The 144179-nt window shown below is 38.5% G+C and overlaps 7 protein-coding genes across 7 annotated transcripts; all 7 read right to left on the bottom strand.

Moving 5' to 3' along the window:
• Positions 1-70344: 70344 nt before the first annotated feature.
• Positions 70345-75379, bottom strand: LOC124134920. The gene is made up of 5 exons (XM_048396028.1): positions 75317-75379; positions 74337-74527; positions 73463-73696; positions 72842-72890; positions 70345-72408 (listed from the first exon to the last, which is right to left on the bottom strand). Exons 2-5 carry the CDS (start codon positions 74403-74405, stop codon positions 72227-72229), a joined length of 534 nt encoding a protein of 177 aa, XP_048251985.1. The 5' UTR covers positions 74406-74527; positions 75317-75379; the 3' UTR covers positions 70345-72226.
• Positions 75380-78468: 3089 nt separating this feature from the next.
• On the bottom strand, positions 78469-83545 carry LOC124135010. The gene is made up of 9 exons (XM_048395957.1): positions 83504-83545; positions 82928-83004; positions 82374-82565; positions 81251-81397; positions 80857-80871; positions 80041-80297; positions 79565-79651; positions 78680-79021; positions 78469-78489 (listed from the first exon to the last, which is right to left on the bottom strand). Exons 1-9 carry the CDS (start codon positions 83527-83529, stop codon positions 78469-78471), a joined length of 1164 nt encoding a protein of 387 aa, XP_048251914.1. The 5' UTR covers positions 83530-83545.
• A 5610-nt stretch (positions 83546-89155) lies between these two features.
• On the bottom strand, positions 89156-97044 carry LOC124128604. The gene is made up of 13 exons (XM_048395956.1): positions 96980-97044; positions 96096-96437; positions 95731-95816; positions 94905-94968; positions 94231-94416; positions 93745-93956; positions 93392-93620; positions 93035-93181; positions 92633-92822; positions 91603-91793; positions 90720-90953; positions 90099-90147; positions 89156-89665 (listed from the first exon to the last, which is right to left on the bottom strand). The coding sequence occupies exons 2-13, from the start codon at positions 96321-96323 to the stop codon at positions 89484-89486; spliced, it is 1998 nt and encodes a 665-aa protein (XP_048251913.1). The 5' UTR covers positions 96324-96437; positions 96980-97044; the 3' UTR covers positions 89156-89483.
• Positions 97045-97303: 259 nt separating this feature from the next.
• LOC125379997 lies at positions 97304-99991 on the bottom strand. The gene is made up of 4 exons (XM_048395955.1): positions 99763-99991; positions 98621-98767; positions 98240-98254; positions 97304-97718 (listed from the first exon to the last, which is right to left on the bottom strand). The coding sequence occupies exons 1-4, from the start codon at positions 99989-99991 to the stop codon at positions 97408-97410; spliced, it is 702 nt and encodes a 233-aa protein (XP_048251912.1). The 3' UTR covers positions 97304-97407.
• A 12781-nt stretch (positions 99992-112772) lies between these two features.
• LOC125380032 lies at positions 112773-119437 on the bottom strand. The gene is made up of 9 exons (XM_048396027.1): positions 119238-119437; positions 118767-118981; positions 118394-118625; positions 118015-118161; positions 117609-117798; positions 116653-116843; positions 115770-116003; positions 115056-115104; positions 112773-114276 (listed from the first exon to the last, which is right to left on the bottom strand). The coding sequence occupies exons 1-9, from the start codon at positions 119268-119270 to the stop codon at positions 114068-114070; spliced, it is 1500 nt and encodes a 499-aa protein (XP_048251984.1). The 5' UTR covers positions 119271-119437; the 3' UTR covers positions 112773-114067.
• Positions 119438-119532: 95 nt separating this feature from the next.
• Positions 119533-125812, bottom strand: LOC124128606. Its single transcript, XM_048395954.1, has 11 exons — positions 125771-125812; positions 125195-125271; positions 124662-124853; positions 123539-123685; positions 123145-123159; positions 122329-122585; positions 121850-121936; positions 120968-121309; positions 120590-120675; positions 119999-120062; positions 119533-119577 (listed from the first exon to the last, which is right to left on the bottom strand). The coding sequence occupies exons 1-11, from the start codon at positions 125794-125796 to the stop codon at positions 119533-119535; spliced, it is 1338 nt and encodes a 445-aa protein (XP_048251911.1). The 5' UTR covers positions 125797-125812.
• A 7992-nt stretch (positions 125813-133804) lies between these two features.
• Positions 133805-143305, bottom strand: LOC124135008. The gene is made up of 16 exons (XM_048395953.1): positions 143226-143305; positions 142401-142477; positions 141706-141897; positions 140743-140889; positions 140363-140377; positions 139548-139804; positions 139061-139147; positions 138178-138519; positions 137813-137898; positions 137013-137076; positions 136339-136524; positions 135853-136064; positions 135500-135728; positions 135143-135289; positions 134741-134930; positions 133805-133953 (listed from the first exon to the last, which is right to left on the bottom strand). The coding sequence occupies exons 1-16, from the start codon at positions 143249-143251 to the stop codon at positions 133805-133807; spliced, it is 2406 nt and encodes an 801-aa protein (XP_048251910.1). The 5' UTR covers positions 143252-143305.
• Positions 143306-144179: the final 874 nt, after the last annotated feature.

Raw genomic sequence — 144179 nt, 5'->3', positions numbered from 1 at the left:
ACTCAGTGATTTCATGCAAAAACTTCAGGATCTCTCCGAGCAGCATGAATGTGAACATGTCCTAGTTACTGGGGATTTCAACTGTGACCTGAGTGAAAAACTGAAACTCGAAGATTTCTTTAATGTGCAGAAAATGACTCAACTGATTCACTCTCCAACTCACTGTCAAAGCTGATCACATTCAACCAACTCGTAATAATGCATGTTTGCCTAAATAAAATGTTTTTATCGCCCTTATCTAAATTATAATCAGTACAGACAAGATTGCATTCTGTTGCTGTGTTATTTTTTACACTGTCCTAATGTCGAATATCACGAATATGTATGTGTATTAGGCCCAAAATAATGATCATTTCAATAGATCAGTATGTTTGTTTGTTTGTTGTTAATCGCCGTACACAGCAATCTTCCAGCTATATGACGGCGGTCTGTAAAATAATCAAGCCTGGACCAGACAATCCAGTGATTGACATCATGAGCATCGATCCACGCAATTGGGATCGATGACCTTTATCAACCAAGTCAGCGAGCCTGACCACCCGATCCCGTTAGTCGCCTTTTACGACAAGCATAGTCACCTTTTACGGCAAGCATGGGTTGCTGAAGACCTATTCTAAATATGGAATATGGAAAGCACAAGCATCATAAAAATGAAGTGCATATCTTTTGAAGTCATACATCTTGAGTGTTGATATATTTATGTATACCCCAAATGCATTTGGGTACTGCTATGGGTTTAATCGCATTATGCACTTTTTCCCCATACCTAAGTATGTCAACAGAATGTTAACGGAACAAATCAGTTCGAAAATCTAACGGTATTATATATTTGTTGTTTATTCAGTACAGAGATTTGTTAAGCGCATAGAAAAAGGTTAGAAACCCACGGAGATAGGAAATAACAACCGTTCATTTCATTGGTATTGGCAATGATGAATATGACCAGACTTGTGCTCCCTTGTAAGAATGGGATTCTTCACGTTTGATGATGACGTCAGCGTTGTGGAATCAACATGCAACATCTCACGAAATGTAGATTGTTCAGGCATGAATCATTTTTATTTGAATCTGCTGTTTTTCAAGGTTTTGATCCTTTACTGTGAACATGGCACGAATGAGAACATCAAAGGTGCAGAGAATGTACATGTATTCTATAGGGTTGTTCTCTCGTGTCATCATAAGTGAACTGGGCTACCATTACACAATAATCAGCCGATCGGTGAGAAAACATGGTCAAACGATTTTTCTTAAGGACCTTCCACGGTAAGGTCGACCTCCTGTGACGCCCAAGCTTAAAGAGAGGCCACTGCTTCGATTAGTACGATGACAACCGTTTGCAACGAGTCCCGCCCTGAAGCTACAATGACTAACCAATCGACGTCTGTCGAACAGAACATCAAGGAATTGCATGGGAGCGGCAGGGATAGCGTCCAGGAAAGTCATCAAAGGCCCCGCTATTCACAGATTGCCATCAGAGGTTCCTTTCAGTATTGTATTTGGCACGATGGAATCTGAGAACCTTGCGTAAAATAGGTAGGTCCCTGCTCCATGTCATGGAAAGACAACAGGATTAGGGTGATAGCCCTGTAACATGAGAACATGAGGGTCGGTAATAATATTGGGGTGTATCTCACACGACTACAAGCTGGACCTCATCACCATACAAGGCAACCTCACAGGTACATGTACATGTAATCAGTGCATTCGAGATGTCTTGAAAGCATTTGTTGTCCGCCATTTTGACAACCACCCACTTGATACAAGACCTCAATAGTTCATGGATGACAATGGCAGACCCCAATCGTTCCAGAAAAACGTTGTTATGACTCTGCTTTGGCCTGTCATCCAGATCACACTTGCGATATCTCTGAGACTTCTTTTCAGAATCTGCTTGAATTGGAAGTGGCTTTGCATATTGAGTTGTAGCAATCCGACGTCTGACTGGAGAAATGAGATGCAGGGTGGAGGTCGACATCCGGGCACGTTGAATATTTACTCGCCACTGAGCCTTTGAACTATGGCTTTATTCTTGGGACGCAAAAGTGACATTCGTTGTCAAGATGTAGCCACTTGAAATCATCTTTCGCCCCCATGATGCTCCATACTTAAAAAGGGTACTTTGTTTAGATGAAACATAGCCACCCGTTGTAGTAAAATAGTCTGATCAAAATCTGGCCTCAACTAACAATGTTTTGGGTTTCATATTGACAGAGCGATGCTGTTACAGATGACTGTGAATTATCCAAGTTCATTTTGTCAGCAATTTCATCCCAGCACTTGCTCAATAAACTTTTCCCCCATGTCTGCATATTTACCCGTTGGTAGGTGTTGGCAGAATAGAATCCCCGTACTCCATTTGTCATAAGAACCGCGTGTAAAGGAAGTTGGATGGCAACCCAATACTTGCATTTGAATATCAACACATCAAAGAAAAGTGTCATTATAATGTGTCTTGTACCATTTTTTCAAACCATTTTCAAAATTCATGTAATGGTTTGTTTTTGTGTTGAAAGTTGCATTCAAGGGCAGATACAAGTGTACAGCTATCGCCATTGCCTTATTTAGATTTGGTAATTCTATGCTTCCCCTCACATTGCCTCGAAGGTTCATGTCGTGCAGAAAGTTTCCTGAAGGTGAACGATCAAACAGAACGAGAAGGTTATTATTTTCGTATAAGAGCAAGTTGGCCTTGGTTACGTTACCCTTTCGTCCGTAATAATGTGCCATTACATTGCCATTAGTGTAGAGATACGTGATATTACACGTCACTCGCTTGAAGTCACTATTGAACGCATCGATAACTGATAGTGTAAGTATTTTTACCTCATGAGCTAGATCTGTTTTTTGCAAAGCGACCTGTATCTGATTCTGATACCTTATCCCGGGAAGGTAGTCCTTTTCGAGTATTCCTCCAAACACATCTGATTGGGAATATGACCCATGTGGTATGTAACACTTAATGGACGCAACTTCATTGAAACATCTCAGGTTATGTAGTGATGACATGTTCAAGGCATCAGACTCTGCAAACGAAGACAGATAAAATAAGACAACAATGTTATGCAATTGATTCAAGTTGAAAAGAGACACAAAACTAGAATCATTCATAGATAGACAGTGATACAAACAAAGATCTATAGAAAGACAATTCTCGACATGACATCATTAGTTTAGGCGAGCAGTGATTGATCTTGTGCTCAGAGTGATGAGTTAAAATTTAACGTCGCATCGGCATTATTGCAGCCATACAGCGACGAGACCAAGTAAATGTATTCACAATTTAGTTAGTTATGCAAAGGTATATTTAAAAACAATTTATGAAACATATTTGAGTATATGGTATTTAAAAACAATTTACGAAACATATTTGAGCATAACAATATCATGTATACAGTTTTAACAAACGGGCACAAGCTACCAGTAACCAAAGCTAGGCCACCTCGCTGGGGACCATGGGGACGTACAGTACCTCTGCTTCCTGCATAATACCCAGCAGGATTTACGTAATCACTTTAGTTACTGGTGGTTGTGCACAACGCTAGCCAATTTGAAAAAAATACTCAGCAATGAGTTGGCTTAAAAACACTGGTTGAAGATAGTTCCATCGATTATGATAGGATTACGTGTCACACAAGGGGACAATAGTTTTACAGTACTTTAACTCCTGGACAGAGCCTTCAAAAATGTCAGTTGATAATAGCATCACACCAAATTTAAAAACAAGCATTTTATTATTCACATATATATCTAAAATAAATTATACAGACCATTTTTGTCATGTAGTCTAAGATGAGATGCCCGCTGACACGGGAAAACAGATCTTAGTGGATATTGAAACTCGGGCTTTGTGGAGGTAGCACTAATATTTTTACTTTTGCATTGAACCCACATATCTCAGAGTCATCACATACATCTGCTGCCCGTGAAGTTTCCTGGATAGATTACATCTTCAGCAACCCATGCTTGCCGTAAAAGGCGACTATGCTTGTCGGAAAAGGCGACTAACGGGATCGGGTGGTCAGGCTCGCTGACTTGGTGATACATGTCATCGATCCCAATTGCGTGGATCGATGCTCATGATGTTAATCACTGGATTGTCTGGTCCAGACTCGATTATTTTACAGACCGCCGTCATATAGCTGGAATATTGCTGAGTGTTAAACAACAAACAAACAAAACATACATCTGCAACTGTAAGATGTTGTTTCATGGAATGCGTGTAATTGCAAACACTTCTACCACTAACTACGCAAAACAGAGATAAGTATGCAATTTAGATGTACTGTTGAGATCGAATTCTCATACGAAATACAATCTTTAAAAGCAGATTAAACATTTATAGTAAAATGTATATGGTATTTATTTTGTGTGTGAACATCTTTTAAGGACATCACCCACTTTTGAGTTCTTCTTCCAGGGACGTTCTTGTTTCTGAAAGCACAAAATAGATGGCCTGTAATAAACCATAATACAATGTGGCATTGTTATGTGCTTTTAAGCTTGAATATTGACTTAACAGGGTTTAGTCTAGTATATATACTGCAAATTGTGATGCCTCACATGATCTCCTTGACACTTATTATCATTTTAAATTTCTGACGTTTATGAGTGTCACACTTCTTTATCAAACCGAACGTTGGTTGAATAGTCTTAAAGCTACTGAATGGAATGGAACAACAGAAAATAGCTAGTCAAGAATTTCTTAAGCTACGGCATTGGCTTGACAGCCAACAGTAGAACACGGCCAGTAGATGGATTATTATATTGTTCTGAAGTGACAATCATCATAAGAAGAGACTTTTCATTTCTTTAAGACAAATATCCGAGTTATTTCCTGGGATATAGGTTTTGATAAAACGATGAGTTGCACTTCTTTGGACCCATTAGTGATTGAAAACTGAACTTAAAGAGTAATATTTGACTAAAAAGTGTTATTAATCTCATTGGTATATTAATTGACATGTCTGCTTCCTTTAAAAGCAGAATGGCAAGATCTGTTTCCACTTCAGATCGATTATGTTGTATTTATATTATCATTTCTATGTCAATCGCTACAATGTCCCCTAATTTCAAGATGTATTTTTTAATACAAATATAACGGTGAAATATGTTAATATTATTTCATCATCTTGTGTGATTGGAACTATTTGTATATTTGCGCTCTGTGCTTTCTCTGGCTCTGGTTCTCGCTTTGTTCAGGAATGAAAAGAACTGTCCCTATTTATATTAGGTTTATATAGCCAAATATTCTTTTTGTCTTAACGTAAGGGATTATCAAAAGGAATGTTCGAGGGGTTGGGGTTGGAGGGCGGTGTGGGGTTTGGCATGTACATAGATTATATGAAAGTGCATGGACTTGTACATGGCATTAAATAAGCAATATCTGAAAACGGGCTGCTATTATATTTTCAATGACTCCTGACTCGCCCGGCTGTCGCTTTTTTGCAATAGCTTCGTGCAAATCATTCTAGCATTAAAACTTGGTATACAATATGTGCAACTCAGGTCAGGCAGGAGTTTTTGGCATTTAAGGACCCAAGGTCAAAGTCACTATAAAGCTTTCAGTTTGAGAAAAATATCATTGATATGAAAAGTAGATCACCTTGACCAACATTAAATGCTCCAGCTGTGTGAGTGTGTCAAAACTGATAAATGCTCTGACTTAATAAATATGGTTACTTAAATGTTTATTCAATGCACACTCTAAGTACCAAATGAGGAATACACTGAAACCGTTACTTCAACCATCTAAGGTCCAAGGTCACGAGTGGCATAATGCTAACAGAAATATTTGAAACCTGACTTTTTTATATGTGTAAGGAACAAGTAATGATATGATAAGACAGCTTCTTTGAATATTTTATCCTTCGCAAGTGGATGTAACTTTATCTTTGAGACAACACCAGTGTGAAATGGAGCTTTCACAGCTAGCAAAATTGTATGTGTTGCCATACAGATGGCTAAGGCTAATGATCCGTTAATATATTTTTTTATCTTTACTTTTGAACACTAACACTTACTTTATCTTTGAGAAAACACCAGTGTGAAATGGAGCTTTCACAGTTAGCAAAATTGTATGTGTTGCCATACAGATGGCTAAGGCTAATGATCTGTTAATATATTTTTTATCTTTACTTTTGAACACTATCACTTGCACATGTAAACCCTCAGCGTCACCATATGAACACTGTAGTATCACCACTTAGTGTTAAATTTTGATATGAATGAAAACATACTAAGTTTCCCAAATCAAGTATCATTTTTGAAACTCATATCAAAACACAAATGCATAACTATACATAGAGAGATATTATATATCGTTCATAGGTTACATTTGCAACTGCTAGTGTTCATGGGTTACATTTGCAACTGCTAGTGGTCATGGGTTACATTTGCAACTGCTAGTGTTCATGGGTTACATTTGCAACCACTAGTGTTCATGGGTTACATTTGCAACCACAAGTGTTCATGGGTTACATTTGCAACTGCTAGTGGTCATGGGTTACATTTGCAACTGCTAGTGGCCATGGGTTACATTTGCAACTGCTAGTGGCCATGGGTTACATTTGCAACTGCTAGTGGTAATGGGTTACATTTGAAACCATAAGTGTTCATAGGTTACATTTGCAACCACATGTGTTCATGGGTGACATTTGCAACTGCTAGTGGTCATGGGTTACATTTGCAACTGCTAGTGGCCATGGGTTTAATTTGCAACCATAAGTGGTCATGGGTTACATTTGCAACCACTTTTGTTCATGGGTTATAATTGCAACCACTTTTGTTCATGGGTTACATTTGAAACTGCTAGTGTTCATGGGTTACATTTGCAACAACTTGTGTTCATGGGTTCCATTTGCAACCACTAGAGTTCATGGGCTACATTTGAAACTGCTAGTGTTCATGGGTTATATTTGCAACAACTTGTGTTCATAGGTTACATTTGCAACCACTAGAGTTCATGGGTTACATTTGAAACTGCTAGTGCTCATGGGTTACATTTGCAACAACTTGTGTTCATGGGTTACATTTGCAACTCCTAGTGTTCATTTGCCGAAAATGCAATTGTGTTTTGAGAACCTGTTTAGATGTGATATTTGTTTTCCCAAATCAAGTATCATTTTTGAAACTCATATCAAAACACAAATGCATAACTATACATAGAGAGATATTATATATCGTTCATGGGTTACATTTGCAACTGCTAGTGTTCATGGGTTACATTTGCAACTGCTAGTGGTCATGGGTTACATTTGCAACTGCAAGTGTTCATGGGTTAGATTTGCAACCACTAGTGTTCATGGGTTACATTTGCAACCACAAGTGTTCATGGGTTACATTTGCAACTGCTAGTGGTCATGGGTTACATTTGCAACTGCTAGTGGCCATGGGTTACATTTGAAACTGCTAGTGGTAATGGGTTACATTTGAAACCATAAGTGTTCATAGGTTACATTTGCAACCACATGTGTTCATGGGTGACATTTGCAACTGCTAGTGGCCATGGGTTACATTTGCAACCATAAGTGGTCATGGGTTACATTTGCAACCACTTTTGTTCATGGGTTATAATTGCAACCACTTTTGTTCATGGGTTACATTTGAAACTGCTAGTGTTCATGGGTTTCATTTGCAACAACTTGTGTTCATGGGTTCCATTTGCAACCACTAGAGTTCATGGGTTACATTTGAAACTGCTAGTGTTCATGGGTTATATTTGCAACAACTTGTGTTCATGGGTTACATTTGCAACCACTAGAGTTCATGGGTTAAATTTGAAACTGCTAGTGCTCATGGGTTACATTTGCAACAACTTGTGTTCATGGGTTACATTTGCAACTCCTAGTGTTCATTTGCCGAAAATGCAATTGTGTTTTGAGAACCTGTTTAGATATGATATTTGTTTTCCCAAAACACCTAATTGAGTAAAGTAGCCTCCAGAATCATGCCAGGAACAACAATAACGAACATACTGCAAAACAGATTTGACCTAGCTTGAAGTAAGAAATGGTTAAAAAAATGAAAATTGTTATTTTTGAATTCTTTTGTATTATGTCTTTCATTCGTGCACTATGCTCAGTTCCAATAGAATATCAATAGACGTGGCAGGTTTGCCTCTTTCAAACTTTAGAGAAATCCTAATTACATGAATATAAAGCCGTCATTTGTGTATGGTAAAGGCAAATGATTTATGTCTATTTCATCAAAAACATTTTAGCTTCAAATAGAAACAGTGTTTGTTCGACAAGCAGTGAGCCCATCTTCCCGCAACTCCTTCAGACCAATTCCAAGTCACTGGGCTCGCAGCTTCATTGTAGAGATGAAATTTGCCAAGTTTCGGTTTAATCGGAAAGAAGGTAACAAGGTTTTCCAAAACGTTTCGACTTCTACGTGACCTATAGCGTAGGGCAGATTTCCATCCAAAGTCACTGGGGTCGCAACTCTCTGTAGAGATGGCATATGTCAAGTTTCATGAAATTGTTTTAGCACTTAAGGGGCATTTCAATTACCTTGACCTTGACCTAAACATGACATGTGTCAAACAAATTCCCCACACCTATATGTCTCATACATGATAAATTATAGTCAAAGACCTTGAGGTAGATGAGTAATTCTCAAAACAAAATGCGGCGGCGGTGGTGGCGGATAAATCCTATTTGAATTTGATCAAAATCAAAAACAGGTGAACACACCTTTGGGATACACCTATAATTACGAAAAGATAGATGAGTATGATTTAAGAAATTTATACACACATTTTAAGAATATAATCAGACTTTGAAAATGTTTTAAATGTTTAAATAGTTAAACCGACGAGTGTTATATTTTGGGGTATTACGAGCGGTGATACAAGACATACCAATACCAATTAAGGCAGTTTTTGTAAATTTTCTTGACCTGTGAAGATTCAGGGTAGAATTGGTCTTCAGCAACCCATGCTTGCCGTGAATGGCGACTATGCTTGTCATAAGAGGCGACTAACGGGATCGGGTGGTCAGGCTCGCTGATTTGGATGATGCATGTCATCGTATCCCAATTGCTTGGATCGATGCTCGTGATGTCAATCACTGGATCTTGAGTTTAACATACAATAAAGATCACTGACCCTTATAATAATGTTGGTACAGCCTTCTGCCAAACATTGCGAATTATTGCGATTACAAATAACGACCCAAACTGATCCTTCCCCAAAACCAGAAATTACAGTGGTTGGTCCCTGATTTAAAAGTCCTGGTTTACGTCAACTATACAGCAGGTGAAAATCGAAGCTTACCAGAAATGTTTATAGTGCGACCTTTGTTGTTGACAATGCAGAGACGACTATAATATTGAGATACAGCACAGTCAGCTTTGGGCTGGAAACTCTGAAAAGAATCAAACTACTGTTGAACGAACTCTCAGATGTTTGATTATACACTGTGCAACGTTCCAACAATCGCGATCTCGTGTATATTTGTTCAAAGAGCAGTGCAACTCTCCAAAACATTGTACTAAATAAAGACAGAATACATATGATATGTGAGTGTTAAGTTTTGTTTTTGATAAGATGGACATATACTCAAAGCAGAACTATTATTATGTTTATCATTGATGATATGTTTTTGCATCAGTTACTTTTCCGATACACTTTTGATCATCGGTATACTGTGAAGGAAAATGCAGGAAAAGTAACTTTCAACCGAATGAAGGTTTAAAAGTCCCATCTGTTTATAAACACCATTCTCTGCATTTCACATTTTCCCAACAAACCCTCTGTATGATCTTTGAAGTTCCTATCCATCTCTTGAAAGAGCTGCTAGGAGTGTTCTAAATGCAGCAATGGGTAGTTTTATTGACTTCTTTTTTAAGACATGTGTGATAAAAAAAATTAAAATTAAATCAAATATTAATGAACATTTTTATTTTTGTGTAACTGATGATTATTCACATTATTTTATTTCTAAACGTTTCTTCACTGCTTAATATTCTTTTGCCATGTTCGTGAATATTCCGGTTTAATTAAATATTCTCATGACTAATCTGGACATACGTACCTGTAATATATCCCTCCTGGACAGGTGCAAATCATCTCCGTCAGTGTTTCTGTCATTCAGTATAGTGCACGTAATGGAGGTTATGTTGTACCTGATACCATAACAGTGGTTGTATCTGGCACAGTGTCTCTTACAGAGTTCTATTCCGATACGCTCTTGTATCACAGATGTTACTTCAGTACATGCATATAACAGTAACAAAAGTGGAACCGATACAATGAATGCTTGCATCATGTTGGCGTTTTTTCTTCCAAATATCCAACTTGCACGAGCAAACACTAAAACAGCCCACTTACTTGATGACCGACGCGAAATGATAAATGGATTTTAGAGCTTTTCTTCAACGATGTCATGTATATGTTATTGGATCGATGTTACATTATTTACCACATGTACGGAATACTGCAAATGACATTCTCACGTTCTCGCAATTTTGCCAAGTCAACAAATCTCAAGTCCTTGTGATCTTGCGTCCTCCCGTATTTTATCAATTGTACCGTCTTGAAAAGGCATTCTCGTGTCTTCGTTTACACGCGTCATCCCGACCACGTCCCGATAAATCTTTTATATTTATATTTGAGTTTTTGAGTGTTGACAAATTGTATCACAAAGGCGAGAATGCGAGAACGTTAGAACGCAAGAAAAGTAGATACTTAGGACATGAGATTTGGCCTTCTGTGAGGGACATTTACTCGATCTCACATTAAGCGCTATTTGTATAGTTAACTGAGTCCCTTACAGAATTGCATTTACAAATGACTCGGGGAGACACTGAAATGTTGATAAAAAACATCCAGTATAAATACATTAATGTTTCATACTATGATTAGATATCACTTTTGACAGTACACGTGAATGACTTGAACCCATCGAATATACAAATGCAATGAAGGCAACTATTTGAATACTATGAATTGATGAACATAAGAATAGTGTGATTGGTTCTAGTTTTAGTTTAAGTTCAATGATGCGTTCACAGAATATATTCAGCATTATTAATTTCGGCGCGTGTTTACCTTAAACATAGATTGCCAAACAATTCAAAAGAAATTAAATACTTGGTTCAAAGACGTATATCACGTTGAGGGAAATCGGTTGTAAAACGCGTTTCTTTCATGTAGGAATCATACATTTGTTTTGAAATGTCAGTCTTGTTTACAGGGCGTGTTTTATACTGAGGGACACATGTTTGCCATTTTCAGAACACATGTAGACATGTAGACAGAAAGTATTTGTGGGTTTAATTTCCTGCTGGAAAGCAGACTGACATTAGTAAAATGTAAAACTGGTATCAAGATGGTTTGAACATTGAATTAGTTATTACTGAAAATGGTGCACGTGGACACCGTTTCACAATGTAGTCATTGACAATACTATTTTTCATTATTTATTGCCACATGCCCATAGAAATTCTTTGTGAGGTAAAAGATCTGTTTCAAAGGGATCATGTTGAGTTCAGGCTGGAGACATAAATCTTTCACGTGGTTTGATTTCAACGATAGGTATCTACACACCCATAGAAACCTGGTAATTGCCACAAGGTATATTACTAAACGACAAGGTTACGTTTCACGTCGGCTGAACTCATCAATTAAAGAAATGTATACTTCAGGTGAGAAACACAATCAGGTAACCACGTATTCTGTGATACGTAGGTAGGCGATTCTGGGAATGAGGTGACTATCATATAACAAAAAGACATTATTTCTAAAAATACCACTTATGATTTAAGTATTTAACAGCGTGTGGATATGTATACACATAAACTTTATTTTTCTGTTTCAAAAAGATGTTCACATTTTGGCATTGTTATTATTATCGAAAAGAATACATCCGTATTTGGAGGATTGATAATAGTAACACTTAATTTGTTGTCAAGACTATACTACTATTATGATTTGTTTGTTTGTTCTCTAACGCCGCACTACAACTATTTCACGACGGTCTGTAAATAATCGAGTCTGGACCAGACAATCCAGTGATTAATATCATGAGCATCGATCCAAGAATTTGGGATCGATGACATGCGAGACGGACCACCCGATCCCGTTAGTCGCCTCTTACGACAAGCATTGTCGCCTTTTACGGCGCTGGATTGTGGATTGTGGTCAGTGTACACCTGAATAGGAAACAGTGTTGTACCTAAATATACTTCAGGTTGTTGCAAAGCTAACAACAGAGCAATATTTTTTTTTCAATAGTGGAAATAATGATCCTGATGTTTGTCCAATTTTCGTAAAAAATAACACACATGAGGATGAAAGCCTGGTACATCTTCTTGCAACAGGACAGTTCCAGCACCATGCACTGCCAATCTGAAAGATTTTCAAAATTTGGCCCCAGAAGAACAGGAGAAATCAAGAAAATGGCTTTAAATTTTCTCATCTAGCCATACACAGATATCCCATGTCCTTTTTGTTTTGGAGAACTTTGAATGTTGAAATAGCTTCCTCCTTTGCCTACGACATGACCTAAAATGTGTACATGTTCTTGTGCTAATTCGAATTTCAATAAATTCACAGTCAACTTGGCTTCAGTGAGTCTCTCCAAGAAGGCGTGGATCGGCTTCAGGTGATTATGGGAGATTATGTTGAAAAATAAAATAAAAACACATTTTTTACAATTGGTGGTTTTGTTTGTTAGGCTTAGGACTTTTTGACCAGCCCTCGTATTGAAGCCCGGGCCTCAAGGACGACGAGCTAACACTTTTACCAGATAGGCTTCTGAACTGACCTCAAGTAATGACGTCATGCTTTTTATGCTGTAAACTATATCACCCATTCTGCTCACTCCTATTGGACGTGGTGTGTTTACATCACATAAATTTGCAACTGTTATTCACCTAGGTGTTATTCTCTCGTGTAAAGCTAGTTATTGTGCAGAGAATTGGCACTAATTACGCTAGCTCACTACATCAAAGATTCAATCAAGATTTTCTATTGCGGTCGAGTTGTCTGGAAGATCAGATTATTTATCTATAGTCACAAATTAAACCGGACATGTTCAAGTCGGAAGACAGTATCAAGTTTTGTGCCATTTTCAGCTTAAATTTTTGCTTGAAAGGGGTTTATTAATATGCTCAGCTATTTCACCTATCTAAAGTATAAAAGATTCTGCTTGAAAGGGGTTTAGTATTAAGCTCAACTATTTCGCCTCCCATAGTATATAAGTTTTTGCTTGAAAGGGGTTTAGTATAAAGCTCAACTATTTCGCCTAGATATAGTATATAACTTTTTGCTTGAAAGTGGTTTATTATTAAGCTCAATTATTTCGCTTAGATATAGTATATAACTTTTTGCTTGGAAGTGGTTTATTGTTAAGCTCAACTATTTCGCCTATCTTTTGTATATTAGTTAAAATTACGAAACTCGTCTCTCAGCAAGAAGCAATGCCTCACATAATCTCCTCGCACTGAATGATTTGTTTGGCACCTTTACAGAATGATTATGTACATTAGTATTTATAGATTATGTGTAAAACATGATTCACATATATCTTAGAGATTTTCAGTAATTACCATGTTCCTGTAAGAGTAATACTAATTTTGATACATATTCCTGTGAGATGTTAAGATTATGCTCTTTCTCCTAATAAAATAATGGATAATGAATAAATGAATGAAAAAGGAAATATTAGCTTGTAGAGTGCTTCTGAAGGTGCTGGACCGCACACAGTAGAAGACAAAAAAAAGAGCGATCATCATATTGTTCTAACATGACATCAGAGAAGACACGTTTAATTTCCTGAAGGCAAATAATCCGATCAGGACAAATCGTTTTCATATATTTTGATGTTGAATGAATGAATGAATATTGTTTTACACCGCATCAGCAATTTTCCAGCAATTCACTGGCAGAACCAGTTAAAATGTCAAACACGTACTTATAAAGAACAACCATTCTACCACCCGTCTAGGCGAAGTAAGGATCAAAGTAGTGTGTTGGGCAAAGGAACACTGTTCCTGGAACCAGTGCCCTCATCTACCAGACTCCCGTCCTCCGCCGACACAGGGGCCAACCCACGGCAAACAGGTTGCACAATTTAGTCGCCTCGTACGACAAGCAATGGGGTGCTGAGGACACATTCTACCCCGGGTCAACACGGGGGAAGAGCTATTAGCGTTACCCAGCATTCACCACGTGGAGGTTGCTCTTCACGAGTGCCTTGATGTTGAATGCAGATTTAAATGTGTTGGCCTCAGCAGAATATTGTTTTTATTAGGCTTTTGATTTGGATCATGATCAAATGATAATTGTCGGTGGAACCATCGGTAAATGATATGTTAGCATAGAGACAGACATTTGGCTCAAAACTGATATTTTCTTTAGTTTATTAATTGATATGGTTCCTGAAAGTGAAGAAGAGTCTGAACAGATTATGCCGTATATATTATATTCTGTGTATATTAATCGCTCCAATATTCACCATTTCCAAGATATGTTGTTTGCTTCTTCTATCATTTTAAATTTTGAATGATAATTGGACGATGAAGAATGTTAATGAAATGTGATCATCTTTGAGAGTGCGATCACCACAATTTGTATATTTTCACTCTTATCAGAGATTCCTGATTTGCAGTAGAGTAGGAAAAAACTGTCACCGATAACCATATATCAAACCACAGATGCAGTTATCTATGGTAGAGTACTTATATCATAGTTCCCCTAGTTACATAAGACCCGTCGGGATTCTAGGTAGTAAACTGGTCGTAAGAGGCCACTAAATCGATTGGGTGGTTTGGCTGATAGCATGCCTGGTCCAGACTCGATTATTTATAGACCACCGTCATAGAGCTGGAATATCTCTGCTTGCGGCTTTAATAAACGAACACCTATATTTACCACCGCCATAGAGCTGGAATATCTCTGCTTGCGGCTTTAATAAACGAACACCTATTTACCACCGTGATAGAGCTCGAATATCTCTGCTTGCGGCGTTAATAAACGAACACCTATTTACCACCGTCATAGAGCTGGAATATCGCTGCTTGCGGCGTTAATAAACGAACAACTACTTAAATAAACTATATGCCAGATACGGTATATATCATGAAATTTCTGCACATTGACGATTTTTTATATATAAACGTTCAGTGTCTGTAAATACTTTAAACCTTTATATAAATACTCAGACTTTGAGAAATACTGCTTAAAACATGAATCGATCAATTATATATTGGCGATGTGTGTACGGCAGGGAGAAAATTTAGGAAAACAACTTCAGTGAATATAAAGATTACAATTATCAAGATTCGTAAGCACTCGTAGTTAAATGCTTTACAACAGATCGACCTTTACACAAATACTGAAACAAATGTAAACTTTGGCATTTCAACAAATTGAATCAGCCATATGCAATAAGAATGGTATTTAGTTCAAAGATTTTAGATCAATACACGTTGACCAATTTCGACTGATGGAACGCTGCGAAGAGAGCTTTTGTGTGAGCAAATTTGACTTCATTCGTTTTCATTCACAATAATACAGTGAACCCTCGTTAACTAGACCTCAGTTATCTCGATACACTTTTAAGACGATGTAACACAATAATCCGGAGGAACCCTTGCACATATAAATGTGAATACACACTATACAATTGACATTTTCTTGTGACCAACAAATGACTGGGTACAATAAGGGTCGTTTCCTGATTGGTCTACCGGAAATGTCAAATTTCATAGTTATCACATATGTTCTAATGGTTGACAGTGGCATTCTGTTTTGTTAACTTAAGCAACTTTAAGTTGACACAGGTATGTCTAAGATGAACGAAAACGTACGAACTATGGGTAATGTGACCCAAGACGATTTTTAATATGGTATTCATACTGTCTGTCTCCTTAGACAATCAGCTTTTGTCAAAGACTTGCTCATGTTCAAGTGTTACCAGACCCGTGAAGATCTGGGGTAGAATAGGTCTTCAGCAACCCGTGCTTCCTGTAAAAGGCGACTATGCTTGTCGTAAGAAGCGACTAACGGGATCGGGTGGTCAGGCTCGCTGACTTGGTTGATGCATGTCATCGATCCATATTGCGTGGATCGATGCTCATGATATTAATAACTGGATTGTCTGGTCCAGATTCGATTATTTACAGACTGCAGTCATATAGGTGGAATATTGCTGACTGCGGCGTTAAACAACAAACCAACCAACCAACCAACCTTTCCTATTTCTTGTGTCCCCTGCCGTGATATGGCTGCAATATTGCTTAAAGCGGCATAAAACCATACTCACTCACTTCTAACTGGTAATAATAACACTTGTATCTTTTCTATAAAGGGAATTCCGCTGAGAAGTCCTCAGTTCACTTGAAACTTGAGGTGTTCCTCCCTGTTGGCAAAGTCTGATGTCTTCCTTTAACGAGTGACGCAGTGATCTTTTGCTTATTTTCAGTTTTGGTAAAGACGTTTCGTTTCCGTTAGCAAAAGTCGAGATATGTTATATAGATAATCATTTAATGCCAGAGAAAGCCCAAGTTCTGAACTATATTTGATACAATTGCCATTTCCATTATGTTTACTCATTGGTATCTCTTTCGACACTCTATCTGATGAAACATCCCTTTTGAAATATGTTAAACTGTAAGGGGAGTAAACTTATCTAAAACGTCTGTTTCGAAGGCATAATTGAGGTTCAAAATAGATATGCCTCTGTTTCACGTTGATTGATTGCAATCACTTGGAACCCAAGTGTATACTTAAGTAATGGAGAAATCAACACGAAAACAGCATTATCACTATCCTCCGCCATGGGGCACATTAGAATTTTGTTTGTTCATATGGTATTGAATACAAACTATAAAAATAAAAGTCTAAAAGGCCTTGAGAAGAAATAGGCACCAGAGTCGCTTTATGTCATCAGGAAAAATGATTAAATGTATTAACATTAATACCGCAAGAGGTCCTTTTCTCTGGAAAAAACTTATGGCACCAATTTTCGAACCCCATTATGATAGGTATCTCTTAGAAAAGCTAACTTCAGTAGTATCCCCATTGCAGACACTCTGCACAAGTAAAATAACATTGATCAAGGGCCAAAAGAGTGTTTGCACAAAATCTAAAAAACATATAGCAAGGGAAGAAATTCTGGTACAAAATTATTTATGGCACCAATGCGAACGCAGTCTTGAAAAGAATCTCTCAGATAAGCATGCAAACCTCCTTTCATGGAACTTTAGTAGTTTCTGAGAAAATTTGTCCCCATTGCACGCACCATGTTGAAAAGCACGGAGCAAGGGCCATAACTCTGTGAAAAATAATGTCACCAATTTTGAACTCAGACTTGGCGAGTATAAGCATGCAGATTATCATTCATGTAACGTAAGTTCTTTCTGAGAAATATTGTCCCAATTTCACGCAGTATAAATATATATGTATAAAAAAGAATGTAAACTGAAAAACATGAATTTAGGACAACAATTTTCTTCTCGTTTAATATCACGATCAGTAACATCAGTGTCTGAAATTGCTTTTCTGTAACTTTCACAGTTTTTGAGAAACTTTGTACCCTTGGAGAAGCGGGTGGAGAGACGGCATTAGTGAGTGAGTGAGTGAGTGAGTTAAGATTTAACGTCACATCAGCAGTATTTCAGCCATATCGTGACGAGAAGTACATTAATACTACACATGTTTAGACAAAATATAAACCTGTCAACGATGGACAGTACAATAACTAGAATATCACAGATTTGATTTAAAACTAGTTGAGAATATTTAAAAGCAGAAAGTATTAGTTAACAACACAATATAAAAATGGGCTTGAGATCGCCAGTCACTGGGCGGTCGTGTAGCCTAGTGGTTAAAGCGTTCGCTCGTCACGCTGAAGACCCGGGTTCGATTCCCGACATGGGTACAATGTGTGAAGCCCATTTTCTCGTTTCCCTCGCCGTGATATTGCTGGAATATTGCTAAAAGCGGCGTCAAACCGTACTCATTCATTCATTCATTCATCAGTCACTGAAGAGTGATCCGAAATGACAGAATGACGCTACTTCGTGGCTGTGGTTAATAAACGATATTCCCCGCAATACACAGTCGTATGTATGTAAAGGTTTCTTGGAATAAAGAGGCTATCGTGTATCTTTAAATAGACATTTTCCGATGAAGATACTCATAGGAATGGTTTTCAATAAGATATGAGATTGTATTATTTGTCACGGAACTAAATGTCATCTCAAGTTTACTGAGGAAACAATACGTCAAATGCTCGACTTATATAATTTTTGTGGAAAATGTTAATGTGCACGTGCGCCATCGGTAGGTCAGGATATGATCACCTTTTCACAAACTTCAAAATGTAATCGCGTACTCATAAACTCATGCTTATTATATAGTTGGAATCGTACAATGGACTTGTTATGATTATTGAAAGTGTTTTTAGTACCCTTCTGACCCTCTCTAAGCTAACGTTACACGATATTCTCTTCAACTCACTCTCATCGATCGAATTTGCCATCTACACAATATATACCAGATGTGTTCACACTGTTCATGTTTGGCGAAAAGGAGTCCATATTAAATACATGAACCATATGTGGTAGCCGAGAGGTTAAAGCGTCCGCCCGTCACGCCGAAGGTCCGGGTTTGATTCCCCACATTGGTAATGTGTGAAGCCCATTTCTCAGTTCCCCGCAGTGGTATTGCTAGAATATTGCTAAAAGCGGCGTAAAACCATACTCACTCACTCACTCACTCACTCACTCACTCACATGAACCAGATGTATTGTGCAAGCATTGGAGGAAATTCATCCTCCATGTTTCTGATGATAGGCTACTTGAAGGTTAGCCACCAACAATAAACTACTCACCAGCAGGACCATGACATAAGTTCAACTTTCAGACAGTTCAGTTTAAATTGAAGCGGACATAATGGTCAAATCATATCGCTAGAGTAAAAGCAGACTTGATAATCCGCCGAAACAGCTTCCTTTTTACGCAAAAACCGAAATAGTAGTACAAATAATATGAATGGCTCACTGAAAATCAATCATGAAAACAAGCGTACGCAAACAGAGTAAGCATGTCCTGTTCTACGCACACGTTTCATAAAGGTAACTGTTTGTTGACAACTGCCGCACAAGCAGTATTTCTACCATAGGACATCGTCCTGTGAAAATCTTTGAGTCTTGACCAGACAAGCATACTTATCCACGATGACTAGTTTCTATCATTGATGGCGACGATGGGATTCGAACATGCAACCATAGGTTTCTGGCACGCGTAAGGGTCGCACATGTTTCAAAGTAAAGATTCCCAAACAAGTCGCACCAGTATGCGTGGTGTACTGAAGACTTTATTCCCTCAATCAACTATTTCCTGTAACAGGAACATACATCAGTGTGTGTGTGTGTGTGTGTGTGTGTGTGTGTGTGTGTGTGTGTGTGTGTGTACGCATGTGTGTGCGTGTGCGTGTGCGTGTGCGTGCGTGAGTGTGTGTGTTTGCAGAGTTTGTATGATTGTAAGTATGCTGCTTATCGGAAGCAGACGAATAGGTCACACATAATCCAATGTCTGTCTCACACAGGTCGCAGATATCCGTATGGTCTTATTTGAGTTTTGTAATTCTATGCTTCTTCATATTGTCCAAACAACTTGTCAAGATCATGCAGATAGCTTCCTCAAGATGAACGATCTAGCAGGAGTGAGATAGTGAGTGAATTTGGTTTAACGCCGCTTTTAACAGTATTCCAGTTATATCACGGCGTGTCAGCTTAATGTGGGAGGAAAACCCGAAGTGATGCAGGTCTCACACGTTTACCACTTCGGTGAAACCCACGAGCACGGGTATGGTGCTGACAAACCTAGAAACATAATATGGGTGAACCGGGATTCGAAGATCTAGCAGGAAGTTAACAGTGTCGTCTTCATTGTCGAGGCACGTTCCCGTCATCGCAATTATCATCATGTGTGTGATGGTACACGATTGGCTAATTTATTTTTTTATCTAAATGTCATGATTAAATCTGAACCCCATCGTAATTCTTCTTATTCGCCCTCCCCCCCAAAAAACAACAAAAAACAAAACACAAAACAACAAAACAAAAGCAAAAAAAACAAAAACTTAAAACAAAACAAAACATTCTTCACCACTGAAGAGGATGTTTTCAACAAAAACGCAATAACTCAATTTATTATCATTAACAAATCCAAGTAAAATAATTTCAAACAAACATAGCATAGCTGATTAATATTGATATAATGTTTCATAATGTTGTCTGTTTATGATATTCATATGATATTGGAGGCAGTGAAAGCCTTGCCGTGCAGAGATATGACTCGTGAAAATTCCGGGGTAGAATAGGTCTTCAGCAACCCATGCCTTCCGTAAAAGGCGACTATGCTTGTTGTAAAAGGCGACTCACGGGATCGGGTGGTCAGGCTCGCTGACTCGGTTGATGCATTTCATCGATCCCAAATGCGTGGATTGATGCTCATGATATCCATTACTGGATGGTCTGGTCCAGACTCGATTATTTACAGACCGCCGTCATATATATGGAATATTGCTGAGTGCGGCGTTAAACAACCAACCAACCAACCAACCAACGAACAGAGATATGTTGAATAAATACCATGTGGATTCTCCAAAACTCAAAGGATTTTCTTGACTTTTGCAATCTCAGAAAGAACCAAGTTCCATTCTGTCAAAACATTTGATTTTTCAACTTTGTACACCACTATCCCACAAGGAAAACTTAAGGAAAAACATTCCTTGATCCTTTGGGCTTTTATACAAAACGTGGTGACCACAGATACCGTTACGTATCTATATTCAGATGTCCAGGACAATTTGTGAAACATGAAAGCAAATGCCATCTGAAGTTTACAGAGAAAACAATATGTGAAATGCTGGTCTTCCCCATTGATAACATCTACGTAAAATTTGGGGGTAAGACATTGAGGCAAGAAGTAGGCATCCCCATGGGCACCAATTATGTTCCCCTACCTGCGTTTCTTATTTCTTCATGCAAATGAATAGGAATTTCTGCTGGGATTGGCAAATTCAAAACAATGTAATTTGGCCAAGAAGTTTAACTTAAGCTTCAGGTATATCGATGATCTGATATCGTTGAAGAACCATCAAATAGCCAATTCCCTTCCGTTGATTTACTAGAAATAAAGGTGACCAGTGAAACCGCCTTATTTGTTTCATATTTAGATCTATGCATAAAGATTCAGAGTGACAAATCACTCTCCACAAGACTGTTTGACAAGAGGGATAACTTCAACTTTCCAATAGACAATCTCCCCTTCATGTCGAGCAATAGTCAAGCAGCTCCAGCCTTTGGTGTTTACATTTCACATCTTTTGAGATACAACCGAGTATGTTCTTCCTACCAAGATTTCAAAAAGCGTCATACGACTCTTGCTCAGATGTTTTTTGACCAAGATTACAACATTCAAGGCCTCAGTAAAGCTTTCAGAAAGTTTTATGGGAGACATGTGGAGGACATTTCCAATTTTGACGCATCAGTGACAAAAAGTATGTCCGATGCAATTTCCTATTTTGACTTGTACCATGTGTTCCCGTGTTTTCAGGTGAACAATTGACTTGCCTTTGCATGTTTTTCTGACGGGTGGCACCGGTAGGGCAGGAAATGCTCATCTTTTCACGAACACCTGGTATCATGACGATTTGATAGTGATTAATAAACACATGCTCATGATGTAATCGGAATCGTACAATCGAGATTTCTATTGGATATGGAAAGGGTTTTGTCGCTTTATTTTGGTGAGTTAAATAACATTTGTAGTTAAAACCTATCGATGCTCTGTACGCACTCAAATCAGTCACTTGCTAAAACAGGAAATAGTATTTTCTAGGCAAGGGCACCGAAAGGTTTGCTATTGATTTGTTTATGTGAATTTGAATTATCTTGTCTTTTCCAAGTATGAATCATATACCAGATACGGTTTCTCAAAGATTTATAATTAAGACATGTAGCATTAGAACACTTTTGTACCACTAAATAATTGAGTAAATAAAGGGTATTTACATGCAATGAACAACCTGTATGTGCATAAAGTACATGAGTGAGTGTGATGACATTTACTGTAGCAGATAATAAAGTGTATTGATAAACATAAACGTGCAGCAAGCATCAGGACTAAACATGTCCATAAACGCACCGATGTGCGAGATACAACCAGATGTACCAGAGTGCAGTGCATTGTGCTACCAAACCATGTTGTATAGGCACTGGCTGTTTGTGTTGGAGTCAACACATATAACTATGATAGAATAATGACATGAGTGACACAAAAGAATGATATAGAGGTCTCAAGTAAAATTAACTGTTTTTAAAGGAGACATCCCAGAATTTGTTTTGTTCTCGATTTGAGTTTTAACGATTTGACATTTTTGTGTGTATTTTTTATCATGTATTGCTTTCACCTGTTTTGGTCCAAAATGAGTACAATGAAGTGGCCTTGTTCAGATTTAGAAGATACTTTGCGAGGTCCTCTGTTACAAATATTCTTGAAGACTGACCGTTTACTTTCTTTTTTGGAGCATTAATAACTGAGTTTTTTTTAATGTTGACAATGAGGGCCGATATGGCTGATCTTACAGCTTGTTTGACTGATTCCTCCATCCGTTTAAGAATTTCGGACATTAGTATAGGAACAATGATGGGTTTCAGTTTCAGTTTGAGGAAAGTTTGATATAGCTTGAGACAGGGCATCGGACGCTTCGCCCTCCGAAAAAGACTCACCCTCACTTGATAAGTTATTTCTTTGTCTTTGAGCTGGCGGTTCGAGTCCAGCTGGGCTGTCTTTCACCCTCTTGGTTGACTGAGTTGACTGAACGGGGGTTTGCGACGCCATGTTGTAATCCATATTGACGTCACAGTCAATCCTTAGTATAATTGTAGAATGATTCTCTTTCTTGAGTGTGCTGACTAGTATGCAATCTGAGACATCGTGTGGACATCCATGACTAGTCACAGTCGATTCGTAGTGAAGTTACCGTGCAATATTTAATCATAGCTGTTTAAGTTTGAGCATCGAGTCGGAGCTTTCAGCCGTGTGTCATATCTGTCCGCCATTTTATATTTTTTGCACAGTGTCATGTATTTTGGAGCTTATGCTTTGTTATGCAAACTGTATTAGTGGCGGGTGCTACCGGTTGTGCAGGACATGCTCAACCTTTTTTCGCGAAAACCTGGTGTCATCACTGATTTCAGTGGTCCATTGATATAATTTCCACAGCTATTTGCCCTTTACACCAAGTGGAATCTAGGCAGGTTTTTCTCTTGTATTAACAATTAATATTTACTTGAACTGGATTTACTTGAACTGGGTCGATGTTAACCTAGGCTGGTGACAATTTATATCAGCTTCATTTTGCTATTCTTATTTTGCTCACCTACATTTGCACGAAAAGGAAAAACAATATAAAATATAAGATATATATATATATATATGATAAGATACGAATTTATTTTACATCAGAGCATCACATATTGCAAGGATTTCGTAAGGACCTTTTAAAATAAAGGACATCCACTAACATAAACACTTGCGCTAAGACACATAAAATGATAACGTCAACACAAGAGAGCAGAGCAGAGCAGTGCTGAGCAGAGCAGAACAGAACACAGCTTATTCCACCTAAGACTATGCACATAGTATGTAGAAGTATGCAATGGCTGTTTGATATGTGGGACAGTTATTTTATAACTATTATTTAAATTATTCAATTATAAGTTATTTTTAAACACGTATTCTGTGGAATTGTAATAAGGAGGTCATTTTACATAGAGAAATGTTGATCCCAGAGTGTTGACAGTGGGGATGTCTGCTGTATGTTGTACTTTTTGCCTTGATGTTCAAAGCCTCAGGTTCCCATTGGTGTTATCTATGAGGAGGTTCGACCTTTCGCATATTGTTTTATCAGTTCCCTGGCAACGACCTTGACTATAAATGTCGGTAGTCCTCGTTTTTGAGCAGATCTTTAAAATGGTGCAATATTTCTTAACCAAACGTGGCACATAGATAATTTTAGAGGTGAACTTGTGCCTTTTGATACTTTGGGATTTTTGATAAAATTAGACTTTGCCTTAACTGGTTCCTTTTGATAGTTTGGGAGTTTTAACGAATGTTTCCTCAGCAAGAAACCGTTTACAAATTCTTCAAAAACATCTACGCAATGTTGTCTGAGAACCGTTACCATAATTACCTAATTGAGATGTGTACCTCTTGACAAAGTAACTTGGACAAGGTATATACCTTAACACAAGGGAGTATAAGTTAAAGCCCAGCCTGGTCAAGTGTATACAATGCTCAGGGCCTACAAGGCCTAAAACCTGTAGGTTTTGATGAACACAAAGATGTAGGAAACAAGCATTGGATGAGATGACTAGATTTCGGAAAAAAAAGACTTCACCTGGACACAAACTGTAGAGAACAGTCATGGTGATGGAATCAAGGTGTTCGATCCCTCAATGCATATTTCGAAGATCTTAAGAAGGATAAGTTTGTTGTTGTGGTTTTTGTTTTTTGTTTGACAGAAACTCACATCAATGATTACAGTGAAAGAGACCTCCAAGGATATCAAGTCTATCCAGGAGACACATGGTATTGCTGTGTATGTTTAAAAAAGTTTCAAGAACAGTGTCCAGCTATGTGATGTAATGTCTTCTCGCAGTATTGAAGACATTTCCTTTGTTGTTGGCAAGTTCTGCATTGGTTGTGTTATGTGCCCCCACAAATGTCATGGACACAATTGTCGCATTCATTCAGTGATTTCATGGAAAAACTTCAGGATCTCTCCGAGGAGCATGAATGTGAACATGTCCTAGTAACTGGGGATTTCAACTGTGACCTGAGTGAAAAACTGAAACTTGAAGATTTCTTTAATGTGCAGAAAATGACTCAACTGATTCACTCTCCAACTCACTGTCAAAGCTGATCACATTCAACCAACTCGTGATAATGCATGTTTGCCTAAATAAAATGTTTTTATCGCCCTTATCTAAATTATAATCAGTAAAGACAAGATTGCATTCTGTTCCTGTGTTATTTTTTACACTGTCCTAATATCGAATATCACGAATATGTATGTGTATTTGGCCCAAAATAATGATCATTTCAATAGATCAGTATGTTTGTTTGTTGTTTAACGCCGTACTCAGCAATTTTCCAGCTATATGACGGCGGTCTGTAAAATAATCGAGTCTGGACCAGACAATCCAGTGATTGACATAATGAGCATCGATCCACGCAATTGGGATCGAAAACATGTATCAACCAAGTCAGCGAGCCTGACCATATTAAATCCCGTTAGTCGCCTTTTATGACAAGCATAGTCACCTTTTACGGCAAGCATGGGTTGCTGAAGACCTATTCTTTCCCGGAATCTTCACGGGTCAGATCAGTATGTGTTAACCTTGAAGGTAATATGGAATTGAAAGCACAAACACCATACAAATGAAGTGCATCTCTTTTGAAGTCTTACATCTTGAGTGTTGATATATTTATGTATACCCCAAATGCATTTGGGTACTGCTATGGGTTTAATCGCATTATGCACTTTTTCCCCATACCTAAGTATGTCAACAGAATGTTAACGGAACAAATCAGTTCGATAATCTAACGGTATTATTTATTTGTTGTTTATTCGGTACAGAGATTTGTTAAACGCATAGAAAAAGGTTAGAAACCCACGGGGATAGGAAATAATAACCATTCATTTCATTGGTATTGACAATGATGAATATGACCAGACTTGTGCTCCCTTGTAAGAATGGGATTCTTCACATTTGATGATGACGTCAGCGTTGTGGAATGCACGTGTAACATCTCACTCGTGCATTCTCCGAATTGTAGAATGTTCAGGCATCATTTTTTTTAATCAAGATTTTAATCCTTTACTGTGAACATGGCACGAATGAGGACATCAGAGGTGCAGAGAATGTATTCTACAGGGTTGTTCTCTCGTGCACAATAATCAGCCGATCGGTGAGAAAACATGGTCAAACGAATTTTCTTAAGGACCTTCCACGGTAAGGTAGACCTCCTGTGTCGCCCAAGTTTGTAGACAGGCCACTGCTTCGTTTAGTACGATGACAACCGTTTGCAACAAGTCCCGCCCTGAAGCTACAATGACTAACCAATCGACGTTTGTCGAACAGAACATCGAGGAACTGCATGGGTGCGGCAGGAATAGCGTCCAGGAAATCATCGTTCGCCCCCATGATGCTCCATACTTAAAAAGGGTACTTTGTTTAGATGAAACATATCCACCTGTTGTAGTAAAATAGTCTGATCAAAATCTGGCCTCAACTAACAATGTTTTGGGTTTCATATTGACAGAGCGATGCACTTACAGATGACTGTGATTTATCCAAGTTCATTTTGTCAGCAATTTCATCCCAGCACTTGCTCAATAAACTTTTCCCCCATGTCTGCATATTTACCCGTTGGTAAGTGTTGGCAGAATAGAATCCCCGTACTCCATTTGTCATAAGAACCGCGTGTAAAGGAAGTTGGATGGCAACCCAATACTTGCATTTGAATATCAACACATCAAAGAAAAGGGTCATTATAATGTGTCTTGTACCATTTTTTCAAACCATTTTCAAAATTCATGTCAGGGTTTGTCACTATCTTGAAAGTTGCATTCAAGGGCAGATACAAGTGTACAGCTATCGACATTGCCTTATTTAGATTTGGTAATGCTATGCTTCCCCTCACATTGCCTTGAAGGTTCATGTCGTGCAGAAAGTTTCCTGAAGGTGAACGATCAAACAGAACGATAAGGTTATTAATTTCGTATGATGGCACTTTGGCCTTGGTTACGTTACCCTTTCGTCCGTAATAATGTGCCATTACATTGCCATTAGTGTAGAAATACGTGATATTACACGTCACTCGCCTGAAGTCACTATTGAATGCATCGATAACTGATATTGTTAGTATTTTTACCACATGAGCTAGATCTGTTTTTTTCCAAGCGTTCAGTATCTGATTCTGATACCTTATCCCGGGAAGGTAGTCCTTTTCGAGTATTCCGCCAAACACATCTGATTGGGAATATGACCCATGTGGTATGTAACAATTAATGGACGCAACTTCATTTAAACATCTCAGGTTATGTAGTGATGACACGTTCAAGGCATCAGACTCTGCAAACGAAGACAGATCAAATGAGACGACAATGTCATGCTATTGATTCAATTTGAAAAGAGACACAAAAGTAGAAAGACAGTTCTCGACATGACATCATTAGTTTAGGCGAGCAGTGAGTGATCCTGTGCTCAGAGTGATGAGTTAAAATTTAACATCGCATCGGCAGCCACACAGCGACGAGACCAGGTTAATGTATTCACAATTTAGTTATTTATGCAAAGTTATATTTAAAAACAATTTATGAAACACATTTGAGCATACGATATTTAAAAACAATTTATGAAACATATTTGAGCATAATAATATCATGTACACAGTTTTAACAAACGGGCCAAAGCTAGGCCACCTCACTGGGGACCATGGGGACGTACAGTACCTCTGCTTCCTGCATAATACCCAGCAGGATTTACGTAATCACTTTAGTTACTGGTGGTTGTGCACAACGCTAGCCAATATGAAAAAATACTCAGCAATGAGTTGACTTAAAAACACTGGTTGAAGATAGTTCCATCGATTATGATAGGATTACGTGTCACACAAGGGGACAATAGTTTTACAGTACTTAAACTCCTGGACAGAGCCTTCAAAAATGTCAGTTGATAATAGCATCACACCAAATTTAAAAAACAAACATTTTATTATTCACATAGATATCTAAAATATATATTACAGACCATTTTTTCAAGTAGTCTTAGATGAGATGCCCGCTGACAGGGGAAAACAGATCTTAGTGGATATTGAAACTCTAGCTTTGTAGAGGTAGCAGGAATATATTTACTTTTGCATTGAACCCACATAATGATGTAAATATAAATACTTATCTCAGAGTCATCACATACATCTGCCGCCCGTGAAGATTCCGGGATAGAATAGGTCTTCAGCAACCCATTCTTGCCGTAAAAGGCGACTATGCTTGTCGTAAAAGGCGACTAACGGGATCGGGTGGTCAGGCTCGCTGACATGGTTGATACATGTCATCGATCCCAATTGCGTGGATCGATGCTCATGATGTTAATCACTGGATTGTCTGGTCCAGACTCGATTATTTTACAGACCGCCGTCATATAGCTGGAATATTGCTGAGTGTGGCGTTAAACAACAAACAAACAAAACATACATCTGCAACTGTAAGACGCTTTTTCATGGAATGCGTGTAATTGCACACACTTCTACCACTAACTACGCAAGATCAGAGATAGGTATGCAATTTAGATGTACTGTTGAGATCGAATTCTCATACGAAATACAATCTTTAAAAGCAGATTAAGCATTTATAGTAAAATGTATATGGTATTTATTTTGTGTGTGAACATCTTTTAAGGACATCACCCACTTTTGAGTTCTTCTTTGAGGGACGTTCTTGTTTCTGAAAGCACAAAATAGATGGCCTGTAATAAACCATAATACAATGTGGCATTGTTGTGTGCTTTTTAGCTTGAATATTTACTTAACAGGATTTAGTCTAGTATATATACTGCAAATTGTGATCCCCACGTGATCTCCTTGACGCTTAATGATTTGTTTGGCACATTTGTAGATATGCTTCAAAGCATAAGTATCCTCTTTATGGGTTATGTGTAATAGGTGATTCATATCAGTAATACATTTGTTTGCCAGGGGTTTTCAGTGATGAAACATTCCCTGTGAGATTGATACTATTATATATTTTATGTTCTTGCTACCAGTTTATACCAGAAATAGGAATTGATATCTATTATCATTTAAATTTCTGACAATTATGAGTGTCATACTTCTTTAACAACCCGAACGTGGGTTGAATAGTCTTAAAACTACTGAATGGAATGGAACAGCAGAAAAGTCAAGAGTTTCTTAAGCTACGGCATTGGCTTGACAGCCAACTGTAGAACACGGCCAGTAGATGGATTATTATATTGTTCTGAAGTGACAATCATCATAGGGAGGGACTTTTCATTTCTTTAAGACAAATATCCGAGTTATTTCCTGGGATATAGGTTTCTATAACACGATGAGTTGCACTTCTTTGGACCTATTAGTGATTGATATTTGACTTAAAAGTGTTATTAATCTCATTTGTATATTAATTGACATTTCTGCTTCCTTTAAAAACAGAATGGCAAGATCTGTTTTCACTTCAGATCGATTTTGTTGTATTTATGTTATCATTTCTAAGTCAATCGCTACAATCTCCGCTAATTTCAAGATGTATTTTTAAAATAAGTTTGAAATATAACGATGAAATAGATAATATATAATTTCATCATCTTGTCTGATCGGTACTATATGTATATTTGCGCTCTGTGCTTTCTCTGGCCCTGGTTCTCGCGTTGTTCAGAAATGAAAAGAACTGTCCCGATTTATATTAGGTTTATATAGCCAAATATGCTTTTTGTCTCAGCATAAGGGATTATCAACAAGAATGTTCGAGGTTGGAGGACGGTGTGGGGTTTCGCATGTACACAGATTATATGAAAGTGCATTGACTTGTACATGGCATTAAATAAGCAATTTCGTGAAAATGGGCTGCTTTAATATTTTCAATGAATTTGTCCCCTCCTGACTCGCCTGGCTGTCGCTTTTTTGCAATAGCTTCGTGCAAATAATTCTAGCATTAAAACGTGGTGTACCATATGTGCAACTCAGGTCAGCAGGAGTTTTGGGCATGTAAGGACCCAAGGTCAAAGTCACTAAAAAGCTTTCAGTTTGGCATTTAAGGGATATGAGAGAAAAATATCATTGATGTGAAACGTAGATCACCTTGACCAACATTAAATATCCCAGCTGTGTGAGTGTTTCAAAGCTGATAGTTGCTCTGACTTAATAATTATGGTTACTTAAATATTTAGTCTATGCACACTCGAAGTACCAAATGAGGAATACACTGAAACCGTTACATCAACCATTTAAGGTCCAAGGTCACAGCTAGCAAAATCGTATGTGTTGCCATATAGACGGATAAGGCTAATGATCTGTTAATATATTTTTTATCTTTACTTTTGAACACTAACACTTGCACATGTAAACCCTCGGCGTCACCATATGAACATTGTCGTATCACCACTTAGTGTTAACTTTTAAAATGAATGAAACGGACTTAGTTTCCCAAAACAATTATCATTTTTGAAACTCATTTCAAAACACAAATGCATAACTATACATAGAGAGATATAATATATCGTTCATTAGTTACATGTGCAACCACTTGTGTTCATTGGTTACATGTGCAACCACTCTTGTTCATTGGTTATATGTGCAACTACAAGTGTTCATTGGTTACATGGGCAACCACAAGTGTTCATTGGTTAATTGTGCAAGCACAAGTGTTCATTGGTTACATGTGCAAGCACAAGTGTTCATTGGTTACATGTGCAACCACAAATGTTCATTGGTTACATGTGCAACCACTTGTGTTCATTGGTTACATGTGCAACCACAAGTGTTCATTGGTTACATGTGCAACCACAAGTGTTTATTGGTTACATGTGCAACCACTTGTGTTCTTGAGATTACATTTGCAACCACTTGTGTTCATGGGTAACATTTTCAACCACTTGTGTTCATTGGTTACATGTGCAACTACAAGTGTTCATTGGTTACATTTGCAACCACAAGTGTTCATGAGTTACATTTGCAACCACTTGTGTTCTTGGGATTACATTTACAACCACTTGTGTCCATGGGTTCCATTTGCAACCACTAGTGTTCATTGGATTACATTTACAACCACCTGTGTTCATTGGTTATATTTGCAACAACTTGTGTTCATGGGTTACATTTGCAACCACTTGTGTTCTTGGGATTACATTTGCAACCACTTGTGTTCATGGGTTACATTTGCAACTACGTGTGTTCATGGGTTACATTTGCAACCACTTGTGTTCATGGGATTACATTTACAATCACTTGTGTTCTTGGGTTACATTTGCACCCACTAGTGTTCATGGGATTACATTTACAACTACTTGTGTTTATGGGTTACATTTGCAACCACTAGTGTTCATGGGATTACATTTGCAACCACTTGTGTTCATGGGTTACATTTGCAACCACGTGTGTTCATGGGTTACATTTGCAACCACTTGTGTTCATGGGATTACATTTACAATCACTTGTGTTCTTGGGTTACATTTGCACCCACTAGTGTTCATGGGATTACATTTACAACTACTTGTGTTTATGGGTTACATTTGCAACCACTAGTGTTCATGGGTTAAATTTGCAACCACAAGTGTTCATGGGTTACATTTGAAACTTCTAGTGTGTTCATGGGTTACATTTGCAACCACTAGAGTTCATGGGTTACATTTGCAACTGCTAGTGTTCATGGGTTACATTTGCAACCACTAGTGTTCATGGGTTAAATTTGCAACCACAAGTGTTCATGGGTTATATTTGCAGCCACTTTTTTTCATGGGTTACATTTGCAACCACTAGAGTTCATGGGTTACATTTGCAACTGCTAGTGTTCATGGGTTACATTTGAAACTGCTAGTGTGGTCATGGGTTACATTTGCAACCACAAGTGTTCATGGGTTATATTTGCAACCACTAGTGTTCATGGAATTACATTTACAACCACTTGTGTTCATGGCTGATATTTGCAACCACTTTTTTTCATGGGTTACATTTGCAACCACTAGAGTTCATGGGTTACATATGCAACTGCTAGTGTTCATTTGCCGAAAAATCAATTGTGTTTTGAGAACCCTGATATGATATTTGTTTTCCCAAAACACCTAATTGAGTAAAGTAGCCTCCAGAATCATGCCGGAAACAACCATAACGCCCATACTGCAAAACAAATTTGACCAAGCTTGAAGTAAAGGAATGTTTAAAAAACTGAAAATGGTTATTTTTTAATTCTTCTGTATTATGTTTTTCATTCGTGCACTATGCTCAGTTCCAATAGAATATCAATAGACGTAGCAGATTTGCCTCTTTCAAGCTTTAGAGACATCCTAATATAAAGCCGTCATTTGTGTATGTTAAAGGCAAATGATTTATGTCATCAAAAACCTTTTAGCTTCAAATAGAAACAGTGTTTGTTCGACAAGCAGTGAGCCCATCTTCCCGCAACTCCTACAGACCAATTTCCGCCTTAAGTCAGTGGGCTCGCAGCTACTTGTAGAGATGAAGTTTCGGTTTAATCGGAAAGAAGGTAACAAGGTTTTCCAAAACGTTTCGACTTCTACGTGACCTTTAGCGTAGGGCAGATTTCCATCCAAAGTCACTGGGGTCGCAACTCTCTGTAGAGATGGCATATGTCAAGTTTCATGAAATTGTTTTAGCACTTAAGGGGCATTTCAATTACCTTGACCTTGATCTAAACATGACATGTGTCAAACAAATTCCCCAAACCCTTTATGTATCATACATGATAAATTATAGTCAAAGACTTTGAGGTAGATGAGTTATTCTCAAAACAAAATGCGGGGGCGGTGGTGGCGGATAAATCCTATTTGAATTTGATTTGATATTATGTAGTATTATCAAAAACAGGTGAACACACCTTTGGGATACACCTATAATTACGAAAAGATAGATGGGTATGATTTAAGAAATTTATACACACATTTTAAGAATATAATCAGACTTTGAAAATGTTTTTTAAATGTTTAAATAGTTAAACTGACGAGTGTTATATTTTGGGTATTATGAGCGGTGATACAAGACATACCAATACCAATTAAGGCATTTTTTGTACATTTTCTTGATCTGTGAAGATTCAGGGTAGAATAGGTCTTCAGCAACCCATTCTTGCCGTGAATGGCGACTATGCTTGTCGTAAGAGGCGACTAACGGGATCGGTTGGTCAGGCTCGCTGATTTGGTTGATGCATGTCATCGTATCCCGATTGCGTGGATCGATGCTCGTGATGTCAATCACTGGATTGTCTGGTCCAGACTCGATTATTTACAGACCGCCATCATACAGCTGGAACATTGCTAAGTGCGGCATTAAACAACAACCAAACAAGACAGGAAGGTGTCAGTGTCTTGAGTTTAACATACAATAAAGATCACTGACACTTATAACAATGTTGATACAGCCTTCTGCCAAACATTGCGAATTATTGCGATTACAAATAACGACCCAAACTGTCCTTCCCCAAACGCAGAAATTACATTGGTTGGTCCCTGATTTAAAAGTCCTGGTTAGCTCTACAGCAGGTGAAAATCGAAGCTTACCAGAAACGTTTATGGTGCGACCTTTGTTGTTGACAATGCAGAGACGACTATAATATTGAGATACAGCACAGTCAGCTTCGGGCTGGAAACTCTGAAAATAACCAAAATACTGTTGAACGAACTCTCAGATGTTTGTTTATACACTGTGCAACGTTCCAACAATCTCGATCTCGTGTATATTTGTTTAAAGAGCAGTGCAACTCTCCAAAACAGTGTACTAAATAAAGACAGAACGCCTATGATATGTGAGTGTTAAGTTTTGTTTTTTATAAGATGGACATATACTCAAAGCAGAACTATTATTATGTTTATCATTGTTGATATATTTTTGCATCAGTTACTTTTCCGATACACTTTTGATCATCGGTATATCGTGAAGGGAAATGCAGGAAAAGTAACTTTCAACCGAATGAAGGACTGGTTTAAAAGCCCCATCTGTTTATAAACACCATTCTCTGCATTTCACATTTCCCAACAAACCCTCTGTATGATCTTTGAAGTTCCTATCCATCTCTTGAAAGAGCTGCTAGGAGTGTCCTAAATGCAGCAATGGGTAGTTTTATTGACTTTTTTTAAGACATGTGTGATAAATTTTTTAAAGTAAATCAAATATCAATGAACATTTTAATTTTTGTGTAACTGATGATTATTCACACTATTTTATTTCTAAACGTTTCTTCACTGCTGACTATCCTTTTGCCATGTTCGTGAATATTATCTGAGCAAAATTCTCATGACTAATCTATACATACGTACCTGTAATATATCCCTCCTGGACAGGTGCAAATCGTCTCCGTCAGTGTTTCTGTCATTCAGTATAGTGCAAGTAATGGAGGTTATGTTGTACCTGATACCATAACAGCGGTTGTATCTGGCACAGTGTCTCTTGCAGAGTTCTATTCCGAAACGCTTTTGTATCACAGATGTTACTTCGGTACATGTATATAACAGTAACAATAGTGGAACTGATACAATGAATGCTTGCATCATGTTGGCGTTTTTTCTTCCAAATATCCACCTTGCACGAGCAAACACTCAAACAGCCCACTCACTTGATGACAGACGCGAAATGATAAATGGGCCTTAGCACTTTTCTTCAACGATGTCATATACATGTTATTGGATCAGACGCCCACATCGGTGTTATATTATTTACACCATGTACATTCTCGCGTTCTAGCGATTTCGCCAACTAACAAATCTCATGTCCTTGTGATCTTACTTTCTCCTGCAATTTATCCATTGTACGTTCTTTAAAAGGAAAGAACGAGACATTTTGTTTTTTCTCGTTCTCGTGCCTTTGCATACACGCGTCCTCGCGACCAAGAGCCAAACATTCTATCATTTTCGATTTCTTGACTGTTGACTTAATGTACCACAACGGCGAAAAAGCTGGAACACGTTAACACTTTGTCCCAAATGGCGAGAACAAAAAGTCTGGTCATTGACATGTTAATATAAAGTCATCCAAGGTGATTCTTGTATTTATTCATACCATACTTTGATATGACTTTTTGACTGTACACGTGAATGACCCGAACCCTTCGAAAATGCAAATATGACGATTACCATTATTTCAATAATGTGAATTTTTTACATAAGAATAGTGTGATTTATTATAATTTTAGTTTAAGTTTAATAATACGTTCACAGAATATTATTATTCAGCACAGTTAATTTACCTTAAACATGGATTTCAAAAGTAGTTAAATGTTTGGTTAAACGACATGTATTACTCTCCTTTGATGTACGAATCATAAATGTGTTTTGAAATTTCAGTCTTGTTTACAAAACGTTGTTTACACTGAGGGAAACATGTAAAGTGTATCTTTGCCATTTTCAGAATACATGTAGATAGAAAGGTTTCCATGAGTATTTTGGTTGAAACAGAAATATCTTTTCTGAATATTTGTGATGTTCCTTTCCTGCTTGAATACAGACTGAAATTAGTAAATGATGAATGTGGTTTTCAAATAGTTTCAACGTTGAAATTAGTTATTATTATATTAGTAGTGGTGCATGTGGACATATACCGTGATGGAATGTAGTCATTGACAATACTTTCGTTCATTATTTATTGCCACATCTCCATAGGAATTCTTTGTGAGGAACGAGATCTGTTTCAAAGGGATCATGTTTAGTTCAGGCTGGAGATATCACGCTTTCACATTGTATGATTGCAACGATAGGTATCTCCACACCCATAGAAACATGGTAATTGACACAAGGTATATTACTAAACGACAAGGCTACGTTTCACGTCGGCTGAACTCATCAATTTAAGAAATGTATACTTCAGGTGAGAAACACAATCAGGTAACCACGTATTCTGTGATACGTAGTCGTGTCAGATAGTGAACAACGTAGGCGGTTCTGGGAACAAGGAGACTATCATATAACATTAAACTGACATTATGCTAAAGAATACAAGTTTCCCCTTCAGACATTTAGCAAAGTGTGGATGTGTATACACATTAACCCTATTTTCCTGTTCAAAAACATGTTCACATGTTGGTCAGCTTATTATACTCGCATAGAATACATTCATGTTTGTCATTTAAAGGTCCATGTACTTCATGTATTTAAATTTCTCAAATTCTTTTAAACACGGAAGAAATGTTGCTAAAAGTGGTGTAAACCCAACTCACTCACTCACGTAAACAAGTAAGAGTAACGCGCAAACGAATACTGCTTTTTTATGTTGATGTAATGGTCGTATTTTGAGGATTAATAATAGTCACACTTAATTTGTTAAAGGTCATATTTGTATTTATACAAAACAGAATATTTTTCTATGGCTTCTTTCTGGGTAGTTCCTACATTTATATTAATGTTAAAATAACTGAACAATTGATAAATACTGGTCCATAAATACAAGAAACATTCTAGAAATGGTGAGAATATGTAATTATTTTGATTTGCAGTTTGGAAATACTTCTTTACAGTAACTTTGATTAGAATGCACACTGAGAAAATCACCTGGAACGAAGTTTCAACATGACCCATTCGTTAGCTATTCCAGTTGCTGTTCTGGGGCTTGAAATCCTTGTGTTAGCATCGATTTATCAGCCAAATGAACAACAAACAACTTTACAAACGTCAGAAAATTGCGGCTATGATAACGTCATTCACTTGAAATAGAAGTTGCACTATGATACCGAGTCAAAACATCAATCAATGAAATGGCAACATTCCTCTTTTCCGGCACCAAAGAAATTCAAGCTTTCAAGATCATCAGTGAACACGTTATGGCCGCTGAATTCTGGGATGAAAAGGGTTTGATCCTTGTTGATTAGTTAGAAAGTCAAACGGTGCCTACTTTGCTGTTTTCCTTAACTACCTGGGAGAATCTATCAAAGAAAAGCGGTGAGGAATGCTGACTGCCGAAGTTCTACTACTTCATAACAATGCCTCTTCTCAAACCTTTCTGTGCAAAAATGTGGGTTCGAGGAGCTTCCCCATCCTCCATACACGCCAGGTCAGGCACCAAGTGATTTCCACATGTTTCCATTACTTTTTGACCAGCCCTCGTATGCTATTAAATGCAACATTGGTTTCAAGCGTGTCATAGATAACAAAGTATGTTTCGTATGGCGCGGGAATTGTCTATAAAGGTGACTGACGTGCGAAATTTGAATTGACATATGTCGCAGGTTTCACTGAACATAATGTTTTAAGACCTACTCCTGGCCTATCTCTCGCTATTCAGGCATACACAGAGTGTTTTGTGTTTTTAGGCCATATTCATAGTTTAGTATAGGATTGAAGAAGTTATTCATTTATTGTCCCTCTGTGTGAAGCATATGGTATATATCGTGATCAGTGTATCTATCATCAAGCAGTTTTTAACCCAACTGAATAACCGCATATTATTTGTCTAGTATTCATACAGTATTCCTCAGAACCATCTTCAACATTACCGATAATGTCATTATGGCTTGGTTCCATGAAGGAAGCTGTAGCTGATCATGAGATGTCCATGTTCCCAGTAAGGTGACCTATAATTTTGATATGATGTCGATGTATTTAGTTTGTTTGTCAGAACCGCAATTAAGGAAATTGGGTGGCCTCAATGTGTTACATCATGCCATCGTGCCCCAACTACGTGCCTAGGTTCTGGACCAACAGGAACATTTTATATGTATTAACCAGACACTTCAATTTGGAAGCATTACAAAGGCCTTAAATACTGTAAGCTTGAGCAACTTTTTGGCAAGAGTAAAATGGCACTCTTCGTAGACAGCAAATGATGTAGCTGTTGGAATACTGCTTGAAATATTGGAAAAGTAATCTCTTTTGTTATACAATCGTCATTGTTACTATGAATCTTTATGCAGATATATAAATATGAAACGGATGGGTATGTTTCACTAGTATCTTATATTTCTAGTTCAGATAAGTAAATTAGTGGAAGGAATTGGCTGTCACAACGCTATCAGATTATGGATATACATGAAGCTTACGTTTCCCAAGTTTCCCGTATTTTGAGATGGCCAATCATAGCAGAAAGTCCGATTCATACATTCATACAGATCAGCAAGCAGGGGAGCACAGTAGGGGCCCATAGGGTACTTTAATGTTTCAAGCCCAAATTTCAGATTCATGGTATCTATGAGGAGGTTCAACTTTTTGCATTTTGTTTTATCGGTAAACCACAGATATCTTTTGCTTTCAAATTAACAATTAACAAATTGGCCTGGACCTTTGAGATGTTATTTGATATATGGTCACTAAGTTCCGTTTTACGATATTTCAAACTTTGATCTTGATTTGACCTTTGTATTTTACTTAAAAATGGACTTCATGGCACTGTAAACAGCACCCCTTCAGATGCCAGTACACCAATGAAGACGAAATTTCACATGGTCCCACCAGTGATGACACACGATGAATTTGTTCTACAGAAAATGTCCGACTGAGGTAGCTGAAGTTTGGGGTGTATGCTTCCCCATATCATGGCACCATCGTTTTATAAATTACGAGGATTAGAATGAGGGACCTCTGTGCATGGTTATAGTTATAGGAAGATTCAAGGCATCACGACAGGCATTAATTTCAGTTGCCAAGGAATATGTTGCAAGAAAGAATTGCTCTCAATGTCCGTAAAACCTTTTCTCCTAAATTTTCTTAAACTCAGGGCAACGTTTCTCTGCATAATGAGGTCGAAATGGTTGATTGAAAGATTAAATTAAGTTATTATTTTTTTAAAGAAAACTGCCAAATATGCTTTTTGTTATAGATTAACAATTTGTTACTTTGTTTGATGTGTTCACAACATAGTTGGATATCTTCTGTTAAGCTGCTTTTCTGTTGATATTTCAAACTGTTGAGTACAGTGGTGAGTTACAGTGCCGTGCCGCTATTGCACTTTGGAATTCCTGCACCTGAAATGTATATGACAATACAATATGTTCCAGGGTGTCTGAGTTTATTCACTTGACAATACGTTGCGTCTTTGCTATCATGGCATCCTCCCTGCAATTCCGTGAGGTGTGAGACGAAACCGTTTTCAACTACAAAACAAATGATATACAGTCGTATACGATATGAGAAAATATCTGTTTCAAAGATATCACGATAAATTCAAGCTCGACAGGTCAAAATTTCTCTTGGTTGATTTGACGCCAAACAATTTTAAGCCCATGTGTATACTAAACTTTGGAAATATATTTACATACCAAGTGATACATTGTAGGATCAAATATGGTATCAGGAACTTTTCAAAGGGACCATGCTTTGTTTTTATCCAGAAGTATCGCTATTTCACGTCTGTTGAACTAAATAATATATGACTTGTAAACTTCTGGTAAGAAACACAACCAGGTAACCACATACTCGTCATATCAGATAGATACATGTAGTCGCATCAGATAGTTAACAATGTGGGAGGTCCTGGGAATAAGAAGCCTAGTATCATGTAGCATTTTAAAGAATATCTAAAAACAGTTTTAAAATGTTTACCATTTGCAATAAAGCAAAGACATAGTATTACTGAACACTCTTAAAATACATTAAACATGTTGTTTAATAAAAAAAATCATGTTCACATGGATCGGGTGGTCAGGCTCGCTGACTTGGTTGATGCATGTCATCGATCCCAATTGCGTGGATCGATGTTCATGATATCCATCACTGGATTGTCTGGTCCAGACTCGATTATTTACAGACCGCCGTCATACAGCTGGAATATTGCTGAGAGCGGCGTTAAACAACAAATAATAATCAACAATCGCATCGAAAGCTTTCAGACTTCTTCGCTTATCAATATCTCTCATGTGTTATTGAGTTGTCTGTGTCTCACCTCGTATGGATATTTCTAAACATAAATGTGAAGAACACATCTTTTATGTATTGAAAGTAGCATCGTGCTTGACGCAGGTTCAAATCCCAAAACGTGTACAATGTGGGATGTCCCCGCCGTAATATTGCTTGAATAATGCTCAGAGCGGCGTAAAACCCTCACTAAATTATATACTGAAACAAACTGACAGGTTTAAATACGTAAAACGTAACTGCAAGATGATAAACACTCGTCCATAAATACAAAGTAACTCGAGCATTGTACTAACTTTCCATAGATGTAATTTTGAGTTTAATGTTGTGCTTGTTTATGCCACCGATCAAAGGAAATCACGTTCAGCGTTGTTTCTGCTTGACTTTGCTGTTCCATTTGCTAGTATACTAGATCTGGGAAATATATCCCCATTGTAGCTACTTGTACAATGAAAAGGTGGTGCGAGATACCAGTGCCATCATTATGTAACTTTTTAATTTCCAGTTACACGAAATATAACAACCTTGTACGATATCAACAGTTGAAATCCCTCGCACAGGATTGACTTTAACACAACGTGAGAGTTTGTAGCAGATACATCCTAATGCTTTTTATTCTGGTTTTATTCCTACCAAAACAATCGCAGCCATTATCAAGAAATAATTGTCTTATTAAATGTTTGTAACATTGCATACCTCGATTGCTCATATCAAGTGATCATTGACCTCCTCCGTGCTCTAGTGGAAAGGCGTCTGCCTGGGGAGCGGCAGTTCGTGGTTTTGATCCCAAGCGTCATACCAAAAGACGTTAATTGAAGGTACTTGTTGTTACCGTGCCTGGCGCTCGGCATGAATGGGCTACAACAAGGACTGGTCGGCTCGTAGCCATTTTACTGTGTCTGAGTGGTGTATGCATGTTAAACATCGGCATGGTATCTCAGTGGGCTAGCTCTATAAAATAGGCATTAGTCCGAACTAGTACAAGCTGACACACACACACACACACACACACACACACACACACACACACACATACACACACATACACGTGCATGAACGTTGCGATATAAGTACAATAATCTTTAACGCATGGTCAAGTCCAATTTCACCTCACCTCACCTCACCTCAAATGATCACTCTCTCCTGAAAGTACCATCGATACACACACATAGCTAATTGGGGGCACGGGTGGCCCGGTCGTCTAAGGTGCCGCGATTCGCTTTGTAGAGTTGCGTAAATTGGGCACGCAAGAAACCTGTGATTGTGTCTGTCAGCACCATACCCGTGCTCGTGGGTTTCACCGAAGTGGTAAACGTCTGAGACCTGCATCACTTTCCTCACACATTAAGCTGACACGCCGTGAAATAAGTGTTATCCTGTTAAAAGCGGCGTTAAAACCAACTCACTCACTCTAGCTACCTTAGTAACAAAGTTATGAATACTTACGATTTACATAAATAAATTAAAATCATCTCTTCCGGTTTTGCCAAGTGCATTAGAACATTACCAGTAAATCACATGCCCGTGACTACCTTAATAACAAAGTTAATAACAGCTTCGATTTAATGACATTTATTGAAATGATGTCAATGGAGTTGATGGAGTTGGAGCGGCAAGAGGTGAAAATGTGAGACTGTGATTCATCATCATCATCATGATAATCATTTTGAACATACAATGTGCATCGTTGCAAGCATTTTCTAACAGAGTAAATGATCAAAATGGCAATTCCAAGCGTTCAACAATCCCAACCACACTTAAAAGTTATTTTTGCATTTCTGCAACAAAAACAACAATTCAACACCTTAGCGATGATCAAATATTTCAAAAATCATAAATTATTCATATCTGACACATACATTGTATCTTGTCACTCTCTCTACGACTCTTGACATTTCTTGAACGCTCGAAAGGGTGCTTAATAAAGATTATACCCTTTATTCCTGACGATTGATAATTGCTTTGATGATACTTTTAAAAAAGGTTATAATGGTAACATTTTCAATGTATGACCAGTATTATATTAACAAGACATATAGATAAAAGCAACGATATCGGGCTCCAGTCGACACTCCATCTTGCTGTATGATCAAGGTAAACATACATGGACGCCAATTCAAATGGTCTCACCATTTGGTTAATCAGATAAAGATATACACTTAACCAAGGTCCTTCGTTATTTGAGCTCACAAAGTTAGTCTTAAGGTATAAATACGTCTGGTTTTATAAAGTCAAGTCAACAGCATTAGTGTTTCGTGTTTGGATTATCTAATTTCCGGTTTCAGATAACATAGCCTTCCTGCGTTTAAAAGTCCTATCCTGCATTTAAAAATCCAATCCTGCATTTAAAAGTCATATCTTGCGTTTAAAAAGTCCTATCCTGCGTTTAAAAGTCCAATCTGAAAGTGTCATGGTTCTAGCTCAATTTACAACAAAGTTCTTGGTACATCTTATATGGATTATCTCCTTTCGAACGATATAGTAGAAATAACAGTCGCTTATTTTGTATTTTGTCCCATAAAGAACCGTCAATAGCATATGTAAAAAGCACCATTCACTTTTAAGCAGTTGACAAAGGGTTGGAGACATAAAAAAGAAGTTTTTTTCACACATTTTATTGTTAATTCTTTCAGTATAATTATGCGAGAATTCTGAAAGAAAACATATCAAATATAGATGGACCCTTTTATCATTAGCCCTTTGGTTTCAGACCTGAGGCTGGATCTTGACTATGCACAACAACAAACAAAAACATGGACAAGTCGGATCACTGCTCCTTGAGCTGATGTAAAAATCGTCCCACTTAAGCCAAAGAACCGCGTTTCCGACCCTAAAAAGGATCGATAGGAAATCAAACGCGGAAGTCACGGGGTCATGAGCCCTTAAAATAGTCCGGCAGAAGAAAGAGTGTCCTCTATCAGTAGTTTTAGTTCCGTTATGTTTGTCTGTGTGGCAATCTGGGGCATCTGACACACGCTGATATCCCCAAATAATATCGGAGGAGAAGAGTTTGGAAGATATGTAACCTGAAAAAAGCTCATTATGAACTTGAAAAATGCACATCCATTATGTCGGTCAAAGCTGCATGACCTGTGACCTAAGACAAAGAACAAAACGTGACTGACTTCTGAAGCTATTAAAATTTGCCAAATTTGACAGTTATTGAATGAGCAGGCGAGGAGAAAGGGATACTCTGTGTCGTTTTAAGTTACACATTATCCCGAAACCTATGTGCTGCTTTCCATTTACAGAAACGGACGACTGGCTCTAGAATTAAAGTTGGCACAAAGAACGGCTGTCTTGCTTGACTGTTGTAGTCAATGTGGTTTCTGTCATCTCTTTTGCGCTGTCAGTTGCTGCACCTAGACTATTTCTATTAATGTCAATTCTCACCTAACCTACAAATTAACAAGGCACAATTAATCAATTAAGCCTATCAGTGTTCCAAGTTTTATAATCTTCGTAAAATATCATAACTATACATTATTTTAAGTATCTTAATTTCAAAATTAAATACGATTTATGTCACAATGAGGGAATCTTGTAATGTGATACTTTCCATTAATCATTGTGTCTGTAACCGGTTGTAAGAATGAAGAGCATTTAATTGCACCGCCTTGAAATAAATATCGAGGAATGAGAATAACGTTCCATCCAGTTCGATAATGGTGGTGCAAAAGTGTACAATAATGTTCACACTTTTCCCTGTAAGTGACATAAAACAGATTGCGAAAGTTTACATCGTAGTGAGTGAATTGTGAATGAATATTTATAGTCACATTGGCAATAATTCAGCCTGTCATGACAAAATCAAGTTATACAGTAATAATACAAATATTTAAATTATAAACCCGTCGACCAAAGACAGTAAAACAGCGAGATTATTACAGATTAATATCTGAAAACTAGTATAACACTCTAAAAACATATCACGATAAATAACAATACATTATAGAAACGAGTTAAAGATAGCCAGGATCCAAGGTTAGGCAACCATACTGTATATCTCAAATGGCCAATACGACATCGTCTTAAAATGACCTCTCCAAATAAGAACTGACAACCCGAGTAACCCGATGTTGGTTTAATTTGGTGCAGTTTGTTAATATACACTTGGGTGTTCCACTGTTTTTGCACTATATATCGGTGGTCACATCTAATTACAGGTTTATAATCAATGCATGGAATTAGCTATAGAAGTGGAGTCGCAGATTTCTTGAGGTATTGTTCTTGATTCAATTACAGTCGCGCTAGCTCACTCATCAACCGCCACATACAGGCTATTGATGGGAGATTGTCTGAGGGCAAGAAGGCAAAGCGTCAGATGACGAACGATATCCAATATTTTAAAATTATCTTTACTGTTAAGAGCATAACAGTGTTCTGTACAGTTGAATGAGGGTTTCTGGTCGCCTCCCCACTTGGAATTGGAGACAACTTTTATTAAGTCAAGGACCTTCAGACATTTATTTTTTACGTACTTAATGTGGGGCAGAAAGGTCAAATAATGATAAAAAATTATACCTAAACATTTGGCTTCTTTTACAATTTTGATAGGTGTGTTATCTGATATTAGTTTATGGGGTTTTGTGAGGTTTATATCTTCTACAAAAATGAATACAGTTGGTTTCAGATATTGAGAATTTAAATCAATTTTCTAAAGACCATTTATGGGTTTTATCTAAACATAACTGCAGTTTCCTTTCAACAGTCTTCATGTTTTTGTCACGACAAGAAATATTTAAATCATCCACAAAGAGCGATCGAATCATTTAAAATTTTAGATAAACTGTTAATCTGTATACCAAATAATGTGGCAGGCAAGATACTGACTTGTGGGACACCCTGATCCTGATCATAATCATTCAGATAGGTAAAAACATACGCGGATTTGAAATTGCCTGTCAATAAAAAACTTAATATAAATTGAGGCTATCTGCCTCGCTTTCCAAAATTATGTAAATCTTTGAAAATACCATGTTTCCATGTGGTGTCAAATGCTTTTCGTGGATCGGAAATGATACCCACAGCATGTTTTTTATTTATTATGGCAGTTTTAACAAATGATTCACAGCGATCTTACTAAATTACCTGTGGTACTTCTTTTTTTCCGGAAACCACATTGTATATAAGTATTAAGATTATTAAGAGTTTTTGCAAACGCAGCTTGTCAATGGTGTTGGTCTGTAATTTGAAGAGTCAGGATGATCTCGCCGGGGTTTGGGCATTGGGACAACTATAGCATCACGCCATAAAGGAGGAAATTGTCCCTCACGTCCAAATTTTATAAACAAAATATTCAATGTGTTTCTCAAGACGATTCTGGTAAGTGTTTCAGGAGTTAAAAATGTATGTTATCAGCTCCTGTAGCCGTGTCGTGTGCTTGTCCATGGTTGGTTGGTTGGTTTGTTGTTTGACGCCGCACTCTGCAATATTCCAGCTGTATGACGGCGGTCTGTAAATAATCGAGTCTGGACCAGACAATCCAGTGATATTAATTAGTGAATTTATTTTTGAGACACCATTTTGCCAAGACTGGCGTTTACTTTGTTGAAATGTACGCCGTGCTTTTTGCATTTAACTTCTTTTTTTCAAATTGAGGACAATTGGATGACGACAGAAATAACGCTTCTCCTTTTCTTCGTCTTGGTGGCGTGTTTGCAGTCATCGTTAAACCATAGTTTATGTATGTGGGGAACTGCAGAGGACTTTTGAAAGACATTCTTCAGCTATTATGTTTAGTTCATCAGAAAACATTGTATAGGGTCATGAACGTCAGTAGAGCGACCAGGCTTTTGTTTAGCTGAAAAAAGAATGTCATATAAAGGCAATTAGCTTTAATAAAGTTCCATTGCGATGATGGAGGTAAACGGGTCATTTGGTTTAGAATGGTTGGAAAGTGGTCACTGCCATAGAGGCCGCCGTGGAATAACTACTAAAATTAATTCAGCAGGTTTGAATCTGTTCAAATCAAGAGACGGGTATGTGCCTGTACCATGATGTAAATATGATTTTGAATTATCAGTCCAAAGGCATAAGGCATTGTTAGAAATCCACTCTTCTAGAATAATGGCTTTACTGCTTGTATGATCACTACCCCAAAATGGAATATGTCCGTTCAAATCGCCCATGGTGATACAGGGATTAGGAATCTGTTTACAGAGAGCTAGGAGATCAGTTTACTTGCAAAAACAAGTAAAAACAATGTGCATATTCATCGGAACTGTGACAGCTTGTAGAGGGGAACAGGGGAACAGGACTATGAATAACTCCCAGCCTCAGCAAGATTGAAGAGCCCCTGGAGGTAAAAATAAATAATAATAATAGATATATAAATTGATATGTATTTTGAAAGTATGTTTCCTGTAATCAAAAGGCTAATGGCTTCAAATCTTGTGCAAATCAATGAAATTGTTCTTTAGGTCTCTGTAATTCCCCACCGTATTATAGGGTTAGAACTGTTCATGGTTGTTCTACATTGGATCGCGAGGGGAGGAAGGTATACTGCCATGTCCCTTTTCTATGGAGTGATCTCCATCGCCAAGCCTTAACAGTCGTGGACAAAGAAGAGTTGGAGAGCCCTAGCCGTTTTTTCATTTTCTGTTTTCCCTTTAATGGGCTATGATTCCGGTTCTACTGTTTCATTTGAATGCTGTGATGATTGTACGACCCTCGTCTGTGAGGCTGATTGAGCTCTAGCATCTGCTGATCACCAACCCAAGAGATGGATGTTTGATATCCTGTAGATACTGTGGGAACTTTGACAATGCTGCTGAGTAAGTTATAGTTTTCATCAGAAGAGCCTGATCTTATGGCAAAAGTGTCTTTCAAGCAACAATTGTGCAAATGATTATGTAAGCCAGCGTATAAAAGCATGCGTAGTGTGGGGATTCGATGTGCATTGTTGCTGCTTGTCTTAACAACTGCAACACGGAAAAAACATCAAATTTAATTCATTATTCAAAGTTTGGATGTACCACGCCTATCTGAAAATGACCACTTTAGAGCCATTGGTATGCTCCAGTCAAGAACGTCGAGGCGTGAAAATGCTATCGATTAAACGTGCACAGAAACACCATTTGAACGTTATGGCAGCGGTGGCAAACAAACACTGTCAGAGACCGATCATACAGCGGCGGGCCCCACGTAACGAGCGTCCGTCAAGATCGTTGGATTCGAACCACACAGCTGCGAAATTGGTTCCAGCCTGCTACAATCACTGCGAGAACCACCCCTGACCTTTGTCGAATATCGGCACAGGCTGTACGTCGACGTCTTAGACATTACCGGATTTTTGCGAGGAGACACGCCAGATGCCCAATTCTGACCAATAATCACCATCGATTGCGTCTGCAGTCGTATAGCCAACGAATGCGTTACACGGAAATTCATTTGAGACAGGTTCTGTTGACCGACGTGTCTCGTTTTCACCACTCCCACGGCCATGGCCGAATACAAGTATACCGACGTCGCGGTGAACGTCACACTCAGAACTGTGTTTAGGAGGAGTACCGTTACAGGGGAGGCAGTGTTATGGTGTGGTGAGGAATCACCGAAAGGCAGAGATCTCGTTTGCAAGTGATCAATGGCAATTTGAACGGGCAGCGTTATCGTGTCGAGGTCATCCAGCCTACAGTTGTGCCGTTTTTTAATCAACATGGACTTAGATTTTTCAGCATGACAACGCCCGACCCTCTGTAGCCCGGATTGTTCGACAAGCACTTGTACAGAGAAACGTGAATGTGACTCATGGTCTGTTCTCCCTCCAGATCTTTCTCCAATGGAACACATGTGGGATGAAATGGACCGCCATGTCCGACGTTTTCCACTTGCTCTGACAACAGTACAGGAACTGAGAGACAGGCGGGTGGAGATATGGGATGCCATGCCACAATACTGTGTTAGACGTTTGATCCGTTCAGTGCGGAGGAGATGCATTGCATGCATCCAAGTGAGAGGGGAATACACGCGCTACTGACGTGTGAATTGACAATTCAGTTCTTGCATCATTCTCTTGTCATTGCACATCTCTGTGCTAGACGACCGCCTCCGTGGTCTAGTGGTAGAGCGTCCGCCCGGAGAGCGGAAGGTCCGGGGTTCGATCCCCGACCGCGTCATACCAAAAGACGTTAAAAGATGGTACTTGTTGTTACCCTGTCTGGCGCTCGGCATTAAGGGGCTAAATCAAGGACTGGTCGGCTCGGAGTCAGTATAGTGTGTCTGAGTGGGGTTTTCATGTTAAACTGCGGCATGGTATCTCAGTGAGCTTACACTATAAATCGGCATCAGTCCGGACTAATACAAGCAGCCACACAAACACACACACGTACATGCACGTCGCTCTATAAGTGCAATAACGCGACGTTAAACCCCATTTCACCTCACCTGTATTAAACATGTGTCATTAAATGTGGTCCATTGTCTGTTTGAAAATGTGAATTCTTACAACTGTGTGCGTCTGCATTGGTCAGGTTCGTGCTTTATATCGTGTAACAGGAACGTTTGTTGTTGAGAATATAGTTACCTTTTACGACAAGCAATTGGGTGATGAGGACATTCTTTGTCGGTTCTCCCCGGATGTTTTATATCATAGAAACAGAGACCCACTGCACTTAAGTGCAAAGTAGGTGGCATTGCTGAAATGGCAACACTTCTGCGCTACTAACACGTTTTAGCTCCGACATCTTGCGCAAGAGTCAAAGGTATCATGTGACACATTACAATCCTCGAACAGTGATGGTGTGTGTGTGTGCATGGTACGAGTGGAACGTTAAACGTATTTAATGGAACATCTACATCTGCCAGTAAGGGACGTTTGTGGACTCTCCTGATCACCATTCCTGCTGCTCTCAAGTGGTTCCTTGAGGTTCCGGCGGACAGAGGTCGACCTGGCTGCCGTCGTACTAATCGAGATATGGTCCTGTCTTCAAGCTGTGACGTCGGTGCAGGCGGCAGTTCCTTCACAGCATTAGTTTAACAATGTTGTCTCACCAATTAGCTGATAACTGTTTAATGGTAGCCCAGTTGATGCCCAGTGGCTTTGGTACACGGCGTGGAATTCATTCCGATTATTTGCCATCTTTACATTTCTGATATGCTCCTCGTGCTTTGCTCATGGGGGATGCTTAAATGCCTGAACATGCTACATTTCCGAGAATGTTTGAATGGCACATTGCATGGTAAAACATGTCACATCCTTACGAGGAAATACTTGTCTCTTTACGGGGAGGTCGGGTAGCCTAGTGGTTTAAGCGTTCGCTCGTCACGCCGAAGACCTGGGGTTCGATTCCCGACATGGATACAATGTGTGAAGCCAATTTCTCCCGCCATGATATTGCTGGAATATTGCTAAAAGCGACTTAAAACCATACTCACTCACTCGCCCATTACCCTTACAGTTTCAATTAATGGTGATATGTTATATTTCCTTTTTCTCGGGGTGTGTTTAACTTTTCTCTTGGCGTATATTTAACCTAATTGGTTCAGCTAACTGAGCTCAGTGGATAATCAGGAATAAATTATACGACACCATTGTATGACAGTGGAAAAGCGGGTAACTAGAAGCATTCGTGGCCTCACATAGAACACCGTTTCAAATAAAATGGTTCACTCCATGAGGATTCCAGATTAGAATGGGCCCCAGCAACCTATGCTGGTCGTAAGAGGCAACCAAATGATGGTCAGACTGGTTGACTTGGTTGAATGCGCATCATTGCTCACAATATCACTGGAATGAATCGATTACTTTCAGGCCGCTGTCTAACAACAACAGTAGCCGAACCCATGACTTCCAAATGCCGTCTTCCGCTTGTACTTCTTTGGTGGGGGACCCGTGAAGATTCCGGGGTAGAATAGGTTTTCAGCAACCCATGCTTTCCGTAAAAGGTGCCTTTGCTTGTCGTAAAAGGCGACTAACGGGACCGAGTGGTCAGGCTCGCTGACTTGGTTGATGCATGTCATCGATCCCAATTGCGTGGATCGATGCTCATGGTATTAATCACTGAATTGTCTGGTCCAGACTCGATTATTTACAGACCGCCGTCATATAGCTTGAATATTGCTGAGTGCGGCGTTAAACAACCAACCAACCAACCAACCAACCAATCTTTGTCTTCACTGGTTGCTCTGGTGCCTTCACATAAGCATAGGTCGGGTTTTTTCAGTATTCTCCATTTTCGCAGTTATTCTTAACACTATCAAATACTACAGTTGACCTCTCGAAAACAGATGCGGTTATCAGTCTGAAAGATTATGCTTTGCCCTCCGAGAGATATTCTTCATACACGTGTACGCATTACACAAAGGGTATCTGTTAGGTCCCGAACTGTTAGATTTTACCCTCATTTATCATTTCAACGTCGAAGCATCACATTGATTCAACATTATTGTGCCTGCTGGGATATGTCGGCGTTCCAGAAGTGTCGAAGTATTTGGAAGACGTCACAAACGCCGTTCCTTTTCATCCCAGATATGTCCGATTGGTGGTAGATCAGGTGATCCGCATTTTAGAGTTCAATGTTCAACTGGAGTTATCTTTCCTTTACTGCCCTGAGCCCCGTTCCACAAAGCCATCTTAGCGTTAAGGTGATTGTAACTCCCATTCTTTAACACTGACTTACGACAGTAGAGCTAAGATTGCTTTGTGGAACGGGGCCTTAGGCCTGTTGTATTACGGTCACGTTAAGGAGCAAAGTAATTCGACTATTTAGCCTTGTTGATACTTTCCTTGTTGGAATTAAATACACATTTTTATAAGATTTAAAAATCTGACATTTATAGGAAGCAATTCTCTGTGTGCGGCCTAACGATCATTTGAGCCGTTATTCCAACCCGCCACCATAATGCCACCACTTCTTAAGTGATCGCCTTCAAGAACACATGGCGTTACCGTACGTTTACCCACCAAACCGAACGAGATTAAAAGAGGGTACTTGTTGGCGCTCGTCATTAAGGGGCTAAAGCAAGGACTGGTAGGCAAGGAGTCAGCGTACTGTGTCTGAGTGGTGTAACCATGTTAAACTGCGGCATGGTGTCTCATGTAGTCTGGTACTATAAATTCGTGCATACACGTCGCTATATAAGACTTAGTGCATTAACGTGACGTTAAACTCCATTTGACCTCACCTGCCATAAGAAGGTAAAGAAGGAAACGTGACTGCACCATGTGTTTGTTTATTTAGTATACAGATAATCTTTAATTGAAAATGTCTTCCAGTCGGTAAATCGTGGCAGAAATGGTCCTCTGTACCATTTGCTTGTGAAAGGAAATTTGGATGGCCACAATGTGAGACATGTGTATCACCATAGTCCCACAAAGTTGCTAGTTTGTCCCACAAAGTGGCTAGGTTGTCCCACAAAGTGGCTAGGTTGTCCCACAAAGTGGTTAGGTTGTCCCACAAAGCGGCTAGGTTAGTAAGCTCAACAACCTAGTAAATCGTACATGTATCAAACCCAGGTCAAAGAAAAGAATAATTAAAATGTACCCTGTACCAGTTTTCTAATTGTTTTTCAAAATTCATTATAGCTGGTTGTGGTTGACTGATAGTCCCGCCGTGTGGCAAATACAAGCGTAGAGCTATCCGCATTGACTTATTAATGTTTGGTAATTCTATGCTTCCTCTAAATTTGCTACGAAAGTCTATGTCGTGCAGAAAGTTTCCAGAAGATGAACGATCAAAAAGTAAGAAAGTATTTTGGACGTTGTTCGCAAACACCTTGACATTGGTTACATAACCCCTTAGTCCATAATAATGTGCCGCTAGTGTCCCGTTGGTGCTGGTATACGTGATATTCCACGTCATACGGCTGAAGTCAATATTAGACGCATCGGTAACTGATATTGTAAGTAATCTATCCTCTGAATTTGTACGACATCTGCTTATATGGCTGCAACTAAACACGATCTTAGTAACATACCTCGTCCTGGGCAGGAAGTCCTTTTCGATTATGCCCCCAAACACATCTGTATGGGAACATGATCTATGTGGTATGGACCAAACCTTATATAGAGGTACATAACTCAAAATAGCACAAATCAGGTTAGGTGTTGATATGTTCACGGCCTCGGTTTCTGCAAATAAAGAGACAATAATGTAATCATGTTATTGCTGACATTTTAAATGAAAAACACAAAAATCATGCACACGCAAATAGTACTCCAACATTTTGTTAAATTGCATTATTAACGCCAGCGAGTTACTCACGGCGGTTGTAGCATTATTGCAGCCATCTCATAGAGGGGGATTGCATTATTAACGCCAGCGAGTTACTCATGGCGGTTGTAGCACTAGTGCAGCCATCTCATAGAGGGGTATTGCATTATTAACGCCAGCGAGTTACTCACGGCGGTTGTAGCATTATTGCAGCCATCTCATAGAGGGGGATTGCATTATTAACGCCAGCGAGTTACTCACGGCGGTTGTAGCACTATTGCAGCCATCTCATAGAGGGGTATTGCATTATTAACGCCAGCGAGTTACTCACGGCGGTTGTAGCATTATTGCAGCCATCTCATAGAGGGGAATTGCTTTACTAACGCCAGCGAGTTACTCACGGCGGTTGTAGCACTATTGCAGCCATCTCATAGAGGGGTATTGCATTATTAACGCCAGCGAGTTACTCACGGCGGTTGAAGTATTATTGCAGCCATCTCATAGAGGGGGATTGCATTATTAACGCCAGCGAGTTACCCACGGCGGTTGACGTATTATTGCAGCCATCGCATAGAGGGGGATTGCATTATTAACGCCAGCGAGTTACTCACGGCGGTTGTAGCATTATTGCAGCCATCTCATAGAGGGGGATTGCATTATTAACGCCAGCGAGTTACCCACGGCGGTTGACGTATTATTGCAGCCATCGCATAGAGGGGTATTGCATTATTAACGCCAGCGAGTTACTCACGGCGGTTGTAGCATTATTGCAGCCATCTCATAGAGGGGAACAGAAAGATGGTCATTACATCATGTGGATATTGCAACCCGGGCATTTAAGGAGTCGCTAACGGTTTAAAAAATAATGATGTCTTGTTTATGTACACAATCGCACTCATTCTGATCACTCCGATTGGCCCTTGTATGTTATTACTTAAGTCTGCAACTGGTATTTATTTATATTTTTTTCTCTCGTGGAAAGTTTGTTATTGCAGACACAACTTACACCAATTACGCTAGATCAAGAAGAATTCTCAAAATATATCCAATCTGGAAAATCAGTTTATGTATTTATAGTCAAAGGTGGATGGTATATATGTTATGTTTTCGTGAACATCAACTTAAAAGGACATTGATCACCTTTGATTGCTTCTTCCAATGACGATCTAGTTTCTGAAAGCACAAAATACATGTCCTGTAATGAATCCTAATACAATATAAAGTCGTGAGAGAATGTGAAGTCTTTGTGTGTTTTTAAGCATAAGGGTTTGCTTATTACAGGGTTTATTATGTCACTCTATCTACTGCTCAAACGAACCACCAACGGTAGTACATGAGTTTCATTTTACACACAAACATATACAAATTACAACAAGAAGGCATATAGATGTTTTTAGAAATCTTGAAAACAAAATCAAAACATATATCTTATTATTCCCAACAAGTTTCTTATATTTTGACATATTAGGCCATTTATGATAATAACCACTGGTAAAAGAAGAACGTTCATTCGCCAATGCTTTACATCTGAATACATAATGAAACTCTTGCCAATTAGTTGCGAATTACACAATCTACAAAATCTCTCTTCATAGGAAATGTTCAACCAGCGACCCTTTTCAGTTGGTAGACCGGCAGACCGTGGTCTAGTGGTAGAGCGTCTGCCCGGTGAGCGGAAGGTCCGGGGTTCGATCCCCGTCCGCGTCATACCAAAAGACGTTAAAAGATGGTACTTGTAGTTACCCTGTCTGGCGCTCGGCATTAAGGGGCTAAAACAAGGGCTTGTTGGCTCGGAGTCAGTATACTGTGTCTGAGTGGGGTATTCATGTTAACCTGCGGCATGGTATCTCATGGGGGTAGCACTATAAATCGGCATTAGTCCGGACTAGTACAAGCAGACACACACACACACACACACACACACACACACACACACACACACACACGTCCCTAAATAAGTGCATAATCTTCGACGCGACGTGCAACCCCATTTCACCTCACCTCACCTTCAATTTGTAATTGTTAGTTCAAAAATACAGAAAAAGTTGAGAAATGTCTGTGAGTAATAAATACGTTTCCAAACGTGATGAATCTTAAATAAAGAAATAGCAGGAACCTTTAGAAAAATATCTAATATCACTTCTACAGGACTGAAGAAACATATCCTTAACAATTAGTACCACTTTTGCAGAATAAAATGTGGATAATCAAAGAAATGCGGGATACCACAAGTTCTTAGAATCTCTTTGATGTAATTTAACCATGGATACAAATTACGTGTACGTTTACTAATCATAATATTTAGCATAAATGTGACAAGTTTATTGTTAAGATGAAAACATGATATCAGTATGCCATAGCACGTTTGTCTATTTGTATGTGTAACGGTTCTCTCACAAGTTCACCGTAAACCATATGGTTGAGTGTTTACATTCTAAGACCTGCTGCAAGCTTTAGAAATATATAGGTACAGTAGAACATGGATATAACGAACTACAAGTGACCATTGAAATATACATGTTCAAATATATTAGTGTTTCACAGATTTTACAACCGTAAAAGTAAGACTGGAAGAAATAAGAAAATCTAAAGCTAAATGTAAATTTCTCGCTCGTTTTAACAAAGACATTGAGGCTTTGGTACCTACATCTGTATCATGTTTGATGGCAGTAATCATTCTTCGTTTCTATAAAATGTTATTTGAAAGTATCAACAATCCCCCTCAGCACAATAGTCGAGCTCGTGGTTATCACCGACGTGATCAATATTAAGATCTTCACCTGAGCCTTTCTTCCCACTTCAAGTTGTGATATTACTGAAATACTTTTTAAAAGTGGCGCTAAACTGAGCTAAACTCAGTTACTTCATTGATCATTCCTGGGTCCCTGATTTAAAACGCGTTTACGTGGCTCTAGAAAAGGTACCGACCGAAGCTTACCAGCAATTTCTACAGCGCGACCTATGTTGTTGATGATGCAGAGACGAGTCCTGTAATATTGAGATGCAGCACAGTCATCCTGTGGTTGGAAACTCTGAATAGAAAAAAAACCTACTGTTGAACCGAACGGTCTTGTGTTTCATTACACATACAAAACACAACAAGACAAGATTTATTCAGTAATTAGGCCTCCAGCCCATAATACAATAATATATACATGTTATATAACCTGCATGCATGTAGGTATGCTATGTACGTAGCCATGATTATGACATAAGTCATGTTAGTAAATAAATACAGTCAAATACTTATGCTTAACAACCAAAGTTTCTTCTCTTATACTTCTAACTTTTAGCAAAAACTTTCCAAAAGATATTATAACATTTTTATCTATTGATGACATTAATGATAAAAATGTTCAATAATTTCATCAATGTGTTATATATTGAGTTAGTTATTGATTTCTGACAGTCGGATACCTAGGGCGTAAAATGAGAACATCTTATCCATCTTCAATAAATAGGCCGTGGGCTAGGTATGACCCCCCCACTATATTCGTCTAACACGTGTTCTAGTACATCTCTTGAAGTACTTCTTAACATGTGATGTTACCAGGTGATTGGGATGTTAACCTGTTTCAACTGTAAGTCTAAAATTATTGCATCTGAAATTTGTAAAAGGTTTTATTTTTAGTGGATCGGTTTGTCATAAGAAAGATATAATTCAGAGGTTAATAAGGACTTATACTCTTTGTAATGTTTACATTTTGGTGATTCATTAATGGTGGAGTGTCAGTGCCTTAATCTTTTTTTGAATTTAAAAAGGAAAACATTTGAGTCACCAATATTGTGTGTTATCCAAACAATACCAAAACATACGCAAATATAATATTTGATGCCGATGTTAGTCTTCCACTATCATTCAAGGATTTTAACATCACCTATGACTGATGTTGAAGTTTCTTTAAATGAACAGGTCTGCACCCATAATTAATCTTCCAGTCCATGAAACATGATGCGGAGCTTCTATAAAGAAATAATGACCTCTACATCAAAGATCTTATCTTTCGTAATCCCCCATAGTCGCATGTTCATCCTGACCCGCCACCTCACCTCATAAGAACAGGTCGCAGAAGGTGCGGAGATAGCCGAAGTAATGTCATTGACTGAACAGCCGCTGTTTAGGCTGCAGACGAGACGGATATTTTGAAACGAGGAATCTGCATGGTGTGACCTGTCAATTTCAAGATTTCACGGATCCAACGCCAAAAAGTGACAGAACTTAGACATTTCTGGTCCAGAAATAGTAGGTCGTGTATAATTTCCATAATTGTGCGTGTTCTGAAATGAATTTCATCAAGTTTGATAAGCTGTCACTTCAGTTGGGACATTGTTTTCGTGGACTTTCGAAAGGGAGTGTTTTCTGATGCACTTTCAAATCCCCTCCTGCCAAATTCTAACGGTGGTGGTTGACGGAGATGGCAATGGATATCGATCAGAAAAAGGTTTGTAAACACCATGTTGTCATGAATAAAATGTCTTCAAACACATTTTATTATGTTATATTTCACTTTCATTGTCGGTTGTTTCAATAATGAAATTAACTGTTCGTGGGTTTCAGAAAAAGCTACCAAAAAAATGAACAATTATTATTTTCTCAACAAAATTTATTAGATATCACTCTTTCACTAATTTTGAATGTGTGAATCTTTGAATTATACCTCCCCACCCTGAAATGAGAACCGTCCTAACGTGGCCCGGTTGTCACTGTATCTGCACTGCACTCTCAGTTATGGCTGCCAAAGAAATTGTTAACAGTAACAGTGCTGTTAAAGAATTGCAGGAAACCAGAAGACAACCCAGTATTGATGCACAGTGTGATGCTGTTCAACATTAACACGTTGACTATCCCTGCTGATGTGATGTTGTTTTTTCAAACAATTTTTATAATGTTATATTTTACTTTCATTGTCGGTTGTTTCAATGAGGAAATAGCTTAAATTGTACCGATTCTGGTCACCATAGAACATTTCCCTAACAGTTTCATAAACATTTCATTTGTAAGCAAAAGATATGCCTTCGTTAAATCTTTTAATGTCATCATCGAAGCAGTCAGGGTTGCGGCCTAGAACGCCCCAAACAGCCGATATCAAACTACCGTATTTCCTCTATTTGACACTATACGCCGTCTATTAATTTCGCGAGAGCCCTTGACTCAGCGTGTATTAGAGACCTGTCTGGTATTTGAGACCCAGCGTGTATTAGAGGAAATATAGATATGTTTTATAGTTCATATATTGGGGTGATCGATCGGCAGCCATTTTCTGTGAATCGATATGTAGGCTATCTATGTATTCATACGCACGTTTTTTTGTGAAAAGGCTTAATATATTTGAAAGGGGTTTCTGTAGCAAAAAGGAAACCTCTTTTTAACCAATCAGAATCAAGCATTCATCAATGTCATGGTAGAATATGAAGCACATTACATCAAATCCAGTTGAAGTTATGTCAATTTGAAATTGCTTAATGTACACTCGTTTATACATTTTATATTGGTTTTCACATTTACTTATATTGAGTGATTGTCTACGCTTCCTCATTCGTAATTCCCTTTCAGAACGCGAGGCACGTCCTTCTTTACAGACATGACGTATGTCGGGGTATAGGTTTCATCAGGGAGTTTATATATGTTTTTATAGCCCCTGAGTTAATTATAAGTTTGTCAAATATATCTACCAATATTTTCATAGAGTAGTCAATACAAATCAGATAAAAGCAGCTTGACTACCAAGAATACAATTTCAATTCTGTCACGAGGATTTTTCACTTTTACACGACATGACAAACAAACATAAGGAAACACTTTATTTCTTGATCCATGGGGCATGTGTTAATAAACGTGTTGACCATAGATATAGTTGCATATCTATCTTCAGGGGTTCTGAACGATTTGTCAAATATGAAAGCAAATGCCATCTGAAGTTTACTCATTGTTAACATGTATGTACATTTGGAGGTAAGACATTTAAGCAAGAAGGGGGCATCCCAAGGGGCACCCATTGTGCCACCCTTCGTAGTTATTTTTTAGAGGGAAGTGCTTGGAGTGAGTTGAACCCCATAGATGTAGCTGGACAACGCAGATGAACACAATTGCCGAACGATCGCATCCAAAAGTGGAAGAGATATGACAATAGGTATTGGGAGAAAAGGTACAGATGATCGACGTGTAAATTGTGAGAATAAACGGGAAAGGCCACATTTAACCCCCCTGTTCATAATTTTGACATCGCCGTGGTCGGATTCTATTCAGGAAGTCATCATTACTTAAATACAGGTAAATATTTTTACCAGGTGTACTTTTTACTAACATACTTAACGAGGCTGTACGGAATGTTGATATCTCATATAAGAAATACATGTGTATGCGATCTCATGGTTTATTCTCCCTGCAGAGTTATACTGTACGAAAAACAATTGCCACTCGTCGTTTATTGATATATATCCATTCTGCACTGCTGACTATTATGCAATATTCGTGAATTATGTTTGAGCAAGACAATCTAGACATACGTACCTGTAATATATCCCTCCTGGACAGGTGCAAATCGTCTCCGTCAGTGTTTCTGTCATTCAGTATAGTGCACGTAATGGAGGTTATGTTGTACCTGATACCATAACAGCGGTTGTATCTGACACAGTGTCTCTTGCAGAATTCGATTCCGAAACGCTTTTGTATCACAGATGTTACTTCAGTACATGCATATAACAATAACAATAGTGGAACCGATACAATGAATGCTTGCATCATGTTGAGGTGTTTCTTTCAAATGTCCATCTTTCTTGCAAATGTCCCCACTCACTTGATGACACACGCCAAATGATAAATGGGCTTCAGAGTTTTTCTTCTGAGAATATTCAAAAGATGGCATCTATATGTTATTGAATCGGACGCCCACATCGGTGTTATATTATTTACCACATGTACGGAATACTGCAAGTGACATTCTCACGTTCTCGCGATTTCGAATTGACAAATATCATGTCCTCGCGTTCTCGCGGTCCTGTGTGTTTTATCAATTGTACCTTTTAGGTGTACCTGAGGTGCAATTGGGCTTTAACGTTACGTACAAGATTGTTGCACTTATTTAGCGACCTGCATGCACGTGTGTTTGTGTCTGCTTCTACTAGACCGGACACAATATATTGACTCGGATCAGTCCTTGTTTTATCACCTTAATGCCGGGTAACAACAAGTACCATCTTTTAACGTATGATCGAACCCCGGACCTTCCGCTCTCCGGGCTGACGCTCTACCACTAGACCACGGAGGCGGACCAAAAGTCGACAAAAAACAAGTATTTTCTCGCGTTCTAGTCTCGTTGCACACTCACGTCCTGGCGATTAAGTGTTCACATGTCGGAAACTCGCATTCCTGACTTTTGCGACAAAAATGTATCACAAACAGGAGAATGCAAGAAAACGATAACGATAGATTTTTGGCTAAATGGCAAGAACTTAAGGGGAGTCACAATCTCTCTCTTGCATTGTTAGCTGAGTGTCCCTAACAGTACCCCGTACACGATGTCGATGACACCATCCAGTATGTGTATGTGTCTGTTATGTTATGCCATACTTAGATATCCATTAACATATTCACTGTACATGTGAATGAATTGAAACTATAAAATATGCGACCCTAACTGCATTTATTAACCAACGTGCAATGGTGAGCATAAAAATAGCGTGATTGCTCCTTTTTTTAGTGTACGTTTAATGTTTGTGTTCACAGAATATATTCAATATAGTTAACTCCGTCGTATATTGACCTCATATATAGCCTACCAAAAGAAATGCAAAAGTAACTACATATTTGGTTCAGGGAAGATTATTACGTCAAGGCAACTAAGTTATTTTTAAAATGGTGCACTATTTAATTGTGGTGTTCAGTTCCTGCTAGAATGCAGGCTGAAAAGAGTTAAATCTAAAACTTGTAGTAACTTTGAAATTAGTTTAAAAGTGTTGCACGTAATTATATACCGTTATAGGGTGTATTCACTTGACAACTATTTTGGTTCATAATCTATTCTTGCATCCCCATAGGAATTCCTTGTGATGTAAGAGATGACACCATATACCACAGTAACTACATTGTTAAGGATTCACAGTCGTATACAACTGAGAAAAGATCAGTTTCAAAGGGATCATGTTTTGTTCAGGCTGGACAGATTACTACTTCACATTGTTTGACTTTAACGATTTTAAGCCCATGCGAATACTTCATATTCGAGATGAGTATCTACACACCCCTTGAAACCATGTCAAATGGTGGTATCAGATACGACACGAGGAACGTTGTCAAGGGACCTTGCTCAGCTTCACGTTAGTTGAACTCATCAATTATAGACTTTTATAATTCAGGTAAGGGACACTATCAGGTAACCACATATACTCTGTGATACGTAGCCGTGTCAGATAGTAAACATGGTAGGCGGTCCTGGGAATAAGGAGACTGCCATGTAACATTAAAAAGACATTGTGTCTTAATATACTACACGAGATTGTATCACTTAAGACATTTAGCAGACTGTAGATATGTCTACACATTAACCTTATTTTCCATTTCAAAAGTAAGTTCACGTGTTTATTGACAAACTACATGTAGTATTAATCGCACAGTAAACATTCAAGCTTGTCATTTGAATTGTGTTTGTAGATATATCAATTTCACAAATTGTTTTTAACAACTAAGACTGAGTAAAGACGTTCATATTGCATGTAGGGAATACAATCTGGTAAACACATATACTCTGTGATACATAGGGATACAAGGTAGGCGGTTCCGGATATAAGGAGACTATCATAAACCATTAGAAAGACCTTGTGCCTTGAAGATTAGGTTGAGGATTGGTCTTCAACATCCCAAGCTTGTCAGAAAAAGTAGAAATACTGATCCTTAAATACAAGAGACATTCGAGAAATGTAATTTTATATACGTACTATACAAAACAAGTACGGGATACTCGGAAATGACTTAGGATTTCCGAATTGTAAGAAATATTAGTTTCTATGTATAGTTGTACAATTATAGGTTAAAAAATGCAACGTTGCGGTTCCGACACTGTTCAAAGGATGTGTGACAATACATTTTGTTCAGAAAACACAATACAAATCTACATAAAGAACGAATTTTAAGTTTTCGTTCAACAGACATTTGGCGCATTTCTATATACGAACGTGACCTCATACCTTTTGCGTCACGTTGAGCTATATGACGTTATAATAGTGACGCGCGGTGTAGAATGAAAGTTTGCTTGGTTTTCTTTAGGGGTGCCCTCTTCATGTTTGTTTGCTAAGTTCCTGTGTTACATGCTTTCAATGACTGTCACATGTTCCAGTGAAGTATTTCCGTGTAATACACTGATTGAGCACACTGCATGCTTTGTTTAAAGGCTGTTTTCGGTGAATCCGTAATTCAGATCGACAACCAACTGAAAACTTTGGACTCAATCCATACCGCTTCACTCAATATAATATCGGACACCAAAGATTTCGCGTTATGTTAAGTCATGGCAGAATGGAGACATAGATGATTAAATAAATCCTGTAATGCAGTTTATTGAAAAGAAAATCGGTCTACGGACCTCATTCTTCACAATAAAAATCTGTAAACCTAAACAAACAGTCTGGCCTTAAACAACACTCTATCGTCTTTATTGGATTTTGAACCCACATCAGAAGAAAACACTGTTGATGCATGTCTTATCTCATAAAGACCAGAGTTGCAGTGGTTTTTTGAACGGGTGTGTTTGTACCATGATGCGGCATTTTTCTTTTGAGGTCAACCATACAATTACTCCCGACAGGACTTAACACAAAACACGTGCAGTTCAAATGTTTGTTTGCATACACAACGAGATGACATATTGTAAAGTTCTAGTTTTTTACAATGTTTCAAGAATGAATGGACGACGTGAGACTTGTTGACTTGAAGTTGTTCAATGGAATTTGTAGTGTATGATTTCAGATTTATGTGTGTGTGTGTGTGTGTGTGTGTGTGTGTGTGTGTGTGTGTGTGTGTGTGTGTGTGTGTGTGTGTGTGTGTGTTTGTGTGTGTGTGTGGTCGTGAAGACTCAAATGGAAAAGAAGACTTGTTGTTTCATTCAACAACTAACACATGTAAAATATTTGTAAAGGAAAAGCTTCCACCACAGTACGATGCAGGGGATGCAGGGGATGCAGGGGATGCAGGCATTGGGGGATGGTTGAATTGTTTCCCCGTGGACAAAAGAAGACCGGTCGATGCCTCGTTAATACGTCATTTTCTGTTGAAAACAAGGAGCTCTAAGCAATTGCTTTTAAAAGATACGTGTTCCTGTTCGATCAATCAGATGTTATTCTACGTATAAGTTTATGAACATTTAAAAGAACACAAACAACAAAAACATATTTTATAAAACTGCCCATTACAATTTATAATTTCAAAATCTTCAGAATTTTTTTCTTTCTGTTTATAGACCCGTGAAAATCCGGGTGAGAATAAGTCCACACTACCTAATATTTGTTGCCTACTGTAAACGTTAAAACTGAAAAACAGTTGCCATTAATAGAATAGTTAACTACCCACTATCCTTAGGTGAGATAAATTAAAGTTCGCGTTCTTGATTATTTCACTCATATAACCAGTTTGCACGTGTGTGTATGGCTGCTTGTACTAGTCCGGAATAATGCCGATTTTATAGTGCTTACCTATACAGAGATACCAAGCCGCCGTTTGATTTGGATACCCCACTCAGACACATTATACTAACAGCCCTTGTATCCACTTAAAGCCAAGCGCCAATTACAATAACATGTAATTTCGAGATCATTAATTTGGTGGACTACTGATATGGATCTATCTGTATTTTTATATCGTTACCTGGTAATAATATTTGTTTTCCCTTTTACAAAATGTTTGACATCCTTTGCAAAATAAAAATCCAATAGTTGTTTTGAACACTCAGGCGGCCTAGACGATGCTCCACAACCCGATCGACACTGACATCAACGCCGATGATGGACGTCACTGACCCAGTTGTGATGGACATTACTACCAACGCCAACTACAAAACCACCATGTCCTATGTCACACTCCTTGCCTCCCTTAGTTCAGGGACCCGTGAAGATCCGGGATAGAAAAGGTCCTCAGCAACCCATTCTTGCCTTAAAAGGCGACTATACTTGTCGTAAGAGGCGACTTACGGGATCGGATGGTCAGGCTCGCTGACTTGGTTGAACCATGTCATCGATCCCAAATGCGTGGATCTATGCTCATGATGTCAGTCACTGGATTGTCTGGTCCAGACTCGTTTATTTACACACCGCCGTCATAAACCTGGAATATTGCTGAGTGCGGCGTAAAACAACAAACAAACCAACCTTATTTCAGCCGTTCTGTCGTTGCTGGGGATCTATTCTTACTCGGAATCCCGGATCTGTGTAGAGTTGCATTTGCGAGAGACATGGTTTATTCCGTGTAACTTGCATTATAGATATATTTTGATAGTTTTTCCTCACTTTAAGGACATGAATAATGATAATCTTCGGTAAAGTGTATATTTTCTGTTTTACAGGCAGAACACCATCTTACATGTCTTAATATTCCTCAACATTTCACAATATAAACTAGCAGGAACAGTTCCTGAGGCTTTTCTTGGCTATTCGCATTCTTCAATACCTAACATTAATAAAAAAGACTTACTAAATATATGATGCACACAGATACAAACTGCATTCATGCTGAATATGTTTTAAGCTTAAAATCTTATGACGATGCCCTGCAGTGAAATCATGGCAAAAGGGAATAATTAGAATATATGAGTATATATTAGCTGTATATGTAAGTGTCGGTCATTCTCAAAATCCACATTAAAACTGCTGATGTTCAAACCATCGATTATGGACATGCATGCATCTTCACCCCGTTCTCTTGTATGACATGACATGCCATTTCCCTTATGAGTGAGTGAGTTAAAATTTAACGTCGCATCGGCATTATTTCAGCCATATAGCGACATTTCCCTTATGAGAGTTGTGGGATAGTTTTGTGGTCAAAGTGTTTGCTGACTCAAAATATGTTCGAGTGAGTGAGTGAGTTTGGTTTAATGGCGAAAAGAAGTATTATTTCAGTTATATGAAGGCGGGTTACCTTGATATCAGAGAAAAGCCCCAAATGCTGCAGGTCTGAGATGTTTACCACTTTAGACAGTGGACATGGTGCTAACAAGAAAGATTTTCTGGTCACATCTGGGATCCGAACTCATGATCATAGCTTTCTGGCATTGGCAAGTGAAGCAACTCTGAAGGGAGAGTGTAATGTCAGACGTAGTTGTAATGTACTTGTCAGCTTATTATTGCAAGAATCAAACGTTTCTCCAAAGGTGAAAACAAAGAAATGAAGAGAGTAATATAATAGGAACAGTCGACCAACATGCTAAAGTGCCCGTGAATACCTTCTTTAATAATTTTGCTGCTAAGGCAGGATCGAGATATAGATCCAGATGTTATGTGGATGGCAAAGAAGATATCAAATTAAGGATTGGCTTTTTTTTCGCGTTTTGTTGCATGTTTTTCTTTTCTAATGTATTCTTCGACGAATTCGCTAAAGGAAATTACTGATTTGAAAATTCCTCGCTTCTGCGCTTCTGCGTCAGGGCTATATTTTTGGTTTGGTTCAGATTGAAATGGATTTGGAACAATGGAACCTTGCCATGGTATTTTCAAAAGCTTGCACAGTAAAGCATCTACAATAAAAACAGAAAAGAAGATAAGAGTTTAGACAAAGAAGGAATTTACAAAAGAAAAAGTATTTTACATTCATAAGTTACCCACATTTGCACTGCCTTAAAGATATGTTAATTTTCGATCACGAACAAACATTCATTTCCGTTTAACATCAAACTTAAATCGAATTTAACATTGTTGTTCCCGGCGTTCTGTATAATGTCCCGAATAATTATGAACATATTCTCTTTGGAGGGTATACCATGGACACTTTGATAAGTAATGAAATGAGTTTTCACAAGGATTACCACATTGACACAGTGGATCACATTTAATCTCTATTCCGTATGAGTCATAATTTAACTTGCTTTTCATATATCTTCACTGAGTATGATAAATATTTAACGTTCTGACACCATAGGAAAAATATGAAGGTGCAACACATTGATCTTACTGAATGTATGACTTGAACTGGGATATAGATGTACATTTACTACCTGCTACAGGAATAGTGATCCATAACGCTACAGTTGATGGAAGAAAGAATGTTTTAATCCAGTAGATGGAATCATAATATTGTCTGATTTTCTTAATTTATATGTTACATTTGAACCTACAGTGGTTGGTACAATGTCTCTGAGGTACGTTGTGAAGCAATATAACTTTGTAGTTTGTAGGAAAGTCATAGCTTACGCTTCCTCCTTCAATCCATTAACGTTTTCCATCCTATATCGTGGTACAGGTGTTTGTGTGTTGTCTACTTTGGGAACCCAGTAACTTATCGTTGGAGATTTTCGAATTGAGTCATCCCGCATTTTACACGCAAATTCCAAAAATGGGCTCTTAAGAAGATTGCATACACTTTATTGTATGTATTTCTGTTTAATATCATTCGTAATGTTGATTTGTAATGTTGATTTTATATTATCTACGTATCAGGACCATTTATGTTTGATACAAACGTTATACCCACGTGTTTCTGGTTTTTAACATTCTAAACTTCAAATTACGAGGTAATAAAGTCTGATTCATCTTTTAAAGAAAATATTACCGCTTCTGTTTTATCAGGGTTTCATTTGATTAAGCTGCGTGTTGCGAAATTACATAATTTGCTCAGATGTCAATTTTTCGTTGATTCAACTAGTTGATTATCTGGTGAGGAAGCTCCGTGTGCTGTATCGCCAGCAAAGAGTCTTGTTATGCAATCTAATTCATCAATATTGCCGTTAACATATAAAATGAATAACAAGGGATTTAATACCGATCCCTGTGGAACGCCAGTCTTTAAATTCCTTGGCTTAAATAAGGCCCCGCTTACAAACACTAATTGAGTACGACTGCTTATGTAACTTGACAACCTATGAAGTAGATTCCCTCCAATACCATACATTTCCAATTTGTGCACGAGCCCTCTACGCGAGACGAGATTAAGTGCTTTTGACACGTAACAAAAAACATGTACTATATTTGTTTATTATCGAGAGATATACAAATTTGATTATACAATTTTATTAATTGATTGACAGTAGAATGGCCATTTTGAAGGCCTGACTGGTATTTATATAACAATTTATGATCATAAAAATAGTTATGTCGATGCTTAAATATAACTCTCTCAAACACTTTACCAATACAGCTAATGATACTACTTAAGTTTTTTCCTTTCTCATAGAAGGGCATAACATGCGCTCTTTTCCATTCTGATGGATAAGCATTGTAAGTCCATTAATGATTGAACGGCAAACATAAAACAATACAAATGCTGTTCACTGTTTTCTTTAATATGTTATTTCTTATTCTGTCTGGAGCAGATGCTTTATTCATTTGAAGGCATTTTATTACATCAGATATTTCATTTTCTGCGAGAGTACCTCTTAGTATGTTTTTTTTAAAATATGGTAATTTTTTGCGCCCTTTAATTACGGCAGATGTTCATTTGATGTGTCTGATTTCTCTAAATCTGAAAATTTAGAGGGATTGTTATCCGTATCTTGTTCTTTATTTGGGGTATGTACGAAGATGTTCCTTACTATTTGCAATATGATTGTTTATTTACTGTATGTAGTTCCGAAAGAAATTCATAGATGTTATAAAAGAAATTTCCTTCAGCACAACTTTTCATGCTGTTGACTTTATTGCGTTGTTTTCTACAGTCTGTATTACTTCTTCTTGTTTCTTTCGTAATTTTTTTCGGATTAAGTTCTTTGTCCCCTGCGAGCCCTATTAACAATAGGAGTACGAGAAATAAAGGCAGACAGCCATATTATTTATTCTATCCTGCCTCAAAAATAAATTGCATACGGAACATATTAAAATATACATATTGAGGTATTGCAGTACCGGCCTGTTTCTGCAGGTACAGGGGCTACCCTTTCTGCTTTGAGTACACATTATTGTCTCGTTAAATCTTCTTTATATGTCTTGAAAATGATTTTCTGTACAGTAGATAAATAATTTTTAATACCGAGTCCGTTGGAAACATGAAACACTTCAGGGAGGTTTATAGCGTAACTGTCAGCAATCTCAAGAGGTACATTTTAACATTTTAAAACACAGTTTGTTCTTGGTGTTGCCATACGTCTACAGTGAGGAATTTTTGTTGACTATCACCAGTCATTCTAAGAGCGCATTTAGGTCCGCTTCATTTTCCGCTGGCATTACTAAGTCGTCTGCATAGGCCAATACCCAGCGTTTCTCACCGTCGATCCTCTCACCTATAACCAATCTATTTAATGTAGTAAAGAGTTCGTTTATGTATCGTCGATCCTCTCACCTGTATCCAATCCATTTAATGTAGTAATAAGATCGTTTATGTACCGTCGATCCTCTCACCTATATCCAATCCATTTAATGTAGTAATGAGATCGTTTATGTACCATCGATCCTCTCACCTGTATCCAATCCATTTAATGTAGTAATAATATCGTTTATGTACCGTCGATCCTCTCACATATATCCAATCCATATAATGTAGTAATGAGATCGTTTATGTATATGTTGAACAATAAAGGGGAAAGTAAGAATCCTTGCTGCAAATCCCATCTCATATTGAACAACTGAGTAAAATCCCCTCCCAACATTTAACACTCGTATATCAAGATATAATAGCCTCATACATACGTCCACATATCCCAAGGTTTGATAACTTCTTTCACAGAATAGCCCTTCAATTGTATCTTAAGCCCTTTGAAGTCAATAAAGGTTAAATAAGCTGGTTTCTTTGATTCCACTATAGATGTTAATGATGAAATGTGTTCCACTGTCGACCTTTCTTTTCCTTATTCGTCAGATAAAAAGTTATTGTTCTCAGCATACTTATACAGCCTCTTATTCAACACAGAACAATAAAGTTTATTGCTCGAGTTAGTTAGGATAAAGGTTCATATTTATAAACGCATGATGATTTCGGGATAGGTTTAATACTCGTCTTCATCCATTCGCTCGGCACTTTTCCATTTGAAAAATACATATGAAAAAGTATGACTTTGTATTCTTCATCACACCTGGTGGTGATCCTGATACTTTCCGTTTTTCGCTCACAGTTCTGTATTCTCTGCACTTGCATTGAGTTGCTTTCCCCCTCCTTTGGCCCTCTCGGGTCGACATCATTGCTCAATTCTGTGATTGGATCAGGAATTTGGCTCTAACTGAATCACCGAAGTATACTCTTACACTGTTTATATAAATAGAACGTGTAATATACTTTAGATAGTCTTTGCGTCTTCATACATCGATTAAGATTGCAATACATTCTTCAATTACTGTGTGACTGTTAGCACTCTATGTGTCAGAGATTCTAATACCCGTTGGGCTTTGCTGTTGTCATGGCGTGGCATGCTCCGAATTGATCTCCCAATGACAATTTGAGGGAGTCTTGTCCTCGTATTCTTCTTCTGTCTATTTGTTGACAGCGGTGCATGAGCATGGTCGCCGAGCATGCAGACGATTTCCTATCGCTGTTTAGTGACGTGCGTGTTCTGAAAAGTCAAAATCACGTGCACACAGGAATTGGATAGTCCACGTTCACTGTTTCCTGAGTGTTTGGGCATTGGATGGTTCTCTGGCAGTCATTTTTCAAAGCTGTTACTTCGTCTAACGACCGATCATAACATATATTTTCCATATCCTTTACTTTTTAGGAGAGTATATTTAAACACATTGGATCCGTTCGTCGTTATTTCCTTCATCTCCTCTACAACCACAATGCTTCGCATGAAACCTATGATTTCATATATTTACTGTAACTTTATTTCTGATGATTGTAAGTGAAAGCACATTGATTGAGGTGCTCGAACAAAATATCAAGCTTAAGTAGTGATTTTGACAGCTAGTAGTTTGGAGCTGTGGTTTTTTAACTTGTTTATATTCCAAACTCAATCCTAGTGCTTGACACCTTCGTTACCATACAGATATAGAGAGCACCGTTGTGATGACCTTGGTTACAGTTGTCGATCCTCCATGATTCGAGACGCTTGGTGCTAGTAGTTTCTAGAAGTATGGCGGAACCTATATAACGAGGGTGATACTAGGCCTCTTTCTACGACCTGACCTGTGAATTATCTACTTGCCATGAGTGAACGGGATACCTATCGGGAAACATCGACGCTTTTCCTGCTTCCAAAACGATTTCCTGGATTCAAGAACAGAACACGTGCTTGTTCAAGATATTCAATTGTGACACATTCTGGACATTCGTGAGTGCACCGACTGATTTAATAGGGCCTATTGTATATTGCTGCTGCCACATGTTGGACACATGGTATTGCCTGTTATGAATTGTAAACCTGGTCCTGTGTGTTACAATATAATTTGTTTATTATTCATTGATCATGTGTGGTTATTTACTGACTTCAGTTAGTTCTCTTCACATCAATTTCTGGGTTAAACTTCGCGTTTCAACTTATATTAACATTATAATTCTGGAATATATGTTTCAGTATGCCCAATAATATTTTTGCGGTGTGTTGTCATATTTGAAACAGCGTCTTTATGACACAAAAGAGTATAATATGGAAGATCAATTGTAGCGACTGGTTTAATCAAGGAATTACGAACAGTGTTAATGTATTGACGCCACCAATGCAGATATGGCGCAGTTAACGTCGATGTTAAATGCCTACATATGGGTGGTGGGAAAGCCTGTGGTTAAAGCGTTTGCACGTCACGCGAAAGTCTCTGGTTTGATTCCCAACATACAATGTGGGAAGCCCATTTCTGATGCCCTAGTCGTGATATTGCTGGAATGTTGCTGAACGCAATATAAAACCCAATCCACTCACTCATGCATTCTAAAAATAAAATCTTGAGGCAGAAGTAACTGTAAAATGCGTAGTTGGTGGTAAATTCGTCGAAGAATACAATAGAAATGAACACATATTTTACCAGAAACAGCATCTCGATCCTCGTTTCAATGTCCGCTTTAGCAGCAAAATTCTTATTTCAATTTGACGCCGAATAACAATGTTGCAGTCGTAACGTATTGTCTGCTGTTATTTAATCCCTTTTGATTATTTCTTTGTTTTTTACCTTTGAATAGTTGTTTTAGTTCACAACTACCCACAATTAATATATCCTGTCTTAACACGACACGCTTCAAACATTCGCCGTGGAGAGATGCGTCCATTGCGAGTGCCAGAAACCTATCATAATGTGTTCGGATCCCAGGTGCGACTATATTACGTTTCTCTGTTTGTCAGCACAAACCCGCAATGAGGTAAACATATAAGACATGCAGCGCCTCGGCCTTGTCTCTAACATCAAGCTGACACGCCTTGATATAACTGAAATATTGTTCTCGGTGGCATGCACACTCACCCAATACATCTCTCACCAAACATGAAGCTCATTTCTGAATCCTTTTCATAAACAAACACAAAAACAGAACAAAGTGTGAATTAGCCATCCTTTTATTTTGAAGCATTTTGTGACAAGCATTCAAGAATCTGTCATCAACCATACCAACAATTAGTACTTCCATAGCAACAGTTTTCAACAGTCCGTGGTTAGGGGATATTTTGTACAAAAACATCGATATTTAGACATGCACTTTTTTTCCGGATGGAAAATGAAGAAAAGCATCGTACAGTGTCAAAACATGGAATTGGAAAACAGACATAAACGAACAAAGGGGACACATTTCAGCACTAGCAAGGCTTCACACATTGCTGTCTATGTGGGGATTCAAACCCGGCCAGACTGCATGTCAAGCAAGCGCTTTAACTGCTAGACTTCCACACCAATCCCATAAATGAAATAACACCTAATTTGCATGTGAGAAAATTTCATATACAACTTAGATGTTTTCCTATACTCTAATTACGTATTTTCTATGATTTCACCGCAGGCATCGTCATCTGGTTTCAATCGTAAAACCTATTCAGAAGCTCATTGGTACGTTTGCAGTTTATATGTATATGTGTTTCATTTATTAAGTTTAATTAGGTTTTGACGTATGTGAGCATCAAAGAAAAGACCTTTGTAACTATTCTTGCTATTTATATTTTGAAATGGGTACGGACGGACATATAAAACTGCAAAGCCAGAGAATATCCAATCTCTATTATTCAACGAACTGATTCCATTGGGTGTAAAAGGAAAAATAGCGGTGAAAAATATAAGAATGGATCACTGAAAAACATTGATGACAGAAATGCTTGACGCTGTAAACTAGAATATATATATTTGACCAAATATGAGTATCATTATTTTTGTCTTAAATGTGAGGACATGCGACGTTTGTCCAATTCAAATGTCAGTGTAAAGCACCGATGCTTGACCATTTTATTAGTGTTAGGAATGCCAGCAATATAAGTAGTTTATACAAACTGTCAAACTATAATTTTAATGTTCTACAGCCTCGGAACAGTTTAATATTCACGTATTCATACATATTGGATACATGGAGCTGTTTTATACCTTCTTATTGCAGTGTGTTGTGATGGCTGGAAATATCAATCCGTGCTTCATAATTGTGTTCTGTAGACCATTACACCGAATAAACCAAATCTCTCAAAGGTAACTTCCATAATAGATCCACCCGGTAGGGATTCTGGGTTGGGTCACCAGCAACATAAAGTATGCTGGCCGTAAGAGGCGACCAAATGGACAGGGTGGTCAAGTTCGGTGACTGGGTTGAAGGCGTGTCATCGTACCCCGACCGGGTATATCATTGCTTAAAGTGTCACTAGATTGTCTGGTCCAGACTTACCTACGTATAAGCACCCGTCATTTAGCTGGAAAACTGCTAAATAAAGCTCGAAACAACAAACAAATATCATCCGCGAAGAATGAGATTGTAAAGATTGGCCTGCAGGTTGTATAGATACTTGTCTTAAACGAGTCTAGTTCAAGCTTAGTATTTAGCCTATCGCCTACTCGGATATAGATCGACTGTATAAGGTCACTGGATAGTAATGCACCCATGTATAAATATGTCAATAGTCTTGAGACTTCCAGCAATGCAGCCACTTTAGACAAACTGTTATATTTATCTTTAATTCTTTACTTATTGATATCAATCTGTGTTTCAAAATTGACAAACTGTCAAATTATATCTTTAATATTTTACTACTTAGTATTAATCTGTGCTTCATAATTGTCTTCTTCATTGCACTGAATAAACCATATTTCTCCCAAGTGCAACTCCTATATAGAAAGGTGAACAATGAGCTTGAAGATTGCGAAGTTGTATGGGTGCTTTTGTTATACAAGTCCAGTTGAAGCCTATCATATACTCAGAAAAAGCATTGAGCGCATAGGGTCACTGGGGGAGTTCAGAAGTCACGCAAAGCCAGTGAGAGGACACCAGAAATAAGGGAGGCAAGGAGTGTCACATGGGACATGGTGATTTTGTAGTTGCCGCATGTGGTATTTGGTATCACAACTGAATCAGTTACGTCTATGATCGGTTTTGATGTCGGCGTCGATCGGGTTGTGGTGGTGTCGTCAGGGCCGCCTGTGTGTGGAAAACGTTTATTAGAGATGTTCGACTGTGAAAGGGAGGTAACATTTTGTAATAAAGGTAAACAAATATTATTACCAAGTAAACAGTATATAAATCAATGGAACCGAATCACTCTCAATAGTGGTCCAAATTTTCTTTCCCGAAATAACATGTTATTGATAATCCTTAATCCGGATTAACTTTTCATAAACCTCACTAGTAAACCTCACTCATACAAAGCGTCAGTAATGGGGCTTAAAATCTGATGCTCATGTGAGATCACAGTGGAATAAGTTATGTTTGGACGCAATTTACATCTTAAATCTCACTAACGCATCCCTCTGTTTGAACTGGACTAAGACTTTCAGTTAATATAGATTCTGCTAATGGACGAAATTGCAGCTGATGGCAACATTTTGTGACCAAGATATCTGAAGACACTTACTTGAGCTGTCTCTACTGATGCACACGCCGTTTTGCACTGTGTATCCATTCTGTTGATACATAAAATGCACACTTTACAGTTTATTGATGGCTGACAAGAACATAATATTTAGTATGGTAATGTACTGAACAGTTACCAATGCAAACAATGTAATCTTAATGTCCTAGATATTAATCCTTTCGTTTTGGGGTTTAATCTGTCGAACGTCTAGTTGGCTTTCGCCGTGATATTGCTGGAACATTGCTAAAAGCGGAGGAAAACCATACTCACTCACCCACTTCAAGTTGACCTTCGCGGTTTGTGTCAGGGTTGAGGTAATCTCTATATTCATTTGTTTGATCAAATAATAAAGGCTTTTATGTTAATATGGGTTAGGGGATGGAGGTATAATTCGTGGACGAAATAATTAGATATAAAAGTACCGGAAAAATATACTTTTGCTCCCAGTCCTACCTCTGTTATGTTCTTGTTATTTTGTTTATATCAGTGTAAATTAATTTTAGAAGAGATTCAAACAGGTCGACAGAACGATTGGCGCATTCATGGTTATACCTCGGCATTATATTTACTGAATAATAATAAAAGCGTTAATTTGAAAAGTCTACATAGTCTATGGCTTACCCGTACGATCCAGATTTTGGACTCGTGATCAACAGTCACACACGTGCTATCATATACCAGAACTCCGACACTCTCGCTGTAGATGTTGTCAATGTTGGCCACGGAGATGTTGTAGGCTGTGACAATGCCCCTGGGTGCATCCACCCTTACAGGGCACCCCACTTCACTCAAGCTCCGCTCAGTACCATCTGATACCTGGGTATCCGGCTCATTAAGGGATCCACCATTGCCCACCTACAAGAACGTATAAAACATGTACAAGTATTCCCATGTGGATCGTGTCCGTGGCTGGTGGATAGGGCATCTACCCGGAGAGCGACAGGTCGGTGTTTCAATCCCAAACCATACCCAAAGGTGGTACTTGTTGTTACCCACTCGGAATTAAGGGGACAAGGACTATCCAGTATAATGTCTCAGAGCCTACAGCCATGTCAAATGGTAAAACCAGCATTAGTCCGGACTCGTACCAGAACACACGATTATTTCATAGAATAGTTAGTTTGCCATGATCTGACATATTAACTATTGTCATTGAATAAATCCGGTTTTATTTAAATTCTTTTGGGTAGTACATTACTGGAAAGGCGGCGTTAATCCAGCTGGATCACTTGCTGAAGTGCTTAATACACCTGTACTTATCTGTAACGATTGTCAAAAAGAGTAGCCTTCAGACCGCTCAACTGCTTAACTATTGACAGGGATATTCTTATTCAATGGTACTACAAACTATCATTATTATTTAATATTATATCATTATTAAAAGTTGAATACTCTGCTTAGCCTAAGTAAGCAGTTCAAGAGATATTAAGTCATTTTATTTCCTGAAAAGATGATTTTGTCAGATGGACAACATGCTAGCCTTATTTCAACCTACCGTGAATTTAGTGGCTCGACATTTGATTGCTGCATCTTCCAGAAAGGTCAGTCCAAACACTGTCAACATCTGGCAGTTCCTGGTAGCCAGGTCACAGTGACCGTTGTCCTCGACCTCGTCCAGAACAGGTGGTTGGGTCAAGTCCACTGAACAGTCAGCACTGCCAAATCCGGCACTGCAGATGCACAGTCCTGAAAATGTTGGATCAATATCATCCTTATTGTGCTCACTTACCATACTCTATTTATTAATACATGTTTATTAAGGCTGAAGGGGCCGTTCTCGGCACATTTACAACACAAATGTACCCGAGGTACGTTTCTGTATACAGAAATGTACTCTAGCCAAATTCAAAGTACAGAAACGTACCATTCCGTTTCCATTCCGCCGCAGGGCCGCAGGGTGCAATGCGCGTAACCGGTTCATTAGATATTCGTCACTTCCTGTATGCCAAACAGCGGTTAAATTCATCATGGAAGTCGGCGTTCGTCAGGAGGAACTTTTCGATTATCTTCTTAACCTAAATTCCAGTGTATCATAAAGTGACGTTCGAACGTTAGTCTAATATTCCGCGATGCACGCATGCACCCGTAATCAAGCGAACCGGAACTACAACATGAACCAGTGTCGGTTTCGGGTTGGGGAATATGGACTCGTCTACCGTTAAGGGTACCAGTTACGTTTCTGTATTTTGATTTTTGCAAGGGTATATTTCTGTATACAGAAACGTACCTGGAATACATTTCTTTAGTACCTGTGTCGACAACGACCCCTTCAGCTCAGTAAGAGGTTTGTCGTAAAATGGCTTTACATAATGACCTATAGTTGCGCCAGTTTTATCAATATTCAGTGAATTCTTGGCTTGGAGTCTACTGCAACAACAACAACAACAACAACATCGTAACGGCACCAATATTAGTGTATAGAATTAAATGATTTAAACAATAAACTCCCTTGACTTTACTTGTGGTGATATATACCTTTGTTGCAGGTGCCTCTGTTGCTACAGTCGTTGGGACAGACGTTGTTGGTGATCGCGTCAAACACAGAAGGGGCCCCTGGGTTGTTGGGGTCAGTTACCCAAAGATCGGGGTTGAGAAATACTTCCATCTCACAGGAAGTACGAACTGTGCCGATAGACATCATTTGAAAGTCAGTTGTGCCAGAGAGCTGCAAATATGGTAAATATGCACATAATGTTATGGAATTGTCATATATTCAGAACTTGATCATTGACATTATTAGCGTAAGCAAAGAAATACTCTGAATTTTAATTATTAAGGTCACCTAAACAACGAGACATATTATTATTATCATCATTATCATTAGTATTGCCAAAGATTGTTATATGTTTGGCCCTTCGATAAAGTATTATAATTATAATTAACCATAATGTCACTGATGCAGTCGTCGCGGCTGCGGTTGATGTCGACTCCTGGGACGTTGCTGCACAGCTGGACGGTCGTGGACACTGCGAACAGATTGTTGCAGAATTCAGCCGCTGTCTGGTTGTTCCACACTTCTGCTGAAGTTTGCTGGAATGACAAAATGAGATTTCAACTGAAACATGTTTGCAAAAATTGTATATTCAATATATGCGAATCAAACCTTGTTAAATAATTTAAATCACGAATAATTATATGCAGAAACTTTTACTTATGTTTATATGGGTTGAATACAGAATTGTCTTCTGGGAACAACGTAATGAACATTTAAAATATACATTGGGGATGATCCTCAATATCAAAACAAAAATATAATGAATACCCTTTTGTATCGGTGGCCGATGTTCCTGTTTCGCACCATTCGCTTCTTCCTGTTGCCGTGTATGGCACAGGGAACGTCCTTGTAATGATTTGGCCTGACCACACTGTTCATCGCCGAAAGAGAAGAACATTTCACGTTACTCCCGCCTTCGCAGAAGCAGTACTTTGGGGGCTGTTGCAACGTTGTAAGTGTTCTCACATAATCGGTGTTAAACAGGTCGTGCGTCCCTACTCTGAAAAATGGTAGCATATAATATGTGTCAAGTGCGCATATTCGACAAAAATAACTACGCTAGACAAAACGCATTCCCTTAGATCATGTGTTTCGTTCTGAACTTTCTATAGTTAAAATATCACATGCATTCAAGGAACCTTACCTCCAGGAATTGATGAACGTATTTCTGTTGCTGCTCCATGTCTCATCTCTCATGATTAAGTCATCACTCTGTGTGTTAGAGAGCTGGCCGCACAAACCACGACTCGCCAAGGTATCAAGGACCGTGCCAGTAACCCAAACATTTAAGACATTCTTCCCGGTTCCAGGAATGCTGTAGGTATGGACGGATACTAGTGCCCCGGTTGGCAAGTTTATCTAATTGAATAAAACCAAAAGACTACATATCAGTGCATTTGATAAACTAAGGCGTTCATATGTCAATGATACAGATAACTACCATGCCCAGTCTTATATTCATAACAATCTAATCTAGATACAGGAATGACAAGGAATTACTTATGTCACAATTTTCAGTTTAAAATTACATATTGACAACAACTTTTAATATCCGTCAAAGGCAGTTTGAAGTAAATAATGATTTATCTACACATGCAACTTCATTTATACCTACCTGATAAGCGTTGAATCTCTTTCTTATTTCCATGGCGTTGTCTGATTCGTCACAGCCGTGATGTTGTATTCTCCATGAGTTGGTATCGCAGCTATTTATGGAGAACACCGTCTTTCCGGATTGAACAGCTACCCCACAATTACAGTATCCAGTACCTTTAGTACATTTCCTTACATCGATCTGTATCTGTAAATGCACATTACCATGTTGATGATACACGCAATAATAAAATTGTGAGTGAAAAAGATTGATTGTTGAGGGTTGGTTTGGGATTCAGGATTGGTACTTGTATTTGTTAGATGGTGTTTGGAGTAGGGGAGTAACCATCATCAGCATCTCCCTGATCATAATGATTGGTTGGTTGGTTGGTTTGTTGTTTAACGCCGTCTCAGCAATATTCCAGCTATATGACGGCGGTCTGTAAATCATCGAGTCTGGACCAGACAATACAGTGATTGATATTGTGAGCATCGATCCACACAATTGGGATGGATGACATGCATCAACCAAGTCAGCGAGCCTGACCAGCCGATCCCGTCAGTCGCCTTTTCGTCAAGCATAGTCGCCTTTCACGGCAAGAATTGGCTGCTGAAGACCTATTCCACCCCGGATCTACACGGGTCCTGAGCATAATGAATATAGTGACCATACTTCCGTGTCAACACATCAGTCGTTGAGACACATTTGCGTCTTTTTTTTGCAACAGAAAAAATGGTAGTTTTTATATCTTTATAGAAAAAAAGAAGTTATATATTACCTCCATTAATCGACTAGCCAGTTTATATAATGTAAAACGTCCCTTCATTTGTAGTGTTAGACGTCTGCAAAAAGTCAAACATACGTTGTGTTAGAAACAATGAATTATCACACTTATATTTTCTCGATCAATTTGATACGTTTTAATTACACATATGTTTTGATTAAGTACAGTTCATTAAAAGAGCTCTGTTCCTCAAAGTGATCTTTCAGCAATGAAGATCTAAGTCTGAGAATGGGATGGTCGTAATGAGAAATGGGGTCCTGTTTGTACTTATCGACTTGTCACTACGTCTCCTTCAGTAAGTGAATTCTGTATTGTACTTTATGCTGCAGCAAGCGACTGTATGGGTATTACCTGATACAGGGTATAGCCTACAGGAGAAGAACTAGTCGTTGTTAGTTATTCATTTGAGTTGTTATGTACAATCATACAGACACTTAACAGCAAGGATATATGTTTTGCCCAGGTAGTGACAACTTGTAGACCTATAGGCATACATATCGAACTTCTCTAAAATGTTCCAAAATCTTAACGCCAATAATGAAAACTCCAACCGGAGATTGGAAGTCTGAATAACCTTGTGCACTTACTTCCTATCAAATTGCCGTACATATGGGTCATTCTGGGAGGAGCAGTATTTCCTTTTAACCAGAGCTGTATCTTTTAATACTGTAACCTGAAAGGAAAGGAAATCATAGTTACTCAACAAGACATTTGAAACTGATTTAGATAACCATGGGTGGGATTTGGCGCCACTTTTAGCAATCATCCAGCAAAATCTGGAAGGAAAACACAATCGATCTGCCTCACATGTAACCATGTCAATAGAACCAAGGTCTTCGGTGCGACGTGCGAACGCTTCAAAGGCTACCCCACCGCCCCTATTTACATAATAGATTCAACTAAAAATGTGGCAAGTGTAATCTAACGATTACAGCTCTTTGTGGTTGGTGTCTAAAAATATCTTACCTTTACAGTTCCAATAGCATGGTTGGCCCAATAGGGAAATAGCAGGCTTGCTGCAGGGGTCCTCAGAACTAGTAGAGAATCCAGTCGCCCTCTGCCATATTCTGGTGTTATAGTTCCATGTACAGTAACAGATACAGGTTGGTTCCACTGTGTATAAGGTATGGAAATGGCGCAATCTTCCTGGGAAAAGCCTTTTGTTGAGTCAGCAGTTTGTATCTCGATTCGCATGGAACAAAAAGATGGAAACGACTCGGACAGGTTTCCGCAACGGAAAGGCGCCGTGGCTCGCACTCGAACCTGTCCCGTCTCACCTTGCTTGATCGTTATTTCTTTGGTTAGGATCTGTGTAAAACAAATGTTATAAAATATGTAACCACGTGGCGTCATCACTGATATTCAGTTTGCATTAATAAAATGTGTATCACTATTTTATCTTTTACAACCTATATGATATCAGTTACATTTTAACTCACTCACTCTGTTCCGGCAGATATTTCTAGTTATTCTCTGGTGGTTCGACGTTATTAATTCATTAAGGAGGAATTTAGGTTTAGGCCCCTATTACCTTAGCTTTTAGCACTGATCAAATAAAAGCAGTAAGTGAGGTCTTACGCAGCTTTTAGCAATATTACAGCTACAGCAAAGCGGGAGACAAACGTAACAGCGTATATACATTTACAACACATGAAACTAACCAGATTAGTAAAAGTAATACTGCCCTAAACTATACCTGTGAATCATCATGGTGTCATTAGATTCCTAATGCTAAAGTTGATATCACGAAATTGGAATGATTTGAAATACCAATACAGGGTGTTATGAAAAGTAAACTATCTGCAATGGAATAAGATGGGATAAGATACGAAAAGAACTATGTCATCTTACCTCAAATCCGACATAAAAAGGATCGGAACTAGCTGTTGGACCTGGAGGCATACTGACACCGTACATAGCTCGAACCTCACATGTTATCTACAAATGGAAATTCTATTTTTAGCATCAGTTGTGCAAAGAATACTTCATTGACATGAACATACAGAGGTAAAACAAGTATGATATTGTGCCAGTAATTGACTCAATATAAAAACACACATCTAACTTCAAAAGCACCCTTTTTATAAAACTGAATCTTACTATTTGAGTTACAAATATTGTAATCTTATTTAACTTGATTTGACTAGATATTGTTACAGGAATGGTTGTCTATTTTGAGTCTGATTGGTGAACGTTCAGCTTTTTATAACACCGAGTATTGTTCATGTTGTGACTATTGTATAGTGTCTTCTGTTTCTAGACAAAGAAATCGTATTATAACCGACTATCAAAGTGTTTAGACGTCATAAAAGCTGCGTGTGACTTACATTGAAACCGATTCGTGTTATTCCCTCTGCGCTAAGCTTCGCTTGAGTGATCCCTGTGTTGTCAAAGTAGGCAGTGTCCATTAGCATAGGTTGGTGCTGGTGTACAACGACGTCGTTGACATACCACGTGGTCTGGTGGAACAGTCTTTGGTTGGACGAAGGGGGAAACGTACAGCGGAAAAGTAGGTCACTTTTGTCGATACTTGTATCAGTAGTATCAGGGACGACAGTTGGCTTTGGACTGTAGGTTGGCGAGTCTGGTATGAAAACAAGTAAGTCAAGCAATCTATCCTGAAATACATCTGAATAATTGTTGATATATCGGTGAACTCCCTTTTGACAAGTTTACACCGCCTTATACTTTGTGTCTACTATTCTGTTATTGACAGACTGTTGCCATTAAGTGGCTAGTTAACCACACGCTATCTTTAGGTGAAGTGATGTGTAGGGAGTTTAGCATCGGTTCACGATTAGTTTACTCATGTGGCATGCTTGCACATCTCTGCCTGTCTGTCCATCTTTCTTTCTTTTTTTCAGTTGCAAAGATATCCCATTCAGACTATTATACTGCGCCTGAGCTGGCACATCCTTGTTATTGCTTTATCATCCTAATGCCGAGCGCCAGGCAGCGTAAGTACAAGAACCATCTTTCAACGAATTTGTATGTGACGGAGCCAGGGCATTGAACCACCGGCCTTCCGCTCTCCGAGCAGACACAATGTTTTCAACAGCACGGAGGCGGGTCGCTATTTATCAATTGTTAAGAAACAAAACATTAAATACTATAAAATACAACAAAGTGTATAAAATACTTACTCGGAGTGATCTCACCTGTAAAGATGATAGTAGTGAAAGTTATTCAAAATAGAAACATCATTAACATGAATTTATATATTATTGTCCTTTAGATGCTCGAGAATGGTAGAATTGTTAGATACCTCTGTAACATCTTTTTTTATGAATTAGAAAGAATCAAATGGCTGAAATGGATTTAACATAACTTCGAACAAGGCTAAACATGGCGATCAGCCTATCCTTGCAGTACAAAGGGGCTCAAATCTGCAAAGGTCACTGGACCACCTTCTCCTCAATGGTGAAGATTTCTTTAGTAATCAAGATTCCTATTTCCTCTTTGACACTTCTAATTACATTCCATTTTAATGACAAGTTGAGAGGAGAAGCAAGTAAACTAAGACATCCAAAAGCTTACGGAAACAGTAGGAGCTCTGATGAATAGGCGATGCCTTCAGATTGTAGACTGTGTAACCGTTGCAGTCCTCAACTTGTACGGTAAACTGATTCGAGCATGTGTTAGATGTATCTTGAATACACATGGTTGCTGTTTTTCCAGAAATACCTGAAGGAAAGAGTTATTACATTACAATATAATAAATATTGATTTGTTAATTGAAGTAACTACCATTTGTTTTGTATTTATAATATTGTTACGTTTGCTTTAAACATTGCTGTCTTTTAGGTATATTTTTCAGAACCTGGATGTTTTTTCCCAAAAGGACGGAGGTTTAAGACATAAGGAAAATGTTTTAAAATTGCTATCAGATTCATATGACCAACAGTTGAACTTTGCGCACTAAACAACATCAAATACGTCGAAAAGGGCACATTAGTGATGAAATCACATGGATGGATCACTGAAATGAATCGTGTCACCAGGTAAATATCTTCTCTTCGGGAAGGACCCGCTTCCCACATAAGTGTCATCAAAGGGAGAATGAAAGTGAGAAAAGAGGTGTGAAATGTAAATGTCATCATTTTGGATAGCATCGCGCATCATGATGAAATGCGACCTGTAATATTATTATGTTCCTCTGAATGTCTCCTGTGAAATTTCTGGAATGACTTGGCCAAAACGTTTTGGGTAAAAGCGTGAATGAAAAGCTAAGTTGTATACAAAATATGTGAATAATTTGAAAAGCACCTGAGAAATAGGGAAATGTAGACGTCATAAGTTGAGTTTGGGGTTCTACGAATTTCTTTGGACTATATCACATGACAAGAATGGAATACCAATCTCAGATGCGGGATAAAATAGGTCTTCAGCAACCCATGCCCGTAAAAGGTGACTATGCTTGTCATAAGAGGCGATTAACGGGATCGGGTGGTCAGCCTCCATGACTTGGTTGAAGCACGTCATCGATCCCAATTGCGTGGATCGATGCTCATGATGTCGACCACTGGATTGTCTGGTCCAGTCTCTAATATTTACAGACCGCCGTCATATAGCTGGAATATTGCTGAGTGCAGCGTAAAACGAAAAACCAATAAAATCAATCTCTTAATAAAGTGAGCAATGTGTGTGAAAGGAAACTCACTTTGTCGCCATATCGGGTACAGTGATCCGCAGCGGAGGAACCCAGGGGCACTCTCCTCAAGTGCATAGTTAGCGGCGCCGTACCACCCATCAGGGAGCGTTCTGTCATTTATTGTGGCTCCTCCAACCTGGGTTGCGATGTTCGGGTTTCGTCTAGCGACCTCAGGAATGTCTTTGAAATCCACACACGGCTCTGCGGACATAAAAGCGAGGTGACAAAGTGATCCATTTTTACCAGGGCCTACTTGAACAAAGCGATCTTATTGCTAAGATGATCGTAACGCCTATACATCAACATAGCTTAAGATAATCTTAGCGCTAAGATGGCTTTGTGTAAGTCGGTCCTGGATTCCCCATGGTGTTGAAACATTGTATGCTTAAAGATACCTTTGTACAGATGGGAATCATTTAATATTTAACAATTATTGATTGTCACTTGCAAATAAACCCCTCATGTCATTTCCGATAACATAGGGTTTCATCAGAACGTATACCACCACCTCTCATTTGAAATTGAGACTGTTGAACATGTATGCAGAAACTACGTTTACCTACCAGTTTGACCATCCACAACATGCAAAACGGCAGTTGCCATGAGAATAACATTCCATGCCATCATTATTCGGTGATTCCTGTCGAAAGATAATTCAAAATAAAGAACTTTTTCTCGTTATTTCAAGTTTTTCTTTTAAAAATCGGCATTTCGAATTGTTTCTCGTTGCTTCGATTATTTTCTCGTTATTTGGATCACTTTCTCCTAATTTCAATTATTGTTTTGTTATGTCAAGAAGTTTCGAGAGAATTAATTGAAGTGACGAGAAAATATTCGTAGAAACGATAAACAACTCGAATTTTTTAAATCAACTTAAAATAACCAGAAAATAATCGAAATTTCGAGAAAATAATCGAAATTGCGTGAAAATAATCGAAATTACGAAAAAATAATCGAAAAAACGAGAAATATTTCGATGTTTTTAAAATAAACTTTTAATAACTAGAAAAAACACGGAAATCTGAAAAGGGTGCATAAAAAGACCTAAGGAATTACATGAAGTCCCTCAATACAAGCATACAATCAATTTGCCTCGTGATAACCTACACGTATGTTTATGGTATACAATAATGACAAACCTTATTTGCCACTTGAAGGTTGCCATCACAGTCTTGGTCACTCGGTCATGAGATGTGATACCAAGACTGATGAAGCTACCACTTATATAGCCCACAAGGGGGAAGTTTGTTCAAGGTCAAAACGTCGGATTTCGCAAGTTTCGTTTGTGGCCGTTTGGCTGTTTGAGCGTGGTCACGTTTGATTCGTCGCAATATAATCACACCACATCATTATCATTGCTGGTGCTAAAGGAATATATATATATATAACCTTTCGATATGACAGATCAGGCCATGTTACTGGAAGTTACGAGGTAAACAAAATTTCATTGGTATATCTACTTCCTTGTAGAAGGTGCGTCATGAATATCTTCGCTAAGAACGGTGTGTATGTGTTATACTTGCAAATACTATTAACAATGAATGAATCATAGGCTTTGGTATATACAGGCGCTTGTATACTGTAGTCTGAGTTGGGTATTCATGTTAAACTGTGGTATGGTATCTCAGCGGGCTAGCACTATAAATCGGCATCAGTCCGGTCTAGTATAAGCAGACACACACACACGCGCGCGCGAGCGCACGCACACGCACACGCCCACACGCACACACGCACGTCGCTATATAAGTGCAATAATCGTGGACCTCACCGCCTGAAAAATCAAGCATAAGAAAGGCGAAACCTCACACGAACTGGACCTTTTAAATGAGCTGTGTATAAATAACTCTCTGTTCTTCAGTTGGAGATGAAGAATGGCGTTTTTTCTCATGGTTTTCAGCGAAAGTTTTATTGGTAGACTGCGCAAATTATTTCACTCAAGTTAAATATATAGCTTGCTATAGATTCATGTTTTAGCCGACAAACGTTGCAGATAGAAAAGCATAGCATATATCATCATGTTCATATAGCTTACATACATACAAAGTTCAATTCTTTCAAAACATTTGTGTTTTAAACTAAGTATACCACTATCTCACACGATACATTTCATATGATCCATTGGGCATTTATCCCGAAACGTGGTGACCATATATAGATACATCTTAGATTTCGCTCACACAAACACCTACCCACCTACTCACTCACTCACTCAGTCACCCACTCACAAAAATAAAAAAAGCAAATACCATCAGAAGTTTAGTGAGAAAACAATATTATTATGCTGAACTTCCTCAATGTACACAGTACATACTCACACACACAGTACTTACACATACACAGTACATACTCACACATACAGTACTTACACATACACAGTACATACTTACACACACAGTACTTACACATACACAGTACATACTCACACATACACAGTACATACTCACACATACACAGTAAATACTCACACATAAACAGTACATACTCACGCATACGCAGTACATACGTATGTATGTATGTATGTGTGTGTGTGTGTGTGTGTGTGTGTGTGTGTGTGTGTGTGTGTGTATGTATGTATGTATGTATGTATGTACATGTATGTATGTATGAATCCAATCCATTTAATGTAGTAATGAGATCGTTTATGTATATGTTGAACAACAAAGGGGAAAGTAAGCATCCTTGCTGCAAATCCCATCTCACATCGAACAACTGAGTAAAATCCCCTCACAACATTTAACACTCGTATATGAAGATATAATAGCCTCATACATCCGTCCACATATCTCAAGGTTTGATAACTTCTTTCAAAGAATAGCCCTTCAATAGTATATTAAGCCCTTTGAAGCCAATAAAGGTTAAATAAGCTGATTACTTGAGCGATTTCCTCGATTCCGCTATAGATGTTAAAGATGAAATGTGTTCCTCTGTCGACCTTTCCTTTTCCTTATTCGTCAGATAAAAAGTTATCGTTCTCAGCATACTTACACATTCTCTAATTTAACACAGAACAATAACGTTTATTGCTCGAGTTAGTAAGTGATATATACCTCTGTAGGATAAAGGTTCATATTTATAAACACATGATGATTTCGGGATAGGTTTGATACTTGTCTTCATCCATTCGCTCGGCATTTTTCATTTGAAAAACACATTTTAAAAAGTATGACTTTGTATTCTTCATCACACCTGGTGGTGATCCTGATACTTTCCGTTTTTCGCTCACAGTTCTGTATTCTCTGCACTTGCATTGACTTGCTTTCCCTCACCTTGGCCCTCTCGAGTCGACATCATTGCTCAATTCTGTGATTGGATCAGGAACGTGGCTCAAACTGAATCACCGAAGTGTACTCTCACACTGTTTATATAAATAGAACGTGATATATACTTCAGATCGTCTTTGCGTCTTCATATATCAATTAAGATTGCAATACATTCTTTAATTTCTGTGTGACTGTCAGCACTCTATGTGTCAGAGATGTTAATACCCGTTGGACTTTGCTGTTTTCATGGCGTGGCATGCTCCGAATTGATCTCCCAATGACAGTTTGAGGGAATCTTGTCCTCGTATTCTTCTTCTGTCTATTTGTTGACAGCGGTGCATGAGCATGGTCGCCGAGCATGCAGACGATTTCCTATCGCTGTTTAGTGACGTGAGTGATCTGAAAAGTCAAAATCACGTGCACCCAGGAATTGGATAGACCCGTTCGTCGTTATTTCCTTCATCTCCTCTACAACCACAATGCTTCGCATGAAACCTATGATTTCATATATTTACTGTAACTTTATTTCTGATGATTGTAAGTGATTATAAATCACATTGATTGAGGCGCTCGTACAAAATATCAAGCTTAAGTAGTGATTTTGACAGCTAGTAGTTTGGAGCTGTGGTTTTTTAACTTGTTTATATTCCAAACTCCATCCTAGTGCTTGACACCTTCGTTACCATACAGATATAGAGAGCACCGTTGTGATGACCTTGGTTACAGTTGTCGATCCTCCATGTTTCGAGACGCTTGACGCTAGTAGTTTCTAGAAGTATGGCGGAACCAACATAACGAGGGTGATACTAGGCCTCTTTCTACGACCTGACCTGTGATTTATCTACTTGCCATGAGTGAACGGGATACCTATCAGGAAACATCGACGCTTTTCCTGGATTCAAGAACGGAACACGTGCTTGTTCAAGATATTCAATTGTGACACATTCTGGACATTCGTGAGTGCACCGACTTATGCAATAGGGCCTAGTGTATATTGCTGCTGCCACATGTTGGACACATTGTATTGCCTGTTATCATTGTAAACCTGAGCCTGTGTGTTTCAATATACAGTAAACTACGGTTATAACGAACACGCGTATAACGAACTGACAGATATAACGAACTTACTTTTTTGGTCCCGACTCTTTGCTGTAGTTTAGCTGTATATATGCTTATAACGAACTACGGTTAAACGAACTAAAATTAGTAGTCCCTTTGAGTTCGTTATAACCGTTCTTTACTGAATTTGTTTATTATTCATTGATCGTGTGTGGTTATTTAATGACTTCACATATTAGTTCTCTACATATCAATTTCACACAGTTAAACTTCGCGTTTCAACTTATATTAACATCATAATTGTGGAATATATGTTTCAGAATGCCCAAAAATATTTTTGCGGTGTGTTGTCATATTTGAAACAGCGTCTTTATGACACAAAAGAGTATAAAAAGGAAGATCAATTGTAGCGACTGGTTAAATCAAGGAATGACGAACAGTGTGAATGTATTGACGCCACCAATGCAGATATGGCGCAGTTAACGTCGGTGTTAAATGCCTACATATGGGTGGTGGGAAAGCCTGTGGTTAAAGCGCTTGCACGTCACGCGAAAGTCCCTTGTTTGATTCCCAAAATACAATGTGTGAAGCCCATTGCTGATGCCCTAGCCCTGATATTGCTGGATTGTTGCTGAATGCAATGTAAAACTCAATCCATTCACTCATGCATTCTAAAAATAAAATCTTGAGGCAGAAGCCAGTAACTGTAAAATGCGTAGTTTGTGGTAAATTCGTCAAAGAATACAATAGAAATGAACACATATTTTACCAGAAACAGCATCTCGATCCTCGTTTCAATGTCCGCTTTAGCAGCAAAATTATTATTTCAATTTGACGCCGAATAACAATGTTGCAGTCGTAACGTATTGTCGACTGTTCCTTTTTAATCCCCTTTGATTATTTCTTTGTTTTTCACCTTTGAATAGTTGTTTTAGTTCACAACTACCCACAATTTATATACCTCGTCTTAAGACGACACGCTTCAAACATTCGCCGTGGAGAGATGCGTCCATTGCGAGTGCCAGAAACCTACTATCGTGTGTTCGGATCCCAGGTGCGACCATATTACGTTTCTCTGTTTGTCAGCACAAACCCGCAATGAGATAAACATCTAAGACATGCAGCGCCTCGGCCTTGTCTCTAACATCAAGCTGACTTACCCTGATATAACTGAAATATTCTTCTCAGCGGCATGCACACTCACCCAATTCATCTCTCACCAAACATGAAGCTCATTTCTGAATCCTTTTGATAAACAAACACAAAAACAGAACAAAGTGTGAATTAGCCATTCTTTTATTTTGAAGCATTTTGTGACAAGCATTCAAGAATCTGTGATCAACCATACCAACAATAAGTACTTCCATAGCAACACTTTTCAACAGTTAGTTAGGGGATATTTTGTACAAAAACATCGATAATTAGACATTTACGATTTTCCGGATGGAAAATGAAGAAAAGCATCGTACAGTGTCAAAACATGGAATTGGAAAACAGGGGACACATTTCAGCACTAGCATGGCTTCACACATTGCTGTCTATGTGGGGATTCAAACCCGGACAGACTGCATGTCAAGCAAGCGCTTTAACTGCTAGACTTCCCCACCAATCCCATAAATGAAATAACACCCAATTTGCATGTGAGAAAATTTCATATACAACTTATATATTTTCCTATACTCTAATAACGTATTTTCTATGATTTCACCGCAGGCATCGTCATCTGGTTTCAATCGTAAAACCTATTCAGAAGCGCATTGGTACGTTTGCAGTTTATATGTATATGTGTTTCATTTATTAAGTTTAATTAGGTTTTGACGTATGTGAGCAGCAAAGAAAAGACCTTTGTAACTCTTCTTGCTATTCATATTTTGAAATTGGTAATAATGGACATATAAAACTTCAAAACCAGAGAATATCCAATCTCTATTATTCAACGAACTCATTCCATTGGGTGTAAAAGGCAAAATAGCGGTGAAAAATATAAGAATGGATCACTGAAAATCAGTGATGACAGAAATGCTTGACGCTGTAAACTAGAATATATATATTTTTGACCATATATGAGTATCATTATTTTTGTCTTAAATGTGAGGACATGCGACGTTTGTCCAATTCAAATGTCAGTGTAAAGCACCGATGTTTGACCATTTTATTAGTGTTAGAAATGCCAGCAATATAAGTAGTTTATATAAACTGTCAAACTATATTTTTAATGTTCTACAGTCACGGAACAGTTTAATATTCACGTATTCATACATATTGGATACATGGAGCTGTTGTTTTATACCTTCTTATTGCAGTTTGTTGTGATGACTGGAAATATCAATCCGTGCTTCATAATTGTGTTCTGTAGACCATTACACCGAATATACCAAATCTCTCAAATGTAACTTCCATAATAGATCCACCCGGTAGGGATTCTTGGTTGGGTCACCAGCAACATAAAGTATGCTGGCCGTAAGCGGCGACCAAATGGACAGGGTGGTCAAGTTCGGTGACTGGGTTGAAGGCGTGTCATCGTACCCCGACCGGGTATATCATTGCTTAAAGTGTCACTAGATTGTCTGGTCCAGACTTACCTACGTATAAGCACCCGTCATTTAGCTGGAAAACTGCTAAATAAAGCTCGAAACAACAAACAAATATCATCCGCGAAGAATGAGATTGTAAAGATTGGCCTGCAGGTTGTATAGATACTTGTCTTAAACGAGTCTAGTTCAAGCTTAGTATTTAGCCTATCGCCTACTCGGATATAGATCGACTGTATAAGGTCCCTGGATAGGGTCAATGGGGGAGTTCAGAAGTCACGCAAAGCCAGTGAGAGGACACCAGAAATAAGGGAGGCAAGGAGTGTCACATAGGACATGGTGATTTTGCAGTTGGCGCCTGTGCTATTTGGTATCACAACTGAATCAGTTACGTCTATGATCGGTTTTGATGTCGGCGTCGATCGGGTTGTGGTGGTGTCGTCAGGGCCGCCTGTGTGTGGAAAACGTTTATTAGAGATGTTCGACTGTGAAAGGGAAGTAACATTTTGTAATAAAGGTAAACAAATATTATTACCAAGTAAACAGTATATAAATCAATGGAACCGAATCACTCTCAATAGTGGTCCAAATTTTCTTTCCCGAAATAACATGTTATTGATCATCCTTAATCCGGATTAACTTTTCATAAACCTCACTAGTAAACCTCACTCATACAAAACGTCAGTAATGGGGCTTAAAATCTGATGCTCATGTGAGATCACAGTGGAATAAGTTATGTTTGGACGCAATTTACATCTTAAATCTCACTAACGCATCCCTCTGATTGAACTGGACTAAGACTTTCAGTTAATATAGATTCTGCTAATGGACGAAATTGCAGCTGATGGCAACATTTTGTGACCAAGAAATCTGAAGACACTTACTTGAGCTGTCTCTACTGATGCACACGCCGTTTTGCACTGTGTATCCATTCTGTTGATACATAAAATGCACACTTTCAGTTTATTGATCACTGACAAGAATATAATACGTAGTATGGTAATGTACTGAAAAGTTACCAATGCAAACAATGTAATCTGAATGTCCTAGATATTAATCCTTTCGTTTTGGGGTTTAATCTGTCGAACGTCTAGTTGGCTTTCGCCGTGATATTGCTGGAACATTGCTAAAAGCGGAGGAAAACCATACTCACTCACCCACTTCAAGTTGACCTTCGCGGTTTGTGTCAGGGTTGAGGTAATCTCTATATTCATTTGTTTGATCAAATAATAAAGGCTTTTATGTTAATATGGGGTAAGGGGATGGAGGTATAATTCGTGGACGAAATAATTAGATATAAAAGTACCGGAAAAATATACTTTTGCTCCCAGTCCTACCTCTGTTATGTTCTTGTTATTTTGTTTATATCAGTGTAAATTAATTTTAGAAGAGATTCAAACAGGTCGACAGAACGATTGGCGCATTCGTGGTTATACCTCGGCATTATATTTACTGAATAATAATAAAAGCGTTAATTTGAAAAGTCTACATAGTCTATGGCTTACCCGTACGATCCAGATTTTGGACTCGTGATCAACAGTCACACACGTGCTATCATATACCAGAACTCCGACACTCTCGCTGTAGATGTTGTCAATGTTGGCCACGGAGATGTTGTAGGCTGTGACAATGCCCCTGGGTGCATCCACCCTTACAGGGCACCCCACTTCACTCAAGCTCCGCTCAGTACCATCTGATACCTGGGTATCCGGCTCATTAAGGGATCCACCATTGCCCACCTACAAGAACGTATAAAACATGTACAAGTATTCCCATGTGGATCGTGTCCGTGGCTGGTGGATAGGGCATCTACCCGGAGAGCGACAGGTCGGTGTTTCAATCCCAAACCATACCCAAAGGTGGTACTTCTTGTTACCCACTCGGAATTAAGGGGACAAGGACTATCCCGTATAATGTCTCAGAGCCTACAGCCATGTCAAATGGTAAAACCAGCATTAGTCCGGACTCGTACCAGAACACACGATTATTTCATAGAAAAGTTAGTTTGCCATGATCTGACAAATTAACTATTGTCATTGAATAAATCCGGTTTTATTTAAATTATTTTGGGTAGTACATTACTGGAAAGGCGGCGTTAATCCAGCTGGATCACTTGCTGAAGTGCTTAATACACCTGTACTTATCTGTAGCGATTGTCAAAAACAGTAGCCTTCAGACCGCTCAACTGCTTAACTATTGACAGGCATATTCTTATTCAATGGTACTACAAACTATCACCTACGTTTACATGCCCACTAGCAATATCATTATTAAAAGTTGAATACTCTGCTCAGCCTAAGTAAGCAGTTCAAGAGATATTAAGTAATTTTATTTCCTGAAAAGAAGATTTTGTCAGATGGACAACATGCTAGCCTTATTTCAACCTACCGTGAATTTAGTGGCTCGACATTTGATTTCTGCATCTTCTAGAAAGGTCAATCCAAACACTGTCAACATCTGGCAGTTGCTGGTAGCCAGGTCACAGTGACCGTTGTCCTCGGCCTCGTCCAGAACAGGTGGTTGGGTCAAGTCCACTGAACAGTCAGCACTGCCAAATCCGGCACTGCAGATGCACAGTCCTGAAAATGTTGGATCCATATCATCCTTATTGTGCTCACTTACCATACTCTATTTATTAATACATGTTTATTAAGGCTGAAGGGGCCGTTCTCGGCACATTTACAACACAAATGTACCCGAGGTACGTTTCTGTATACAGAAATGTACTCTAGCCAAATTCAAAGTACAGAAACGTGCCCTAACGTGAATCCATTCCGCCGCAGGGCCGCAGGGTGCAATGCGCGTAACCGGTTCATTAGATATTCGTCACTTCCTGTGTGCCAAACAGCGGTTAAATTCATCATGGAAGTAGGCGTTCGTCAGGAGGAACTTTTCGATTATCTTCTTAAGCTGCATTCCAGCGTATCATATAGTGACGTACGAACGTTAGTCTAATTTTCCGCGATGCACGCATGCACGCGTAATCAGACGAACCGGATCTACAACATGAACCAGTGTCGGTTTCGGGTTGGGGAATATGGACTCGTCTACCGTTAAGGGAACCAGTTACGTTTCTGTATTTTGATTTTGGCAAGGGTACATTTCTGTATACAGAAACGTACCCGGGGTACATTTCTATAGTACCTGTGTCAACAACGATCCTTTCAGCTTTATTTAGTCTAATGTTTATTCACTGGTATTAGATTAAGTAAGAGGTTTGTCGTAAAATAGCTTTACATAATGACCTATAGTTGCGCCAATATCCAGTGAATTCTTGGCTCGGAATCTACTGCAACAACAACAACAACAACAACAACAACAACAACAACAACAACAACATCGCAACGGCATCAATAGTGTATAAAATTAAATGATTTCAACAATAAACTCCCTTGAGTTTACGCGTGGTGAGATATACCTTTGTTGCAGGTGCCTCTGTTGCTACAGTCGTTGGGACAGACGTTGTTGGTGATCGTGTCTAACACAGTAGGGGCCCCTGGGTTGTTGGGGTCAGTTACCCAAAGATCGGGGTTGAGAAATACTTCCGTCTCACAGGAAGTACGCACTGAGCCGATAGACATCATTTGAAAGTCAGTTGTGCCAGAGAGCTGCAAACATTATAAATATGCACATAATGTTATGGTATTGTCATATATTCAGAACTTGATCACAGACATTATTAGCGTAAGGAAAGAAATACTCTGAATTTTAATTATTAAGGTCACCTAAACAACGAGCCATATTATTATTATCATCATTATGATTAGTATTGCCAAAGACTGTTATATGTTTGGCCCTTCGATAAAGTATTATAATTTACCATAATGTCACTGATGCAGTCGTCGCGGCTGCTGTTGATGTCGACTCCTGTGACGTTGCTGCACAGCTGGACGGTCGTGGACGCTGCGAACAGGTTGTTGCAGAATTCAGCCGCTGTCTGGTTGTTCCACACTTCTGTTGAAGTTTGCTGGAATTACAAAAGGAGATTATATTTGAATCATATAGCAAAAATTGTGAATCAAACCGTTTAAATAATTTAAATCACAATTAATTGTATGCAGAAACTTGCGTGTGTTTGCAGAATTGTCTTCAGGGAACAAAGTAATGAACATTTATAATATGCATTTGGGGGGATCCTCAACTTAGAATAAAAAACAAACAAAAATATAATGAATACCCTTTTGTATCGGTGGCCGATGTTCCTGTTCGGCACCATTCGCTTCTTCCTGTTGCCGTGTATAGCACAGGGAACGTCCTTGTAATGATTTGGCCTGACCACAGTGGTCATCGTCGAAAGAGAACATGTGACGTTTCTGCCGCCTTCACAGGAGCAGTACTTTGGGGACTGTTGCAACGTTGTAAGTGTCCTCACATAATCGGTGTTAAACAGGTCGTGCGTCCCTACTCTGAAAAATGGTAGCATATATGTGTCAAATGCGCATATTCGACAAAGATAACCACGTTGGACAATACGCGTTTTGTTCAGAAATTTCCATAGTTAAAACATAAAATGCATTCAAGGAACCTTACCTCCAGGAATTGATGAACGTATTTCTGTTGCTGCTCCATGTCTCATCTCTCATGATTAAGTCGTCACTGCGTGTGTTAGAGAGCTGGCCGCACAAACCACGACTTGCCAACGTATCAAGGATCGTGCCAGGAAGATAAACATTTAAGGCGTTCTTTCCGTTCCCAATGGAGAAGGTATGGACTTGTACTCGTGCCCCCGTGGGCAAATATATCTACAATGACAACATATCAGTGTACTTGACAAACGGTGACGTTCAAATGTCAGAACTACGATATCCTGTCATATGTGATGGATTCGTAACAATTAGAAATCTAGATTTAGGAATGACTTTTATTAGAAGGAATCCCGTATGCCCCAATGTTCATTTTAAAGATACATATTATGATAGCTAATTGTGAAAAAGGCTTATATCAACATTCCGTGATATCAGTTTGTAGTTTCATAAATGATGATTTATCTACACATGCAACTATATTTATACGCACATCATAAATACTGTATCTCTTTTTTATTTCCATGGCGTTGTCAGAGTCGTCACAGCCGTGATGCTGTATTCTCCATGACCTGGTATCGCAGCTATTGATGGAGAACACCGTCTTCCCGGATTGAACAGCTACCCCACAATTACAGTATCCAGTTCTCCTGGTACATTTCTGTACATCGATCTGTATCTGTAAATGCACATTACCATATTGATGATACAGGCAATATTTAAATTGTTAGTGATATAAGATTGATTGTTGAGGGTTGGTTTTGGGTTCAGGATTGTTTTCCCAAACAGCGACACGCATTTACGTGTATGTGTCGCTGTCTGTACTAGTCAGGACTAGCAGGGTTTATAGTGCTAGCCTACTGTGATACCATGCCGCAGTTTAACATGGATACCCAACTCAGTCACGGTATACTGACTCCGGCCCGGAAGTCTCCGTTCTATCCCCTCAATACCGTGCGCATGTTCACAAGTCTGTTGGGGGTGCGGTTGGTAGTTGTATGGGTTGATTGGTTTCTGGAGCAGGGGAGTAAACATCATCATTATTCTCCCTGTGCATAATGGATATAGTGACCATACTTCTGCTTCAACACATACATGTCATTGATTCATGGAGAATAAATGATCGTTTTTATATCTATATAGAGAAAAGAAGATATATATTGTTACCTCTATTAATTGACTAGCCAGTTTATATAATGTAAAACGTCCCTCCATCTGTAGAGTCAGCTTTCTGCAAAAAGGTCAAACATACGTTTTGTGAGATACAATGAATTATCACGTTACGTTTTGTCAATCAAATTGATAAGTTTTAATTAAACATATGTTTTAATTATTTACAGCTCTTTAAAGAAATATTGTCAGCATCACACTGTATAAAAAGAGTTCCGTTCGACAAAGCCTCTGAGAATGGGATGGTCGTTATGGGAATGGGGCCCTGTTTGTACTTGATGACTTGTCGCTACGTCTCCTTCAGTAAGTGGCCCGTGAAGATCCGGGTAGAATAGGTCTTCAGCATCCCATGCTTGCCGTAAAAGGTGACTATGCTTGTCGTAAGAGGCGACTAACGGGATCGGGTGGTCAGGTTCCTTAACTTCGTTGATGCATGTTATGGTATCCAAAATTGCGTAGATCGCTGCTAATGATGTCAATTATTGGATTGTCTGGTCCACACTCGATTATTTACAGACCGCCGTCATATAGCTGCAATATTGCTGAGTGCGACGTACAAACAAACCCTTTAGAAAGTGAATACTGTATTGTATTTTATACTGTAGCCAGCGATTGTAGTGGTATTTCATGGGGGTCTGTAAAGACTATAATCTACAATCATATAAACAAGTAACAGCTAAGATATGTGTTATGCCCAGGTAGTGACAACTATACGCATGACATATAAAATATCTTGAATTTCTCTGAAATGTTCCAAAATCTTAAAGCCAATAATGAACTCTCCAACTGGAGATTGGAAGTCTGAATAACCTTGTGCACTCACATCCTATCAAATTGACGTACATATGGGTCGTTATTGGAGGAGCATGATTTGCTTCTAACCAGAGCTGTATCTTTTAATACTGTAACCTGAAAGGAAAGGAAATCATAGTTACTTAACAAGACATTTGAAACTGATTTAGATAACCATGAGTATGATTTTACGCCACTTTTAGCAATCATCCAGCAAAATATCGAGGGAAGACACAATCGATCTGCCTCACACGTAACCATGTCAATAGACGAGCGAACGATTTAAGCACTAGGCTACCCCACCGCCCCTATTTATATAATAGATTCAACTAAAGATGTTGCAAGTGTAATCTAACGATTACGACTCTTTGTGGTTGGTGTCTAAAACTATCTTACCTTTACTGTTCCAATAGTATGGTTGGCCCAATAGGGAAATAGCAGGCTTGCTGCAGGGGTCCTCAGAACTAGTAGAGAATCCAGTCGTCCTCTGCCATATTCTGGTGTTATAGTTCCATGTACAGTAACAAATACTGGTTGGTTCCACTGTGTATAAGGTATGGAAATGGCGCAATCGTCCTGGGAAAACCCGTTTTTTGAGTTAGCAGTTGGTATCTCTATTGGCATGGAACAAAAAGATGAGAACGTCTCGGACAGGTTTCCGCATCGGAAAGGCGCCGTGGCTCGCACTCGAACCTGTCCCGTCTCACCTTGCTTGATCGTTATTTCTTTGGTTAGGATCTACGTAAAACATATGTTATAAAATATGTAACCACGTGGTGTCATCACTGATATTGTGTTGCATTCATAAAATGTTTATCACTATTTTACCTTTTACAACCTATATGATATCAGTTATATTTTAAGTCACTCACTCTGTTTCGGCAGATATTTCTAGTTATTCTCTGGTGGTTCGACGTTATTAGTTCATTAAGTAGGAATTTAGGTTTAGGCCTCTATTACCTCAGCTTTTAGCACTGATTAAATAAAAGTAGTAAGTGAGGTCTTACGCAGCCTTTAGCAACATTCCAGCAACAGCAAGGCGGGAGACAAACGTAACAGCGTATATACATTAACAACACATGAAACTGATCAGATTAGTAAAAGTAATACTACCTTAAACTTTACCTGTGAATTATCATGGTGTCATTAGATTCCTAATGATAGTGTTGATATCCCGAAATTGGAATGATTTGAAATACCAATACAGGGTGTTATGAAACGTAAACTATCTGCAATGGAATAAGATGGGATTAGATACGAAAAGATTTATGTCATCTTACCTCAAATCCGACATAAAAAGGATCGGAACTAGCTGTTGGACCTGAGGGCAAACTTGCACCGTACATAGATCGAACCTCACATGTTATCTACAAATGGAAATTCTATTTTTAGCATTAGTTATGTAAAGAATACTTCACTGACATGAAAAGTATGATATTGTGCCAGTAATTGACCTACACTTAAGATATATCGACATATAAAAACACACATCTAACTTCAAAAGCACCTTTTTATATAAAACTTAATCTTACTATTTGAGTTACAAATATTGTAATCTTATTTGACTTGATTTGACTAAAGATATTGTTACAGGAATGGTTGTCTATTTTGAGTCTGATTTGTGAATGTTCAGCTTTTTATAACACCGAGTATTGTACATGCTGTGACTATTGTATAGTGTCTACTCTTTCTAGACAAAGAAATCGTATTATAACCGACTATCAAAGTGTTTAGACGTCATGAAAAGCTGCGTGTGACTTACATTGAACCCGATTTGTGTTATTCCCTCTGCGCTAAGCTTCGCTTGAGTGATCTCTGTGTTGTCAATGTAGGCATTGAACATTATCATAGGTTGGTGCTGGTGTACAACGACGCCGTTGACATACCACGTGGTCTGGTGGAACAGTCTTTGGTCGGACGAAAGGGGAAACGTACAGCGGAAAAGTAGGTCACTTTTGTCGATACTTGTATCAGTAATATCAGGGACGACAGTTGGCTTGGGACTGTAGGTTGGCGAGTCTGGTATGAAAACAAGTAAGTCAAGCAATCTATCCTGAAATACATCACTATTGCATAATACTGAATAATTGTTGATATATCGGTGAACTCCCTTTGACATTGAGGTTTATACCGCCTTATACTTTAAATTTGTGTCTACTATTCTGAAGTGGGGTGAAGGAGAGTTCAGCATCGGTTCACGATTAGTTTACTCATGTAGCATGCGTGCACATCTCTGCCTGTCTGTGCATCTTTCTTTCTTTCAGTTACAAGGATTTCCCATTCAGACCATATACTGCGCCTGAGCTGGCAAGTCCTTGCTATTGCTATATCATCCTAATGCCGAGCGCCAGGCAGCGTAAGTACAAGAACCATCTTTCAACGAATTGGATGTGACGGAGCCAGGGCATTGAACCACCGGCCTTCCGCTCTCCGAGCAGACGCTATATTCACTAAAGCACGGAGGCGGGTCGTTATTTATTAACTGAAACAAAACATTAAATACTATAAAATACACCAAAGTGTATGAAATATATACTCACTGGGAGTGATCTCACCTGTAAAAATGAAATTAGTGAAAGTTATTCACAATAGAAACATAATTAACATGAATATATCATTGTTCTTTAGATGCTAGGTAGAATTGTAAGATACATCTGTAACATCTTTTTTATGAATTAGAAAGAATCAAATGACTGAAATGGATTTAACATAACTTCGAACAAGGCTAAACATGGCGATCAGCCAATCCTGGCAGTACAAAGGGGCACAACTCTGCACAGGTCACTGGACCACCTTCTCCCCTATGGTGAAGATTTCTTTAGTAATCAAGATTCCTATTTCCTCTTTGACACTTCTTTACATTCCATTTTAATGACAAGTTGAGAGGAGAAGCAAGTAAAATAAGACATCCAAAAGCTTACGGAAACAGTAGGAGCTCTGATGAATAGGTGATGCTATCAGATAGTAGACTGTGTAGCCGTTGCAGTCCTCAACTTGTACGGTAAACTGATTCGAACATGTGTTAGATGTATCTTGAATACACATGGTTGCTGTTGTTCCAGAAATACCTGTAAGAAAAGTTACTACATTACAATATAATAAATATTGATTTGTTAATTGAAGTAACTATCATTTGTTTTGTCTTTGGCTAATATTATTACGTTTGCTTTTAACATTGCTGTCTTTTAGGTATATTTTTCAGAACCTGGATGTTTTTTCCCCAAAGGACGGAGGTTTAAGACATAAGGAAAATGTTTTAAAATTGCTATCAGATTCATATGACCAACAGTTGAACTTTGCGCACTAAACAACATCAAATACGTCGAAAAGGGCACATTAGTGATGGAATTACATGGATGGATCACTGAAATGAATCGTGTCACCAGGTAAATATCTTCTCTTCGGGAAGGACCCGCTTCCCACATAAGTGTCATCAAAGGGAGAATGAAAGTGAGAAAAAAAGGTGTGAAATGTAAATGTCATCATATAAGATAGCATCGCGCATCATGAAGAAATGCGACCTGTAATATTATTATATTCATCTGAATGTCTCCTGTGACATTTCTGGAATGACTTTACCAAAGCGTTTTGGGTAAAAACGTGAATGAAAAGCGAAGAAAAACTAAGTTGTATACAAAATGTGTGAATAATTTGAAAAGCACCTAAGAAATTGGGAAATGTAGACGTTATAAGTTGAGTTTGGGATTCTACGAATTTCTTTTGACTATATCACGTGACAAGAATGGAATACCAATCTCAGATGCGGGATAGACTAGGTCTCAAGCAACCCATGCCCGTAAAAGGCGACTATGCTTGTCGTAAGAGGCGACTAACGGGATCAGGTGGTCATGATCAGGCTCGATGACTTGGTTTGAAGCACGTCATCGATCCCAATTACATGGATCGATGCCCATGATGTCGACCACTGGATTGTCTGGTCCAGTCTCTAATATTTACAGACCGCCGTCATATAGCTGGAATATTGCTGAGTGCAGCGTAAAACGACAAACCAATAAAACCAATCTCTTAATAAAGTGAGCAATGTGTGTGAAAGTAAACTCACTTTTTCGCCATATCGGGTACAGTGATCCGCAGCGGAGGAACCCAGGGGCACTATCCTCAAGTACATAGTTACCGGCGCCGTACCACCCTTGAGGGAGCCTTCTGTCATTTATTGTGGCTCCTCCAACCTGGGTTGCGATGTTCGGGTTTCGTCTAGCGACCTCAGGAATGTCTTGAAAATCCACACACTGCTCTCCTGACATAAAAAGCGAGGTGACAAAGTGATCCATTCTTACCAGGGCCTACTTGTACAAAGCGATCTTATTGCTAAGATGATAGTAACGCCTATACATCAACATAGCTTAAGATAATCTTACCGCTAAGATGGCTTTGTGCAAGTGGGTCCTGGATTCCCCATGGTGTTGATACACTGTATGCTTAAAGATACCTTTGTACAGATGGGAATCATTTAATATTTAACAATTATTAATTGTCACTTGCAAATAAACCACTCATGTCATTTCCGATAATATAGGGTTTCATCAGAACGTATGCCACCACCTCTCATTTGATATTGAGACTGTTGAACATGTATGCAGAAACTACGTTTACCTACCAGTTTGAAAACACACCACATGCAAAACGGCAGTTGCCATGAGTATAACATTCCATGCCATCATTATTCGGTGATTCCTGTCGAAAGATAATTCAAAATAAATTTCTCATATCATTTTCTAGAAATAATTTTCTCGTTATTTCAAGTTTTTCTTTTAAAAATCGGCATTTCGAAATGTTTCTGGTTGCTTCGAATATTTTCTCGTTATTTTGATTATTTTAACGTAATTTCAATTATTTTTTTATGTCAAGAATTTCGAGAGAATTAATTGAAGTGACGAGAAAATATTCGTAGAAACGTGAAAAAACTCGAAATTTCGAGTTTTTGAAATATACTTAAAATAACAAGAAAATAATCGAAATTACGAGAAAATAATCGAAATTGCGAGAAAATAATCGAAATTACGAAACAATAATCGAACAACGAGAAAATAATCGCATAAACGAGAAATAGTCCCTCCATTCAAGTATATAATCAATTTGCCTCGTGATAACCTACACGTATGTTTATGGGATACAATAATGACAAACCTCATTTGCCACTTGAAGGTTGCCAGCACAGTCTTGGTCACTCGGTCATGAGTTGTGATACCAAGACTGATGAAGCTACTACTTATATAGCTCACAAGGGGGAAGTTTGTTCAAGGTCAAATAAGCGGATTTCGCAAGTTTCGTTTGTGGCCGTTTGGCTGTTTGAGCGTGGCCACGTTTGATTCGTCGCAATATAATCACACCACATCATTATCATTGCTGGTGCTAAAGGAATATATATATATATAACCTTTCGATATGACAGATCAGACCATGTTACTGGAAGTTACGAGGTAAACAAAATTTCATTGGTATATCTACTTCCTTGTAGAAGGTGCGTCATGAATCTCTTCACTAAGAACACTATTAACAATGAATGAATCATAGGCTTTGGTATATACAGGCGCTTGTATACTGTAGTCTGAATTGGGTATTCATGTTAAACTGTGGCATGGTATCTCAGTGGGCTAGCACTATAAATCGGCATCAGTTCGGTCTAGTACAAGCAGACACACACACACGCGCGCGTGAGCGCACGCACACGCACACGCACACGCAGATGTCGCTATATAAGTGCAATAATCTTGGACCTCACCGCCTGAAAAGTCAAGCATTAGAAAGGCGAAACCTAACACGAACTGGACCTTTTAAATGAGCTGTGTTTAAATAACTCTCTGTTCTTCAGTTGGAGATGAAGAATGGCGTTTTTTCTCATGGTTTTCAGCGAAAGTTTTATTGGTAGCCTGCGCAAATTATTTCACTCAAATTAAATATATAGCTTGCTATAGATTCATGTTTTAGCGGACAAACGTTGCAGAAAGAAAAGCATAGCATATATCATCATGTTCATATAGCTTACATACATACAAAGTTCAATTCTTTCAAAACATTTGTGTTTTAAACTTAGTATACAACTATATATCACACGATGAATGTCATATGATCCATTGGGCATTTGTCACGAAACGTGAAGACCATAGATATATCTTAGGTCTCGCTCACTCAAACACCCACCCACCGGCTCATTCACTCACTCACTCACTCACTCACTCACTCACTCACTCACTCACTGATTCACTCACTCACTCACTCACTCACTGATTCACCCACTCACTAAAATAAAAAATCAAATACCATCTGAAGTTTAGTGAGAAAACAATATTGAGATGCTGAACTTCCAAAACGAACACGGTACATACTCACACATACACAGTACATACTCACGCATACACAGTACTTACACATACACAGAACATACTCACACACACACAGTACTTGCACATACACAGACCATACTCACACATACACAGTACTCTCACATACCCAGTACATACTCACACATACACAGTACACACTCACACATACTCACACATACACAGTACTCACACATACACAGTATTCACACATACACAGAACATACTCACATATACACAGGACATACTCACACATACACATACGCAGAACATACTCACACATACACATACGCAGAACATACTCACACATACACAGTACATGCTCACACAAACACAGTACATACTCACACATACACAGTACTCACACATACTCAGTATTCACACATACACAGAACATACTCACATATACACAGTACATACTCACACAAACACAGTACTTACACCGTACAGAACATACTCACACATACACAGTTCATACTCACGCATACACAGTACTTACACATACACAGTTCATACTCACACATACACAGTACTTACACATACACAGAACATACTCACACATACAGAGTACTCTCACATACACAGTACATACTCACACATACACAGTACATACTCCCACATACACAGTTCATACTCACGCATACACAGTACTTACACATACACAGAACATACTTACATATACACAGTACATACTCACACATACACAGTACTTACACATACACAGAACATACTCACACATACACAGTACTCTTACATACACAGTACATACTCACACATACACAGTACATACTCACACATACACAGTACTCACACATACACAGTATTCACACATACACAGAACATACTCACACATACGCAGTACATACTCACACATACACAGTACTCATACATACGCACAAAGCACTCAAATATAGGCCATGGGCTACTTAGGTCCACCGTGCATTCCCCCCACCTCCCAACAAAATCTACTTTTTCTGAAAAATTAGTATGTCCTGAACATGAAATCAGATGTTAACATTAAAAATATAGGGATGCACTTCCTGTTTTCATCATGGAGGTACCCTCAAAATCGCGATTTTGCAATCCGCGTCGAGAGTCATTTTTGTACTGCAACAGAAAGGTCAATAAATGTCTTTAAAAATTGTTCAATTTCCATGTGTAATATAGCAAAAATAAGCTGAAATTTATTCCAGTTAAAATTATGTTATTTTCATTTAAATATAATGACAAGTATAGTGGCTATTAAACTTTTACTTAGTATAACACATATATGCAAATTCGCTCCACGCAGATCGCTCAAACTTTTCATTTCTCGGAATCCCGGATCTGTGTAGAGTTGCATCTGGGAGAGACATGGTTTATTCAGTATAACTCGCATTATAGATATATTTTGATAGTTTGCCCAAACTAGTTATATTGCAGGAATTCTAATACGATATGAATAAACATCACATCAACATACTTGCATAACATTGACATGGGAATCAAATAAATTCCTAGTGTCCTCATTTTAAGGACATGAATAATGATAATCTTCGGTAAAGTGTATATTTTCCATTTTACAGGCAGAACACCATGTAATATGTCTTAATATTCGTCGACATTTCACAATAAAAACTAGCAGGAACAGTTACTAAGGCTTTTCTTGGCTATTCGCATTCTCCAATACCTAACATTAAAAAACCCCATTAAACTAAATATATGATACAAACAGATACAAACTGCATTCATGCTGAATTTGTTTTAAGCTTGAAATCTTATGACGATGCCCTGCAGTGAAATCATGGCAAAAGGGAATAATTAGAACATATGAGTATAGATTAGCTGTATATGTAAGTGTCGGTCATTCCCAAAATCCACATTTAAACTGCTGATGTTCAAACCATCGATTATGGACATGCATGCATTTTCACCCGGTTCTCTTGTATGACATGACATGACATTTCCCTTATGAGTGAGTGAGTTAAAATTTAACGTCTCATCGGCATTATTTCATCCATATAGCGAAATATCCCTTATGAGAGTTGTGGGGTAGCTTTGTGGTCAAAATGTTTGCTCACGCAAAATATGTTCGAGTGAGTTAGTGAGTTTGGTTTAATGGCGAAAAGAAGTATTATTTCAGTTATATGAAGGCGGGTTAGCTTGATATCAGAGAAAAGCCCCAAGTGCTGCAGGTCTAATATGTGTACCACTTTAGACAGTGGACATGGTGCTAACAAACCAAGACATATTATCTGGTCACATCTGGGATCCGAACTCATGATCATAGCTTTCTGGCATTGGCAAGTGAAGCAACTCTGAAGGGAGAGTGTAATGTCAGATGTAGTTGTAATGTACTTGTCAGCTTATTATTACAAAGAAGAAATGAAGAGAGTAATATAATAGGAACAGTCGACCACACGTTATGATTACATCATGCCAAAGTGCCCATGCATACCTTCTTTAATAATTTTGCTGCTAAGGTAGGATCGAGATATAGATCCAGATGTTATGTGGATGGCAAAGTAGATATCAAATTAAGGATTGTCTTTTTATTTTGCGTTTTGTTACATGTTTTTCTGTTCTAATGTATTCCTCGACGAATTCGCTGAAGGAAATTACTGATTTGAAAATTCCTCGCTTCTGCGTCAGGGTTATATTTTTGGTTTGGTTCAGATTGAAATGGATTTGGAACAAGTTATCCAACTTAGGACCCTCTCTCCATGGTATTTTCAAAAGCTTGTACACTAAAGCATCTACAATAAAAACAGAAAAGAAGATAAGTGTTTAGATATAGAAGGAATGTACAAAAGAAGAAGTATTTTACATTCATAAGTTACCGTCATTTGCACTGCCTTAACGATATGTTGATTTTCAATAACGAACAAACATTCATTTCCGTTTAACATCAAACTTAAATCGAATTTAGCATTGTTGTTCCCGGCGTTCTGTATAATGTCCCGAATAATTATGAACATATTCTCTTTGGTGGTTATACCATGGACACTTTGATAAGTAATTAAATGAGTTTTCACAAGGATTACCACATTGACATATTGGATCAGATTTTATCTCTATTCCGTATGAGTCATAATTTAACTTGCTTTTCATATATCTTTACCGAGTATGATAATTATTTAACGTTCTCACACTATAGGAAAAATATGAAGGTGCAATAAACTGATCTTAGTGAATGTATGACTTGAACTTGGATATATATGTACAATTACTACCTGCTACAGGAATAGTATTCAATAACGTTACAGTTGATTGAAGAAAGAATGTTTTAATTGAGTACGATTGCTTATAAATGTAACTTGACAACCTATGAAGTAGATTCCCTTTAATACCATTTATTTCCAATTTTTGCACGAGCCCTCTACGCGAGACGAGATTAAATGCTTTTGACACGTAACAAAAAACATGCCATATATTAAATAAATTTTGTTTATAATCGAGAGATATACAAATTTGATTATATAATTTTATTAATTGATTGACAGTAGAATGGTCCTCTTGAAGGCCTGACTGGTATTTGTATAACAATTTATGATCATAAAAATAGTTATGTCGATGCTTAAATATAACTCTCTCAAACACTTGACCAATACAACTAATGATACTACTTAATTATTTCCTTTCTCTCTTTTCCATTCTGATATGGATAAGCATTGTAAGTCCATCAGTGATTGAACAGCAAACATAAAACAATACAAAAGCTGTTCACTGTTTTCTTTAATATGTTATTTCTTATTCTGTCTGGGGCAGATGCTTTATTCATTTGTAGGCATTTTATTACATCAGATATTTCATTTTCTGCGAGAGTACCTCTTAGTATGTTTTTTTAAAATATGGTAATTCTTTGCGCCCTTTAATTACGGCAGGTATTCATTTAATGTGTCTGATGTTTCTAAATCTGAAAATATAGAGGGATTATCATCCGTATCTGTTTTCTTTAATGGGGGTATGCACGGAGATGATCCATACTATTTGGCAATATGATTGTTTATTTACTGTATGTAGTTCCGAAAGAAATTCATAGATGTTATAAAAGAAATTTTCTTCAGCACAACTTTTCATGCTGTTGACTTTATTGCGTTGTTTTCTATAGTCTATATTACTTCTTCTTGTTTTCTTTCGGGGCGGTCGGGTAGCCTAGTGGTTAAAGCGTTCGCTCGTCACGCCGAAGACCCGGGTTCGATTCCCGACATGGGTACAATGTGTGAAGCCCATTTCTGGTGTCCCCCGCCGTGATATTGCTGGAATATTGCTAAAAGCGGCGTAAAACCATACTCACTCACTCACTCACTCACTTGTTTTCTTTCGTAACCTATTGCGTACCCTACACTCCTTTCTTGAATGTGAATCAAACAATTGTTTGCAATTTGGTCGAATAGTGACAGTTTGGGATGGAATACATCATTCAATCTTTCACTCAACCCATACACATATTGTCACCATTTGTACATTCATTAAATAATACAAACAAATTGGTCATGTTTTTGAGTTAATTCAATTTAAAAAAAGTATCCTTCGTCACAACACACAACTTTCCGTTAATACGCTTTCTTGGTGCAAAGGTGTGTATCAATTTCTATATAGGTACCTCTGTGATCAGATATTGTACTGTCAAAGTCGATCACACCACTGTCTTCTACATCAACATCTTCACTAACAATGATTGGATAGAAACGTGTGTCAAATTTACAATTATCTAAACGACACCAAAACTGTAAAAAACACAGTATAATAAAGCCAGATATCTTTATCCATAGCCTTTCATCGGTAACATTTTCCGGTTCGTACATTCTCTTGTATGTTAAGCACTTCGTGATATATACCATAATCCCTCCCCCAAAAGCATTTCTGTCCTTCCTTACTGGATTATTAAATGATTGCCAATGTAAAGTTTCATTATCTACAGATAAATCGACAACAAACTATATCGTATTCAGACAAATATTCTGTTAGATACCTTTGCCTATTACGTACACTTCTGGTATTTAATGGGACGATCGACAATGAGTGGTCATGACTAGTTATATCACCAATCAATGGGCCTGAATTAAGTTCTTTGTCCCCTGCGAGCCGTATTAACAATAGGGGTACGAGAAATAAAGACAGACAGCCATATAATTTATTCTATCCTGCCTCAAAAAAACATTGCATACGGAACATATTAAAATATACATATTGAGGTATTGCAGTCCCGGACTGTTTCTACAGGTACAGGGGCTACCCTTTCTGCTTTGAGTACACATTATTGTCTCGTTAAATCTTCTTTATATTTCTTGAAAATGACGTTCTGTACAGTAGATAAATAATTTTTAATACCGAGTCCGTTGGAAGCATGAAACACTTCAGGGAGGTTTATAGCGTAACTGTCAGCAATCTCAAGAGGTATATTTTCACATTTTAAAACACAGTTTGTTCTTGGTGTTGCCATACGTCTACAGTGAAGAATTGTTTGTTGACTTTGAAGTGATAGCCATTCTAAGAGCGCATTTAGGTCCGCTTCATTTTCCGCTGGCAGTACTAAGTCGTCTGCATAGGCCAATACACAGAGGGTCTCACCGTCGATCCTCTCACCTATATCCAATCTATTTAATGTAGTAATGAGATCGTTCATGTACCGTCGATCCTCTCACCTATTTCCAATCTATTTAATGTAGTAATGAGATCGTTCATGTACCGTCGATCCTCTCACCTATATCCAATCTATTTAATGTAGTAATGAGATCGTTCATGTACCGTCGATCCTCTCACCTATATCCAATCTGTTTAATGTAGTAATGAGATCGTTCATGTACCGTCGATCCTCTCACCTATATCCAATCTATTTAATGTAGTAATGAGAGCGTTTATGTACCGTCGATCCTCTCGCCTATATCCAATCTATTTAATGTAGTAATGAGATCGTTCATGTACCGTCGATCCTCTCACCTATTTCAAATCCATTTAATATAGTAATGAGATCGTTCATGTATCGTCGATCCTCTCACCTATATCCAATCTATTTAATGTAGTAATGAGATCGTTCATGTCCCGTCGATCCTCTCACCTATATCCAATCTATTTAATGTAGTAATGAGATCGTTTATGTACCATCGATCCTCTCACCTATATCCAATCCATTTAATGTAGTTATGAGATCGTTCATGTACTGTCGATCCTCTCACCTATATCCAATCTATTTAATGTAGTAATGAGATCGTTCATGTACCGTCGATCCTCTCACCTATTTCCAATCCATTTAATGTAGTAATGAGATCGTTCATGTACCGTCGATCCTCTCACCTATATCCAATCCATTTAATGTAGTAATGAGATCGTTTATGTACCGTCGATCCTCTCACCTATATCCAATCTATTTAATGTAGTAATGAGATCGTTCATGTACCGTCGATCCTCTCACCTATTTCCAATCCATTTAATGTAGTAATGAGATCGTTTATGTACCATCGATCTTCTCACCTATATCTAATCCATTAAATGTAGTAATGAAATCGTTTATGTACCGTCGATCCTCTCATCTGTATCCAATCCATTTAATGTAGTAATGAGATCGATTATGTACCATCGATCTTCTCACCTATATCCAATCCATTTAATGTAGTAATGAGATCGTTTATGTACGGTCGATCCTCTGAACTGTATCCAATCCATTTAATGTAGTAATGAGATCGTTTATGCACCGTCAATCTTTCACATATATACAAAATGAATCCATTTAATGTAGTAATGAGATCGTTTATGTACCGTCGATCCTCTCCACCTTTATCCAATCCATTTAATGTAGTAGTGAGATCGTTTATGTACCGTCGATCCTCTCACCTGTATCTAATCCATTTAATGTAGTAATGAGATCGTTTATGTACCGTCGATCCTCTCACCCATATCCAATCTATTTAATGTAGTAATGAGATCGTTTATGTACCGTCGATCCTCTCACCTGTATCCAATCCATTTAATGTAGTAATGAGATCGTTTATGTACCGTCAATCCTTCCACATATATACAAAATGAATCCATTTAATGTAGCAATGATATCGTTTATGTACCGTCGATCCTCTCACCTATATCCAATCCATTTAATGTAGTAATGAGATCGTTTATGTACCGCCGATCCTCTCACCTATATCCAATCCATTTAATGTAGTAATGAGATCGTTTATGTACCGTCGATCCTATCACCTATATCCAATCCATTTAATGTAGTAATGAGAGCGTTTATGTACCGTCGATCCTCTTACCTGTATCCAATCCATTAAATTCAGTAATGAGATCGTTTATGTACCGTCGATCCTCTCACCTGTATCCAATCCATTTTATGTAGTTATGAGATCGTTCATGTACCGTCGATCCTGTCACCTATATCCAATCCATTTAATGTAGTAATGAGATCGTTCATGTATCGTCGATCCTGTCACCTATATCCATTCCATTTAATGTAGTAATGAGATCGTTTATGTACCGTCGATCCTCTCACCTATATACAATCCATTTTATGTAGTTATGAGATCGTTTATGTACCATCGATCCTCTCACCTATATACAATCCATTTAATGTAGTTATGAGATCGTTCATGTATCGTCGATCCTCTCGCCTATATCCAATCCATTTAATGTAGTAATGAGATCGTTTATGTACCATCGATCCTCTCACCTATATCCAATCCATTTAATGTAGTAATGAGATCGTTTATGTACCGTCGATCCTCTCACCTATATCCAATCTATTTAATGTAGTAATGAGATCGTTTATGTACCGTCGATCCTCTCACCTGTATTCAATACATTTAATGTAGTAATGAGATCGTTTATGTATATGTTGAACAACAAAGGGGAAAGTAAGCATCCTTGCGTCAGATCCCATCTCACATCGAACAACTGAGTAAAATCCCCTCACAACATTTAACACTCGTATATGAATATATAATAGCCTCATACATCCGTCCACATATCTCAAGGTTTCATAACTTCTTTCAAAGAATAGCCCTTCAATAGTATATCAAGCCCTTTGAAGTCAATATAGGTTAAATAAGTTGATTTCTTGAGCGATTTCCTCGATTCCACTATAGATGTTAAAGATGAAATGTGTTCCACTGTCGACCTTTCCTTTCCTTATTCGTCAGATAAAAAGTTATCGTTCTCAGCATACTTACACAGTCTCTAATTTAACACAGAACAATAACGTTTATTGCTCGAGTTAGTAAGTGATATATACCTCTGTAGGATAAAGGTTCATATTTATAAACACATGATGATTTCGGGATAGGTTTGATACTGGTCTTCATCCATTCGCTCGGCATTTTCCATTTGAAAAACACATTTGAAAAAAGTTGACTTTGTATTCTTCATCACACCTGGTGGTGATCCTGATACTTTCCGTTTGCGCTCATAGTTCTGTATTCTCTGCACTTGTATTGACTTGCTTTCCCCATCCCTTGGCCCTCTCGAGTCGACATCATTGCTCAAATCTGTGATTGGATCAGGAACGTGGCTCACACTGAATCACCGAAGTGTACTCTCACACTGTTTATAGAAATAGAACGTGTAATATACTTCAGATCGTCTTTGGGACTTCATATATCAATTCTAATTGCAATACATTCTTTAATTTCTGTGTGACTGTTAGCACTTTTTAGCAGATTCTAATACCCGTTGGGCTTTGCTGTTTTCATGGCGTTGCATGCTCCGAATTGATCTCCCAATGACAGTTTGAGGGAGTCTTGTCCTCGTATTCTTCTTCTGTCTATTTGTTGACAGCGGTGCATGAGCATGGTCGCCGAGCATACAGACGATTTCATATCGCTGTTTAGTGATGTGCGTGTTCTGAAAAGTCAAAATCACGTGCACGGAGGAATTGGATAGTCCGCGTTCAATGTTTCCGGTGTGTTTGGGCGTTGGATGGTTCTCTGGCAGTCATTTTTCAAAGCTGTTATTTCGTCTAACGACCGATCATAACATATATTTTCCATACCCATTACTTTTTAGGAGAGTATGTTTAAACACATTGGATCCGTTCGTCGTTATTTCCTTCATCTCCTCTACAACCACAATGCTTCCTATGGAACCTATGATTTCAGATATTTACTGTAACTTTATTTCTGATGATTTTAAGTGAAAGCACATTGATTGAGGTGCTTGAACAAAATATCAAGCTTAAGTAGTGATTTTGACAGCTAGTAGTTTGGAGCTGTGGTTTTTTAACTTGTTTATATTCCAAACTCCATCCTAGTGCTTGACACCTTCGTTACTATACAGATATAGAGAACACCGTTGTGATGTCCTTGGTTACAGTTGTCGATCCTCCATGATTCGAGACGCTTGGCGCTAGTAGTTTCTTGAAGTATATTGCGGAACCAAGATAACGAGGGTGTTTCTAGGCCTCTTCCTACGACCTGACCTGTGATTTATCTACTTGCCATGAGTGAACGGGATACCTATCAGGAAACATCGACGCTCCTCCTGCTTCCAAAGCGATTTCCTGGTTTCAAGAACGGAACACGTGCTTGTTCAAGATATTCAATTTTGACACATTCTGGACATTCGTGAGTGCACCGACTGATGTAATAGGGCCTATTGTATATTGCTGCTGCCACATGTTGGACACATTGTATTGCCTGTTATGAACTGTAAACCTGGTCCTGTAAGTTTCAATATAGTTTGTTTATTATTCATTGATCATGTGTGGTTATTTACTGACTTCAGTTAGTTCTCTACACATCAATTTCTGGGTTAAACTTCGCGTTTCAACTTATATTAACATTATATAATTATGGAATATATGTTTCAGTATGCCCAATAATATTTTTGCGGTGTGTTGTCATATTTGAAACAGCGTCTTTATGACACAAAAGAGTATAAAAAGGAAGATCAATTATAGCGACTGGTTTAATCAAGGAATTACGAACAGTGTGAATGTATTGTCGCCACCAATGCAGATATGGCGCAGTTAACGTCGGTGTTAAATGCCTACATATGGGTGGTGGGAAAGCCTGTGGTTAAAGCGTTTGCACGTCACGCGAAAGTCTCTGGTTTGATTCCAAACATACAATGTGGGAAGGCCATTTCTGATGCCCTAGCCGTGATATTGCTGGAATGTTGCTGAACGCAATGTCAAACGCAATCCACTCACTCATGCATTCTAAATATACAATCTTGAGGCAGAAGCCAGTTACTGTAAAATGCGTAGTTTGTTGTAAATTCGTCGAAGAATACAATAGAAATGAACACATATATTACCAGAAACAGCATCTCGATCCTCGTTTCAATGTTCCCTTTAGCAGCAAAAGTATTACCCACTGCAATTTAACGCCGAATACCAATGTTGCAGTCGTAACGTATTGTCGACTGTTCCTTTTTAATCTCCTTTGATTATTGTTTTGTTTTTCACCTTTGAATAGTTGTTTTAGTTCACAACTAGCCACAATTAATATATCCTTTCTTAACACGACACGCTTCAAACATTGGCTGTGGAAAGATGCGTCCATTGCGAGTGCCAGAAACCTACGATCGTGAGTTCGGGTCCCAAATACGACCAGATTACGTTTCTTTGTTTGTCAGCACAAACCTGCAATGAGGTAAACATCTAAGACATGCAGCACCTCGGGCTTTTCTGCAACATCAAGCTAACACGCCTTGATAAAGCTGAAAGATTGTTCTCAGCGGCATTCTCACTCACTCAAAACATCTCTCACCAAACATGAAGCTCATTTATGAATCCTTTTCATAAACAAACACAAAAACAGAACAAAGCCATCCGTTTATTTTGAAGCATTTTGTGACAAGCATTCAAGAATCTGTCATCAACCATACCGACAATAAGGACTTCCATAGCAAAACTCTTCATCAGTGAGTGGTTAGGTGCTATTTTGTACCAAAAAAAACTTCGATATTTAGGCATACACGTTTTTTTCCGGATTGAAAATGAAGAAAAGTATCATAAAGTGTCAAAATATGGAATTGGGAAACAGACATGAGAGACCAAAGGGGACCCATTTCAGGACTATCAAGGTTTCACACATTGCTGTCTATGTGGGGATTTAAACCCGACCAGACTGCATGTCAAGCAAACGCTTTAACTGCTAGACTACCCCACCATATATATGTTTTATTTATTAAGTTTAATCAGGTATTGATGCATGTGAACAGCAAAGGAAAGACCTTTGTAACTATTCTTGCTATTCAGATTTTGAAATTGGTAGGATGGGCCATATAAAACTTCAACGCCAGAGATTATCCAATCTCGATTATCCAACGAACAGATTCCATTTGGCGCAAAACCGCGACGAGAACTATAAGAATGAATCACTGAAAATCAGTGATGACTGAAATGCTTGACACTGTATTTTCTGTAAATTAGAATATATACATTTTACCAAATATGAGGTGTCATTATTTATGTCCTAAATGTTAGGACATGCGTCGTTTGTCCAATTCAAATGTCTGTGTAAAGCATCAATGTTGACCATTTTATTAGGAATTCCAGCAATATAATTAGTATATGCAAACTGTCAAACTATATCTTTTATGTTCTACTGCCTCGAATTTTTTTTATAGAACATCTAAATATTCACGTATTCATACATACTGTATACACGTAGCTAATGTTTCATACCTTCTTACTGCAGTGTGTTGTGATGATTGCAAATATCCGTACTTCATAATTGTGTTCTATGAACCTGAGGGCGAAACCGCATTATCGGTGGTTCGAGAAGGGAGCTAACTCCGTTTGCCTAATCGAAAGTTCGAGGTGGGCCCACATTCGAAACTAAACGCACTTGTTGTTGAGAATATGTACGACGTAAACAAACTCGCATTAAGAACTGCTATTTTGTCTATTTAAAATAAGTATTATCACTTATAATTGGATTAAAATTACAAATGCGATGGCAATACAGCAGAACTCACTTCTACGAACGTCGACAAACAAGGTCGTGGGGTCATTAATATTCATGAGTTATTCCTTTTATGGAACAAGTTCTCGGAAACGTTTGAGGCTTGTATCATGTCCGAGATCAACAGGAGGGTCACAGGAGGAGTTCATAAGTCACGCAAAGCCAGTGAGAGGACGCCAGATATAAGGGAGGCAAGGAGTGTAACATAGGACATGGTGATTTTGTAGTTGGCGTTTGTGGTAGTAACTGATTCAGTTACGTCTTTGATCGGTGTTGATGTCGGCGTCGAAGTCGTTGTTGATGTCGGTGTTGATGTCGGCGTCGATCGGGTTGTGGTGGTGTCGTCGGGGCCGCCTGTGAGTGGAAAACGTTTATTAGAGATGTTTGACTGTGAAAGGGAGGTAACATTTCGTAATATGGTAAACAAATATCATTACCAAGTAAACAATATATAAATCCATGTAACCGAATCACTCTCAAAAGTGCTCCAAATTTTCTTTCCCGATATAACATGTTATTGATAATGCTTAATCCGGATTAACTTTTTGTGTGTATGTGTATAAATATATGTGTGTGCGTGCATGCGTGCGTGTGTATGTGTGTGTGCGTGTGTGTGTATGTGTGGCTGCTTGTACTTGTCCGGAACAATTTTATGGTGCTATCCCACTGAGAAACCATGCAGCTGCTTAACACGAATATCCCACGCAGATAGAGTATACTGATTCCGAGCCGACCTGTCCTTGCATTAGCCCCTTAATGTCGATTCCTTTGCAGGGTAACATCAAATACCATGTTTAGACGTCTTTTGGTGTGACGCGGCCGAGGATAAAACCTTCATCTTCCGCTCTCCGGGCCGTCGCTCTACCACTAGGCCAGGCAGGCGGTCTTTTTTTGTGACGGGTGTTGCCTTAACAATCGTGTTAACATTTGAAACCTTTATTAAATCTGATGCTCATGTGAGGTCACAGTGGAAGTAGTTATGTTAGGACGCAATTTACATTTCTGCTTAAATCTCACTAACCCATCCCTCGGTTTAAACTGGACTAAGACTTTCAGTTAATATAGATTCTGCTGATACACGAAATTGCAGCTGATGGCAACATTTTGTGACCAAGATATCTGAAGACACTTACTTGAGCTGTCTCTACTGATGCACACGCCGTTTTGCACTGTGTATCCATTCTGTTGATACATAAAATGCACACTTTCAGTTTATTGATCGCTGACAAGAACATAATATGTAGTATGGTAATGTACTGAAAAGTTACCAATGCAAACAATGTAATCTTAATGTCCTAGATATTAATCCTTTCGTTTTGGGGTTAAATCTGTCGAACGTCTAGTTGGCTTTCGGGGTTAGCGTCAGGGTTGGGGTAATCTCTACACTCATTTGTTTGATCAAATCATGCCGAAGATCCCGGTACAATGTGTAAAGCCAATTTCTGGTGTCCCCCGCCGTGATATTGCTGGAACATTGCTAAAAGCGGATACTCACTCACCCACTTCAAGTTGACCTTCGCGGTTTGTGTCAGGGTTGAGGTAATCTCTATATTCATTTGTTTGATCAAATAATAAAGTCTTTTATGTTAATATGGGGTTAGGGGATGGAGGTATAATTCGTGGACGAAATAATTAGATATAAAAGTACCGGAAAAATATAATTTTGCTCCCAGTCCTACCTCTGTTATGTTCTTGTTATTTTGTTTATATCAGTGTAAATTAATTTTAGAAGAGATTCAAACAGGTCGACAGAACGATTGGCGCATTCGTGGTTATACCTCGGCATTATATTTTCTTAGGAATAATAAAAGCGTTTATTTATTAAGTCTTCATTGTCTGTGGCTTACCTTTACGGTCCAGATTTTGGACACGTGATCAACAGTCACACACGTGCCATCATATACCAGAACCTCGACACTCTCGCTGTAGATGTTGTCAATGTTGGCCACGGAGATGTTGTAGGCTGTGACAATGTCCCTGGGTGAATCTACCCTTACAGGGCACCCCACTTCACTCAAGCTCCGCTCAGTACCATCTGATACCTGGGTATCCGGCTCATTAAGGGATCCACCATTGCCCACCTACAAGAACGTATAAAACATGTACAAGTATTCCCATGTGGATCGTGTCCGTGGCTGGTGGATAGGGCATCTACCCGGAGAGCGACAGGTCGGTGTTTCGATCCCAAACCATACCCAAAGGTGGTACTTGTTGTTACCCACTCGGAATTAAGGGGACAAGGACTGTCCAGTATAATGTCTCAGAGCCTACAGCCATGTCAAATGGTAAAACCATCATTAGTCCGGACTCGTACCAGAACACACGATTATTTCATAGAATAGTTAATTTGCCATGATCTGACATATTAACTATTGTCATTGAATAAATCCGGTCTTATCTAAATTCTTTTTGGTAGTACATTACTGGAAAGGCGGCGTTAATCCAGCTGGATCACTTGCTGAAGTGCTTAATACACCTGTACTTATCTGTAACGATTGTCAAAAACAGTAGTCTTCAGACCGCTCAACTGCTTAACTATTGACAGGGATATTCTTATTCAATGGTACTACAAACTATCACCTATGTTTACATGCCCACTAGCAATATCATTATTAAAAGTTGAATACTCTGCTCAGCCTGGGTAAGCAGTTCAAGAGATATTAAGTCATTTTATTTCCTGAAAAGATGATTTTGTCAGATGGACAACATACTAGCCTTATTTCAACCTACCGTGAATTTAGTGGCTCGACATTTGATTGCTGCATCTTCCAGAAAGGTCAATCCAAACACTGTCAACATCTGGCAGTTCCTGGTAGCCAGGTCACAGTGACCGTTGTCCTCGACCTCGTCCAGAACAGGTGGTTGGGTCAAGTCCACTGAACAGTCAGCACTGCCAAATCCGGCACTGCAGATGCACAGTCCTGAAAGTGTTGGATCAATATCATTCTTATTGTGCTCACTTACCATACTCTATTTATTAATACATGATTATTAAGGCTGAAGGGGCCGTTCTCTGTATACAGAAATGTACTCTAGCCAAATTCAAAGTACAGAAACGTACCCTAGCGTGAGTCCATTCCGCCGCAGGGCCGCAGGGTGCAATGCGCGTAACCGGTTCATTAGATATTCGTCACTTCCTGTATGCCAAACTGCGGTTAAATTCATCATGGAAGTAGGCGTTCGTCAGGAGGAACTTTTCGATTATCTTCTTAACCTAAATTCCAGTGTATCATAAAGTGACGTTCGAACGTTAGTCTAATATTCCGCGATGCACGCATGCACCCGTAATCAAGCGAACCGGAACTACAACATGAACCAGTGTCGGTTTCGGGTTGGGGAATATGGACTCGTCTACCGTTAAGGGTACCAGTTACGTTTCTGTATTTTGATTTTTGCAAGGGTATATTTCTGTATACAGAAACGTACCTGGAATACATTTCTTTAGTACCTGTGTCGACAACGACCCCTTCAGCTCAGTAAGAGGTTTGTCGTAAAATGGCTTTACATAATGACCTATAGTTGCGCCAGTTTTATCAATATTCAGTGAATTCTTGGCTTGGAGTCTACTGCAACAACAACAACAACAACAACAACAACAACAACATCGTGACGGCACCAATATTAGTGTATAAAATTAAATGATTTCAACAATAAACTCTCTTGAGTTTACTTGTGGTGATATATACCTTTGTTGCAGGTGCCTCTGTTGCTACAGTCGTTGGGACAGACGTTGTTGGTGATCGCGTCAAACACAGTAGGGGCCCCTGGGTTGTTGGGGTCAGTTACCCAAAGATCGGGGTTGAGAAATACTTCCATCTCACAGGAAGTACGAACTGTGCCGATAGACATCATTTGAAAGTCAGTTGTGCCAGAGAGCTGCAAATATGGTAAATATGCACATAATGTTATGGAATTGTCATATTCAGAACTTGATCATTGACATTATTAGCGTAAGCAAAGAAATACTCTGAATTTTAATTATTAAGGTCACCTAAACAACGAGCCATATTATTATTATCATCATTATCATTAGTATTGCCAAAGATTGTTATATGTTTGGCCCTTCGATAAAGTATTATACTTATAATTTACCATAATGTCACTGATGCAGTCGTCGCGGCTGCGGTTGATGTCGACTCCTGGGACGTTGCTGCACAGCTGGACGGTCGTGGACGCTGCGAACAGATTGTTGCAGAATTCAGCCGCTGTCTGGTTGTTCCACACTTCTGCTGAAGTTTGCTGGAATGACAAAATGAGATTTCAACTGAAACATGTTTGCAAAAATTGTATATTCAATATATGCGAATCAAACCCTGTTACATAATTTAAATCACGATTAATTATATGCAGAAACTTTTACTTATGTTTATATGGGTTGAATACAGAATTGTCTTCTGGGAACAAAGTAATGAACATTTATAATATACATTTGGGATGATCCTCAATATCAAAACAAAAATATAATGAATACCCTTTTGTATCGGTGGCCGATGTTCCTGTTCCGCACCATTCGCTTCTTCCTGTTGCCGTGTATGGCACAGGGAACGTCCTTGTAATGCTTTGGCCTGACCACAGTGGTCATCGTCGAAAGAGAAGAACATTTCACGTTACTCCCGCCTTCGCAGAAGCAGTACTTTGGGGGCTGTTGCAACGTTGTAAGTGTTCTCACATAATCGGTGTTAAACAGGTCGTGCGTCCCTACTCTGAAAAATGGTAGCATATATGTGTCAAGTGCGCATATTCGACAAAAATAACTACGCTAGACAATACGCATTCCCTTAGATCATGTGTTTCGTTCTGAACTTTCTATAGTTAAAATATAACATGCATTCAAGGAACCTTACCTCCAGGAATTGATGAACGTATTTCTGTTGCTGCTCCATGTCTCATCTCTCATGATTAAGTCATCACTCTGTGTGTTAGAGAGCTGGCCGCACAAACCACGACTCGCCAAGGTATCAAGGACCGTGCCAGTAACCCAAACATTTAAGACATTCTTCCCGGTTCCAGGAATGCTGTAGGTATGGACGGATACTAGTGCCCCGGTTGGCAAGTTTATCTAATTGAATAAAACCAAAAGACTACATATCAGTGCATTTGATAAACTAAGGCGTTCATATGTCAATGATACAGATAACTACCATGCCCAGTCTTATATTCTTAACAATCTAATCTAGATACAGGAATGACAAGGAATTACTTATGTCACAATTTTCAGTTTAAAATTACATATTGACACCAACTTTTAATATCCGTCAAAGGCAGTTTGAAGTAAATAATGATTTATCTACACATGCAACTTCATTTATACCTACCTGATAAGCGTTGAATCTCTTTCTTATTTCCATGGCGTTGTCTGATTCGTCACAGCCGTGATGTTGTATTCTCCATGAGTTGGTATCGCAGCTATTTATGGAGAACACCGTCTTCCCGGATTGAACAGCTACCCCACAATTACAGTATCCAGTACCTTTAGTACATTTCCTTACATCGATCTGTATCTGTAAATGCACATTACCATGTTGATGATACACGCAATAATAAAATTGTGAGTGAAAAAAATTGATTGTTGAGGGTTGGTTTGGGATTCAGGATTGGTACTTGTATTTGTTAGATGGTGTTTGGAGTAGGGGAGTAAGCATCATCAGCATCTCCCTGATCATAATGATTGGTTGGTTGGTTTGTTGGTTTGTTGTTTAGCGCCGTCTCAGCAATTTTCCAGCTATATGACGGCGGTCTGTAAATAATCGAGTCTGGACCAGACAATACAGTGATTGATATTGTGAGCATCGATCCACACAATTGGGATGGATGACATGCATCAACCAAGTCAGCGAGCCTGACCAGCCGATCCCGTCAGTCGCCTTTTCGACAAGCATAGTCGCCTTTCACGGCAAGAATTGGCTGCTGAAGAATTATTCCACCCCGGATCTACACGGGTCCTGAGCATAATGAATATAGTGACAATACTTCCATGTCAACACATCAGTCGTGGAGACACATTTGCGTCTTTTTTTTGCAACAGAAAAAATGGTAGTTTTTATATCTATATAGAAAAAAAGAAGTTATATATTACCTCCATTAATCGACTAGCCAGTTTATATAATGTAAAACGTCCCTTCATTTGTAGTGTTAGACGTCTGCAAAAAGTCAAACATACGTTGTGTTAGAAACAATGAATTATCACACTTATATTTTCTCGATCAATTTGATACGTTTTAATTACACATATGTTTTGATTAAGCACAGTTCATTAAAGGAGCTCTGTTCCTCAAAGTGATCTTTCAGAATGAAGATCTAAGTCTGAGAATGGGATGGTCGTAATGAGAAATGGGGTCCTGTTTGTACATATCGACTTGTACTACGTCTCCTTCAGTAAGTGAATTCTGTATTGTACTTTATGCTGCAGCCAGCGACTGTAGGGGTATTACCTGATACAGGGTATAGCCTACAGGAGAAGAACTAGTCGTTGTTAGTTATTCATTTGAGTTGTTATGTACAATCATACAGACACTTAACAGCAAGGATATATGTTTTGCCCAGGTAGTGATAACTTGTAGACCTATAGGCATACATATTGAACTTCTCTAAAATGTTCCAAAATCTTAACGCCAATAATGAAAACTCCAACCGGAGATTGGAAGTCTGAATAACCTTGTGCACTTACTTCCTATCAAATTGCCGTACATATGGGTCATTCTGGGAGGAGCAGTATTTCCTTTTAACCAGAGCTGTATCTTTTAATACTGTAACCTGAAAGGAAAGGAAATCATAGTTACTCAACAAGACATTTGAAACTGATTTAGATAACCATGGTGGGATTTGGCGCCACTTTTAGCAATCATCCAGCAAAATCTGGAAGGAAAACACAATCGATCTGCCTCACATGTAACCATGTCAATAGAACCAAGGTCTTTGGTGCGACGTGCGAACGCTTCAAAGGCTACCCCACCGCCCCTATTTATATAATAGATTCAACTAAAAATGTGGCATGTGTAATCTAACGATTACAGCTCTTTGTCGTTTGTGTCTAAAACTATCTTACCGTTACTGTTCCAATAGCATGGTTGGCCCAATAGGGAAATAGCAGGCTTGCTTCAGGAGTCCTCAGAACTAGTAGAGAATCCAGTCGTCCTCTGCCATATGTTGGTGTTATAGTTCCATGTACAGTAACAGATACGGGTTGGTTCCACTGTGTATAAGGTATGGAAATGGCGCAATCTGCCTGGGAAAAGCCTTTTGTTGAGTCAGCAGTTTGTATCTCGATTCGCATGGAACAAAAAGATGGAAACGACTCGGACAGGTTTCCGCAACGGAAAGGCGCCGTGGCTCGCACTCGAACCTGTCCCGTCTCACCTTGCTTGATCGTTATTTCTTTGGTTAGGATCTGTGTAAAACAAATGCTATAAAATATGTAACCACGTGGTGTCATTACTGATATTCAGTTTGCATTCATAAAATGTGTATCACTATTTTACCTTTTACAACCTAGATATCAGTTACATTTTAACTCACTCACTCTGTTTCGGCAGATATTTCTAGTTATTCTCTGGTGGTTCGACGTTTTTAATTCATTAAGGAGGAATTTAGGTTTAGGCCCCTATTACCTTAGCTTTTAGCACTGATCAAATAAAAGCAGTTAGTGAGGTCTTACGCAGCTTTTAGCAATATTACAGCTACAGCAAAGCGGGAGACAAACGTAACAGCGTATATACATTTACAACACATGAAACTAACCAGATTAGTAAAAGTAATACTGCCCTAAACTATACCTGTTAATCATCATGGTGTCATTAGATTCCTAATGCTAAAGTTGATATCACGAAATTGGAATGATTTGAAATACCAATACAGGGTGTTATGAAAAGTAAACTATCTGCAATGGAATAAGATGGGATAAGATACGAAAAGAACTATGTCATCTTACCTCAAATCCGACATAAAAAGGATCGGAACTAGCTGTGGGACCTGGAGGCATACTGACACCGTACATAGCTCGAACCTCACATGTTATCTACAAATGGAAATTCTATTTTTAGCATCAGTTGTGCAAAGAATACTTCATTGACATGAAAATACAGAGTTAAAACAAGTATGATATTGTGCCAGTAATTGACTCAATATAAAAACACACATCTAACTTCAAAAGCACCCTTTTTATAAAACTGAATCTTACTATTTGAGTTACAAATATTGTAATCTTATTTGACTTGATTTGACTAAAGATATTGTTACACGAATGGTTGTCTATTTTGAGTCTGATTGGTGAACGTTCAGCTTTTTATAACACCGAGTATTGTTCATGTTGTGACTATTGTATAGTGTCTACTGTTTCTAGACAAAGAAATCGTATTAAAACCGACTATCCAAGTGTTTAGACGTCATAAAAAGCTGCGTGTGACTTACATTGAAACCGATTCGTGTTATTCCCTCTGCGCTAAGCTTCGCTTGAGTGATCCCTGTGTTGTCAAAGTAGGCAGTGTCCATTAGCATAGGTTGGTGCTGGTGTACAACGACGTCGTTGACATACCACGTGGTCTGGTGGAACAGTCTTTGGTTGGACGAAGGGGGAAACGTACAGCGGAAAAGAAGGTCACTTTTTTCGATACTTGTATCAGTAGTATCAGGGACGACAGTTGGCTTGGGACTGTAGGTTGGCGAGTCTGGTATGAAAACAAGTAAGTCAAGGAATCTATCCAGAAATACATCTGAATAATTGTTGATATATCGGTGAACTCCCTTTTGACAAGTTTACACCGCCTTATACTTTGTGTCTACTATTCTGTTATTGACAGACTGTTGCCATTAAGTGGCTAGTTAACCACACGCTATCTTTAGGTGAAGTGATGTGTAGGGAGTTTAGCATCGGTTCACGATTAGTTTACTCATGTGGCATGCTTGCACATCTCTGCCTGTCTGTCCATCTTTCTTTCTTTTTTTCAGTTGCAAAGATATCCCATTCAGACTATTATACTGCGCCTGAGCTGGCACATCCTTGTTATTGCTTTATCATCCTAATGCCGAGCGCCAGGCAGCGTAAGTACAAGAACCATCTTTCAACGAATTTGTATGTGACGGAGCCAGGGCATTGAACCACCGGCCTTCCGCTCTCCGAGCAGACACAATGTTTTCAACAGCACGGAGGCGGGTCGCTATTTATCAATTGTTAAGAAACAAAACATTAAATACTATAAAATACAACAAAGTGTATAAAATACTTACTCGGAGTGATCTCACCTGTAAAGATGATAGTAGTGAAAGTTATTCAAAATAGAAACATCATTAACATGAATTTATATATTATTGTCCTTTAGATGCTCGAGAATGGTAGAATTGTTAGATACCTCTGTAACATCTTTTTTTATGAATTAGAAAGAATCAAATGGCTGAAATGGATTTAACATAACTTCGAACAAGGCTAAACATGGCGATCAGCCTACCCTTGCAGTACAAAGGGGCTCAAATCTGCAAAGGTCACTGGACCACCTTCTCCTCAATGGTGAAGATTTCTTTAGTAATCAAGATTCCTATTTCCTCTTTGACACTTCTAATTACATTCCATTTTAATGACAAGTTGAGAGGAGAAGCAAGTAAACTAAGACATCCAAAAGCTTACGGAAACAGTAGGAGCTCTGATGAATAGGCGATGCCTTCAGATTGTAGACTGTGTAACCGTTGCAGTCCTCAACTTGTACGGTAAACTGATTCGAGCATGTGTTAGATGTATCTTGAATACACATGGTTGCTGTTTTTCCAGAAATACCTGAAGGAAAGAGTTATTACATTACAATATAATAAATATTGATTTGTTAATTGAAGTAACTACCATTTGTTTTGTATTTATAATATTGTTACGTTTGCTTTAAACATTGCTGTCTTTTAGGTATATTTTTCAGAACCTGGATGTTTTTTCCCAAAAGGACGGAGGTTTAAGACATAAGGAAAATGTTTTAAAATTGCTATCAGATTCATATGACCAACAGTTGAACTTTGCGCACTAAACAACATCAAATACGTCGAAAAGGGCACATTAGTGATGAAATCACATGGATGGATCACTGAAATGAATCGTGTCACCAGGTAAATATCTTCTCTTCGGGAAGGACCCGCTTCCCACATAAGTGTCATCAAAGGGAGAATGAAAGTGAGAAAAGAGGTGTGAAATGTAAATGTCATCATTTTGGATAGCATCGCGCATCATGATGAAATGCGACCTGTAATATTATTATGTTCCTCTGAATGTCTCCTGTGAAATTTCTGGAATGACTTGGCCAAAACGTTTTGGGTAAAAGCGTGAATGAAAAGCTAAGTTGTATACAAAATATGTGAATAATTTGAAAAGCACCTGAGAAATAGGGAAATGTAGACGTCATAAGTTGAGTTTGGGGTTCTACGAATTTCTTTGGACTATATCACATGACAAGAATGGAATACCAATCTCAGATGCGGGATAAAATAGGTCTTCAGCAACCCATGCCCGTAAAAGGTGACTATGCTTGTCATAAGAGGCGATTAACGGGATCAGGTGGTCAGCCTCCATGACTTGGTTGAAGCACGTCATCGATCCCAATTGCGTGGATCGATGCTCATGATGTCGACCACTAGATTGTCTGGTCCAGTCTCTAATATTTACAGACCGCCGTCATATAGCTGGAATATTGCTGAGTGCAGCGTAAAACGAAAAACCAATAAAATCAATCTCTTAATAAAGTGAGCAATGTGTGTGAAAGGAAACTCACTTTGTCGCCATATCGGGTACAGTGATCCGCAGCGGAGGAACCCAGGGGCACTCTCCTCAAGTGCATAGTTAGCGGCGCCGTACCACCCATCAGGGAGCGTTCTGTCATTTATTGTGGCTCCTCCAACCTGGGTTGCGATGTTCGGGTTTCGTCTAGCGACCTCAGGAATGTCTTTGAAATCCACACACGGCTCTGCGGACATAAAAGCGAGGTGACAAAGTGATCCATTTTTACCAGGGCCTACTTGAACAAAGCGATCTTATTGCTAAGATGATCGTAACGCCTATACATCAACATAGCTTAAGATTTGTGTAAGTCGGTCCTGGATTCCCCATGGTGTTGAAACATTGTATGCTTAAAGATACCTTTGTACAGATGGGAATCATTTAATATTTAACAATTATTGATTGTCACTTGCAAATAAACCCCTCATGTCATTTCCGATAACATAGGGTTTCATCAGAACGTATACCACCACCTCTCATTTGAAATTGAGACTGTTGAACATGTATGCAGAAACTACGTTTACCTACCAGTTTGACCATCCACAACATGCAAAACGGCAGTTGCCATGAGAATAACATTCCATGCCATCATTATTCGGTGATTCCTGTCGAAAGATAATTCAAAATAAAGAACTTTTTCTCGTTATTTCAAGTTTTTCTTTTAAAAATCGGCATTTCGAATTGTTTCTCGTTGCTTCGATTATTTTCTCGTTATTTGGATCACTTTCTCCTAATTTCAATTTTTGTTTTGTTATGTCAAGAAGTTTCGAGAGAATTAATTGAAGTGACGAGAAAATATTCGTAGAAACGATAAACAACTCGAATTATTTAAATCAACTTAAAATAACCAGAAAATAATCGAAATTTCGAGAAAATAATCGAAATTGCGTGAAAATAATCGAAATTACGAAAAAATAATCGAAAAAACGAGAAATATTTCGATGTTTTTAAAATAAACTTTTAATAACTAGAAAAAACACGGAAATCTGAAAAGGGTGCATAAAAAGACCTAAGGAATTACATGAAGTCCCTCAATACAAGCATACAATCAATTTGCCTCGTGATAACCTACACGTATGTTTATGGTATACAATAATGACAAACCTTATTTGCCACTTGAAGGTTGCCATCACAGTCTTGGTCACTCGGTCATGAGATGTGATACCAAGACTGATGAAGCTACCACTTATATAGCCCACAAGGGGGAAGTTTGTTCAAGGTCAAAACGTCGGATTTCGCAAGTTTCGTTTGTGGCCGTTTGGCTGTTTGAGCGTGGTCACGTTTGATTCGTCGCAATATAATCACACCACATCATTATCATTGCTGGTGCTAAAGGAATATATATATATATAACCTTTCGATATGACAGATCAGGCCATGTTACTGGAAGTTACGAGGTAAACAAAATTTCATTGGTATATCTACTTCCTTGTAGAAGGTGCGTCATGAATATCTTCGCTAAGAACGGTGTGTATGTGTTATACTTGCAAATACTATTAACAATGAATGAATCATAGGCTTTGGTATATACAGGCGCTTGTATACTGTAGTCTGAGTTGGGTATTCATGTTAAACTGTGGTATGGTATCTCAGCGGGCTAGCACTATAAATCGGCATCAGTCCGGTCTAGTATAAGCAGACACACACACACGCGCGCGCGAGCGCACGCACACGCACACGCCCACACGCACACACGCACGTCGCTACATAAGTGCAATAATCGTGGACCTCACCGCCTGAAAAATCAAGCATAAGAAAGGCGAAACCTCACACGAACTGGACCTTTTAAATGAGCTGTGTATAAATAACTCTCTGTTCTTCAGTTGGAGATGAAGAATGGCGTTTTTTCTCATGGTTTTCAGCGAAAGTTTTATTGGTAGACTGCGCAAATTATTTCACTCAAGTTAAATATATAGCTTGCTATAGATTCATGTTTTAGCCGACAAACGTTGCAGATAGAAAAGCATAGCATATATCATCATGTTCATATAGCTTACATACATACAAAGTTCAATTCTTTCAAAACATTTGTGTTTTAAACTAAGTATACCACTATCTCACACGATACATTTCATATGATCCATTGGGCATTTATCCCGAAACGTGGTGACCATATATAGATACATCTTAGATTTCGCTCACACAAACACCTACCCACCTACTCACTCACTCACTCAGTCACCCACTCACAAAAATAAAAAAAGCAAATACCATCAGAAGTTTAGTGAGAAAACAATATTGAGATGCTGAACTTCCTCAATGTACACAGTACATACTCACACACACAGTACTTACACATACACAGTACATACTCACACATACAGTACTTACACATACACAGTACATACTTACACACACAGTACTTACACATACACAGTACATACTCACACATACACAGTACATACTCACGCATACACAGTACATACGTATGTATGTATGTATGTATGTATGTGTGTGTGTGTGTGTGTGTGTGTGTGTGTGTGTGTGTGTGTGTGTGTGTGTGTGTGTGTGTGTGTGTGTGTGTATGTATGTATGTATGTATGTACATGTATGTATGTATGAATCCAATCCATTTAATGTAGTAATGAGATCGTTTATGTATATGTTGAACAACAAAGGGGAAAGTAAGCATCCTTGCTGCAAATCCCATCTCACATCGAACAACTGAGTAAAATCCCCTCACAACATTTAACACTCGTATATGAAGATATAATAGCCTCATACATCCGTCCACATATCTCAAGGTTTGATAACTTCTTTCAAAGAATAGCCCTTCAATAGTATATTAAGCCCTTTGAAGCCAATAAAGGTTAAATAAGCTGATTACTTGAGCGATTTCCTCGATTCCACTATAGATGTTAAAGATGAAATGTGTTCCTCTGTCGACCTTTCCTTTTCCTTATTCGTCAGATAAAAAGTTATCGTTCTCAGCATACTTACACATTCTCTAATTTAACACAGAACAATAACGTTTATTGCTCGAGTTAGTAAGTGATATATACCTCTGTAGGATAAAGGTACATATTTATAAACACATGATGATTTCGGGATAGGTTTGATACTTGTCTTCATCCATTCGCTCGGCATTTTTCATTTGAAAAACACATTTTAAAAAGTATGACTTTGTATTCTTCATCACACCTGGTGGTGATCCTGATACTTTCCGTTTTTCGCTCACAGTTCTGTATTCTCTGCACTTGCGTTGACTTGCTTTCCCTCACCTTGGCCCTCTCGAGTCGACATCATTGCTCAATTCTGTGATTGGATCAGGAACGTGGCTCAAACTGAATCACCGAAGTGTACTCTCACACTGTTTATATAAATAGAACGTGTAATATACTTTAGATAGTCTTTGCGTCTTCATACATCGATTAAGATTGCAATACATTCTTTAATTTCTGTGTGACTGTCAGCACTCTATGTGTCAGAGATGTTAATACCCGTTGGACTTTGCTGTTTTCATGGCGTGGCATGCTCCGAATTGATCTCCCAATGACAGTTTGAGGGAATCTTGTCCTCGTATTCTTCTTCTGTCTATTTGTTGACAGCGGTGCATGAGCATGGTCGCCGAGCATGCAGACGATTTCCTATCGCTGTTTAGTGACGTGAGTGATCTGAAAAGTCAAAATCACGTGCACCCAGGAATTGGATAGACCCGTTCGTCGTTATTTCCTTCATCTCCTCTACAACCACAATGCTTCGCATGAAACCTATGATTTCATATATTTACTGTAACTTTATTTCTGATGATTGTAAGTGATTATAAATCACATTGATTGAGGCGCTCGTACAAAATATCAAGCTTAAGTAGTGATTTTGACAGCTAGTAGTTTGGAGCTGTGGTTTTTTAACTTGTTTATATTCCAAACTCCATCCTAGTGCTTGACACCTTCGTTACTATACAGATATAGAGAGCACCGTTGTGATGACCTTGGTTACAGTTGTCGATCCTCCATGTTTCGAGACGCTTGACGCTAGTAGTTTCTAGAAGTATGGCGGAACCAACATAACGAGGGTGATACTAGGCCTCTTTCTACGACCTGACCTGTGATTTATCTACTTGCAATGAGTGAACGGGACACCCATGGGGAAACATCGACGCTCCTCCTGCTTCCAAAGCGATTTCCTGGATTCAAGAACGGAACACGTGCTTGTTCAAGATATTCAATTGTGACACATTCTGGACATTCGTGAGTGCACCGACTGATGTAATAGGGCCTATTGTATATTGCTGCTGCCACATGTTGGACACATTGTATTGCCTGTTATCATTGTAAACCTGAGCCTGTGTGTTTCAATATACAGTAAACTACGGTTATAACGAACACGCGTATAACGAACTGACAGATATAACGAACTTACTTTTTTGGTCCCGACTCTTTGCTGTAGTTTAGCTGTATATATGCTTATAACGAACTACGGTTAAACGAACTAAAATTAGTAGTCCCTTTGAGTTCGTTATAACCGTTCTTTACTGAATTTGTTTATTATTCATTGATCGTGTGTGGTTATTTAATGACTTCACATATTAGTTCTCTACATATCAATTTCACACAGTTAAACTTCGCGTTTCAACTTATATTAACATCATAATTGTGGAATATATGTTTCAGTATGCCCAAAAATATTTTTGCGGTGTGTTGTCATATTTGAAACAGCGTCTTTATGACACAAAAGAGTATAAAAAGGAAGATCAATTGTAGCGACTGGCTTAATCAAGGAATGACGAACAGTGTGAATGTATTGACGCCACCAATGCAGATATGGCGCAGTTAACGTCGGTGTTAAATGCCTACATATGGGTGGTGGGAAAGCCTGTGGTTAAAGCGCTTGCACGTCACGCGAAAGTCCCTTGTTTGATTCCCAACATACAATGTGTGAAGCCCATTGCTGATGCCCTAGCCGTGATATTGCTGGATTGTTGCTGAACGCAATGTAAAACTCAATCCATTCACTCATGCATTCTAAAAATAAAATCTTGAGGCAGAAGCCAGTAACTGTAAAATGCGTAGTTTGTGGTAAATTCGTCGAAGAATACAATAGAAATGAACACATATTTTACCAGAAACAGCATCTCGATCCTCGTTTCAATGTCCGCTTTAGCAGCAAAATTATTATTTCAATTTGACGCCGAATAACAATGTTGCAGTCGTAACGTATTGTCGACTGTTCCTTTTTAATCCCCTTTGATTATTTCTTTGTTTTTCACCTTTGAATAGTTGTTTTAGTTCACAACTACCCACAATTTATATACCTCGTCTTAAGACGACACGCTTCAAACATTCGCCGTGGAGTGATGCGTCCATTGCGAGTGCCAGAAACCTACTATCGTGTGTTCGGATCCCAGGTGCGACTATATTACGTTTCTCTGTTTGTCAGCACAAACCCGCAATGAGGTAAACATATAAGACATGCAGCGCCTCGGCCTTGTCTCTAACATCAAGCTGACTTACCCTGATATAACTGAAATATTCTTCTCAGCGGCATGCACACTCACCCAATACATCTCTCACCAAACATGAAGCTCATTTCTGAATCCTTTTGATAAACAAACACAAAAACAGAACAAAGTGTGAATTAGCCATTCTTTTATTTTGAAGCATTTTGTGACAAGCATTCAAGAATCTGTGATCAACCATACCAACAATAAGTACTTCCATAGCAACACTTTTCAACAGTTAGTTAGGGGATATTTTGTACAAAAACATCGATATTTAGACATTTACGATTTTCCGGATGGAAAATGAAGAAAAGCATCGTACAGTGTCAAAACATGGAATTGGAAAACAGGGGACACATTTCAGCACTAGCATGGCTTCACACATTGCTGTCTATGTGGGGATTCAAACCCGGACAGACTGCATGTCAAGCAAGCGCTTTAACTGCTAGACTTCCCCACCAATCCCATAAATGAAATAACACCCAATTTGCATGTGAGAAAATTTCATATACAACTTATATATTTTCCTATACTCTAATTACGTATTTTCTATGATTTCACCACAGGCATCGTCATCTGGTTTCAATCGTGAAACCTATTCAGAAGCGCATTGGTACGTTTGCAGTTTATATGTATATGTGTTTCATTTATTAAGTTTAATTAGGTTTTGACCTATGTGAGCAGCAAAGAAAAGACCTTTGTAACTCTTCTTGCTATTCATATTTTGAAATTGGTAATAATGGACATATAAAACTTCAAAACCAGAGAATATCCAATCTCTATTATTCAACGAACTCATTCCATTGGGTGTAAAAGGCAAAATAGCGGTGAAAAATATAAGAATGGATCACTGAAAATCAGTGATGACAGAAATGCTTGACGCTGTAAACTAGAATATATATATATTTGACCAAATATGAGTGTCATTATTTTTGTCTTAAATGTGAGGACATGCGACGTTTGTCCAATTCAAATGTCAACAAACAAATATCATCCGCGAAGAATGAGATTGTAAAGATTGGCCTGCAGGTTGTATAGATACTTGTCTTAAACGAGTCTAGTTCAAGCTTAGTATTTAGCCTATCGCCTACTCGGATATAGATCGACTGTATAAGGTCCCTGGATAGGTTCAGAAGTCTACGTAATGCACCCATGTATAAATATGTCAATAGTCTTGAGACTTCAAGCAATGCAGCCACTTTAGACAAACTGTTATATTTATCTTTAATTCTTTACTTATTGATATCAATCTGTGCTTCAAAATTGACAAACTGTCAAATTATATCTTTAATATTTTACTACTTAGTATTAATCTGTGCTTCATAATTGTGTTCTTCATTGCACTGAATAAACCATATCTCTCCCAAGTGCAACTCCTATATAGACCGGTGAACAATGAGCTTGAAGATTGCGAAGTTGTATGGGTGCTTTTGTTATACAAGTCCAGCTGAAGCCTATCATATACTCAGAAAAAGCATTGAGCGCATAGGGGAAATGGGGGAGTTCAGAAGTCACGCAAAGCCAGTGAGAGGACACCAGAAATAAGGGAGGCAAGGAGTGTCACATAGGACATGGTGATTTTGCAGTTGGCGCCTGTGCTATTTGGTATCACAACTGAATCAGTTACGTCTATGATCGGTTTTGATGTCGGCGTCGATCGGGTTGTGGTAGTGTCGTCAGGGCCGCCTGTGTGTGGAAAACGTTTATTAGAGATGTTCGACTGTGAAAGGGAAGTAACATTTTGTAATAAAGGTAAACAAATATTATTACCAAGTAAACAGTATATAAATCAATGGAACCGAATCACTCTCAATAGTGGTCCAAATTTTCTTTCCCAAAATAACATGTTATTGATAATCCTTATTCCGGATTAACTTTTCATAAACCTCACTAGTAAACCTCACTCATACAAAGCGTCAGTAATGGGGCTTAAAATATGATGCTCATGTGAGATCACAGTGGAATAAGTTATGTTTGGACGCAATTTACATCTTAAATCTCACTAACGCATCCCTCTGATTGAACTGGACTAAGACTTTCAGTTAATATAGATTCTGCTAATGGACGAAATTGCAGCTGATGGCAACATTTTGTGACCAAGATATCTGAAGACACTTACTTGAGCTGTCTCTACTGATGCACACGCCGTTTTGCACTGTGTATCCATTCTGTTGATACATAAAATGCACACTTTCAGTTTATTGATCGCTGACAAGAACATAATTCGTAGTATGGTAATGTACTGAACAGTTACCAATGCAAACAATGTAATCTAAATGTCCTGAATATTAATCCTTTCATTTTGGGGTTTAATCTGTTCTTCCGAACTGACTGATTATGTTGAACTTCTAGTTGGCTTTCGGGGTTAGCGTCGGGGTTGAGGTAATCTCTACACTCATTTGTCTGATCAAATAATTCCAAAGATCCGGGTTCGATTCCCGACATGGGTACAATGTGTGAATATTGCTGGAACATTGCTAAAAGCGGAGGGAAACTCACTCCTTCACCCACTCAATCACTCACTTCAAGTTGACCTTCGCGGTTTGTGTCAGGGTTGAGGTAATCTCTATATTCATTTGTTTGATCAAATAATAAAGGCTTTTATGTTAATATGGGGTTAGGGGATGGAGGTATAATTCGTGGACGAAATAATTAGATATAAAAGTACCGGAAAAATATAATTTTGCCCCCGGTCTTACCAGAATTGTGTTCTAGTTGACTTGTTATTTTGTATTTATCAGTGTAAATTAATTTTAGAAGAGATTAAAGGAGAAATTCAAAGAGATCGACAGAACGATTGGCGCATTCGTGGTTATACCTCGGCATTATATTTACTGAATAATAATAAAAGCGTTAATTTGAAAAGTCTACATAGTCTATGGCTTACCCTTACGATCCAGATTTTGGACTCGTGATCAACAGTCACACACGTGCTATCATATACCAGAACTTCGACACTCTCGCTGTAGATGTTGTCAATGTTGGCCACGGAGATGTTGTAGGCTGTGACAATGCCCCTGGGTGCGTCCACCCTTACAGGGCATCCCACTTCACTCAAGCTCCGCTCAGTACCATCTGATACCTGGGTATCCGGCTCATTAAGGGATCCACCATTGCCCACCTACAAGAACGTATAAAACATGTACAAGTATTCCCGTGTGGATCGTGTCCGTGGCTGGTGGGTAGGGCATCTACCCGGAGAGCGACAGGTCGGTGTTTCGATCCCAAACCATACCCAAAGGTGGTACTTGTTGTTACCCACTCGGAATTAAGGGGACAAGGACTATCCAGTATAATGTCTCTGAGCCTACAGCCATGTAAAAAATATAAAACCAGCATCAGTCCGGACTACCAGAACACACGATTATTTCATAGAATAGTTAATTTGCCATGATCTGACATATTATTAATTGTCATTGAATAAATCCGGTCTTATTCAACTTCTTTCGGGTAGTACATTACTGGAAAGGCGGCGTTAATCCAGCTGGATCACTTGCTGAAGTGCTTAATACACCTTTACTTATCTGTAGCGATTGTCAAAAGCTGTAGCCTTCAGACCGCTCAACTGCTTAACTATTGACAGGCATATTCTTATTCAATGGTACTACAAACTATCACCTACGTTTACATGCCCACTAGCAATATCATTATTAAAAGTTGAATACTCTGCTCAGCCTAAGTAAGCAGTTCAAGAGATATTAAGTCAATCCAAACACTGTCAACATCTGGCAGTTCCTGGTAGCCAGGTCGCAGTGACCGTTGTCCTCGGCCTCGTCCAGAACAGGTGGTTGGGTCAAGTCCACTGAACAGTCAGCACTGCCAAATCCGGCACTGCAGATGCACAGTCCTGAAAATGTTGGATCCATATCATCCTTATTGTGCTCACTTACCTTACTCTATTTATTAATACATGTTTATTAAGGCTGAAGGGGCCGTTCTCGGCACATTTACAACACAAATGTACCCGAGGTACGTTTCTGTATACAGAAATGTACTCTAGCCAAATTCAAAGTACAGAAACGTGCCCTAGCGTGAGTCCATTCCGCCGCAGGGCCGCAGGGTGCAATGCGCGTAACCGGTTCATTAGATATTCGTCACTTCCTGTATGCCAAACAGCGGTTAAATTCATCATGGAAGTGGGCGTTCGTCAGGACGAACTTTTCGATTATATTCTTAAGCTGCATTCCAGCGTATCATATAGTGACGTTCGAACGATAGTCTAATGTTCCGCGATGCACGCATGCACCCGTAATCAGACGAACCGGATCTACAACATGAACCAGTGTCGGTTTCGGGTTGGGGAATATGGACTCGTCTACCGTTAAGGGAACCAGTTACGTTTCTGTATTTTGATTTTGGCAAGGGTACATTTCTATAGTACCTGTGTCAACAACGATCCTTTCAGCTTTATTTAGTCTAATGTTTATTCACTGGTATTAGATTAAGTAAGAGGTTTGTCGTAAAATAGCTTTACATAATGACCTATAGTTGCGCCAATATCCAGTGAATTCTTGGCTCGGAATCTACTGCAACCACAACAACAACAACAACAACATCGCAACGGCATCAATAGTGTATAAAATTAAATGATTTCAACAATAAACTCCCTTGAGTTTACGCGTGGTGAGATATACCTTTGTTGCAGGTGCCTCTGTTGCTACAGTCGTTGGGACAGACGTTGTTGGTGATCGTGTCTAACACAGTAGGGGCCCCTGGGTTGTTGGGGTCAGTTACCCAAAGATCGGGGTTGAGAAATACTTCCGTCTCACAGGAAGTACGCACTGAGCCGATAGACATCATTTGAAAGTCAGTTGTGCCAGAGAGCTGCAAACATTATAAACATGCACATAATGTTATGGTATTGTCATATATTCAGAACTTGATCACAGACATTATTAGCGTAAGGAAAGAAATACTCTGAATTTTAATTATTAAGGTCACCTAAACAACGAGACATATTATTATTATCATCATTATCATTAGTATTGCCAAAGACTGTTATATGTTTGGCCCTTCGATAAAGTATTATAATTTACCATAATGTCACTGATGCAGTCGTCGCGGCTGCTGTTGATGTCGACTCCTGGGACGTTGCTGCACAGCTGGACGGTCGTGGACGCTGCGAACAGGTTGTTGCAGAATTCAGCCGCTGTCTGGTTGTTCCACACTTCTGTTGAAGTTTGCTGGAATGACAAAAGGAGATTATATTTGAATCATATAGCAAAAATTGTGAATCAAACCGTTTAAATAATTTAAATCACAATTAATTGTTTGCAGAAACTTGCGTGTGTTTGCAGAATTGTCTTCAGGGAACAAAGTAATGAACATTTATAATATGCATTTGGGGGGATCCTCAACTTAGAATAAAAAACAAACAAAAATATAATGAATACCCTTTTGTATCGGTGGCCGATGTTCCTGTTCGGCACCATTCGCTTCTTCCTGTTGCCGTGTATGGCACAGGGAACGTCCTTGTAATGATTTGGCCTGACCACAGTGGTCATCGTCGCAAGAGAACATGTGACGTTTCTGCCGCCTTCACAGGAGCAGTACTTTGGGGACTGTTGCAACGTTGTAAGTGTCCTCACATAATCGGTGTTAAACAGGTCGTGCGTCCCTACTCTGAAAAATGGTAGCATATATGTGTCAAATGCGCATATTCGACAAAGATAACAACGTTGGACACTACGCGTTTTGTTCAGATATTTCCATTGTTAAAACATGACATGCATTGAAGGAACCTTACCTCCAGGAATTGAAGAACGTATTTCTGTTGCTACTCCGTGTCTCATCTCTCATGATTAAGTCGTCACTGCGTGTGTTAGAAAGCTGGCCGCACAAACCACGACTTGCCAACGTATCAAGGATCGTGCCAGGAAGATAAACATTTAAGGCGTTCTTTCCGTTCCCAATGGAGAAGGTATGGACTTGTACTCGTGCCCCCGTGGGCAAATATATCTACAATGACAACATATCAGTGTACTTGACAAACGGTGACGTTCAAATGTCAGAACTACGATATCCTGTCATATGTGATGGATTCGTAACAATTAGAAATCTAGAATTAGGAATGACTTTTATTAGAAGGAATCCCGTATGCCCCAATGTTCATTTTAAAGATACATATTATGATAGCTAATTGTGAAAAAGGCTTATATCAACATTCCGTGATATCAGTTTGTAGTTTCATAAATGATGATTTATCTACACATGCAACTATATTTATACGCACATCATAAATACTGTATCTCTTTTTTATTTCCATGGCGTTGTCAGAGTCGTCACAGCCGTGATGCTGTATTCTCCATGACCTGGTATCGCAGCTATTGATGGAGAACACCGTCTTCCCGGATTGAACAGCTACTCCACAATTACAGTATCCAGTTCTCCTGGTACATTTCTGTACATCGATCTGTATCTGTAAATGCACATTACCATATTGATGATACAGGCAATATTTAAATTGTTAGTGATATAAGATTGATTGTTGAGGGTTGGTTTTGGGTTCAGGATTGTTTTCCCAAATAGCGACACGCATTTACGTGTATGTGTGGCTGTCTATACTAGTCAGGACTAGCAGGTTTCATAGTGCTAGCCTACTGTGATACCATGCCGCAGTTTAACATGGATACCCAACTCAGTCACGGTATACTGACTCCGGCCCGGAAGTCTCCGTTCTATCCCCTCAATACCGTGCGCATGTTAACAAGTCTGTTGGGGGTGCGGTAGGTAGTTGTATTGGTTGATTGGTTTCTGGAGCAGGGGAGTAAACATCATCATTATTCTCCCTGTGCATAATGGATATAGTGACCATACTTCTGCTTCAACACATACATGTCATGCAGTCATGGAGAATAAATGATCGTTTTTATATCTATATAGAGAAAAGAAGATATATATTATTACCTCTATTAATTGACTAGCCAGTTTATATAATGTAAAACGTCCCTCCATCTGTAGAGTCAGCTTTCTGCAAAAGGTCAAACATACGTTTTGTGAGATACAATGAATTATCACGTTACGTTTTGTCAATCAAATTGATAAATTTTTTACACATATGTTTTAATTATTTACAGCTCTTTAAAGGAATATTGTCAGCATCACACTGTATAAAAAGAGTTCCGTTCGACAAAGCCTCTGAGAATGGGATGGTCGTTATGGGAATGGGGCCCTGTTTGTACTTGACTTGTGAAGATCCGGGTAGAATAGGTCTTCAGCATCCCATGCTTGCCGTAAAAGGCGAATATGCTTGTCGTAAGGGGCGCCTAACGGGATCGGTGGTCAGGTTCCTTAACTTCGTTGATGCATGTTATGGTATCCCAAATTGCGTAGATCGATGCTCATGATGTCAATTATTGGATTGTCTGGTCCAGACTCGATTATTTACAGACCGCCGTCATATAGCTGCAATATTGCTGAGTGCGACGTTAAACAAAAAACAAGCAAACCCTTCAGAAAGTGAATACTGTATTGTATTTTATATTGTAGCCAGCGATTGTAGTGGTATTTCATGGGGGTCTTTAAAGAACCAAATCTACAATCATATAAACAAGTAACAGCTAAGATATGTGTTATGCCCAGGTAGTGACAACTATAGGCATGACATATAAAATATCTTGAATTTATCTGAAATGTTCCAAAATCTTAAAGCCAATAATGAACTCTCCAACTGGAGATTGGAAGTCTGAATAACCTTGTGCACTCACATCCTATCAAATTGCCATACATATGGGTCGTTATTGGAGGAGCATGATTTGCTTCTAACCAGAGCTGTATCTTTTAATACTGTAACCTGAAAGGAAAGGTAATCATAGTTACTCAACAAGACATTTGAAACTGATTTAGATAACCATGAGTATGACTTTGCGCCACTTTTAGCAATCATCCAGCAAAATCTCGAGGGAAGACACAATCGATCTGCCTCACACGTAACCATGTCAATAGACGAGCGAACGCTTTAACCACTAGGCTACCCCACCGCCCCTATTTATATAATAGATTCAACTGAAGATGTTGAAAGTGTAATCTAACGATTACGACTCTTTGTGGTTGGTGTCTAAAACTATCTTACCTTTACTGTTCCAATAGTATGGTTGGCCCAATAGGGAAATAGCAGGCTTGCTGCAGGGGTCCTCAGAACTAGTAGAGAATCCAGTCGTCCTCTGCCATATTCTGGTGTTATAGTTCCATGTACAGTAACAGATACAGGTTGGTTCCACTGTGTATAAGGTATGGAAATGGCGCAATCTTCCTGGGAAAACCCTTTTGTTGAGTCAGCAGTTGGTATCTCTATTGGCATGGAACAAAAAGATGAAAACGTCTCGGACAGGTTTCCGCAACGGAAAGGCGCCGTGGCTCGCACTCGAACCTGTCCCGTCTCACCTTGCTTGATCGTTATTTCTTTGGTTAGGATCTGTGTAAAACGAATGTTTTAAAATATGTAACCACGTGGCGTCATCACTGATATTCAGTCTGCATTCATAAAATGTGTATTACTATTTTACCTTTTACAACCTAGATATCAGTTACATTTTAACTCACTCACTCTGTTTCGGCAGATATTTCTAGTTATTCTCTGGTGGTTCGACGTTATTAGTTCATTAAGTAGGAATGTAGGTTTAGGCCTCTATTACCTCAGCTTTTAGCACTGATTAAATAAAAGCAGTAAGTGGGGTCTTACGCAGCTTTTAGCAACATTCCAGCAACAGCAAGGCGGAAGACAAACGTAGCAGCGTATATACATTAACAACACATGAAACTGACCAGATTAGTAAAAGTAATACTACCTTAAACTATACCTCTGAATCATCATGGTGTCATTAGATTTCTAATGATAGTGTTGATATCCCGAAATTGGAATGATTTGAAATACCAATACAGGGTGTTATGAAACGTAAAACTCTCTGCAATGAAATAAGATGGGATAAGATACGAAAAGAACTATGTCATCTTACCTCAAATCCGACATAAAAAGGATCGGAACTAGCTGTGGGACCTGGAGGCATACTGACACCGTACATAGCTCGAACCTCACATGTTATCTACAAATGGAAATCATTAGTTATGTAAAGAATACTTCATTGGCATGAAAATACAGAGGTAAAGTAAGTATGATATTGTGCCAGTAATTGACCCACGCTTAAGATTCATCGACATATAAAACACACACCTAACTCCAAAAGCACCTTTTTTTTATAAAACTGAATCTTACTATTTGAGTTACAAATATTGTAATCTTATTTGACTTGATTTGACTGAAGATATTGTTATACGAATGGTTGTCTATTTTGAGTCTGATTGGTGAATGTTCAGCTTTATATAACACCGAGTATTGTACATATTGTGACTATTGTATAGTGTCTACTGTTTCCAGACAAAGAAATCGTATTATAACCGACTATCAAAGTGTTTAGACGTCATAAAAAGCTGCGTGTGACTCACATTGAACCCGATTTGTGTTATTCCCTCTGCGCTAAGCTTCGCTTGAGTGATCCCTGTGTTGTCAAAGTAGGCAGTGTCCATTAGCATAGGTGGGTGCTGGTGTACAACGACGTCGTTGACATACCACGTGGTTTGGTGGAACAGTCTTTGGTTGGACGAAGGGGGAAAAGAACAGCGGAAAAGGAGGTCACTGTTGTCGAAACTTGTATCAGTAGTATCAGGGACGACAGTTGGCTTGGGACTGTAGGTTGGCGAGTCTGGTATGAAAACAAGTAAGTCAAGCAATCTATCCAGAAATACATCACTATTGCATAATACTGAATAATTGTTGATATATGGGTGAACTCCCTTTTGACAAGTTTACACCGCCTTATATACTTTGTGTCTACTATTCTGTTATTGACAGACTGTTGTCATTAAGTGGCTAGTTAACCACACGCTACCTTTAGGTGAAGTGATGTGTAGGGAGTTTACTCATGTGGCATGCTTGTACATCTCTGCCTGTCTGTCCATCTTTCTTTCTTTCTTTCAGTTACAAGGATATCCCATTCAGACTATTATACTGCGCCTGAGCTCGAAAAGTCCTTGCTATTGCTATATCATCCTAATGCCGAACACCAGGCAGCGTAAGTACAAGAACAATCTTTCAACGAATTTGGATGTGACGGAGCCAGGGATTGAACCACCGACCTTCTGCTCTCCGAGCAGACGCTATGTTCACTACAGCACGGAGGCGGGTCGTCATTTATCAATTGTTAAGAAACAAAACATTAAATACTACAAAATACAACAAAGTGTATGAAATATATACTCACTGGGAGTGATCTCACCTGTTAAAATGAAATTAGTGAAAGTTATTCACGATTTAAACATAATTAACATGAATATATTATTGTTCTGTAGATGCTCGAGAATGGTAGAATTGTAAGATACCTCTGTAGCATCTTTTTTTATGAACTAGAAAGAATCAAATGACTGAAATGGATTTAACATAACGTTTAACAAGACTAAACATGGCGATCAGCCAATCCTGGCAGTACAAAGGGGCACAACTCTGCACAGGTCACTGGACCACCTTTTCCTCAATGGTGAAGATTTCTTTAGTAATGAAGATTCCTATTTCAGATTTGTCACTTCTTTACATTCCATTTTAATGACAAGCTGAAGGGAGAAACTAAGACATCTAAAAGCTTACGGAAACAGTAGGAGCTCTGATGAATAGGCGATGCCTTCAGATTGTAGACTGTGTAGCCATTGCAGTCTTCGACTTTTACCGTAAACGGATTCGAGCATGTGTTAGATGGACCTTGAATACACATGGTTGCTGTTGTTCCAGAAATACCTTTAGGAAAGAGTTATTACATTATGATTAAATAAATATTGAATTGTTAATTGAAGTGGCTATCATTTGTTTTGTCTTTGGCTAATATTCTTACGTTTGCATTAAACATTGCTGTCTTATAGGTATACTTTTCAGAACCTGGATGTTTTTCTCTAAAGGACGGAGGTATAAGACATAAGTAAAACGTTTTAAAATTTCTATCAGATTCTCATAACCAACCTTGGAACTTTTAGCACTAAAGAACATCAAATACGTCGAAAAAGGCACATTAGTGTTGAAATTACATGGATGGATCACTGAAATCAATCGTGTCACCAGGTAAATATCTTCTCTTCGGGAAGGACCCGCTTCCCACATACGTGTCATCAAAAGGTGAATAAAAGTGAGAAAGGAGGTGTGAAAACTCGATGTAAATGTCATCGTTTGGGATAGCATCGCGCATCATGATGACAAGCGACCTGTTACATTATTATATTCCTCTGAATGTCTCCTATGAAATTTCTGGAATGACTTAACCAGAGCTTTTATGGTAAAACCTCAAATGAAAAGCTGAGTTTTAAACAAAATGTGTCTTTCCGTAAAATTTGAACAACATTTACTTGCTTTAGAGTACCTAAGAAATTGAGAATTTTAGACGCCATAAGTTGAGTTTGGGATTCTACGAATTTGTTTGGACTATATTTCGACGAGCAGAGTATAAATACCCATTGGGCTTTGTCATTCACATAAATGCTGAGTTATAGAGCGCCCCGGATGAAAAATATTTGAATACTAATCTCTTTATAAAGTAAGCAATGTGTGTGAAAGGAAACTTACTTTGTCGCCATATCGGGAACAGTGATCCGCAGCGGAGGAACCCTGGGGCACTCTCCTCAAGTGCATAGTTAGCGGCGCCGTACCACCCATCAGGGAGCGTTCTGTCATTTATTGTGGCTCCTCCAACCTGGGTTGCGATGTTCGGGTTTCGCCTGACGACCTCAGGAATGTCTTTGAAATCCACACACGGCCCTGTTCGCATATAACCGAGTTATCTCATTATATTGTAGGGAATCCATGGATCTTATTTTTTCATGGTTTTTTTTATTTCTTTGATGTTTAACGCCGCTATATGACGACAGACTGTAAATAATAGAGTCTAGACTATAAAACACGCAATTAACCAAGTCACAAAGTTTGACCACGTGATTCATTTGACTGGCTCATTTGCTGGAACCTTCTTACCTGGAATCCCCTGTACATGTACTTCAACATAGCTTAAGATAATCTTAGCGCTAAGATGGCTTTGTGCAAGTGGGTCCTGGATTCCCAATGGGGCTGATACAGAGTATGCTCAAAGATACCTTTGTACAGATGGGAATCATTTAATATTTAACAATTATTAATTGTCACTTTTAAAATAAACCACTCATGTCATTTCCTAAAATATAAGGTTTCATCTGAACGTGTATACCACCACCTCTTATTTGAAATTAAGACTGTTGAACCTGTATGTAAGCATTACGTTTACCTACCAGTTTGACCATACACCACATGCAACACGGCAGTTACCATGAGAATAACATTCGATGCCATCATATTTCGTTGAGTCCTGTTGAAAGATAAATCAAATTACATTTCGTCGAAAAAAAATATTTTAAACATGATTAACGTTCAACGGGGACTATAGTATGACCATGGTTAACTACAACCGAGCCCGCGATCTATTATGTACGAAGTCCCAATGGTGCCAGTTTTGTACATGTAGCTTTAATGTATTTTGTTCTAAATCACAATTTCACGTTATTACAATTTTATCTCGAAATTTCGAGTACTCTCTCATTACTTCGATTTTTTTCTTGTTGTTTCATTTTTATTTATTTTAGAAATAAAGAGTTTTTTCTCGTTCCTTTGAATATTTTCTTGTTATTTCGATTATTTTCTCGTTGTTTCATATTATTTCCATTATTTTCTTGTTATGTCAAGTTTATTTATAATACTCGAATTTTCGAGAGAATTAATTGAAACGATACCGAGAAAATATTCGAAGTGCGAGAAAAAACTCGAAATTTCGAGTTTTTAAAATAAACTTAAAATTACAAGAAAATAAGCGAAACTACGATAAAATAATCGAAATTACGAAAATATAATCGAAGCAAAGAGAAAATAATCGAATCCACGAGAAATATTTCGATGTTTTTAAAATAAACTTTAAATAACTAGAACAAAAACACACGAAAATCTGAAAAGGGTACATAAAAAGACCTAAGGAATTACATGAAGTCCCTCAATTCAAGCATACAATCAAATTGCCTCGTGATAACCTACACGTATGTTTATGGGATACAATAATGACAAACCTTATTTGCCACTTGAAGGTTGCCATCACAGTCTTGGTCACTCGGTCATGAGTTGTGATACCAAGACTGATGAAGCTACTACTTATATAGCCCACAAGGGGGAAGTTTGTTCAAGGTCAAAACGTCGGATTTCGCAAGTTTCGTTTGTGGCCGTTTGGCTGTTTGAGCGTGGTTACGTTTGATTCGTCGCAATATAATCACAGCACATCATTATCATTTCTGGTGTTAAAGGAATATATATATATATATATATATATATATATATATATATATATATATATATATATATATATATATATATATATATATAACACCTTTCGATATGACAGATCAGGCCATGTGGAAGTTACGAGCTAAACAAAATTTCATTGGTATATCTACTTCCTTGTAGAAGGTGCGTCATGAATCTCTTCACTAAGAACCGTGTGTATGTGTTATACTTGCAAATACTATTAACAATGAATGAATCAAAGGCTTTGGTATATACAGGCGCTTGTCAGTATACTGTGTCTGAGTGGGGTATTCATGTTTAACTGCGGCATGGTACGTCAGTGGGCTAGCGCTATATATCGGCATTAGTCCGGTCTAATGCACGCACGTCGCTATATAAGTGCAATAATCTTGGACCTCACCGCCTGAAAAGTCAAGCATAAGAAAGGCGGCTGTTCATAACTACAATTTGTTATTAGACTTGGGAAATAGACAATTGAGAAACTATGTTCATTCAAATTAAATATATGGCTGGCTCTAGATTCATGTTTTAGCGGACAAACGTTGCAGAAAGAAAAGCATAGCATATATCATCACGTTCATACAGCTTACATACATACGATGCATCTCATATTGATTGAAAACAATAATCCAGAGAGTACTGGAAATAGTATAGATCCGGTTTTACCAAAACCATAGCTATTGTTCGATGGGTGTCCTGAAATAAGTTAATGTGAAGCAATG

The sequence above is a fragment of the Haliotis rufescens genome, unplaced genomic scaffold (assembly GCF_023055435.1).
Source record: "Haliotis rufescens isolate VD_foot unplaced genomic scaffold, xgHalRufe1.0.p SCAF_15, whole genome shotgun sequence".
NCBI classification, from domain to species: Eukaryota; Metazoa; Mollusca; class Gastropoda; order Lepetellida; family Haliotidae; genus Haliotis; species Haliotis rufescens.
Note: the sequence above shows the minus strand (reverse complement) of the source record. Positions and strands in the feature narration are given on the sequence as shown.

Coding starts and splice junctions, on each gene's coding strand:
- LOC124128604 (XM_048395956.1), bottom strand. CDS start 96,323: ATGCCAATAGAGATACCAACTGCTAACTCAAAAAACGGGTTTTCCCAG. Junction 93,182..93,391: donor TCGGCCACCGATACAAAAGG/GTATTCATTATA, acceptor TTGTAATTCCAG/CAAACTTCAACAGAAGTGTG. Junction 89,666..90,098: donor CATCAGTAGAGACAGCTCAA/GTAAGTGTCTTC, acceptor TTCCACACACAG/GCGGCCCTGACGACACCACC.
- LOC125379997 (XM_048395955.1), bottom strand. CDS start 99,991: ATGGATCACTTTGTCACCTCGCTTTTTATGTCAGGAGAGCAGTGTGTG. Junction 98,768..99,762: donor GTACCCGATATGGCGAAAAA/GTGAGTTTACTT, acceptor CTTTTCTTACAG/GTATTTCTGGAACAACAGCA.
- LOC125380032 (XM_048396027.1), bottom strand. CDS start 119,270: ATGGAAATAAGAAAGAGATTCAACGCTTATCAG. Junction 117,799..118,014: donor ACTGCATCAGTGACATTATG/GTAAATTATAAG, acceptor CCATATTTGCAG/CTCTCTGGCACAACTGACTT. Junction 114,277..115,055: donor CATCAGTAGAGACAGCTCAA/GTAAGTGTCTTC, acceptor TTCCACTCACAG/GCGGCCCCGACGACACCACC.
- LOC124128606 (XM_048395954.1), bottom strand. CDS start 125,796: ATGGCAACCTTCAAGTGGCAAATAAG. Junction 120,676..120,967: donor ATGCTATTGGAACAGTAACG/GTAAGATAGTTT, acceptor CTTTCCTTTCAG/GTTACAGTATTAAAAGATAC. Junction 119,578..119,998: donor TGGCTAGTCGATTAATGGAG/GTAATATATAAC, acceptor CATTATGATCAG/GGAGATGCTGATGATGCTTA.
- LOC124134920 (XM_048396028.1), bottom strand. CDS start 74,405: ATGTTGACAGTGTTTGGACTGACCTTTCTGGAAGATGCAGCAATCAAA. Junction 73,697..74,336: donor GTCGAGCCACTAAATTCACG/GTAGGTTGAAAT, acceptor ACGTTCTTGTAG/GTGGGCAATGGTGGATCCCT. Junction 72,409..72,841: donor CATCAGTAGAGACAGCTCAA/GTAAGTGTCTTC, acceptor TTCCACACACAG/GCGGCCCTGACGACACCACC.
- LOC124135010 (XM_048395957.1), bottom strand. CDS start 83,529: ATGGCAACCTTCAAGTGGCAAATAAG. Junction 81,398..82,373: donor GTACCCGATATGGCGACAAA/GTGAGTTTCCTT, acceptor TCTTTCCTTCAG/GTATTTCTGGAAAAACAGCA. Junction 78,490..78,679: donor ATGCTATTGGAACTGTAAAG/GTAAGATATTTT, acceptor TTTTCCTTCCAG/ATTTTGCTGGATGATTGCTA.
- LOC124135008 (XM_048395953.1), bottom strand. CDS start 143,251: ATGGCAACCTTCAAGTGGCAAATAAG. Junction 141,898..142,400: donor TGTGGTGTATGGTCAAACTG/GTAGGTAAACGT, acceptor ATATGCGAACAG/GGCCGTGTGTGGATTTCAAA. Junction 140,890..141,705: donor GTTCCCGATATGGCGACAAA/GTAAGTTTCCTT, acceptor TCTTTCCTAAAG/GTATTTCTGGAACAACAGCA.